The sequence below is a fragment of the Diplotaxodon limnothrissa genome, linkage group LG14 (assembly GCF_057381915.1).
Source record: "Diplotaxodon limnothrissa isolate DT_005_m linkage group LG14, D_limnothrissa_male_GT1.1, whole genome shotgun sequence".
In the NCBI taxonomy this organism is placed as follows: Eukaryota; Metazoa; Chordata; class Actinopteri; order Cichliformes; family Cichlidae; genus Diplotaxodon; species Diplotaxodon limnothrissa.
The window spans coordinates 34,821,722-34,965,900 of record NC_140609.1 but is presented as its reverse complement, the minus strand read 5'-3'; the positions used below and the strand labels follow the sequence as shown (position 1 = coordinate 34,965,900).

The window sequence follows — 144,179 nt, the reverse complement described above, 5'->3', positions numbered from 1 at the left end:
GCCACTAGATTATCTGAGGACCTGAGTCAAGTCAACTATCTGAGTTATGGACTGTCAAACAGTGAGAAACATTGAAATTACCCCAAGTATAGTGCCTTCACTTTACTGCAAGCTTCTTTGATCTCCATAAAGAGGATTAAAAAAATTTTTTAGATATGCCTCACATTTCATTTTTGTTTACAAGCGCAATTGTAAACAAAAATCAAATAATAATAATAGCAATGTGTTGATGTGACAGTACAGTTTTTGTGTTTCATTGTTACTGCTGTTTAGTGCTTATCGTTTTCTGATTGTTGTGACTTGACATAAGATTCTTTTGTATCTCTCTCCAAATTAGAAAATTTCTCATTTCTATTCAGAATATGAGTTCTTACTTGTGACGATGAAAGGCCTTAAGCTGTGCCAGATGTCTGCGACGCAACTCACTGACTTTTTTTTTTTATTATTATGTTGGGCATGTACAACAGAAATATTGCTAACAGCTACTTAGCTTTAGTGGCTGTGCTTCACAAAAATTGATTTGAGGCTTTTATAAACACATAAAGACAGAGACACAGAAAATTGTTTTCATTTATCAATACAGTGACGTTTTGATGTTGATGCGGCTTAAAGCTCAGCAGCTGGGGGTCTCCTCTCATTTCTCTGCAGAGGCCTGAAAGTCACCCTGGCTGTCCACTGGGCTGCAGAGCTGCTCCTCAGACAAGTACAGTAATTAGAGAGTGTGTGTAGTAATATGGAAGCTTCCATAATGATTGATGCTTTCCTGATCAGCGGAGAAAGCCTTGCAATGCTAACAGGCTGAGGGGCTTCAGAAGAGGGGCTTCTATAAGAATACCAACTTCACTGATTTCTAAGAGCACTAACTTAGAGGATTAATCTTATCTTTTTTTTCCTATTTAGCTCCTATGCTACCAGGATGCAATATGACAGAGTTTTTCTTTAACTGTAGCTTCTGTTAGCTTTTATTGTTAGTGTAAGTCAATTTAAGCTTTTATAGTCAGTGTAAGTCAATTTCGATGGTATCTATTTTTTCATACTGTCATACCCTCATGAAATTGATCCAATACTGTTTTTAAAACTGCCTTACTTTTAACAGATGCCCAGCTGATATCAGTCTGTTTACAGCCTCTCTTTCTTTACTGTATGTACAGAAGGTTAATCACTACTTGTAGCATTCCAGCCGGACTTTATTCAGACGATGCACTCAATGATCATTACGGATGGACCATGGTGGGGTATTCCAACCCATTTATTCACAAATTGCCATAGACACATCGTAAGAGCTGTAATCATAACATAAAACAAATAAACATTCACTTGATATAACCACGTTTCTGTTATGCTAATCAATTCACAGAAAAGGCACAGGAGGTGCTAGCATCAGCCTGCTAGATCGCTCATAAACTTATTAACAATCAAGTAATACATTTACAAATTGTCCGAAATGTAAACAACAAATACAACACACAAACATACCTGTTTGCCTTCCAGCTAGATGCTAATTTTAAGATGGATGGAAAACGATAACCTTCTCATTAATCCTTTCTGTGGCAAGCAGTTGCGGTACGATCTTCCTTCCCGGAAGTTGCCCGTTCCGAATTTCAAAATAAGAGTTTAATCTATATTATAAGGTATAATTCGTTCAGGGATTTAACTATTTGAAAAATATCAAATAAACAAATAATCTGGGTCATTTACACTCCCACCAAATCATTAGTGTTCAAAAACATAACTCCATAAACATAGGAAGAAAGAACACAATGATTTCATAATACAAATAATGACCAAACAACAGAAGCATAGTATGCAAGGAATGGACTAGTCACCTTCCAACAATAAGACTAGTTTTTGAACTGGCCGTTCGAGCACTGACCGCTTAGTAAGACGTTCACCATTTTTGCCAAGTTTCCTGTCACCTAGACAGAGCTTCACTCTCCTAACCAGTCCATCTCTGTCCATTGTAGTCTCTACGACTCTTCCCAACCTCCATTCATTTCTGGGCAAGTCTTCATCCTTCATTATGACTATATCCCCGATCTGCAGGTTTCTCTTTGGGGTGTGCCAGCGTTGTCTAAAGGCAATGTTGGCTAAGTACTCTTTCTGCCAACGGCTCCAGAACTGCTCGGCCAAATATTGTACGTGGCGCCATCTCTTTCTCGCATACATATCTTCCCTTATGAACTTGCCGGGGGGAGGAAGGGCCATGGTAGACTTCAGGGTAAGTAAGTGGTTTGGTGTCAGTGGCTCAAGACTGTTGGGATCATGTAGGTTTTCAATAGTGAGAGGACGACTATTAACTATCGTCATTGCTTCATAGAAGAATGCTCGGAGGGAAGCATCAGGTAGGTTTCCAGGTGAGAGTCCAAGGGTCGCGTTGAGAACACTCCTGACTGTTCTAATTTGACGCTCCCACACTCCACCAACATGACTTGATCCAGGAGCATTTAGGATGAAGTCACACTGCTTCTTAGAAAGGAAGTTCGTCAGTTTATCACCATCTAATTCCGTGAGGGCTTCCTGCAGTTCATTCTTGGCTCCTAGGAAGTTACTGCCTTGGTCAGATTTGATCTGGCGCACGGCTCCACGCATAGCAATGAAGCAGCGCAGTCCAATTATGAATGAGTCTGTAGATAGATCCTCCAGCATTTCAATATGGATGGCTCTGGAGGAGAAGCAGGTGAAAAGGAGACCATATCGTTTTCGCACACTACGTCCTTGCTTGCTATAGAAGGGTCCAAAGCAATCCATTCCACAGTAGGTAAAGGGTGGAGATGGATTTACTCGCTCTGGAGGGAGATCGGCCATTTTCTGTTCTTCTGTCCGTCTCCGAAGCTTCCGACAAACTACACATCGGCGAAGATAGGATGCAACCGTCCTGCCAATTCCTGGTATCCAGTAACCTCTTGTCCTAATTGCACTGAGAATCATCCCCTTGCCTTGATGTTTGACTTCTTCATGACAGTATGCTATGATCATTCTTGTAACATGATGTTCCTTTGGAATGATGGTAGGGTGTTTAACTGAGAGAGGAAGGTTTGAATCACGGAGTCGACCTCCCACCTTAATCACACCATTGTTGTCCAAGAAGGGGTTGAGGTGATGTAGCTTGTTATGAGGTGGCAGCTGACAACCTTTCTTCAGTAGCCGCACTTCCTCCGAATATGTTTGTCTCTGCAGATCTTTGATGATGAGGCGCTCGGCTTCTTCTCTTTCCTGCACTGTAGAGAGGCCGATTGACTTATCCTTGTTGATCCTTCGAAGAATGCGAGCCACTGCACAGATGGCGCGAGTCCAGGATGAGAACTTTGCCAGCCGATAAGTAAGAGAATCTTGTTCTACAGTTTCCGTGTTTAGAGTCCGTGTTTCCTTAACTTCTGGATCTCCGACTGACAGTTCCGGAGCCACCTCTTCTGAGAGGTCAACTCCCTTTTCCCATAGAAATGCAGGGCCGGTAAACCAGTCCGATGATATTAGCTCATGGACAAAACAACCTCTAGAAGCACGATCCGCAGGATTCTGGTCAGTAGGGACGTATCTCCATTGCCTTTGATTCGTGTAGAGATGTATCTTCTGGATACGGTTGGCTACGAATGTATGAAAACGTCGAGCCTCATTATTGATGTACCCTAGTACAACCTTGGAATCGGTCCAAAAATGCTCTTCAATGTCCGCATATCCAAGTTCTTCCTTCAAAACATTGCTGGTTTTCACAGAGATGACTGCAGCCGTCAACTCTAACCTTGGGATCGTGGTGACCTTTGTTGGGGCGACGCGAGATTTGGCCATGACTAAAGCACAGTGGATGTCTCCTTCTTCATTGCTAAGCCTCAGATATGAACACTGTCCATAGCCAGTAGTGCTTGCGTCGGAGAAGTGATGTAACTCACGTTTAATAACCCTTCCGAAATCTGCCGGGGCATAACTTCGGGGTATATTTATCCTCTCCAAGTTGTTGAGGTCGTTTTTCCATTTCTCCCACCGTGGACGAAGTTCGTTGGTTAGAGGGTCGTCCCAACCTGTTCCATGGCAGCACATCTGCTGCAGCACTTCCTTTCCAATGAGCAAAAAGGGGGCCAAGGGATCGTACAGGGATGCAACAATGGACAATATGCCTCGACGTGTTGCAGGCTGTTCCTTAAGGTTGGTGATGATCTTCAGGCAGTCTGATTCGACGTGCCATTGGATACCCAACGCTCTCTCTGAAGGTAAGTTATCAAAGGCAAGGTTGAGGTCTTTAATGTCTGATGCACGTTCAGTTGCTGGTATGCTTACCAGGACAGCTTTGTCATTGGACACAAACTTGTGGAGCCTAAGACCACCCAGGGCACAAAGTTTTCTGGCTTCTTCTGCTAACTTGATAGCCTTCTCTGAGCTGTCTGTACTTGTGACTCCATCGTCGACATAGAAATTTCTCAGAATGAACTGAGAGCCTAATGGGTACCGGTCTTTATTTTCTGTAGCCAAATGCTTCAATCCGTAGTTTGCACAGCCAGGCGATGAGGCTGCGCCAAAGATATGCACCCTCATACGGTATTCTTGGGGCTGTGCACCGAGATCTCCTTTCTTCCACCAAAGGAAGCGCAGGTAATCCTGGTCTGACTTCTTCACATGAAATTGGTGAAACATTTTCTCTATGTCACACATCAATGCAGTGGAGTGCAACCGGAAGCGAAGAAGTACACCGTTGAGATTGTTCATCAGGTCAGGACCAGTGAGCAGATGATCATTCAAACTGGTTCCCTGGTACTTGGCAGAGCAGTCGAACACCACGCGCAGTTTGCCTGGCTTCTTGTCGTGGAATACACCGTGATGAGGTATGTACCATTTTTCGCCCTCTTTCCCATCATCGTGGACTTCCTCTGCATCACCCCTTTCTATGACCTCCTCCATGAACTTGATATACTGTTCTTTGTACCCTTCATCCTTTAACAGCTTCCTCTTTAGATGGCTCAGACGTATGACTGCAAGCTGTTTGTTGTCAGGTAAGGTAGGTCTCTCCTTAAAGGGCAACGGCATCTCGTAGTGACCTAGACTGTTCTTTTCGATGTGGTTCTTGAGTTTGTCCAGGAACAGGATGTCCTCCTGAGACACTGGTTTGCCGTCTTCCTTAGCATCCTTAAAGTCAGACTCTAGAATGCGAATGGCATCTGCCGGAGTGACTGGTGGGAGCTCCCTGACTGCAACTCGGAAGCACTGTCCCGCCGTACTTGAGGTGTCGGGGCATGTCGACGTACCACCAACTATGCTCCATCCTAAGTCGGTACGAATTGCATAAGGCTCATCGTCTCCTCCCTTATGACGTCTCTTGGTGCCATTGCTCGTGCGCAGTTATAGCCTATCAATAAACCAACCTCACAGTCCTGTAGAGGTGGAATCTCTTCTGTGACCTTGGAGAGATGATTCCACCTTTTAGCTGTCTCGCATGTTGGGATATGGGCTCTGTTTACTGGTATGCAATCCTTGGTATAAGCAGGAGGAAGGTCGATGAGGAGGGAAGAGCGATAACCCCGAACACAAAGCCCTGAGACTCTTTGGCTCTTTACGATCACGTCGCGTCCAATCATCGTAGTTAACTTCAGCTTAACTGGACAGGAATCTGCCTTTAATACATCACTCAGTTCCTGGTCAACAAACGTCGTGTCGCTTTGCGTGTCCAGCAAGGCGTAAACCAGTTTCTCAGTTCCTGTATCCTTTTTTGACACCCACACAGGCACAATCATTGATGTGTTAGTTGGCTGTCCAGTAATCACTGACATTGAAGTTGCAGCAGCCTCCGTTTGGCCGGCATTGCTCAGGATAGTGGTTTCCTGTGGCAGAACTCTTTCCTTCTTTAAATAGTTGTCATCGTGTAAACAAGTGGGATGTTTACCCTTGCACGTGTTGCATGAGTGTCGATGTCGACAGTCTTTTGCACTATGTCCAGGTTTGGTGCAGCCATAGCAGAGCTTATGTTCTCTGACAAAATCTCGACGCTCCTCCAGAGTTTTAGCAATAAACTTGGGACATCCATGTAGTCTGTGTTGATTATTTTGACAGAAGGCACAAGGAGACCTTTCCTTTCCTTTAACTGGCTTGAGCCTCTCGGTGTCAGCCTCAGTCTGTGTGTTTAGAACGCTTGCCTTGTTCCTCTTAGGGTCTCTGCTGCCTTGTTTTGCAGTGCTCGACTCAGAGCTGCGGAGGGCATAAGCTGAGGTGATTGGATTGCAAGCAATCTCTGCCTCTGTCGCCATAAATGTGGCGAAGTCCTTAAAACTGGGGAATTCCTTATTGCCCTTTAAGGCTTCAGTAACCTTCCTGTTCCAGTGAGATGCTATCCACTCTGGTAGTTTAAGGATTAGCTTCTTATTCTCTTCACAGTCGTTCAGTATTTCGAGGCTCTTCACATGTGTCATTGCATCTTGGCAAGCGTTTAAGAAATCTGAGAAGTCTCTTAATCCTTCTGCATCTCTTGGTTGGATCTTTGGCCAATCTGTGAGCTTATCTCTGAAGGCTTTCTGTATAATAAAGGTTTGGCCATATCTGTTATCCAGTTTGTTCCACGCATCCTTATAAGCGTCGCTGTCATTCCTATAGAAAGTTCCTTCTAATGTTTTACGAGCTGGGCCGCCTACATACTTCCTCAAGTAATAAAGTTTGTCTGCTGGGGAGATGGCCTTTTTGTCAATAAGTGACATGAATGAAGTTTTCCACTCAATGAACTGAATGGGGTCCCCACTAAATACAGACGGCTCTGGAACTGGAAGTCTATTTAGAGCCATACTGTCTTGTAGGGCTTGGGCAAGGGATGACACGTTTAGGTCGGGTGGCGATGCTGTGACGGTGGGAGTTGGAGGGTTGATAGCAGGGGGAACATGATGATTTCCCACTGAACTATTAGAGGAATGGAGACTGCCTTCCTGCGAGGCTACCTGGCTGTAGACTTGCAGTTTGGCCCGAGCAGCCCTCAAATTCTTTTCTGCTTGAAGGCGTTCAAGTCTGCGCTTTTCTACTTCCATTTTTCTGTGCTGTTCCTCTATCTTCTCCATTTGTCTCTCTTCTTCCAGCAACCCTTCAAATTCGACTTCCTTAGCAGCTAGCTCTGCTGCTGCATCCGCCTGTTTGAGTGTTAGAGTAGTGCTTTTGTGACTACGGATTGACTTTGTCACTCTAGATGCAGTGGATCCATAGATGGAGCGTGCGTAGCTGTTCTTAAGCAGCTCCCTGAGACGGCAATGTACTTGTTCTGCATCATAATCACCATCGAGATCTGACATTCTCTCGTAGGTAACTTTCATAATTTCGGCTGTAACTGCCTCACAACTGTCAACGTGACGTCTTAATTCTGGAGAAGGTGTAATGTGACTTCGTATTTCAAGGTAAGTGTTTAACACAGTTTCTTTCTCTTTCTCCAAAGAATCCATCAAAGATGCCAGCTCGCCTTTACTAATGTCTGACTTGAGCTGCTCTCTTGACTCTCGGGCTCGAATCTTCCATCTTTCGTACGTTGAGATGAACTTTCTTTCCCTTTTTCTTGCTTCCTCCTGCTGCATTTCGAGCGCCTTTGGAGTTGGGATTTTTGTTCGAGTGGAACGTCGGAGGCCTTCCTTAAGCTCACCTTGTAAGTTGTTCAACGTTTCTTCTCTGCGTTGAATTTCCTTCTCCAAAAGTTCTATTTCCGTAGTTTCTGATGTGTCTTCAAGAGACGCCTTAAGCCCTTTGATTTTATTCTGCAGGTCGACTATCTGATGCTCTAGTTCTGTTTGTGAGGAGGGAGTCTCCATTTCCTTCATGTTTATGTTATTTACTTATCTAATTTGCAGGCTTTAGTTAATGAGCTGCTTGTGGTTACTATAACTTAAAGGCTGCATTAACAGATGGGAGGAGAATCTCTGCACTTTAAACCAAGTTGAAATAGAAGCGGATAACCAACACAACATTGAGAAGAAATGTATAAAATAATAAATGCAACCTGCTAGCTGTTGCAAACTGATGTGGTAACCCAGATAGCAAGGAAACATTGAAACAATGTTGAGTCAATATCAGGCTGTGTCATTGAACCAACGTTGAAGTGTGACGTTGACCTAACGTCACTCTTGCACCCTTTTTTAATGTTGAAACAACGTCAGGTTTTGATGTTGAATCAATGTTGAAACCTGACGTTGATTCAACGTTATATTTTCTAATACTGCTGACATTGAAACAATGTCAGATTCTGATATTGAAACACTGTTGAGCTATGGTGTTGATTTTCCGCCTCTTTCGCACAGTTGCTTTTTATTAAAACAGTTAAATCATGACTGGAAATCTACCTTTCTTTATAGGTATTTTAACCAATACTAAACTACTGCATGTTTCCATCAATACTTCAACCACCTAAACACATTGTACTTATTCCTTAAATTGGACACCCTTTATAAAAAAAACCCCAAATGTCTCACAATGTATCATGTCAATATTAATATCCTAAAATAAGAAAGCATTGCATGTGATGTAACAGAGAAAAAACATAAACAAAAAAAGGTCAATAGGCATGTTTCGTTTGCTAAATACTTTATTAAAAGACAGTTTCCGATTTACGTTTATATGATTCACAGAAGTTTGTAATTTTTTGCATGATGTGCGTCCTGCACCACCCAAACGATCTGGGGCGTATCGGAGCCATTTCTGCACTGCTTGTGCAAAGACAAACTCGGACATAGAGTTTGCCCCTAACTGCTGCGTCAGGCTCCAATCAAGGCAAAGCGTCTCACCTATAGACACATTTTAAGAGATGGAATTAGCGTGTCTCATGTCTTAAATGTGTATGCAAGTGCTTGTGTGTTTAATCAACAGGCCGTTGTTATGTATTTAAATCACATCTGACAGCTATTACACTTTATAGTTACAAAGTGTACATAACCTTTATATACTTACCATTGCCTTATTTGCCTCTTGTGATTGAAGAGCTGGCTCTGCATTGTTTAGCTCCTCAATGTTGTGCAAGGGCAAATCCAGAGGCAGTACCCCAGCATCTACCGATTCATTGCAGCCGGTATTGCGGATGGCTCTGACCTCCTCACGGAGTTCGTTAACAGCTCTCGTCAGGTCTGACAGAAAAAGATGATTTTTTTTTAAGTATTTAAGAATACAGACAACTTGTCAAACGTTTCCTTGTGTCACACACAGACATGTACAAAGACACTAGACAGTATTTTATTACCTGGTATTTTCACTCGAGGGGCCTGGGGAAACCATTTTTTTGTGGGCTGCTCATCCTCTGAGTCACTATATGTGTACAGGGGATTTGGTCTAAAGAAAAAAAGTTGAAAACGGTCATAAGTAATTACAAATGTGCTTTTGGAATATTTTTTCCTAAAGTTACAGTTTGATTTATAACAACACACACAGGAAACGGAGATGTGCAAGAAGGTACAGTATACAAGGAATTTTTGAAGTGCACACGGCTTTGCATTTATAAAAAGTTTACAAGCTTCCACTTTTTGGACTATATTATGTGGTGATATTGCAGTATGCAAGCACCACAGATATGTATAAAAGACAAGATCATAAATTCTTAGCAATCAAAGATATGTTTGTGAAATAAAAAAAGTTTTACTTGTGCTTTCTTTTATGACTGGTCTGAGTTTCAGCTTCGGACTGAAGGTCAGACGTATCACAGTGTTCACTTAGATATTTCTGAAGACTGCGTTCTGCTTCGTGAAATGTGTCTGGAAGTACAAACACAATGTATGGCCAGACATAAATTAGGACACGAAAAACTTGTTATTGTTACATTTATACAACACCAATCCAGATGATACCCACCATGGCTTATTAGAAGTCGGACTGGTGCATAGGTGAGCCATGTTGCACCAGGATGAACTCTCCTCTTTACTGCGTCGTGGATCCTGAATGTGTCTCACGGAGGATATGGAGGCCATGACAATTTCTCCCCATTTATCCATGATCTAGGGACTATTTCTGTACCACCAGTGCTAAACTGCACAATGCACCAGTCTTTCATTTTTATCTTTTTTTTAATTTGGAGTCCTTTTTTGCCCTGTCTAGGATAAACAGGAAACAGATAATTACAATATATTTCATAGTCACTACAAAACTTGATCTATTGATTGAACTAAATAATAAATAATAGCTTAAAATGTATATAGGCAACAATTACAAGCAAACCCGTATATGTAAGCATTTAAACACTGAAGATAATAAAATTAACAGTATTTTGTCTAAGTCTGCCATTGTAGGAATTCATGGCACCGAGACAAAAACTTGGCGCACAGTGTGGCGTCAAAATAGGCGCACACCTTTGACGCTGCGTTTTCTCCGTCTTCCTCGTCCACACGTAAATGCTAAACGCAGTTTACGTGTGGACAAAAGGTGCAAACGCAAGTTAGGTGAGCGTGCAACGTAAAGTTTGAATTGAGTGCGAATCGAAGCGGGTGCTCACCAATCATTAAAAGTAACAAAGTCATTGAACACATTTATACAGTTACCTTTACGTTTATCAATCATATATCACAGATTTACAATTTTTTGTAGTACTATGCTAAAAAGCAACTACAGAGCGAAAGTCTGGGTCAAGCGCCGAGGTGACGGCAAGAACAAAGGAACCCTCGAAGCGTTAAAGCTAGCTTTGTAAGGGAATATAACGGAAAAGTATGAAACGAAAATGTTTTCTTTGTTGATAGACTTTGTTTGCAGTGCAATTTATTTGTTGCCGGATTGTAAGATGAAAGTAGACACAATTTCGGGCTCCCACATTTTATCCGAAACTTTACATTAACAAGTTTGTTTGTTTTTTTTACTGTTATTCAAATGCGACCGTGGAAATAACGAATAGAACAAAAGTCATTCATTCTTACCTTATACTAATCGTGGTGCAGGCCAGTGCAGTGCATGAACTGATGCCTTCTCCGGTCAATTCCGCTGAGAGTAAATCTAATGTCCCGCTCTACTGTACAAGACAATGGTTACCTGGAGGGATGTACCACTGAGAGGGGTGCTGCGGAATAGTCCAAGTGGTAGCAGCTTTAATTTCCCGCTCAACCATAAATCGATGGTTTTTCAACGTGATTGTTGTCACCTTGTCAACTATAAATAGATCAACAATCAACGATGACAGAACAACAGTGAATCAATGTTATTTCAATGTCAGTGTAAGGTTTCATCAGTATTTCAATGTTGTTTCAACATTGGTTTTGTGTTGACATTTCAATCCTGACGATTCTGATGGTTCAGATGGAAAATCAACATCTGTTCAATGTCTCCTTGCTATCTGGGAAAGTAAACCTCTTATGCTAAACACAGATCAATACACCATTACTATTGTACAGTTACAAATTGAACTAAATGCCCCTCTTTCACCCCCTTTTTGGTCAGTAGAAAGAATGATAAATATACAGTAGTGGTGGTAAATACCAATAAACAAAATTACTTCACTTGTTATTACTTCATGTCCGTTGTGTCTTAATGCAGCAGATGTCCACAGTAGTTGATGACCTTCTCTCTCCCTTTAACCACCACTGATGAGAATGAATGTCCTTTCCTTGTCGATTAGAATGAAATGTTCCATACCTTTTCTGACCGTCACATCAAACCATTAAGCCAGCTGCATGATGATTATAAAGTCTCTGTCTAGAAGACCCATAGAATGGCACTGAGTTGCTCCGTGAAATGTCTTGTCAATCCCAGACGAATAGCAACACAGCTCCGTGACTCGTCCTCGTGGTTCTGTGGTGCAGGATGGCAGCAGGATGATGCGGGGGATCAGCTCTTACTGTAGCATTCCAGCCGGACTTTATTCAGACGATGCACTCAATGATCATTACGGATGGACCATGGTGGGGTATTCCAACCCATTTATTCACAAATTGCCATAGACACATCGTAAGAGCTGTAATCATAACATAAAACAAATAAACATTCACTTGATATAACCACGTTTCTGTTATGCTAATCAATTCACAGAAAAGGCACAGGAGGTGCTAGCATCAGCCTGCTAGATCGCTCATAAACTTATTAACAATCAAGTAATACATTTACAAATTGTCCGAAATGTAAACAACAAATACAACACACAAACATACCTGTTTGCCTTCCAGCTAGATGCTAATTTTAAGATGGATGGAAAACGATAACCTTCTCATTAATCCTTTCTGTGGCAAGCAGTTGCGGTACGATCTTCCTTCCCGGAAGTTGCCCGTTCCGAATTTCAAAATAAGAGTTTAATCTATATTATAAGGTATAATTCGTTCAGGGATTTAACTATTTGAAAAATATCAAATAAACAAATAATCTGGGTCATTTACACTACTACATGCCCTCCCACTGGTACAGCCTACAATATGATAGTTTGTCTTCACACTGCAAGTGGGAAATAAATCTCTGTGTGTGTATATCTCGTGTTTCATTAGCAAAACACAGAAAAAGTTTAGCTAAAAGTGTAGTGGTTTATTGTGCTTTTCTTTCTATGCCACACAAGCTGCATTACAACATGTGGATAGTGCTACATTAACCAATGGATCTGATCTATACGATCATTGAGTATGTATGTAAATATTTTATTGTATATACACTGACTGGGCACATTATCAGGTACACCGTGCTCATACTGGATCCCCTTTTGCCTTCGGAACTTTTTTATTTCTTTTTCCATTAATTCAGCAAGGTGTTGAAAACATTCCTCAGAGATTTAGGCCCATATTGATATGATGCCATCATGCAGTTGCTGCAGATTTGTCAGCTGCACATCCAGACATTTCCTCTTCATCTCTGTAAACCCGAAAGATGGTTGTGCAGGAAAATCGCAGTGTATAATTCTATAAAGCATCTTGTGTGGCAATGTTCAAAGTTCTTCCCAATCAACCAATCATCTTAACCATGTCTAGCATGCGAAAATACATTACTGTCATATTATTATTAACATATTATATATGTGTTAACAATCCATTGGACAGGTGTAAAACAAAGTGACTTGTGACTGTTGCTCGACAGTCAGATGACACTTGTAACTGCAGCAAGCACATCAGTGGGCTGAATGGAGATGATGTGATGGCATAGCTAAAAGAAGTTATGTCAAGAAAAAGTAATTGGCAGTTTTTTGTCTCACCTTTTGTCCTTTATAACTTAACGTTCTCCCAAACAGGCACTGAAGCATTTTTCTTTTCCAGCACTCCTGGTACCCATCTTTCTGTCTCAGCACCTGTTCCACCCATAGAGACTGCTGCCTGCTTGCCAATATTGTGTAGTTCACTGCAGTACATTGTCAGAAAATCCCATCTCTGTATCAGTTTAAGAAATAGGGGTGTATGCATGTTTTTTGACAACACTGGAACTACCACAGCATCAGAATTTTTATAATAATTTATAACTTTTGGATGTTTGGATAATAAATGTCAGAGAAAGCACAGGTATCATTTTAAATCAGCAATGAAATCAGAAACGCATTTTATTGTTCATGTTCATGGTAGAGCATGTAGCATGTGGTAGACTAGCCTTGATAAAATGGCTTAATTGGGCCCGGCTGAGGCCAATTAGAAAGTGCTGCATGTGCCAGCCTAGGGCCACTAGGATGTTGACAAATCTGGCCACTGGGACATTTATTACTATTCGTATTTGTCTAAAAGCCAGCTGGAAATCTTATTCATTCATTTTTCTGCACAAACTGTGGGTAATACCAAATTGTTTCAAACAGGGGTGCAGTTGTTGTAACAGGAACTGCTTTACAGCAAAATTTTCAAGACAAAATTCAACTGAATTATAATATCCATGGTTCTGGTTCTTTAGCTGTCAAAACTTCAGTGTCATAGAGTAATAATATATGACACGTACATGTGAACAGCGAAAATCAGGCAATCATAAATGTTATTTTTATTTTGTTAAAAAAAAGATTTATTCATTCAGAACATGCAAGCACATTTCCTGCAATTCTTATTTCACACTCGGCCAGTTTCACGCACAGTTACATCTGGAAGCTGCCCAGTGCAGCCACAGTCTGTGCTGAGATTAGTATTCAGGCCTCAAGAGAGTCATTGTAAAGGACACAGTAGTGGTTTGTGTTGCACAAATTTGTTTGGGTATTTCAACTTGCAACTTTTAATATCATTAGGCTTCGCCTACATCACCCGGGTTAAACATAATCATCTGTAATGGCTGCAGTGCACTCTACAAGATTTCTGCATTCTATTTCTATGGCACTTTAAAAAGGCTGGGCCAAATTATATGAGGTTATGTTTTACACAGCAGTTATTCATTTGAAATTGTTTTGCTGAAGGGTCGGGTGGTAATGCAACTTAGAGCCATTTCAACAGCTTGTCTCTGCATGAATTCTTGTCTTTAGAGCAGCTTATTACCTTTTCGCTGCTGTATTATAGCCTGGGGAGGGCAAAATGTTGAGTTGGCGTTACTATAAGACATGGTTCTAGAAGGTTTTTACATCCCCTACAGTCTAGTGGGTATTTCAAATCACCAAAGTGTCTTTTGAATAGACAAATGCAATAGCAAATCATGCAGAGTGATGCCGAATATAAAATTTGTTTTCATACGTGCACAAATATGCTGTCAAAAGATTTGTGTCCTCCCACTGTTCAGCTTTCCTCTTCTGCATTTTTGCTTTGTTTGATAGTATAACGTTCAGGAGCTACAGGCAAAACCTGATCCGAACCTAGATCTTAAACTGAGGCTGAGACGATAAAGTATGCATGTTCCCCTTACCAGCCTGACCCGAAGAGCTGCAAACTACTGAAAGAATTTCATTAGTAAATGTTTCAGCTGATGATTTAAGCCTCCCATTACATGAATTTCATAGGCTGTCAAAACACAGCAGAAGCTCAAACTGGTAACTGAGAAAAAGTATCAGAGTAAAACTCTGATGGAGACATCTCATTAATGTTTCACCTTATTACAGTTCATGCTTCTGTTGTCTCGACTGTTGAGACATCAGTTTGAGCTTCTGTTGGCTGATCAGTGGAGATTCCTACACAATTACTCCACAGAGGGGAACCCTGCTGTATGCTCTGTAGCCAGCTGAGTGAGCAGGACAACCTGCTGCCTTTCATATTAATTGTTGATAGCAGTTATGCCTGACCAGTGAAAGTACTGAAATACTTGGAGGTACTTCTGTGAAAGTCGGCTGTTAGAGCTCTAAAACTAATGCTCCACTGAACATCACAGGGGGTCCTTCTTCCTGTGGCTAACCAGTTATACAATTCTTCCTCTTTCTGCTGAATTAGTATATTTTATAAAGCATTTTTGTTACAGAGATTGATGTTTAATTTTGGGTTTTTTTTTATTCTAATTAGCTTCTGCCAAGTCTAAGTATTAGAAACTGATTTTTTTAAAAATCACAGATAAAGATTAACGTTCTGTGAAGGGAGAATTTACTGAACTGCCACATCCAATGCATAATCCCAAAGTTGCACGAAAGACAACCATGTTTAAATAACAAACCGCATATGAACACTTTGTCATCAGGAAGTCAGTGAACATATGGTGAAATGGATGCGCCCTCCGCAGTTGGTTTACCTGCAATTTGCAGTCGAGCCTCCACACTGATTCCTGCAGCAGCCGATGGTAGCTTGTTTGTTTCTAAAACATCAATCATAGTCACCTCCTAATGACTTATTCATTAAGTTCTCCAAAACACACATCTAGATGATGAGACTGGAAGGAGCATGTTTCAAGACACACAGTTGCAGAGTCTGCAGTCAGCATTCTGTGGAATTAAAGCCACTATTAATCAATTTTAGCCGAGCTGGAACAGATCCCAGACACATGATCCTAAGAGCAAAAGACTGAGAAATGTGCTCTGTGAGTTTCTGTGTGTGTGTGTTGTTGGTGTGTGAAAGAGACAGGGTGGAGGGAGTGCAAATTCAAATACTAATGATGACTTGTAAACCACAGATAAACCGTGATGTCAGCACAAAGAGCTTTATAAACTGGAGAACAATTAACTCCAAAAATGTATCTCATTTTCTGGTTGAGTGACTTTCTGATGGTTGCGCACCTTCATATTGCAAGATAATTATTTTTATAATGGTGATTAGGAGCTTATTCCACTGTTGAGTCCACTGCAAATCACTTGAGATGAAAGAGCCAGTTACACGCCCAAAATATTGTGTGATTGGCACCATAGGAAGCGTCATGCCTTACACTTTATGTTTTCCGGTCGGGTAAGGGAATATTACTGTGATCAAGGGTGAATTCAAAGTGTAGCTCTAGGGTACAGAAAGCCTTTCCTGAGCTTCCTGCAGGGAAAGGACGACAACGTGTGTCCAGCTGTCAGGCACAGCTGCTGGCCTCTGAAGTGATACCCTGGGAGGGTGCAGTCTGCAGTGGGTGGTTGCAACACAGCTCCTGAGGTGGCCCCGTCAATTGGGTTATGACAGTGCTCTACCCCTATTCAATATCACTGTGTCCTTGGATCGTGCTGCTGTGCTACTATTATTGCTCTTACATAATAGAAACATTATGACTTCGATATTTTCTTCTTTTGAAGTAATCCATGCAATTTGGTGTAGAAATCACATGCGGCTCCAGCAGAATTGAACTGACCACGTTTGGAGGAGGGAAAACAGTTTTTTATGTTGAGGGAAGCAGATTCAAAGCAGCAATTTTTTGTGCGTTGTATGTTTGTGGATTGTTGGTCTTTTTTTTAACCCCCTTGAAAACACTGACCAGTTTTCTCATTGGCAGTGAAATTTATTTTATTTTTTTTCATCGACAGAAACACATTTTTCATAGTCCAGAATTTTGCCACAGAATCAATTCTGCATTGCGTTCAAGACTCCAAAACACAGCTGGGACATCTTGACTGACATATGATACTTTGCTTTGTGAAAAACTCACACTGGCTGCCACATATTCCTTTGCGTATGCTTGGTTTATCATCTGTGATTTGGAATGAAGACAGGTGGAGTGAGTAGTGATTCTCTCATTTGATGGGCTCTTGGCTGTGCTATGACACATGGATAATCCAACAAGGAATCAATCATTACATAGTTATTGAGGTAATAGGTGAGCAAATATGTTTCCTGGTGGCTGTCCTTATTATTCTGGGGCTAGTGGGGCCCCAGGAGACTGTAGAGCCAGATGGAATTGAAGTGTTGTCACTACTGACTGAACAGGTAATGAATTACTCCAGGACAAATGGGCCGCCACAAGGGAGATGAAGAATCCTACCACAAAGGGAGAGAGAGTGAGTGGCAGCATCCACCAACACACTTTTCCCCAATTTTATCCCTGTAAATTTTTTTCAGTCTAACAAAGAAGTAGTGAATGGTTTGTGGGTAAAAGAGTGAATGGATGATTCAATTATGGGGAACCCTTAGAGACAAAAACCAAAGGATCAAACTAAATATATTCAGATCCAAGCAAAGAAATTGTGACACAGCATTTTTTTTTCCAGAATAAAATTACATGATACACGATAGTCAACCTTTCCAATTATAGAGTCCAACCCTTCCCACCCTCTTCTTTTTCTGGCTCCTGTTCTTGAAACCAGCTGATTTGTTATGACATTAGAGTAATGGTATTTCTCTGGTGACAGTCATTGCTAAGGGATATGATTACGCTGTGGTAATTATGATTGTTATTTCCAATCACAGCTGAATGGAGTCGGAGTGTGTTATTTCAGCAGCGCAGAAAGCACCAGAGTGACTATCTGCACTAGATGATTCTGATGGGGGCGATTCGAGATACAAGCGTTCTGCTGGCACAAGCACTGACAAATGCATTCTGTATTTCTGCAGGGAGACAGCAGACAATCTCACATTCTCTGCAGGTGGATCTACTGGTCGCTGAGACAGCTATATGACTTTGACAACACTTCAGTGGCTAGAGCACAGAGTAGTATGAAAATAAACAGCAAACTCGGAGTGTGATTTCTTTTTTTTTCCGCCTCTCTCTGTTAAACTAAAAAAAGCACACTGTGAATAATCTAAGAAAATGTTGCAAATTAGTTTTTACTCAAATCATTTGGAAACAATTTTACACCTGAAGAAACATTTATTATGTTGAAGCAGCACTGGCACTCATTTGAATTGTTATGTCTGCCTGATTAATGCAAAACTATCACTGATTCCATTTACTCTTTTGGGAGGGGAGTTTCTAAAATTTTGGTGTTTAGCTGTTAAATGTTCAGAGTCGCAAATCACATTCCTGATGGTTCTGTTCAAACTTTGCTCCAGCGGCCACTTATTATGTACTGTAGTTTGTTTACTTTCAATAAGCTACAGTCATGGAAAAAAGAAAGTACACCCTCTTTAAGTTTTAAAGTTTTTTGCATAACGACATACAAATTAATCAGATGCTTAAGAAGTCTTTCACTTAGGTTGACAACAACGACCAGAGATAAAACATAACACTTGACATGTTACACTGTTTCATAAACATTGCCAAAAAACAGGGTGTATGTAGATTTTCACACATTGCTTCTCACTGTTTTCATAGGGATAAAAAGGGAAAGTAACAGCCAGGTGCTCCTAATAAAATCAACTTGATTAATCAGCAAGTAAAAACGTTTTGGCAGTTTGCTGGTCTTTCTAATTCAGGTGTGTGAGAACACGATGACAAGACAGAAAGACACTGGCAACCTTAAAGAAGCATTTGCTGCTGCTTATCTGTCTTGGAGGGGCTATGAGGCCATTTTCAAACAATTTAAAGTCCATCATTCCAGAGCAGGAAAGATTAGTCACAAGTGCACAGCAAATTCAAAAGTGTTAAATTTTTTGGTGTTAATAGTCTCCTTGCAAAAGTAGAGTTAATTTTACTCTAAGTAGAGTCACATTCTTTTAATGTAACTCTGAGGTGTAAAATGATAGTAGTTAAAATCGAGTGTTAAAAATGAGTGTTTCTCTGTCAAATCTGGAGGTGTTACAATGGAAACATTAACTCTTGACCTCTTAACTCTGAACTCCTAGAGGGGCTATGACACCAACAGAGTAAATTCACAGACTCCGCCCCCAGCACCATAGGCTCCAATCGAAGCTGAAGTGAAGCCGTTTCAGAACATTTTGCTCTACATATTTGAGTTGTTTGCCATGCTTGGTAAGTCATTTTTTCAAAGATTGTTTCAATTGTTATTAGCTTTTACTTCTGTGGCTCTTTGGAGTTGAGACAAAGCTGTGTGAAAGGCATTAGCCATGTTGCTCGCTGATAGCATAATATTCTGTTTTAGCTAGCTGAAAGGTATTGTTTGCAGGCAAATACCACAGCCTTGAAAAAAAGCTTGCATGTGAATTTTCAGTCAAATCTTTGGTCAAATACACCTAAAACAATGTCTAGAATGTGAAATGTTGGTATAATGGTGCTGCTTGAAGCCTGAAAACGATCGCCCATAAAAAACAAACAAACGAGCAAACAGCAGTAGCAGGCGTCCTGACTGGATTCTACGTTAGCATTTAGATCCCTCCAGAGTTTTGTGCACACGGTTTAGGTAAAAATGAAAAAGGTTGAGGTTTTACATTTAGTTCAGTATTACCTGTTGCCTGTGTCTTTGTCTTTTGGGAAAATACTTTACACAAGTAATGGCTCAAAGAGGATTCCTTTTTTTTTTTTTACTGTGCTGCAATTGTTTACTGGATTATTTGTGCCATTAATTAATGTCAACTAATTTTTATTCGATCTCCGCACAGGATATGCTTGTGAAGATGGAATATGGGGGAGAGCAGAAGTGCGTTGAAGTTCCACAAAGTGATGAATGAAGGACATGCATATTGTATTGAAGAAATAAGTGATGAGATGCTGTTATTTACATTTACCAGCTCAGACCTTTTGATAAACAAAATTCTAATGAAAGTGAGAACATGTATACTGTTACATCTTTCAGAAAATGTTTTGAAATTGTGGTGCACAGTTCAGAATAAATGTTTTTCAACAACCATTGCATCTTTTTAGTAAATGTTTATTTCCAAAAGAAATTTCTAGAAGTTCAGAACAGTAAAATTCCCACTTTTTAGAATGAATTAGAAGATAACTCTTACGTAGTTAAACTAAAATACTCTTTGAGAGTTAATATATAAACTCTTAACACCAAGTGTTAAATGATCAACTCCAGACAGATTTGGTGTTTAACACTAAATCAGAGTTAACCTTCCAACTCTCCAAAAAGAGTTAAATTAACACTCTCTGGTGTGGACCCATATAGACACTTTAATAGTGTTGAAATCAAATCCGACAGTGTTAATTTGGACATGCTGGATTTGCTGTGTGGAAAACATTCAAAAGGTTGCCAATCTTTCCAGGAGTGGACATCCCAGAAAACTGATCCCAAGGTTAAACTGTACAATGCTCAGAGAAACTGCAAAAATCCAAGGAGCTGCATATCAGACTCTGAAAGGCTCAGTTAGAATGTAAAATGTTAAAGTTCATGACAGTACAAATAGAAGAAACTGAACAAGTCTGGCTTGCTTGGAAGAATGGCCGTGACAAAGCCTCTTCTCTGCCTGTGCTAAGATGCTCCAAAATGCTGGCAAATCTCGATCAGCTAAAAAAGCAATTTTAAAGAAAAGCCAAAATTCGTCCACAGCAATAGGAGAGACTGATACAGGAAAGCATTACTTCACTGACTTGAGACCATTACTTCAATGTACTTGAAGTAAGGGCTACCTTGTGTATAATGACACTATGTAATATGCCATGTGTTGTTGTTCACCCTAGGTTCTCTTTACCTCATTTAAGACCTGCTAAGAACCAGATTATTTTCATTACCTAAAACATAAAACGATAGAACTGAAGAAAGGTGAACCTTCTTTTTACCAAAACTTTAAGTGCTTATTGCTGATGAAACACACCACATTTCTACGGTAGGTGACCATGTCACTGTTCCTACGCAGCTCTATAAGTTCTTACCAGTGTTGATTAAGTACCATTAGTTTAGTTTTATGTTCAGTGTGTTTCTAGCTCAAGCTGGAAAAAAACAGCTCATATCAGCATTACACTAATTGCAAATTAGGCTTTTAATGTTGTGCTATGTGAAACATAGTTGTTCCCATTAAACAAAAAAATAAATGGTTATCTGAGGTTAATAGCCCAGCAGCCTTTTTGAAATAGAGCGAACACATTAAGACTGAATCACAGCTGATGTGACAGCTCTGTTGTCCCCACCTCACGAGCAAGTGGAACTGCTAACTAGTGCTTAACAAGTGCTAAATGCCAAACTAGTGATCCGTTCAGTGACAATGGTGATTCAGTCAATAATGAAACTTCACTGCTAAAGATTTTTCCTGCTGGACACGTTTAATGATCACCAGCTAACTTTGCTTATCTGCCATGTAGTCCTTAGCACTGCTGGCAGAAGCACCAGAAAAATAAAATAAGGGCTGCAAAAGTTAACCAACACAAAGATGTTGAAGTTGATAACTAAACATAGAAGAACCACAACTACAACCAAAAGAGTTTTGTAGCTCTTTGGGAAACTTTTGGGTAATAACTGTCGCATAATCACAATGAGCAAGTGTTTTCATGTTAAACAAAGTGACACACAACATTGATTCATTTTATAAAGAAACTGATTGAAAATATATTAAAGGATGTTTTTTCTGAAAACACATTCTTAAAACATGAATTTATGCATAATACTGTGCAAAGGTTTTGAGCCACTCATCATTTCTTTACATTTTGCTTCCATGGGGCCAGACTTAGTTGTCAATGTTCTCCGGACTAGCAGTTGTCTGGAAATTTTTCTGTGAACATTGGTTACTTTTTCACTCATTTTCAGCCTGGTCCTTGTACAGTAGCAGGAGCAGAATGATGTTGTTGTTGACAGGTGACCTGTTGAGGGTGTCCCCTGCCTGTCGCCCTATGGTAGCTGAGGTAAGCTCCAGCCCTCATCCCGCCAACCTGACAAGGAATTGAGCCATTTGCCAAACATGTTGCATATCTCTGCATGGTGTGCAGTGTGTCCTTAAATTTGAGGAAACTTGTCAAGTGGAGGACAAAAGAAGAAGAATCAGACCAAAAAATGATGAACAGTATCTGAATTTTAAGTCCTTAAAAAGCAGAGAAAACCTGAGCGATGCCTCTGGCCCTGACTCATCTACTGTTCACCAAAACTTCAAAAATGGTTTCAATGGAAGTCATCAGTGTCAGGTAGCCATTCATTACGAAGGGTATGACAGATTACATAAGAACCTAACTAGCATATATCCAAAAATTTTGTTAGTGCGAGGTGTGAAAGATAAATTATAACAGGTGATTTCATACAACAAAAATCATTTATAATTTATTCATTTTTATTTTACTTTACTGTTTTACAAAAACAAAATACTTGAAGACCTGTTTCCCTTTACAGGAGCTGGAGTGGGCAGTTGGCTGCATGTAAAAGGTCGGAATGGCCAAACCTATGAAATGCCTGATGTCCCAGGTCACTCTTTCTTTCCTTATGCTTAGTTTTTGGACATACTTCCAGTTTGACAGAACTGACCACTAGCCAGATCTCCACACCTAATCTCATGTTTATTTGTTTAAATAAACAAATTAGCTTTTAAGTGAATGTGTGTGCGTGGACTGCTTCTCTTGTTACAAGCTTAACCATGTTTGTAACACTACCAGGATACACACTCTGAAACATCCTATGCATTCTGTCATCCGTCTGATCAGTGGACCTGACTATGCCTGCATTCTTGCTTGTATAGTTTATGACAAGTCAGTCCAGTCGCATGTGAAATAGGAATGAGAAAGTGTTGTTTTGAAGCAAACGAAGTGTGGCAAAAAGTGAAAGCTGTTTTAATCAGTTTCCATCCTGCTTTTTCTTGCACGATTGAACAAAGTATGCCAATGAGCACTGCGCTTAATATCACTAGCATACATATAGTAATCATAATATAAGAGAAATACAATTCAGTTCATGTAACCCTTTCATGAAACAGTACTCTGTTTATTACAGTACTCTGTTTATAGTAACCATCGTCCTTAATGTAAATATGTAAGAAAAATTGTGTATGTTTCTGTTCTGTTTCCTGTGTACTGTTTGTTTGTATATGTGTCTTTCTGGCTGCTGTTACAACCAAATTTCCCCTTGTGGGACAATTAAAGGATTATTCTATTCTATTCTAAATACTGTGTTACATGAAAAAAGAAAAGTAATCATAAGCCAAGGTGAGCTTGCAGGTTTTTTCAGGCTTACAGCTTCCATGAACAGCTGGCATCAGACATGTGAACTGCCTCCTTGACCTTCTTTCAGGGATCTTCTGGTCTCTGGTCGATGAACTTCAACCCTTCCCACTTTTGGTGATGTGCGCAGATTTGCTCTGGCGCTGTCCGTTTTTACTGTTCATGCTATTTCTATTCGTTACTCTTATAAGCAGGGAAGCATTCTGAAAACTCAACCAGACCTTGAGTTGAGATTATTGTGAAGCTAAGAATGCACTATTTGTCCCTTAAGTTGTAAAATCACAGGTACATAATTTGTCATTATGTGCCAGGGTAAAATGGGTAGCATTTTAAAATACGGATGAAAAAAATATTCTTGTTTTTTCAAACTCTTTGGTCTGTTCTCAACCATAAGGTGCTATTGGTTTTCTTTTGAATACGTAGTGTCTTTTCGTTGTATCTTAAATCATGCTGTGCTTATATTTGTAGTTTCATTTCATCTCGTTTACATTAAACAGACTTTAAATCTTCAGCCTCTCGCTGTGACTTTTTCCAGCCACTTGCATGCATAAAGACTCTACTCAGCAGATGTTGGTGCTACCAGTAATGAAAAGAATCAGTCTACCAACCAAATAATAATTTACCACCTCTATCCAGTCAGCATCTGCTGAGCAATAAATATAAATTGCTTAAATTTGCTAGGCATGTTAATGTAACTCACCATCTGTACTAGTATACCTTTAGTTTTTTTCTGCAGTTTCTATGGCTGGCACGTGTGAACAGACAGATGCACGACTTACACTTAGCAAATAAAACACAGACAGAGAGATGAACATACGTACACAAATACAGTATAAACTATTTAAAAGAAATGCTCACTCCAGCATTTTTGCTAAATTGAAAGTACTGTCAAATATTGACCCAACAGAAATATCATGTCAGACATTTCCTCTTTTCTGCACCAAAAATATGTGCTCTCTTCTATATTAAAAGCAAAAGTTCCTGCTGCAGACTAAAGCAACGGTGAAGCAGAGAGCAGTGTAGCACAACACAGCTCTCAGAGTGTGTAATGAAGATAAATTAAGACGTTTTGTTCGTGGATACTGCTGTGCTAGTCCAAATGCTGAGGATAGCCATCTCCTTAGCCTTTTCTTGGGAAATTGGGATTCAGTCGGCTGCAACAGAACATACCACGATACAAACTACAGATGTCACATTCTGACAATGTTAGAAGTGCGAAAGTGTTCACTCCAGCACTGACAGAAAGAGACAGACTTGAAGGAAGGAAGATTATGTAAAGAACAGGTCCTGCCAAGTAAAATGACTGATCAGAGACGTGTTCCAGCCATGCTGTTGATTTTACAGCTATAGTACTCCGGCATGTGTCTTAATCATAAATGAGAGTGAGTGAAACCCCTCAGGAATCTGCCCAAAACAATTTAAATCCATCATTCACAGCTTAACATGCTTCCAGCAAGTCCACATCAAAGTTAATTATTGTATTTGGAAGAAGAAGGCAATGTGGCGCTATACTCACAGATTTAACCCACCAGTATTAGTTTGGCTTAACAGTTAAGAAAGTTTTCGAACCTGCCATGCAAATCATGGGACATGTGTGTCAGGTTCTAATTTTTAATCCTTTTCTTGCTGCAAAACACCACCTCTCTAATTACATGGCATGGCTGTCTTCTTAGTGCCAACAGCATGTTGTCATGTTGTCCCCCAAAGCTGTAATTACAGTTCATATGAAAATTAGTTGGTTACCACCTAAATGTCTACTCAAGAAAAGAACAGCTCTATTAGACTGGTGCTAATGGGGACCAAACACAGATTATCAGTACTCTTGAGGTTTGTAAAGACTGGCTGAATGTCTCCTTCCTCCTATATAATCAAACATTCTAATGTTGCGTGTTTGTTCCATAGCTGTAAAGATGCAACATATGCCTCTTTACTGACAAACAAGGCATAAATTTAACTTGTGGTGGTAGAAAGCAGGGTAATAGGGTAATAGGTTACACTACAACAAAATAGTGTAACCGGTAAGATTCAAAAGTGAGGCATTGCTCTTTAAAAAGTTAATTCCATTTGTGTTACTATCAAACTTTGGATCAAAGCGCCTCCTCTACAACCATAATAGCATATTGTTCATACAACACTGAAAAATACTAACTGATTGATATTTCATATCCTCTCATCGAAAATAATCCGCTGACCGGAGGTAACGCTCTAAAATGATGATGTGTAAGGTAGTACACACAAAATATAATGGGCTTATCTTCTGACAATTCATAATGTACACTATCAGGAAAGCTCTCTAAACGATGTAAGTGCCAACAAGTAAAGCTGTAAAAAGGACCCTTAAACTACTTCTTCTCAAAAGATGTGATCTAAAAGCTGATAAGAGCTACAAGCAGCAGAATGGATCAATTGTGCAATAGGAAGAGCATTCACTCATGGGTACTGTTTAATTAATGATGGGGGATAGAGATAGGCTGTTAGCTCCATATTGTCAGTCAAACACGCACAGCAGAGGGTGGCAATATGAGCTAAGTAACTGATATGTGAAACAGAAGGCACTAATCTATACTCTCTAGTCTAGAACCATTAATGTTCTGTTGAGAGGATGGGGATGCTGCCACATGACACACAATTTTTTTTTGTTTTAAATGCAGAAAAACAAACATTATAATAAATAATAAATATATAGAAATAACATTCATTTATTAACGATATAATAAAGTCTTCAAAAAGTATAATTTTAGGTTGTGAAAAGAGCATAAAAGAAGCAGTTGCACAGAAATGAACTGAGGACCCATGTTTAATTTTAAATAGAAGACACGTCCCACCAGACATAACTCAAACAAACGCTCTTTTCCACCAAAGGATTCGCCTGATCTTACTTTGAAGTTCAGTGAGGTAGTAAAGCCTATTGATCCGGGAAGTCTGCATGGATCTGAAGTCAATCATGATCGTCAATAAACACTTGTCCTGTCAAACAGTCCCTTGACAAGGAGTCAAACATCACCTTCAGCTCTTTTCTTGGTTTGTTAAATAATTGGTTTTTCATTTTTGTTTTCAGATTCAGTATTAGTTTTACTATTGATATGGTTTTAAAATCTGGCATCAAAGGGTGTGGATCTGAGGGAAAAACCAGGCAACACTACATATCCTTGAACCTGCTTTATTGTCAGTTTGGTCTCTAAATATGACCTGAATTCACAAATGTAAATCCTGGAGTATAAAATAAGACTTTAAAAAATGTGACTGACTTCATAAACTTATCATGAATTTACTAACCTCACAGATCAAGAGAGCATTTTCTATCGACATCTACTAAGACTTCTTTATAGAAGAATCTCCACCTACTGGTCATTACAAAAAAATGCAGCTTTAAGAGGCTCTACATTAGTTTTACTTTTCAGACCCTAAAGTTAACAGGTAACAAATTTTCCTGTTTAAATGAACACAGCGGAACACCAGGTGTTTGATGAAGAAGGAAAAAATAAGCTTCAAGTTAATTTTGTATTTAAAACTTTAATCTGCGAAATTGGTGCTATGCTATGCCATGCTAAGCCAAAGTTAGCCATTTGCTACATACAGTAGCTGTTTATTGCTTAATACCTTAACAAGGTGAATGTTAAAAATAACGATGAAAAAAAACATTTTTGTCATATTTCACAATAGGCTAAAAATGGGGAGAAAATTCAGCAGCAAGACTCGACTGGAAATGTATATAAAAATTAGTTTTAATAAATTATCAGTGCCTTACACATGTGTTAATGGGGCTGTAGACGTGTACGTATTACGGTAATGAACAAAAAGGGGAGAAACCCAAGTCAGCATTATATGCGCACTCTTGAAAAGAGGGGGTATATTCAGCCATTTACAAAGCAGGTTTTTTCCACCCCCACTTAATCAACTTCAGCATCAAAGGGACCAGCAGATAGAAAAGCATATTCCGACCAAGATCTTTGTACAGTGGCAGAAACCGATGCACTGATGCAATGCCACTCCTTATAACTATCTAAGGGCCACCTTTTTTTCCTCAGCACCAGGGAGATGGGATGCTGCGCTGCAGACAGAGCCTCAGCCGGCTGCAGCGGTGGAGGCTGACAGAGAAGAGACTAAACCAAAGCTACGTCCAGCACGACGCACGGCACATCCAGTAAGCTCCCCGAAGTCGAGGACGAGCTTTCACGCTTCTAGGGGGTAAAGAGCTCGAGACCGAAAGAAGTGTACCTGTTTCCTGCTGTTTGTGCTTAAGGATGTGCTGTTTGCGCTGACTAACCACATAGAGCGGCAGAGAGGAGGACCCGGACTTCACTGGATATAACCGCTGCCATTCCGTCGTTTGGGTCAGCTACCACAGCAGCTATCACCCGGAGACCGAGGACGACTTTTTTGTATTTCCGTGAGTATTTTAAAGTATTTCACTTTACTCGCATTTCTTTTATTTTTCCCATCGATTGTAGAGCTGGATCTGTAAGAGCGAACGCGGGTTGTCTAAAGAGAGACAAGTTCCGGAGATTACAACCTGGAGATATCCATGAAAAACATAAAAATAAATAAATAAATAAATGAAAACCTGTAAGGAGCTGAATAGTTTTGGGGGGTGCATTTTAGATTTCAGACTGTCCGCTTTGCTTACTTCCAACCACGCTGCTTCAATAACTTCTACCTTTTCCAAAAGAGTGACAGAGTCAAAATTAAGCATGTGGGCGATGGAGCTGTTTCAAGATGCACAAAACACACAACAAAGTGTCAAATTGAACCATTTCAGCTGCTCATCGCGCCTGGGGAAATAATGACTTCAGTTTTGAAGTCAAATTAGCGGTGTCCTACAGTAAAGCTTCAGCAGTCTTAAAAAGAAAAAACAATGTGTAGATTTTAGCTCTAGCATCTCAAATGGGTCCATTAAATGTTCTTTGTAAGAAAAAGAGCTACACTGTGAGGGCAGGAGAAGATCTGTATTTTTGGAGGGAGGATTGCATTTTTAGGTTAGAATAGAACAGGAGGCTTCTAACACACCACTTACCACACAAGTAGACCCATAGGAATTATCCAATCAGAGATATGCAGATTTGCCAAACTCTAATTTTGCAGCTTGGCTGTGTTGAATGCAAAGTGTAATAGTATGGTCTAAGTGCACTGGTGACAGTTGGTTGTCCACTGTGGCTTTTAGGCTCACAGACTTGTGTTTGGTCTTATTGATGTGTTTGGATGGTGCACAGAAATGAAATGGCTATTATTAAGCAATTACTCAATTAGGATATGTTTTCTTTTCTTTTTTTTCCCCCTTAGAAGTTTGCGTGACTTTCTTCTCAATGACAGTAATTAGCCAAGCGGTGGCAGAAGGAATTAAGTCTGTCAAAGAAAAATGCACCCTTTCAAGGTCTTTCTGCTGTCAGTAACTCCCCTGCTGCTTGGGGTTTTCTTCATTTTTGCCACTCCGAGGCACTAAGAAACAGCATTGTAATAATTTAAGGTCACTAAGTATGTCAATACAATATTTAAGAGTCATAAAGTTTTAAATGATGAGCCTCTGGAATATTTTTTTTTCTAAAAATATAGAAACTAGTTTTGTCTGCATCCTTCAGTGGTTCCCAGAAGCTGACATGTAGTAGCAGATGTTCAGATCTGCTTTGAAGGTGGTAGATGTTCATATGCAGCATGTATCTGTGAAGCTCAAGAAAAAGACAGACATTTTCCAACAGTAAAAAAACAAAAACAATAGTTCTTACTCCATAAATTGTAAAATTGTGAAATATATGGCATTCGCTTTATTGACACCCAGCGTGTTACATACGCAATGGTGTAAGTATAGTTTGTGTATGTGAGAGTGGGATATGCTGAAAGAAAAGTAGCCTTCTCTCTCTGATTTGCCTCATGAATTATTCTAAACTCTGTGGCCTACGTCACATACAATACACCGTGGCAGAGCTACACTGCTTGCAACATGGATGCAGTCAATATGGAGTTTTACTACAATGTCAAAAAATTCAGGCAAATTCAGCAAAACCATTTGTATCTTTGTTTTCTTACAACAGTGGCTTTCTGTTTTATTTTCCCCTGATTCCAACTGGTATATTTCACTCTCAGCACGAGGACAAGGCTCCACTTTAACAAACATGGAGCATTTATGACTCAAGGAAGCTTTCCATATTTCACCATGAAAAAAAAGGGTAAAAAACAGAAACCTCACCTAAATATAGGTCAAATTTAACACCAATAGCTAAATAGCTTTGAATTATATCTCTAAAACTGTATAGCAGTGTTACAATCATATAACCCACATCACAGTGTGGCTCTATGGTTTTCTGTTAGTGTAATAGAGCATCCATTAAGACTTAATGATGGAAGTATAACTTGGAGGCATGCTTGGGATTTCAAATGTCCTATAATTTGCCTTAATATTATTATAGATGTATATCTATATTTCATAAGCCCTATGTGCTTAAATGATTGCCATATCAGTTCATTGTACAGCTGGGTTTAATTTCCTAAGATTATCTGAAAATGGCTCATCTCACCAAGAGATGTATAGTTCAAGTCACCAGATGCAGTAATCAAAAGGAGATTCACCTGCATATCAGAGGGAAAGGTGGAGGGAACGCACAGCTGTGCTTGTTTCACTTGGCATGAATTAGAGGTTACCCCTATCTTTATCATATGTAAATCAGTTATTTGCTTGCAGCGCATGCTTTAAAATGTTTGTAAATCCACATGGGGGCAGGTGTGAGATGAAATGCAAATTAGTAAATCGGCTAACCTTGATTGAAATGAAAGATGTCTTGATGTTACAGCTGCCCCATCCTCCTAAATTAAATGACTATTGACATGGGCCAACAGACACGCATTTAGGGTATGGCTAATTAAAAACGACAACTCTGGTGAAGGCCTTTGAGACACTTGGGGGAAAAAAAAATGCATATCAGCAGTGACAAGAGAGAGGCTAGGGATAGAAACTGTCTCACCACCCAAGGGAATCATATTTTCACTGACAAATCTGCAACTAATAAAGTGAAAACGGACAAAAATGTTGTGCGGAGCACAAGTGGCGCTCAACATGTCCCTGTAGAGTGTTGTGAGCAAAGCTATTCAAAGGATATCGCACTATATCCTGCTTTATTGTATAGAGCACTCTGAAGCTACTTCTATGGTGACAAAAGCGCAGTGAGGCAGTGATAGGAAATTGCTGAGCATCCTCAAATATATAAACAACATGTTTTTCACTGTCCAGAGGATGCAAGGGCTTAATTTTGTGCTCAAAACATAATCGTGACTAACAATGTAGGCCCTGGGAATATTCCATGCAGTGATTTGAGATGACATGCATTTGTTGGATTAAAGAAATTCCTTTTAAGAAGTGTTGGTAATCTTGACAGTGGCAAACTCCTCTTTGGCTGTCTTCCTATCTAGCACTTTGTTTGTAAGGCAGGCTGGTCTAGCACAGCCTGGAAGACAAACATCCCTCATGACCCATCTGACAACTTAATTTATATAATTGCTTAGAAGCATCTGTGTAAGAAAGACTGACTTTCAGCACCCTCATCCACTTGTCACGGTTATGAATGACTTGGATTTGATGTCCAATGAGTCAAACAGACAATCTTAAGTCGCACTGACATTGCAATGCTAAAGCGTGTGTGTGAACAAAATAAGTACTGTTAATTTGAGCGCAGTTTTGCATCCTTCAGCCTCGTATCTTCATCTCGTATGTACGTCGCTGCTTTGATCTGACTCGTGCGCTGCAGCCAGGAGGTTGTACAAAAACACCACGCACCATAACAATTGTGTGAGTTAGCAGTGTGTAATTAAAACAAGTGACGTGACTGCATCAACCTGGGGCTTTCCTTTCTTGATTTCTACTGCTTTCAGAATGGCTAAAATAACTTATTTTGGTTTGCTAATATGTCCCACAGCCTCAGGTTGGTTAATTATGCTGCCCTGGTATCATTTGTCTTTGGGCTGTCCTCAGTGTGTTTAATTTGAGCAAGTGATCTGAAGATACCTGCAGGCTTCCTCTGCGCCACAGCTTAAATATGTGCTTTTAAAGTGTTAAAGGTTATTAACTGAAACAAAGCAATGCATTTATGAAGTAGTAGTTGAAATGAAAACAGGAACACACTTGTAATCAAAATATGGGTCTCTCATTAGTTGAAATGGTAAATCTAGTTGATTATCGGGGCAACAAGGCAAACCTTTTGACTTCATTGATGAAATCTGCGCAGTAGCACCCTGTACTCAACATGTTACTTGCGTGCTGAAATAGGTGTAAGGAAGGACTTTGTCAGTGAAGCGAACACCAAGTATTTGCAGAGATGGTATGGAGAGAGTAGTGATGATGGTGGGGAATAGCCCGAGGATGGAGTGTTTTTCCAGTAGGCAGCTCCTGATTTTATGTGACAGTAAAGGGCCTTATCTACCAGGGCCATGATGAAGCACAACACTCTTTGATTTTTTATCTTCCAAACGTCTAACAATCTCATGCTCTAGACAGATTAGTGAGATGAAGGTGTAAAAACTGGCTATGCAGTTTCATGGGAGTCAAATACAGGGTCTAAGGCTATATCTGCATCATGCTGATAGTACAAAATGAAAGATTAGCTGAATTTAGTGACACTTTTGACTTTCATATGAAAGAAAGTAAAATTTGATTATATAAATAAATAAAACATTTAAAAAAATATATGTAACTGGTAAACGAGTTTGTGTTTGTCAGATTGGGAATGCATTCAAAAGTGTTATAACGACAGACAAAAAGGGGTTGCTTGCAAGCTATGTGTATAATCTTCAATAGAATTTGAGGCATAATAAGTCATTGTTACCTAAGATTCATAATTTTATTTGCATTCTTTTTTATACTGTTATATATTTAATTTTTGTTTCTCATTACCTCAAGCAGGGCATTGATACGCCAAATGATTCCTAGGAGGCAATTTTTTTATGCCTCACTTAAAATTCATTGGAGCTCACACCAGACTTTACAGCTCCATATCTACTCCTGTGGTATCTTAATAAGTCTTACCTCCAAAGACACGGAGAGCATGAGCAGTGTTTATAGAAATCAAAGGAACACTGAGAAACCAGTGATTTTAATGTAACATTTCACAAGTCCTGAGGCCGCGCCCATAAAAGTAATCCAGCGCCACCCCCATCAAAGTAGTTCCCTTCTACACCACTTGCACCTATTAAATGTGCGTGATGCTCTCAGTTATTGGAAAACTGCAACAGTCTCGGAACTTTTTAATCATGTCTTGAACATAATTAGGTCGAATTACCTTTCACATTTTAATCTTTAACCCTAGTGAAAATGTCTTTAGGCCCTGTTGCTTAACGGCTGTTTTCTAGCTCGTTATTGCATTAACGATTTTTATGTGCTGTGTTTTCTCTTGTAAAAGTTTGATTGGAAATGAGGAATCATCTTGAGAACAGTTTTGTTTGACTTGTGCTGTATTTTTATATGCATGTTTACACCATTGATTCTAATTGCAGGTTACTGTCAGCTCTTTCAGAGTGCAGACATATTCTTTCCAGAACAGTAACCTCAGTAGTTCTTGGACACATTTCAAGTCAAGTCCTTCGTAGCGTCTGCTCCTTCATGATGAACCTAATAGTAGGGATTTTTCCAAGGGAATGCTGTCCATTAAAAGAAGAGAGTGTTTTAGGGTCACCTTTCTTGCATGTTGAGTTGTTATATTCCACTCTCATGCCTCTTTCTCCCAAGAGATGAAATGTGTATGGAGGAATCTGTTGGAAAACAACTGAGAAGGCTGTTGTGCTTAGCTGTCTTGTGCAGTACCTCACCATTCGGTCTCCTGTGACAGCAACAGTGAATTTATTCTATTCTTATGAATGCATAAATTCTGAAGTATTGTTTTGTTAGGCTATGATATAATGGTACTCATATGAATGGGCAAGACCTGATCTTGGGTGATTTTCATTTTCTGTACCTAACTTTGAACTTATATAAACACGTTAGTTAAAGTCAATGATCTTGGGATTGTGTGATAAAGGAATTCAATTTAACACACTTCAGTATATAGTATCCATGGTGTTAAAAAAAGGCTTTTTTGTCAGACTTAATAAGAGTAAAATGTCTTCCAGATATTAGGATGATGTGAGGATTCATTAGGTGTTGGGATAAGACAGACCCACTGATGCATTTTACAGGAAATAAAAGAAAGGATGCTGTTCTGTGAAGCATCTATACAAAGCTGCTATTGTGTTGTGAATGCTGATGTTTGGGTTTACACCATTTCTTGATATCAGCTGTCAGCTTGCTGTGAGAAGCATTGCAATGATACTGAAAAAAATACAAGCGAGATTAAATATTTTATTTTTTTCCTTTTTTGCATTTGGTTTCATTTTCATTTCTTTCCCGCATTTCACAGTAGCTATACCATTACTTCAATATGTGTTTCATTTTCCAGCAGTTTGTTGGACGGGGCTGTGGCCCCCCCACACTCCCTAGCAGATCATTACATGGAGAAACCTTTGGAATGCAAGCATGCTGATCCACACAGGTATGCACACATGGGTATTCACAGACGCGGACTAAAGCTTTCTTGGCTGCTACCTCAAAGCACACTGTGCGCTGTCTATCTTGCGTGCTGCACAATATCGTTTATTATTTAGTAAATATTGATATCTATGACTAGCTAGTTTATTGTGATGGTGCTTTGTTTTCTCTATTATTATGTTGCTCTTTGTTGTTTGCTGTCTCCTCTGTTTGTTTTTTTTGTTTGTTTGTTTTTTTTTCTCCATACGGGTGACCCAGGAGTTCTTTTTTTTTTCTCTCTCTTCCCCCCCCTTCTCACCGTCTCGTCTCCCCTTTGGTTTTCTTTCTTTCTCTCCCCCTCTTTCTCTCATTCATTCCCCCTGTCCTATTTATTAAAAAATAAAAAAATAAAAATAAAAAAAAATGACAAAGGATGAACTGAAGCTCTGCCATCACGTAATGTCGCATACTGCTGTTTCTGATGTCATTTAAAAAAAAATAAAAAAATAAAAAATAATAATAATAATAAAACAATAAGATAGGCAACCTCTGAGCACTGGGTGAGAGGCTGCTGGATTGTTTCATTTTCCAGCAGTTTGTTGGAACAATGAATGCTGCAGTTAACATAATGGGAGATTGATGAGAGATGTGACAGAAAGGGGGGGGCTACACAAAAATGAAAATGCCAAAAGTGCAGCCTGTGAAAATAAAACTGGCCAAACCTTTTTTGAAAAAGTTCCGAACATTCACTAAGCTGTACAACTCTACAATTATTGACTGTAATTCTCATTCTAGCACATCATAAGCAACTCCGATTGTTCGGCAACTGAAGGCTTGTAATTAATCAGCTACAGTACGTAGAACATCTGCTGTGCAGGAGAGAATCTCTGGTCTGAAACGCACACACTTAGATCTACAGTTTCTAGGTAATTGAATTAGTTTAGCTTCAAAGGGAAAACATTTATGGGATGGTTTCAAATGGTTTAAAGGGCCATTCTCTTTTTTTCCAAGTCTTATTCTACTTACCACAAACTGTTCTGTGGTAAACAGATTAATTTGTAATCAAGCCTCAGAGTGTCTAATCTAATTTTCTGCGTTACCTAAGCATATTTAAAAACATGCAGAGAGCCATTATAGTGAAGGAATTTTCAGCCTGTTTCTTTATCTCAAAGACAAGCCCGAGAAAGAGTCATTGCTTACTGTCGTTTGTTGGAAATCTTTTATTGCTCTTACAATTAGAGAGCACACAGTTTTCAATTCGAGCAACATTAAGTTCTAGTAGTATCTCCTTTGTTATTTTCTCACTCTGTGAGGGTGAGGAAAGGATGAACTTTCAACATGGAGTGGAGCACACACTGAAAACAGCTGGAGTGGTGAAATCAGAGCAGAGGAGAGAAAAGCAACTAAAATCACTGATTTTTTTTTTTTTTTTGCATTGTGCTAAAAAAAAAAAAGAAGTGCATATAAAATTGTTATTTTTTTCTTTTTCCTCATTTAATTTCTTTTTTGTATGTATGTGAATCTACTGTCTGTCTGAGTGATCAGAAAATGTTGTAGTAATAAAATCTGGATTTAGCACTTCAAAACAGCAGCTTGAATTTGATTTGGATGTGTCTGCTGGTTATTACTATTGTCTCAGTGGATCATGTTTCTTGTACTATTTCATTTTTTTTCTATTATCTGATAAAAGGAAACATAAATATATGTTAACAATGACCATTTAAAGGGAATATGTACTATATTAAAATATAGTATATGTGAGCAGAGTAATGCAGCAGTCAGATTATTCACCATTCATGTATATTTTAAGACCACTAGCCTTAGCCTTAAAACATTGTGAGCCCAAGATACCTTTGTCAGCAGACAGGTGTTCTCTGTGTTTGACAAAAGTTAAAAACAGACTGCAAAAAGTAAAAGTAAGTGCATTAGGGCGACAGGCACCGTGCACCCTGGACAGGTCTGCAAAAGTCCATACATGGAAAATTTGTGCAAGTTACCTTCTGCAGACTCTCTTGGTTGTGAATGAGCTGACTAAAGTTTTTCTTTCTATTGCAAGTGCAACAGAACAGTTTTTTAACTACACTTGGAGCTGGATATATTTCTCAGGGATTGCGAGACTTACGTTTGTTTCACTTTTCCACTTGGTAAGTAACCAAGAAGACTTAAAGCAACTTAAATGTTACACAATGATAGCTCTGAAATAAGATCCTGTAAATGAGAAGTAAAATGTATATTTAAACCAAGTTCTGCAATAGCTAAAAGGTATAGTGAACTTTTAATTGTAAAAGTTGTAATGTAATGCAATGAATGTAAAGTGCCCAGGAGGTTACATCTAAATGAACAGGTTTTCTTTATATATATACTGGCTCAATCAATCACATAGTAGATAAACCATACTAAGCTGAATTCTCCTATACAATAGTTCACGACTGGTTTACAGTCAGGTAAAGCCCTTTACACAACAGACGTGTAAAATCAGTGGAAATCAGACTCACCTATGCCTAATGCAGCTGTTCATAGCGGCGGCATAATTTGGCTGGACAAATATGAAGCATTTGTTTTTTCAAACCATATTCAATTTTTCAGATCCGAATAAAGAGATCTGACAACTGCATTTGGCAATCATCTTTCTGCTGTTTTACCTCAGAAACACAGCTGGATGCAGCTCTGTGTCAATCGACTCTCTAAAATTATTTCTCTGCAAATCACATGTGGTCCCAGCTGTGCCAAGAAGAGCTCAAACTTCACCACTGACATTCTGAAAAATGTATGAAAGCGTCCACGATACAGCTTCAACTACATGATCAAACCATACAATTCTGCCTGTTGCTGCCTTCCCCTGAGAACTGAATCTTGTTGACTTGATTTTTTTCCACTGTGCATTTTTTAATATGAATTTTCTGCAAACATGCAATCATTTGATGTTTTATATGCGTTACACGATGAGTTTAGATTCAAAAATTTGGGAAATTTGTGCAGTTTTTTTCATAATGAACTTGGTTTGTAATGGTATTCAAATACAAAATAGGACGGAATAATTAGGACTGAAAAATGAAGCCCACCAAAATACCAGTTTATTAAAAGCATTGCCTCATTTTGAATTTAACATGTCTTTAATAAGTTGGGACCAGGACAGCAGAAGGCTGGAGAAGTAAATGGTTAATATAAGAAGCTTTTACTGCATTTTTGCTATTTACTAAGTTAATTGACAACCGGTGAGTAACACGACTGGACATAAAAAGAGAATCTTAAAGCTGTCTTCCCAAGGTCAAAGCTCATTAACTGGATTGAGACAAAGTGAAAAACTGTTTTTTGGACAGACAAATTGAATTTTTGGTTTGGAAAACATTAACACTACATTCTCTGGACTAAGGAGGAGAGGAACCATCCCACTAACCATCAGCATGGTTTTGTAAAAACTGCATCTCTGATGATATGGGGGTGCATCAGTGCCTATGGAATTAGCAGCTTGCACAGTGGTGAAAGATATATATGTGATTTAGAGCAACATATACTCCCATCTTGATCTGTTTCAGGGAAACCCTGCACAGCAAAATCTCCAGTGTTAATTTAACACTGGAGATTTTGCTGTGTGGCATATTCCAATAAGACATTGCTTTTTAAACAGCATGGCTTTGTAATAGAAAAGTCTGGGTGCTGAACTGGCCTGTCTGTAGTCCAGATCTTTCATCAACTGAACACATTTAATTCAGGACTGTTGATCAGCTAGAATCGATCCTATATCAGACAAAAATGAGATAACATTTCTCTTCCGGTAGTCCAACAGCCGGTTTCCTCAGTTCTCAGATGTTTACCAACCGTTGGTAAAAGAAGAGGTAATGCTATGGTAAATGTGGCCTTGTCCCAACTAAAAACATATTGAATGTTTAAACTCAGACATTGTACTATTTCACAAAAAATATGAGCTCATATTGAATTGAATTGAATTCAATAACATGTCTCAGAAAAGTTAGCGGCGGTGACAGAGGTATGCTATGAAGATATGAAGCTCCCAGTGCATTATTTCTGCTGGTGTTAATGCCAGAGGAGGCAGTTATTGAGTCAGCAGAGTGCTGATGACTTTTGTACAGTAGGAACCTCGGTAAGCTCTTTAGAATAACTCAGACTTTCACAAGTCTTTGGAAAACGAGACTGTGTGGTTAGATGCTTGATTTTATACATCTTTAGCAATGTGTTTGAAAAAAACAAGAATTCTGATGTTAAGACGTGTGGTCCGATACTGTTGTCCATATAGAGAATAAAAGAAAAAAAATTCCAAGTGGTTAAATTCATTGTTTATATATGAACACATAACTCCAATTTTAGCCAAATTACATTGGCTCCCTGTTAAATATCGCATAGATTTGAAAATTCTTTTGTTCACTTTTAAAATTCTGAATAATTTAGCACCCAGCTATCTTTCTGAACTACTCCACTTATACAATCCCAACAGAGCACTAGGGATGGGGATCGTTTAGGTTTTATCCGATACCAGTACCAAACCGGTACTTTTGAAACTGTGTCGGTGCTTAAATGGTGCTCGAACTGGTGCTTAAAGAATGGAGAACAAAAACTTTGTCATGTTTAGCTGTTTTTTTGTAAAAAGATAACAATGTTAGCCTTTTCTGCAACTATAGGGGATTTATGGCATCACTCTTGGCTGGAAGCAGTGCTTAAACAATGGGGGGGAAAAAAACACCAACTTTGTCCAAAAACCTCTCATGTTTAGCCGTTTTCCACTTTTTCTTTGGTCATTTTAGCCTTTTTGGCCAGGGTGAAGGGAGTATCTGCCATCAAACATGAAGACGGCCGCATGTAACTATGACGGTGTTTGGTAGTTCACCTTACATGCATTAATTTAATAACGTGGTTAGCCTACTCAACGTAAATTACACACGAACAACATTAAGCTACTCACGCAGAGAAGAACGGCTGCTGCTGCATCATCATCCGTCATCATTTCTGCTACACTGGCAGTGCTAGGGGCCAGGACTCTCCTCTTCGGGTTTTTGGGGGATGTTGCTAACTCCGGGTCCGATAACAGGCAACCCACCCGCAGTAGATCAAATACGGCACATTTCTCGGCTTTTAACAAAATGCTATACGTCGCCAGGTGTTTCATCAGATTCGAGGTGTTACCTCCTTTGACAGTATCACAGTATCACCTTAAAGCACTTGTTGCAGGCTGCTGAGTTTGCATCTTTTGCTGTGAAGTACAGCCAGACTTTTGACCGCTTCACCCTGGGCATTTTTAATCTGTAGCTCTGCTCTAAAAGAACGTACGTACCTGGTCCCGCCTACTACGCTCGCAAAGGTAAAATGATTGGCTGGAATCCAAAGTGTATGGCATCTCAGGGAAAAAAAGAGCACCGAAATAAAGCACCGAAATGTGCGCTGCTTTTTGGTCTGGTTACTATCGTTTATGTCAGAACCGGTGCCATAATGGCACTGGATACTGGTACCCATCCCTACAGAACTCTTAAATCGTCCAATCACATGCTCCTAGCACAACCTAGGTCTCGATTGAAGTCGAGAGGTGACCGGGCCTTTGCAACCGTGGCACCTAGGCTCTGGAATAAACTCCCTGTTCATATTCGTACTGCCGAGTCTATCCAGTCTTTTAAATTACGTCTTAAAACGTATCTTTGTACTTTGGCTTTTGATTCTAACTAGTTGGCTGTTCTAGCTTGTTGTGTTGTTACCTATTGTTTGTTGTCCTGTTTTATTGTTTGTTTTAATGGTCTCGTGCTTTTACTGACTGTGAAGCACTATGGTTAACATTGTTGTTTTAATATGTGCTATATAAATAAATAAATTTTGATTTGATAATTTATTATCTGGAAGTAGGGTGTGTGTGCGCGCGTGTGTGGCCATTTCTTATTTAGATTTACTGACTGTTCCATATACTTGTGAAAAGCCTTGTGTTTTCAAAGTAGCCAAGACAAAGGCTGAAATGCTTTAATCATGTTGATTATTGTTCATGGTCATCTTACAACATCAGCCTCGGGTTTTCCTACAATACAAATCTATTTTTGAACCACAGTTTCACTGGTGCAACATAATCAAATTTGCATGAACTATTATCTGTAATTTGTTCATTGCGATTAGTGATCCCGCTTTAAAAAAATTAGAAATAGAAATTTAGTTGCTTATATGAACTAGTATATAGCATCACTGTGTTCTCCATAGTAAAAATGAAAGCACTTTATCACTTTAGGATCTGGACTGTTGAGATCAGATTCAAATAAATTGAGGCTTAATTAGGTGTATATATCATTGCCATAAATATTACCATGGGACTGCACTGAGAACTGCACTGGGAATGAATGATGAAGAAATACGTGGCTATGTTTCAGTAGCTGTTGTTTTTAATTTTTAAGTCACGAATCTTCGAAATTGACCACACATTAAAAAATAGTTATTCCTAATCAGACTGTTAATGCAGATTTCTTTTAAAAGCATCTTTACTACCAGCTTCCATTCTGTGGACCACACTATAGTTACCATAGCAACTTGTGCCCCTTGATTTGAGCGAGGAAAATCAGGTCACATTATTGCTATGTTGGAAGCTACCTTTACTTCACATTACAGATCTAATATTTGGATTCCTCTTTCCTGCCCACCATTCACTTTGCATCTCTGCTTAATTGTCTGCATTCAGTCAGAAATCAACATAATCCCAAACATGAATTTTAATCTTGATTAAATGCATTTTGGCTAAATTGCAGAGATTGTACCATCAAAGCAAGATTTTTTTAAAATAAAAGCTCATCTTAGCATCTCCTTTATTTTTCTTTTTGTCTTTTAGCAGATAAATCCATTTACACCACTTCTGTTTCAGAGCACCTCATTTAATCATCTGTGTACCAACAAAGAATTTACAACAAAATGCCTTTGCTTTGTATATTTCTTCTCATACATCTATTAAGAGCTACTAATTTATAGAATAAAACATCATTAACACATTAGTTTAGTTGGTTTTATTCAAATGTACCCTGTTACTTTGTTCTTAGCAATACAAGTGGATGCGTTAATTGTGCAGACCTGAGCTCTAGAGATCCAACAATTAGTTTTGAGACAGTCTCCTTCTGTGCCAGATCACATACTCATTAACTCTCAATTTTCAGTAGAGCTCATTTAAAGCATAATTGTGTGACACATGGAAACTGTGGTTCTGCCAGGGAAAATTTAAAGTACAAAGTTTCAGGTCCTCAAAACTGGTGTGTATGTGTGCATTTGTTTGTGTATTTGTGTGTTTATGAAGCAGTCTTGCCCAACTGTATGATACTGCAAAACCGTGTGCAGAGGGTAAACAAATGTAAATGTGGTAATGTTTCCCTCACTATTTACACACACATATATATCCACACACAACCTATTTTTAACAAAGCTGTTAAAACAAGTTGTTTCTGTCCAAAAAGCAGAACAAAAGAGGGATATTCGAGAGGAATATTTCTGGGTGCTGGATTGTTTAGTGCCAGCCAGCCAGTGCATGCAAAGCTGTATTTTTATCGGTGTTTTAAGGTTAGAAGAACGGATTAATTTACATATATTTTCTGATGAAAAAGTAAATATAACCAGATGCTTTAAGAGATTATGCCCTTTGGTATACGTTGGTATTGCGCTAGAAATGTGTTTAATTTATGGTGAGAGAAAGTATTTTAATTAGAGCAGTTAAACAACTGTAAAATGTAATTTATACCAAGCAGTGTATAATCTGCAGATCTGCAGTGCTTAGCATTTTATTGAGCATGGAATGATATGCCCCACAACCCATTTCACATCCAGGAGAGGTGTGACCTCTATGCTCCCCCCCAAATCTGCTGGTGGACACTTGTAATGAAACAGAACCAGTGAGCTTTTTCTTTACTACTTTCCACACTTTGATCAAATATTTCTAGTTATTCATTTGATACAAATACACATGAACTTGAAAATTAATTGGACATATTTTTTGTTCAAGACGTTTTAAAAGTTTTTAGAGTTCAGCTGTCTCCTTGATTGTCTCGAATCAGCAACTCTAAACAAATGAAAGCAGTAATTATAGTTTGGGGTGAGTGACATAACCTCAAAATGATATCATGCTATTTCAAGGAAATTTGCCAACATGTTATCAGTAATTGCAGCTTCCAGGCAGCAGCATTTATTAGTGCAAATAAAATGAAGGACAATATTCTTGCATTTTTTTTAGTAATGTGCTTTGCAGGAGGTTGTTGAAGTAGCTCCATTTTTACTAAATCATAATGAGAGGCTACCATGTGGCTCTCACTGTCAGATGTGCCTAGACCTGACTGATTATCATGTGTGCTAGGGAACATAAACACATGGTAGCACTATATTATTGATATTGTAATATTACACTTAAATTTAAAGAACTATACCAGTAGGATTGCAGATGATATGATATGGCACAGCGCTAATTAAAATATTCAGGGCTAAAATGAGTCCTTGACACTATTTCAATATGACCTTTGTTATACTGTCATCTAGATGGATGGTAGAGCTGGAATACATAGATAAGACACTAGATTTCCAACATTCATTAGAGTTGGTGCATTTTACATTAAAATAGTAACTTTTTCAACTAATATATAGTTGACCACTCATTTTACATTCATCAGGAAATTTTGTGAAGATCCGTTAATGGGTGTCTATGCTGTTTATTCTAAAATGTGTTGACTTTGCAGTTTGATTTGGATTTAAAACTCCTTTTGGGAATGCTTTTTAAAAAAACTGGAGATCAAAATGCTGTTAGAGCCATTTACTCATGAAATACATCCTTTACAAGGTTAGACACTATTGATTTTTTTTTTTTAAATATAATCATTCACACTAACCTCAGCCAAAAAAAAAATCTTTACATTTATTTTTCAATTGCTTTACTTTCTTAATAGAAGGCCTGAGAAGGCACCACACTGACTGAATTCACAAAGAAAACTTGAATGTTTTTGTATTTTGTTGTTCACCTCGCTGCTAAAAACACAGTGTGAACTAAAGCAAGACTTTTATCAGTATAAGTTACTAGCATGAAAGCAAAAAGATAAACAGGAAAACAGGCTCTCTTTATCTTACTGAACCTTATAAATATGACATGTTCAAAGATCCCTTGAGAAATGTGCACCACTCAGAGAAGTGGGAGACAGGGGAATACATTTCAAATGGCCTAGTATGCGCAGAGAGTATATCTTTTTGGAAAATTGAGTTGAAAATCATTAACATGACAAATTTGTCAAGTCTTACAGTTTAACGATGAAGGGTTTACCCTGCCACTATAACAGTTCTTTCTGAAGCAACAGTCTTATTTGAAGGAAATTAACATATTTATGACTCAGCTTTCATTTTGATGGGGGGAATAAAGGTTTTCACCAGGATGAAGATGACCTTTTTTATATAGCAAGGAATAATCTAGCCTACATTAGTTGGTGGACATAACTTAATATGTTTTAGTTGTTGCTACATAAGTAAAAACATATCTTGAAGACAGCTCTTTGTTTACTTTGTCTTTTACTTTGTATTTTTTTTTTCTCAATTTGTTTATTTATGAGTCAAAATGGCTAACAGGACCAGAAGGCTAATATGGTACATTAGCAACTTTAATGGTCAGGTTTTGCCTAAAACCCTGGCGCTTTGATTGAGGGATGTTCACTTAAGACCAGGGGCGGAGCGTGGGGGTGGCTTACTGGGCTTAAGCCCGGGTTGTTTTGTCAGAAGCCCGGGGTCTTTTGGAGTGTAATTTTTTCATAGTTAGATGCCTGGCTGACAACTGTATAAAACAAAAAGTACACACAATATTCGAAGCACATAGTGCACACTGTGGGAATTTACGACTGTGCGTGAATCCCCCCTGATATTGGTATGATCCGAGCTCAGGCACTAAGCGACTGAGCGAGGGGGCGGGGCAGCTGCTACCTGTTAGTGCGCTGTTGGAGAAACAGAGCCAGCCATACTAAGGAGAGCTTAAGTTTGACCAGGTACCAAAGCAAATCATTCGTACCGTATAAATAATGTAAATATGACGGTGAATCACGAAAGATTGATATGAAACTGATCACTTGACCAATATTACGTTACTTGCTCTTCAAGTGAATCAACAAATGGCGAAATGAAAAGCCGAACAAATGCTATTTTTTAGAGTCTTAGCTTACGTGTGTTTATTTCATATTTTCAGTTCTTACCCTCCCCGACTAAATCGGTTTCAGTTATGTACTGAAATATAAGAATGGACATTAGAGGCTTCTTTCAAAGAAAAAACTCAGGTAAATGTTATTTTATATATTATGCTTTGTATGTTGTTCAGTATATTTCTATGCAAAACAAGAGGGATTTCAGTACACAGCAGGATATTTACATTTGTAACCAGATATTTACATACACTTTATGGAGAAAACATAAAACATTTTTACTGTACAACATCAATTTAGAGTAAACTTTTGTTTTAGATAAATATTGAAATATCTTTTGAATTAGTTAAATGTCAGAATAAAGAGAGAGAGATCTGTCTATTTTTATCACTTTCATTAAATTTAGGAGTACATATACACTAAGTTTGTTAATTAATAAGAAAACTCCAGACGATTCCATTCTGAGCTGAAGAAGCTTCTGATAGGTTAGTAGAGTCCATGTGAGTAAACTGGTGGCACAGCTGTGGATGCATATAAGGCAAAACACAGAGCCTTCTTCTTTGAAATGGGAAAATCAAGAGATGTCAACCAAAACACCAGGAAAAGAACTGTGGAGCTCCATAAGTGTGGCTCAGTTTGAATACAATTTGGTGCCATTTGCAATTAAGAAATACAGATAGTTTCTCTCTTTACTCTTAAAGTTAACAAATATGTTTTTATATTTATCAATCTAAAAAAATAAACATTTAGTCTGATTTGATGTTACAATTAAAAAAGTGTTTGTTTTGATCTGAAGAGTTTGTAAATATCTGGTTTCAACTGTATATTTGATGATTGTCAGCACAAAGAGAGAGAGAGAGGAACAGAGAGAGAGAGCAGAATGAGGACAGAACAGATGAACAAGAGCAGGTGAGACACACATGTTAGTCAAATGGTCGTTTGCCAAAAGTATCACCGTATCATAGGTACTCATGTATCTCGTACCTAGTGTTTCTTTTTAGGTTTGCTATTTTTCAAATTCTATATTTATTAAGTTATGCAGGCTTGTTTGCACAACAAGGCCAAAATAATTATATAAACTTTTCTCAATCTAAATATTGTACTTTGGTAGATTTAAAAAAATAAGTGTAGTGCAGGTCTATGATGATTTTTAGTGCTACTATCATCTAGTTCTGATTCTGTCTTGGTTAAGTTCTAAGTAGTCCTGATTTTGAACTGTTGTAGTCCTGTTTTAATTCTGGATCAGTTCTGTGTCTGGTTGAATTGGGGTTTAGTCCCTGTGTCTTGATACAGCCCCGACTTCGTTCTGTCTTGCTGCTTAATTAAAAAACTAGTTTAAGGTGTCCTGCATGTGTGATATATATATTTCCCTATATGAAGTCATTCTTTTTTGAACAAAACTCAAAACAGAGCCTATTAATCTTTCAGTCATTTCTAACCCCACCCCCCCAAAAAAAAAAAAAATCCCACATGCATACTACCCTTTAGGGCTAAGCCCCGGGTGTTTCAAATGTCTGGCTCCGCCTCTGCTTAAGACTGGTCTCCCACTGGGCTTGTAATACACTGGCAGAAAACCCACATAACTATTCTTTGTAATGAACTAAATGAGGTAGTTCAGGCCTATGCAGAACAGCAAAAAGAAATCACCAGGTGCTATTTTGATCCAGTCAGCCAGATTAGAGTTTGCTTGATTAGACTCAGGTGTTGGCATTCAGGCTATTGCTGGAGGTTAACACATCATTCACAACATTAAAGGTATTCTGGTGTCCTTACCATTATCACTCTACTCTTGTTTTGCAGTATTACAGATGGAAAATTCATAAAAAAAGTCTGCCAAGCACAAAATGATAAAAACTTTCCACTTTTAGCTGTTGAATTGGAAACAATCTGCTTGTTTTAAAGTCTGAACACAAATGTATTTAGAAATGGTGCCTGCTTTAAAGAGGAGATGTCATGAATATGACAATATTTAAATGGTTGTTAACATGCATGTGTCCTTATATATGTTCATGAAGTAAAACTCAGAGTTTCTGTGTGAACCTTGTACAGAATTTTAATGTTTACATGTATTGTTCTTGCCTCTGGATCTCTCGGGGTCTTTTATCCAGACTGCTTTACGTGGAGCGCAACAGCTGGCCTTTTGCTTTGACTCAGTGATGTTCAGCCTGTAGCTGCCATGTTGATCTACCTGGGTCTACTGTCACCTGAGTCTCTCTTTGGCCCCATCTGTACTTGCAGATTTGAAGTTAAGGCAGTTCAACAGGGACTGATGGCGGGCCTTGCAGGACAAGCTTTACAGTAAAAAAAAAAACCCAAAACAAAACGCATAGATAGTGTCTAACTATCACTATTTTCCCCCACTACCTTCCATTATTTCTTTTGTTTTCCATGTATTGTTTTTTCATTTGAATTATATTTAAAGTTTGATATCATTCATCCATCTATCCATAATGGGGAGGCAGGTGAGTGGGATAAGTCATAGGGTGAGGTGCAAGGTACATCCTGGCCATGTTGCAAGTCCATCACAGAACCCAGACAGACAACCAGTCATGCTCAGATTCACAGCTGTGGCCAATTTAAAATCACCAGGGATCTTAACAAGCATGTCTTTGCACTGTGGGAGAGAGCAAGACTACCCGGGAAAATCCCACAGTCACAGGAAGAACATGCAAACGCAACACAGAAAGGCCCCAGCCAGCAGGTTGCTTTGAAGCATAACCTTGTTGCTGTGGGGTGACAGTACTTACCACTACACTACTTTGCTTATTATGAATACCCATGTTAAATAATCCAGATCAGAAATCCTGATTAGTATTTTTGCCTTACTTGGCAGGCTTCTTGATGCTATGTGCTTCCTTGCAAATATCTGCTTAAGGTCAGTTTAATCTCTAGATGGGCTCTGTAGTAACTCCAACATTAAAATAACATTGAAAACAATGATTATCTGCCACAATACAATATAGGAATAATATGTGATTGTACTGGTTGTATTGCATTAAGTTTATACTTTATACTTTGTCAAATATATTTTCCTTAAACTTAAACTTTTTTTTAAAAAAAATATGTAGAATACATTGTCAGTCTTTTCCTAAAAAAAACCAAAATGGTATTCTTTGCTTTCTGTGTATCCCAGCAGCTGCAGAGACGATAACCACTTGCAGCTTACTCAGTCCAAAAACAGACATTTGAACAGCCTCAGTATGCATCTTTGCTCTGATTTTAAAACAATGGTGGATTTTAACATTCAGTGCATTCATTTCATGATGATGTAAGTTTGTGGAATGTATCACATTTTTACTGTAAGGATTATTTGCATAGTTATCACCAGACTGCCAAATTCTTAAAAAAAAAAAAAAAAAAAAAAAGCTACTTACTTAATAGGAAGGCAATGTCACAATGAAAAATGTCTGTATGGTTGATGCCTCTCTTATCCCATGTTCCAACTCATCTTAGCTTGGCCTGAATTCTTTTACATATCTTCATATATGTGTGCCACGTTGCTCATTTGGCTTAAAAGTGTCAGTATGTTCTCAGATTCAGTCTTCTCTAAGGACATATAAGTATTTCAGGCACACACTTAATTCTCCCTTTTTCATCACAACAGCCAGGCAGCACATGTAATTTTAACACTGTGAAAGGAGGTAGCTCCATTCAGGTGTGCACTATCTCATGGTGGAGACAATAATTGCCTGTGCTCCTCTTCCCTTTGGTAATTGTCTTTTGATTGAGGTCATCGGGACAATTAAAACCATTGAGGGGTGAATAGTGGCAGCCAGAGACTTTAGAAAGCAATGCTAGGTGGTAGAAAGGATGAACAAAATGTACAGAAGAGATAATTGTGTGTGTGGGAAGACCTAGTGAAGTCAGGATGAAACAGAATGACTTGGCGTGCTTTATCACAATCTATTAATTCTATGCCTTTTTCAAAAATCTGTTAGGGTAATAGGAGAGTGTTCATAGGAGTGCAGTTTTCCATTTTTAAGAAGTTATACGTCTGTTATGTAAAGTAGTCACTCAGATTTCAGATCAAGTGACAGAAAGCTGTTGCTTTTTTTTATTAACAACAGACACTTCAGTGCCAAAGGCCAAGATAAAACGAACTCGAATCTGTTGAAGTCAATTTAACGTGAAGTACCTCTTACCTTGATGTCACTCGGCAGTAATGGAAACATCTACTTTGTTTTTACAGTAGGATTTTAAAACGTCAGTTGAGTATATTAGAACATAAAACTTTACAAATTAGCAAAGCTTGAAGATTTACCTATAGTTGAATACTTCCATTTCACTATGCATAATAATGCATTATGCACATGTGTTTTTTTAGAAGCAAAATATAAAGAAATAACAGTGAAGAGTTTTATATGTAATGTGTGTGTGTGTGTGTGTGTGTGTGTGTGTGTGTGTGTGTGTGTGTGTGTGTGTACACACACATGCATATGTGTAAGTGTAGGTCTGAAAAATTAAATTTGTTTTAAGAACAAATTAAGATATTTTTCTTTAATTATACAAAATTATAAAAACTGTTTTGATTAAAATTTTATTTTTTCCCCTCTTTGCTCATTTAAAATAAAACATTTTAAGTAGTGAGCCTTCAAGCATACTTTGCATTTTTATGTTGAATTAGGCTGGATGATAATTATTATTAGTTGTTGTTATTGTTATTATCATTATTGGTGGCTTTGAAAGCTGACATTTAAATAAAATAAAGTAAGTGCTTTGAGGCGTGATGAGGCGTTGTGATTTGGTGCTATATAAATAAAATTGAATTGATTAAAAAATGTGTACAGAACAAATCAAATCAAATCACTTTTTATTGTCACATCACATGTGCAGGCACACTGGCACAGCACATGCGAGTGAAATTCTTGTGTGCGAGCCCCACAAGCAACAGAGATGTGCAAACACAACAACACAAACGAGCAAAATACAAGAATGGCCAACCTGAAACTAATAAATATATGTACAATATATAATAGTGTATGCATTTCTGGATGTGTATACTAAATATTTTCCTACGTGTGTGTGTGTGTGTGTGTGTGTGTGTGTGTGTGTGTGTGTGTGTGTGTGTGTGTACACATTTTTACAAATTAAATAGTAAAAAAAATAAAATAATAATAATAATAATAATAATAATAATAAAATATATAAAATATACAGAACAAATGCAGAGTGACATTTAAATGCTTCAATTTTACTTTTAGAAATGTGTTTTTTGTTTTAAAATAACATTTACATGTAACCTAAAAGGTAGACCTAGAGCTGGAGAGGTGGCTCAACTGCCATGATTCTTAGACATAAATTCATTTTAGTTAAATCTAGCTATTCTTTGTAATTGTGCATGAGAAGAAAGTGGGTAGAAATAATATTTTCGTATTTTGGTAGTCATGATTTCAAGACTACCAAAATAACTTTAGCTGCATTAATCATGATTTCACATAAACCCGTGGTACCAGAAGAGGTAGCAGCTTATTGCGACTTTAGGGCATACCATAAATATAAAACGGATTAGCAAAAATATTCGTAAATACCAACTTTTGATTTATGTAATTGTGCCAGTATGTTAACAGGGCAAATTACCACATCTTAACTGCAGTTACATTATGATGTTGGGAAAAAAAAAAAAAAAAGGGGGGGGGGGGACACCTGGTCATACTTCTGAATTAAGTGAAATAACAAGTGCTTTTGCAAGAAGATTGTGAACTATCATTGAAATCATTTCATTTGCATAGATTTCTGCTTGATTTCCTGAAGACCACGAAATGAAAATAGAATTTTTAAAAAAAGTAAATTATGGCTAGAAATATACATTATTACTCAGTGGAGAAAGCTTGGTAATGCGAGGATGTCATCTCTGATCTTTGGGAATGTTCATGAGCACTATTGTTCCATACACATCGTCTGTAGTTCTAATCAAAAACAACAGCACACTGATTAGGAACATTCATGTTGTTTTTGTTAAATTTACACCTTTCTCCATCAACGTGAGATTGAGTTGAAGCTGAGACTGATTAGAGTGGAAAAAATATGCCTTTCTTTAAAACAAAAAAAGCAAAAAAAACCTACTTCCATTAATTCAATTTCAATTCAGTTTTATTTATACAGTGCCAGATCACAACAACAGTTGCCTCAAGGCGCTTTATATTGTAAGATAAACCCTACAATGTGTCACTCGATTAGAATTTGTAGTGACAGATTTTTTTTCCTTCTAATTTTGCCCTGTATATAGTGGAATCTACAGCAAACAGTAGTGATTTTTTTAAAGTTGAAGATTTAAGATTAATAAACAAGGTTTACTGTCCAGAAATTACAGCTGTTTTTCTAGTCCCCCATTGGCAGAGGCTCAAACGTAAATGGACAGTTGTTTGAATTCAATGAAGAAGGTAAACTAATGAAACCTCTGGATGTTAGTGCCACATTTATACTTATTGGTAGCTGCTCCCTGGAACTCGCAGTATAACGTACATAGAAATGTTGATGCAGTGATGGAGGCAAAGCAGGTCATCTCTTAATTGGAAGGTTGTTGGTTCGATCCCTGGCTGTTCCAGTCTGCATCCCATGTTTATACAAGATACTAACCCAAAGTTAGGTAACTCCTACAAAGCATAGAATAAAAAGTGTTTATATAACTGGGTGAATGAGGCACGTTGTATAAGCATTGTGTGTACTCAGGTAGAGCTGAAAAGCGCTATATTAGAACCCGATTTACCATTGTAACGTTGGACCCAAGAAACATACGCTGGAGCGAATATGATGACAGCAGAACTTTTATTTAATACTGTGGTTTTTACTGGGACACAGACACTCCCGCTCTCTCTCTCTGCTGTCACGTCCGCTTCCCCCCTCCAGCTGTCACTGCCAACATATAAAGAGACACAATCACTGTCAGATCCCAGGACACCTGTTCACCCCAGGAGCTCACTGCGTCACCCCTCCTCTGCAGCTGGCCAGAGACCACACCCACGCCACAACCATATACTGGAGAATTCAGGAATATCAAAAAGACTGAAAGACCACAAAAGACAACTAAAGTTAGTTAAGAAAAACCCCTGCACGACAATTTCACAAGTCAAGAACACTCACTGACAAGTTCTACAGAGTCCTTTTTATAGCAAGGTGAAAACTGTCAAAAAAACATTTAAAAGTACTGCAATCCTGCAAATCTGATCAGGTTACCATAAATAAATAAACTTACTGCAAAAGCAGCCCAAGGGTTTTGCAAAGAGTAATTATAATTTCAGTTACTGAAGACAAAACTGAAGGCAGAAAGACCCACAAACAAGCTGCAACTGCTGCTGGCTGCAGTGACGTGGCCTAGCAGAGCGTCTTTGGGGAAAAAGCAGCATTTGGTGATCTCCATGGGATCTAAACTTCAAGCAGTCATTGACTGCAAGGATTAAAATGCTTTTTTTAATATAATGATATTTATTTAATATTATATAAAATAAAATATGGAATTATTTTATGCGTTTAGTGTGTTATATTTCAAACTATCTTTGTCTAATCACTTTTAAACCTCTAAAAATGTCGGTCAGTGGAAAATAAATAGGTGTAACTCATAAACAGATAATGCAACCCTTTGGTTAAAAGCCACATATTCTACCACTTTAAAACATATTCATGTTAGTCTCGTCCGTCCCCAGAATGCACAATTGAAGTTTCACATATATTTTTAATATTGCAACAAATAATGATAATGTTAATTTTTCTGAAACATGACTGGTTTGCATTTCTAACAGTTCATTTAAGGAAGAACAGCAAGGACCAGCCAAAAGGAACAGTGCAGCGCACGAGTAGATTACACAGGCCTGAATAAAAAAAATAAGTGTTTATTCTAAATGTGACTGATTGTTTTGCTTTTAAATGTAGCAAATTTCTCAACACGGTCGTTGTTTTAAACATGTGGATAAAGATTTTGTCAGTGTGTCAAAATCCAGATTTCAGCTGTACAGAGTAGCAGCTTGGCAAGTGGCTTGTGTGTTAGCAGTGTTTCCTATGGTTAATGGACTGTGGTAAAGTCCATATTTCATTGTGTTCACAGGATCAGAAAAGGAATATTTATATGATAACAGGTTTATTGTGAATTCGGCTGTATTAAAGAGAGAAGGAAAGAGCGGAGGAGAGACACAAACAGATGCAAATGAATGAAACAGAAACCCAGCTGAGTTTAGCAGCACTCAAGCACTTAGAATGACATGAAATGAGAGAAACACATACCCCATACTACTATTGGTTATAAACTGGACATTAACATTTTCAAAATTCATTGTTCTCCCTCAGCATTTGATTTCCATCAGACCTAAGAACACTGACGCTATCAGCAATGATTGGTAGCTAATTCCTATTCCTGTGTGGACATGGTTGTTTGAAGTATTCACTACACTTTCAGTTCTTAGACTGATGGAAAAACATGAAAGTGTTAATTTAAATTGAATTCTAATTTGAAGTCTAAATTTTGAGTATTTTCAGTATAGCTAAAAACTCATCTTTTTAAACTTGCTTTTGGTTGATTTATTTTTATGTTTTAGCTTCTGTGAAGCACTTTGTGATTTTTATCTTGAAAGGTGATATATAAATAAAATTTTACTTATTTATTTGCTGTCACTTAACCCTTCTTTGATACACTGATTTTTTTTAAAAATTAAAGGATTTGAGCAATTGGCTCGGGTCAGCGTCACTACCAGTGGTATGATGTGATACAGCACCTGGACCCTACAGAGGTTGCACAGGTTTCCTTTTTCATCCAGGTTTCCTTTTGTTTGTTTATTTATTTGGGGCAGGGCCTTCAGTTACTTCAATTACAGCCTCAATTTAAAAATCATAGTGCTTTTTGCTACTATCAGCATCACATCTAACATGTGTTTTTACCACACGCTATTATACTCTGCTTAGCACTAATATAGGAAGACCTAAGCAATGAGGAGACTGAACACCTTTTAATGTCAGCTAACATTAGTTACCTACTTTAGTTTAAGGCTTGAATGTCATAAAAACCTCACAATGCAATGGAATTTTATTCCATTGGAACCTTTAAAGCTGAAAATCTAAAATGTAGTTATATCTGGATTGTTTGATTTAAAATCTACTGTAGTGGTGTACAGAGGCAAAAGTAGAAAGTAGTCTTATTCTTCAAATACTTACACACCTAACTGTATATTAACAAATTCAGTGTCTAATTCAGTTTGTTTTTTCTGATGCTGTCATGGTGCACATCAAGACTTGAAACCTGATGTCATGAAGTGACCTTTCTGGATTCATTATCATTCATTCATTCATTATTTCAGCCTTTCTGGAGCCAAACCAGTGAGAATGAAATAATGAATGACAATGACAATGGGGGCTCGGATGATGGTATTTTTGCATAGTGTATCAAAATGAGTCTTATTTTAATGTAGTTCTATGATTCAGGGATTGTCCCCATGTCCCAGTGAAGGCATTGTGGATGCTGTTCATGTGTCAGGAGTAATGTTATGACTATAGCAGCTCCAGGATTTGTCTGTAGATGTCTAACTGTCTGTTCATTTGTGAACAAGACGGTGATCAGATTTACTTGTTGATGATATTGGTCAGGATTGGCTGATAATAGATGTTATGGTATCAGCATTATAATTTGTATTTGTATCATAATGCAGGAAAAGAATGATAGTGGAGTGTCTATCATGTGACTGTGGTCTTGATAGTCTTCATCTTAAGTTGCTTACTATTGTAGTTCGTGCAGATACATTTTTAGCAATGTATTCCACAGTCACTCACAACATTAAAATCACAGACTGGTGAAGTGTACTATTCTTTTGACAAACCATAGATCTTCTTCTTAATACAATTTGTTGGGCTTCAGAGCTTTAATAGTGAAAACAGGAGATAAATCAAAACTTTACACGGGTGACTGTGACTCTTGTACAACAAAATCACCAAAAATATGAGTTAAAAATGTCTTTGCTGTGTTTGGCTCTATTTACTTTCAAAATTATCACTATCTGAGGCTTCACTGCTCACTTACCCAAGGCGTGGGGATTGCATGTTTGTTGGCGCGGAGGGGGCATGGTTCCTGTACCATCAGTGGAATGTCATTGGCTGATATCTTTGCTAAGCAGTAGGATACTGTAAAATTAAAAAATAAAATCTGCTAAAGTTAGCAACAGTGAGATGAGCTCAAGCATGACAGTCTCTGCTGTAAAAGAGAAGGATGTCAAGTGGACAAGGTGACCTAGTATCCATTTCAAAAATGCAGGAAAAAAAATCTGATTCCCAGAATTGAAAACAAAATACTTACCCAGTAAAAAAAGAACTAAAACCAAAACCACAAAAAAACTTAACATGAGCACTTAAGCAGCATCAAAAAGAACCCAATCCTTCTAACTGAGTCTCCATCAAGCAACCCACAAGCACCCAAAGTTAAGCAGCATGCCCTCTGAAGACACCACAGGATGTCTGCTTGGGTCCTGTGTCCATGCTCTGAGTGATCAGAGATAATTTATGGGACAGGGGTGGGATTAAATAAGTGTATACTTCTTCCCACTCCCTTTCAACATGTAAATTAATCAGAATGTTTTTTTGTATGTAATTTGTATAGTATATTTTTTTTCTCTCATTTCTTTTCTAAATGTACTTGTATATTGTTCACATGTTGAAATAAATTACCAATCAATCAATCAGATGGGTTATTGCAGGATATGAGGCACTTGCAAAATATTAGGCACCTGCCTAGTATTTTGTATGCCATAAATACTGTTAATGATCAATAGATTTTGTACCCTAACTGGTTCATACTGACACATTTAGGATTCACTGGTAAACATTCACATACTGTCAACAATATGGGATCAAACATAGAAAGCCTTAAGCTTACTTTATCTAGCAAACACTAGATCCCCATTGTAAATTTGCACAATTCTTTAACTTAATAGTTTTTGCTTTAATTTGCTGTATATAATTATCAAGTTTAATGAGTTTTACATGTTTTTTTCTCTCTTCATTAGTAGAACAGGTTTTGTTTTGTTTCACCAAGCTATTCTTTTTTTTTTTTTTATTCACACTCACAAAAAGGTTAGAATTGGCACATGTAGATGCACTGTTAAATGTTAAATGAGTCACTTATTACACTGCTTCGTGTACTACGTGAGGCAGCTGAAAAAAAAAAAATCTTGAAAAATGTTGCTGTTATAATTTGGTGCATGTTCTATAGTAGTGTTTTGCATTAGATTAAGACTTCTGTATGAGTTTATGGTCCCGGTGGAGTTGTGAGTAATATATGCTTTAATAGCTGTCGATGTCGGGGTGCTCCGGTTATAATGAAATAATAATGAATGTAGTTGACATGGAGACTGTGAGATGTTTAATTGATACATTGGTTCACAAGTAGAACGGGATGGCTTTATTTCTATTGTGGGTGCAGTCAAGGAGTCTGCTTGCCCCTGTTAGAGCAACAGCCTCAGGAAAGGAGAAACTCAGCAAGACTCTGTGACTGCAGTATACTGATAGAATACAGAAAAAATACAGAGCCAAGATTAAATTTATCAGGAAAAGACGTTTAAATGTAGACCATAACAAAGATCAACCACACCAAGAGAGAAAGCTGGTCAAAAGTAACAAAAACAGGGAGGGAGTGCTACCAGCTTTGTCTCAATATGCACTGAAATATAGAGTCTGCCTACTTGCACCTAAGAACAAGAGGGAAGAGATGAGAAGCAAGTGGGGTGGGCGAAGAGAAGAGGTACAAAAGGGCATGTAATAGCCACAATGTAGACAACAGTGGTAAAACACTAGCAGAATATGTAAACGCGCAGTTGGCAGGAGGTGTTCTAAAACAACCTGAACACTGACATGGCTCGCAGATTGATTCCTTTTGTTGCATTTGCCACCTGCTTCACCCTTAATAGTGTTATGCATACTGCTTACCTCACCCTGAGGTTCCATGTTATTTCTAAGCACACATCTCATTGAAACGAGTGGCAGGACCAGGAACTTACCAACTAAGGGGCTCGACAACAGGACAAATAAAACACTGTCTGCCTCAAAGCAAAAAAGAACCATTTGTTTGTTTTTTAATGGGGGTTTTTTTACACTTCAATCTAGTAGAGGGGTTTGTTTTCAGGACACATTTTCTTAATGCTGCTTACTTTCTAATGTAATGCAGTTTTGTTCGACTGCACATTATGTGTAGGTCCATAGACACAAATGCAGGCAAAGTGGGTTGCTCAAGGGCACATTCAGTGATATTAGTTGAGGGGATTCATCTGAAATGTATTTATTATATATTCCAATTCAGGGACCAAAAATTTAAGTCTAATCAAAAGTTTGCTTCTCTAACATTCATCATTATCCTCTCTTGTAAATGGTCCAGCTTATTAGTTGTTTTTAAGAGTTTGCCTCGGCTTTAACGTTTACAAATGGCTTGTCTTGGTCAAAGGAGTGAAACGGTGGCAAGATTAATCCCAGTATTATTATCATCATGTTTTAACCTCACCCTCTGCTTTCGGATTAAAACCTCTAGAGTGTGTAACGAGACATTTTAAAGAGCTTAGTAGTTTGTCTTGGCGGAAATACAAATATATCACTAAGCTGTGTTTTCTGTTATACTTATCTAGATTTATTTTACCACAGCAAATGCATGAATATGAACATGTAAAAGAGATGATTTAGCTGCAGCATATCTAACTCCAAAATTTTCTGTACATATTATATACTTTAAGTCCTGTAGTGTAGTATCAGAAGAGGAACCAGGATGCATATGGACAACAGATTAATAAATGGGTGAATAAAATACAACTGAGTCATTCAGCTGTATATAATTAAGTTTGTTTTAGTCTGTTTTCGGAGTTGCTTCCAGACCTCTTATAGGAAGAAGCTTGTCACTATCTGCTGTGTGGCAGGCAGGAGGAGGACCCAAAAGCAGGGCTCGGAACACAGAAGGGTAAACTAAAGATGGCAGCTTTATTGCTGGAGAACCCCAGTACTTGTACAGAAAACTAGATACATTAAACTCAAACCACAGAATTAGTGAACCCAGAACTAGGAAATACTGGGGTTAGGCAGGACACACAGACAGCACATGGGAGTGGTACGACATGACAACAGATAGAGGAAAACACAGGGCTTAATACACCAGGGAGTAACGAGGGGATGGGAAACAGGAGGGAAGCACAGCTGGGGCTAATCTGACATAATGAGATAAGGAAACAAAGCAGAATACGCTGACATAGGACACAGACTGTCAAAATAAAACAGGAAGCATGAGGCATTCACAAGGACGTGGACTTGACACTGAGACAGACTGGAGAGACAGAGGGAACGTGGAGACAAGAGTGACTAGATGTGGAGCGTGGGACACGGGAAAGTACAGCGTAGACATGGGAACCGAGAATAAACACAGGCTAAGATAAATACTAAGGGAGGAAGAACTACAATCACTAAGAACTAAAGAAAACCAAAACTGAACAACAATAAATCAAAGAATCAAATAATATAATTACAAAGTTTGAAACAGAACTACTCAGTCGCAAACCCAGAACTCTGACAAAGCTGATCCAGAGGGTTTAATCTCTATGAATCTGCTGGTAGAACCTGTGGAGGGAGCCCGTTTTTGGATGCTGACAGACATGTGATCTTGGTCGTGTTTTAAGGATTTTTAAAACTAAAACCAGAAATGTTCAGCTGGAGCCTCCATTGGCCCCCTAGCTGCTCCGAGCATCCCACAGTGTCATTGCTGCAATCCCAGTCTACATCCCACAGATATAAAAAGGTGATGGGGTCGGTCAAAAAAGGAAGCATGAAAAAGATGATGATGTAAGGTTGGGATTTGGAGTAGCTTTGGAAATTCACTTAGTCCAGTATGATAATAATATTTAATCACAACAACAACAACAACAATAATAATAATAATAATAATAATAATAATAATAATTTGACAATAATAACAATAAAAATAATACAAATATGGAGAATAGAGTAAAGGAATAACAAAAAAGCATCAAAAACTCAATTTTAGCAATAAAAATAGTAATCGTAAACAGAAGAGGAAGGTTTTTATGCTGGAAAAAATTATCAATCGTGGTTAATAAACTATATCAGAACCATGGTTATGGTAAATTAAATAAATAATGACCTAATCTTACCTTTCATACATTTCCCACTCCTCATTCCCACATTCATTTCAGTCTAATCCAATTAGTAAAAAAAAGAAAATAGTTTAGCATATATATATATATATATATATATATATATATATATATATATATATATATATATATATATATATATATATATTGTTGTATAAAAACATTTGTGGTTCTGGTACAATGTGTACATGTAATGTTGCAATAAGGTTCAGCATTATCATTCTTTGATAATTACAGGAGCAAATGAATATGAGTATGATCAGTTCAGTCCACTAAATATGAGCAAAAGTCTTGCTCATATTTATAAAGTTGTAAAAACTTTATAAAGTGGTCTAAATTTTTAAAAAATAGTTCTACAGGCTTTCTGAAGGTCTTTCAAAGTCTTTCTTTGGACACTGACTACTTTTTGATCACTTGCAGTCCAGTCCTTACACTTGACTACATTCAAAATAATGTTAAGCTACTTAGCACTGACCTATGAATCATTCAAGAATTACAGTGAAAGGCACCTAACTCAAGGCATGAACCACTGTTGTCTCTACACAAAACAGCCAATATTGCAAGCAACCAATTGTAAATCATATAGTTTACTTTTACCTTGCTACTAGCAACATTATTCAAAAACACATTATTGGTTCCCATTTCTTTAGTTGAATCTAAGAAAAAATGGGATGGGTGTAAAATAGTATTTTTGCTACAGATTACAGAAAACATACACAAGTATTTTTGTACCTAGCAGCTCTTTGATTCCCAATTAGCTATTAGCTGAAAACTTGGCGCATCTTGGCATGTTGTGCAGTATGTCCTTAAAAAGTCTGAGGAAACTGGACAAGTAAAGGACAACAGAAAAAGTGTCTTTAAAGAAAGATCAATAGCAGATGAATAGGATCTGGAGGTCTTGTCCTTTAAACTGAGGAAAATAGCTTAACTGAGACCTGACAAAGGACCTGCCTGAGAGATACATGTGACCCTAAAGTTGATCTTCCTTCCGTTCACTGAAGCCTCATCAGACATGGTCTCACTGGAAGGGTTCCCTGTCTTATGAAAAACTGAATTATGAACTAAATTTGAATCAAAAATTTAATTAATAATATCTTCAACATATAGAAATGAGGTCAGAAAAGCAGTTGAGTGAAGAAGAAAAGGAGTAAAAGGTAAAAGAGTGGAGGTTCTGTCATGTCACACACACACACACACACACACACACACACACACACACACACACACACACACACAATGAACACTCTCAGTCATGGATTGGCCTCCCCAGAGCCCAGACCTCAACATTATTGAAACATTGCGGGATCATCTTGATAAAGAGCTGAACAAAAGGCAAAAGGAGCTTTGGGATATCTTTTAAGAAAGCAAGAACGATTGTGTTCTTGTTCTTGAGTTTTATTGAAGAATAAAGGGGGTCATGCCAAATACTGACTTTGAAGCCTGTTAGAATTGTGCAAAAAAGCCTTTATATACATTTCCATTTATGATTTTATTCATTAAATCTTTGCACTTATTTCCCATTTTCCTTGAAAACTATAAAATAATAAAGGGTGGCTCAAGACTTTTGCATAGTGCTGTATATAATATATAGACACCAAGTGTTTATATGACAGTATCCACAAATGAGTGAGCAAGTGCAGCAGAGATGAGCATCATAGACTTGTGAAGTGGCTTCACTCATCACCTCTTAAACATATTTTTAGCATGATTATAGTCAGATGTTTGCAGAGGAGCAGGCAGATGTTTGTGGCTGCCAGTGTCCTGAGTATTTGTGCTTCTGCTGTTGGTATATTCTACTGATGCAGATGCTACTGGAACTACTTTGTGTATACTACAGCTACAATTAGTTTTGTACATGTACAAAAGATCCAACACCATGTTGCCCAGTTGTTTTATTACTTTATTTACTCAGCGTGTTGACAGACTCTGAGAGTAAGATGACAAGTTACACACTGCTTTTTGCAGGGCTGGAGAATGTATCTGATTGCATACATCTGTTAAATTTCAGCAAATAAACATTTTGTGTGTGCGTGTGCGTGCGTGCGTGCGTGTGTGTGTGTGTGTGTGTGTGTGTGTGTGTGTGTGTGTGTGTGTGTGTGTGTGTGTGTGTGTGTGTGTGTATTTGAATGTGTTCCTATCAGTGACAAATGCTGTAATATACTATTGTGGCACTGATTACATTTCTGGTCTCAGCATTTGGTAGACTTACCTTTCCTGATCCACAAAATGTATGCTAATTGAAACAGGTGACAAGGTGAGGCAAGGGAGCGTGAAAATGATCATTACAACCACAATCTGGATATCTGTGGTAGCACATTTGCCATCATGGCTTTCATTTTCCTGAATGACTCAATATTTGTTGATACCTTTGTTAAAAAATACAAAGGTTACATCCAAGACATCATTGTTTTCAAGCAAAAATATAAACATGTCCAAGTTGTTGAATAATCCATAACAAATTGATGAATTTCAGGGGGGGCTTAATATTTCTGGTGACAAAAAAACTACAAGCATACAACAACAACAGGTCCCGTCAAAATACATAAGTGTCACGCTACATTGTAATTGAATCATCATAATTCATTCCATTTTTAGAAGGCTGTCGGAAGCATCTAAATTATGTGCTTGTCCTTCATTGTGTAAAATTCCACAATATCCTGCAATAAGCAGTTAATGAGAATATAGCTACCTGGGGAATGTTTTCAGGCAATGTTTGCGACTGGTGTTGTTCTGCGCATATTTAATGGAATTCGTCTTGTGAAAACACAAAGTAGAAGCATCACAATGAGGACTGTCAGTGGACATTGTTGTAACCTCTGCACCACCTCATTAATGCTCCTCTAGCTAAGCTGTGATCGGCTGGACAGAAGTGTTGCAGGATTCAGCTCCACAGCCCCCTAATGTATATAAATGAAAAGTTGCAGGCTACTGTGGAGTACTGAATATTCACTCTTTTTGTAGATCACTTTGTTATGTAGAAAACAAAATATTTGTCTTTTAGTAAAATACAAACTCTTAGAATTCTTCAGCATATGATAAGAGTGGCTAAATAAAATCTTTGAGTAAAATGTCAAATTAAGCGTACATTAATTTTATGCTTGTGAATTATTTACTTTTTTTGGGCCCAGTTTCTGTTTGTACAATATCCATTGTATTGGCTTGTGAATCAAAGGCTATCTAAAATTGTTTTTCTCCCATGTGAAATTTACGGTTGACTGGAAAATGAAAGCTGATTCAACAAATGGCATGTCTGGCAGAATTCCGTGAAACACAGAGCAGTTGAGTTGGTTAAACCTTAGGTTGTCTAATTACCAACACACTTTACTTGATACATACAAAAAGGACCCGTGATCTCTTAAAATGACAAATACCTGACAAAAAAAAAAAAATATATGTATTGACATTCCACTTCCTGTTAATCACAGGTCACAGGTGATGCTAAATACTTTAGATTTCAAAGTGATGATCTTTATTTCGTCCTGCAAATATGAATAAGCCATTTATATCTGACTTACAGCAGAACCAAGAAACATTTTAGCTTATATTCCACTTATTGAAGGATTACACTTCAAACTCATTGTGCTATCAGACAGCTGCCTAATCAGAGTCTAAGCCTAGATAAATGCGCTCTGCTGGAATTTAAAACTGTGACATTTATAAAAATGTCCTTCTCATATACTCATACGCTTTAGTTTCTCTGGTACAACATACCAAATACCCCGCTACAGCAATATTATGTTTGCATCATAAGACATCAGCGCTTTAAGAAATCTTTTAAAATAGGCCATGATGACGTGCTAGCTCTTCTCTACTAAATTCTATTAAGGACAAATGAACAACAACTCACACAAGCAATTAAAAAAAAATGTAAACAGTTTTCTACTGCAACTGAAAACATAAGAGAAAATGACCAGAGACACGTCCCAGCCATTCCCAGACAGCAGAAGCTGTCCTATTGAAAGTACACAGGTTTGAGGAAAAGCAACCCAGTGTCTCTCATCAGCTTAAGTGTGCAGTGGACTGATGTGAATTTTACTCCTCAGTGACTCTCACTACAACTGAAGCAGTTTCTGGGCTCACATACCAGACAAGCTATAGCATGAATAGTATTCAAAGGCACTGCACCTTTTTCTAGTAGAATTACTGCGCTATATTTTAAATAGTCTTATTACACTACCTGCAAATGTAAGTGTAAACAGTATGAAATGGTGTGGGATATGAAGTTTACTTAAGACTGCTACTAAGGCAACCTGATACAGAGTATCATCTTTTTTTCCTCTAATATCCACAAAAAAGAAAGACACTTCTGGTTTCACTTATCACCTGGGGAGTAATGTGGGAGTAGTTCAGTCCAACGCGTGTCCAGGAGTTTGTGTGTCAATGAGCTGACCCATGTGTTCAAGAAAGAAGAGAAACTGCTTGGCTGTCTTAGGTGATTTTCTGTGTTTTAATGTATGCAGAATCCTTCTGCTCATGTTCTCTTACGCTGCTTTTGTATGATCTATTTTTACTCCCTTGTATTCATGTGAGACGCACAAAAGGTCAGAGAGAGGTGAAGGAGGGTGAACACTTTTTTTCCAAAAAGAAGAGAAATTTTCAACAGCCTGTGCAGACAACTGTCTAGACAGCATACAATCAGTTTTTTAATTTATTATTTTTTTTATATTACCAAGCATGGAAAGGAATAAGAAATGGCTAAGAAATAGGAACATAAAAACATATTCCTCATTTTGAGTCTGAGTTTGACATTGTTTTTCACCTGTAAAGAAAAAAACTTTACAGGTGCCTTATTTATAGGGAAAATAGCTGATTGCTTGCAGTGAACAAGCTGAGGACAAAAAAAAACTGCATATATTACAAGTAAGAATAATCTGTTTACCTTGCTTTCTTCTTTCTCTTTCATTTCCTTATGTTTTTCTCTCTTTCTCTCTCTAAATAACAGCCTAATTTCTGTGTTACTAATTATTTAACCCAGCAGTACTGCTGCTGCATTGTGCATTGCAGGGGAGTGAATGAGGTGAAGCAAAGACAAGGACGGATAAATAATGAATGTGACATAACTCCTACTGGATCTGGACATGCTTCCCTCAACCCTCAGAGCTGTCTGTGCAGCTGTGTTAATGATCTAAATGACACAGACTTAAATAAAGATAAGAGACACTGTCACTGAGATAAAAGTGGAAGAGAGCAAAATAAAAAAAAGAGATTTTAAATGAATGCACTCCTGTCAGATAACTGGAGAAATACCACTTTTTAATATAGAGATTATTGACAATGAGCATGAATAACAAGGTCAGCAAACCTTATTCTTTTCAAAGCACAGGCCCACAAAAACTGTATATTATGCAATATATATCCTGTTAGCACTGTAGACTCATCCGTAAGTTGAGGTGCAGTGGATATTTTATTAGTGTTTGCTATTGTGATCATGTTTTATGCTTAACTTATAACTGATGGTACTGAATGGAAAAAAGGACATTTGTGCAGGAATGAAACATACTCCAGTATTTTTATTTTTATTTTATTTTTTTATTTTTATTTTTTATGTTTATATTTGTTAAAAAATGCACTGGGAATGATCTTTTAATAGATCAAGCAAAGCAATCATTAAGTTTGAACAAGTCTACATTACCACTTTGGCTTCCAACAATTATAAAAACAAGATAACTGAGATTAAACGATTATTGTGTCACATCAGATAATGCAGTAAAGCCCCAGTTTGCTCTGCATTATCAATCCATTTTTTGAATATTCACCCACTGAAAAGAGAAAGGTGAGCTTGGGCTTTTACCGTCTTAAGGTAGGTCAGATTTACTCTACTGATGATGTGTTTTGGAGTAGTAAAACGCTCAGTACGAGAGGAACCGCTGGTTCAGACGTTAAGTGGATGTGCTTGGATGAGAAGCCAATGGTGCGAAGCTATCATCTGTGGAATTATGACTCAATGCCTGTAAGTCATAATCCTGGCTAGATGTGATGATATCATAGTGCCATGAAAAGTTGGTGCAGGGAGCTGTTCACAACGCAGCTGGGGCAAAGCGCTGGATGATGGTCAGCTCTCTGCTGTGTTGCGTCACCTGTTTGTGGAGAATCTAGTGTTAAATCACCTGCAGATGACACAGTTATTACTATTCACATATTATTGTGTATTTTAGTTTGAAGCTTAAAATAGGTTTAGCTGGTCGTTGAATTTTGTGTATAAGAATTGGTTTATAAGGTTTGTTTAGTTAACAAAAAAGCCTCTTTTCTCTAAATACAGCTGAAAATAATTACAGACTTATAAAACACGCTCCTTTTAAGCTTTAAGCAAAAAAGTTAAGCAAAAGGCGAACGTAGTGCTTTCAAAGAGTCCTTTATATATTGTAGCTGCAAAACATTCTTTATCGTGAAATTTCAAGGATTTTGTTGCTATTCACAAACTATTCACACTGTGTAACTGCAGCATGCATTTGTCACTTCAGTAGCCAAGTTGGTGTCAGTCACTATCTGATTACATGATGCATGTTGGATTTTTCTCAGTACAAGATGTACAGCAGTTCTGTGGTATAATGGGAATTTAATAGCCGTGATAGACTGCATGCAATTAGAGAGGGTGTGAAGAGCCCAGGATGGGATAGTAGTCTTGTCCACTGTATAAATTTTGCATGAAATTATGGAGTGGGAGCAATCTTGTCATGTGTAACCCCCCTGAAGTCCAGATTGTGTGGTGTGAAACATCCCTGTGATCATGTGATAAGAAAATAAATGCACGCTCTATTCAGTGAGATTTTCACAGGGATTTTTGATTGACAGCTGTTGTGTTCTACAGGGTTCTTCTGGTTGTATGTGATAAACAGAGGTACATCCTCCCACCAACTGATTTGTTTCCTAATGTTTGTAGGCGCAGCTTTAATGAAGAAGCAGACCTGCTAACATTCTTGCAGAAGGGACCTCTTCAACAAGTATGGGGTCACCATGGAAACCATTCCTCCTCCTGTCTGTCATCAGTGGCCTTTCAGGTAAGAAATTCAAGAGCTAGTGTTCAGAGACTATTTAGAAAATATGTACAGAATAATTTAAAGTATTAATATTACAAAAAGAAAATGATACAGTAATATCTAAAATGATAACTTGCCGGGGATAAATGTGCCACATGTAGGAGAATTTATTTATTCATTCATTTATCGGTGTCAAATATCGGGGATATTTTTTTCACTTTCACATCTTTAAAAAGACACGTTTTGTATTTAAATCCAAGAATTTATGTGCCAGGTTCTTCTTGGTTTCTAAAGGAGATAAAATTGGGAACACCTTTGCACACCTTCTGTGGCTGCTGTACAAAGTAATTACTCATTACCAAGTTTTATTTTATACATACCTTTCTACCTAATTAATAAAGAAAGAATAAAAGTAAATTTACGTAACATGAATGTATATCCAATTACCTTTAAAGTATCAGGCAGGCTTAACTGGCTTAGTAGTAATTAGTTTCAACATACCAGTGCTCCGCTTTGTCTGTCTGGTATCCATTATCTTCCCATGCTACATCTTCACTAGTGTGCTTAGCAGTGAGCGCAAAATTTCAAGTTACGGATCAAGCGACTCCCTCAGTCAGTCTAGAACATGGATTTGCCGGTCTAATGGATTCTGCCCTTTTAACAGTTCTTTCAACCCACCAGAGAAGGGTTTGTGCACTCTGGGCCTTTCTCTGAGCTTCATTTATGGAAGTCAGAGAAGCTGCACTGACCTCACTGGTCTGCCTGTTAAACCATAATAATAAATGGAAAAAACTGTTTCTTGAGTTTTAAACATTGTCTCTTGAGGCTGTTTGCTTCTGAATAAATTGTGGGCATATTTTTTAAAGTTAGGTATACTGCTGTAGAGCAGTATTGTACATTACAACCTTACAAAGGAACAAAGTGAGATATAATTTATTTTTAGCTGCTAAAAAATTATTTAACTTGTATAGAAGTGACATGAAGCAACAAAGAAAAAAACCCACAAATCTTTCTTTTCACTTTTCTCATTTTATGGTTCGAATGAAAATAGCTCATCCTGTATAAAACAACCATTGTTGTTCAGGCAACTATTCCTGATTCAGTATTGTGTGTTGTTAGCCCACATTTGCCACAGACAGAATTTAGGGTGGGCCACTCAGACATATTAATGGTCAATTTGGTGACAAATTCAAAAATGTCTAGCTCCAACCCACTTCCTCTCATTTTCCCACCAACGGGCTGGCTGGACAAGTTGCCTCTGTGATGGTCCTTGATATCACTCAGCTCCCTCTCCAGAGAGCCTTTAATCTTGTGGTCAGACAGACTCCCACTCCACTGTCTTGGACTGATTATATTTCTTAGTTAATGATTTTTCACAGGGTACTTGGCAATTTAAGTATTTGCACAGGAGCACTAAACATAATTCTGTGGGGGGAAAAAACGCTTGAATTATTATTCAATAAAAAAATTTAACATTAAAATTCGTTTCTTGGGACTGTCACATAGGAAATTTCTTTTATACCTTTGATTGTGACCCACTGTTTTGCATTCATTAGATTGTGAATATATTTTATTTTATATATTGACATAAATCTATTACACATGGTTTTTTGTAGACAGTACAGTTTGTACCACAGAATGCCAATTATTCACAGTGCTGCATAAACATTACAGCAAACCAGACATTTACCACAATTTAAAAATGTTAACATCCCAGCAACTACTGTATACTGTTCAAGAAAGCCAAAGTGTGGGCTCCCAAACCTCTGCTACTGGTATTAGCAGGGAAGCTGCCTAACAAGCCTCCAGTGGTAATTTGAGCTTGAACTCCATCAGCTGACAGGCCTGAGCTTGTATTTCAAAAGCACCATAAGGTTTGATGTAGTCTAATCATAAGCATTTTGAACTGCTGTCTGTAAACTGTAATCATTGCTTCCCCAGGGATTTTGTAAAAGCAATGCATGGAGCGCGTGGGAATGTGTGAAGGAGATGGTAAAGCTGATGACTGACAATTTTGAGTTAGTTTTTAATCAAGCTGTTTTTCGTCACAAAGTGTCCAATTTTCAACTTTTAAATGCAATGCTTTTACAATACTTTTGAGTCCCATTTAAAACCTTTGAAAGCAATGGTCTCAGTAGAGCTTTATGATACACAAATAGAAGCATAAATATAAAAGGAGTTGTTTAACAAACTGTGGAACACTCATGTTTGGTAGCATTTGACAGCTGACCATCACTGACAGTGCTGACCACTGTCCATCACAAAGTGTGAAGGAGGATAATTATAGTGAGTTCCTGTTTTCTAATTTCTGTATAGCTTTTTAATGTGCCCTAAAGGCATGAAGAAATGTAAGAGTTTATTCTCCCTTTAAAAAAAAAAAAAAAAAGTAGAAGAATCACTGCAAAGTGCAGTGACTATTGAAAGCTTTTCAGCCCAACATGAGCACTTAAGAAATTTCTCATAAATGGCTTGTGTGTCTCTATGTGGGTGTCTCTTTGCTTTATGTGCGATAACAGAACAGGCCACGGTTGCTATAGAAGATTCTGATTTTTCAAACATGAATAGAGAAATAGGAAAACTGGTTGGAGAGTCAACAGACTCTGGTTTACTAAGGTCTACTATGGGACCAATTCCCAATGAAAGCAATACTACAAGGTATTGGTGTATGTATGAAGGTGGTAAGAAGATATCAATACTAACAGAAATTCCACTATTAAGTAACTGTGACTTGGACTTTTTAAAATTAGCTGACAGGAAGTTACTGTGGAAAAGAGAAGAGTTTTCAGTAATTCTTTTTCTGTTTGTCAAGACTTCAACAGTTTATCAAGTTTATGGACAGGGACTTAGCGGCTTGTGTAGTTAATTTGGTTCAGTTGAGCCAATTCTGTCCATTGATTTTTGATCTCAGGATTTGGTTTCCTGGTTCCTTAGATGTGTACAGTTGACAGAATTTGCTCTGCTTGCTCATTATGGGTGTCTCATCTCAGTACTACTACAATGACTTCTGTTGTCTTCCTGCTTTGTAAACTAGCTTCCTTTCAGAAAAAAAAGAATGCAAGGTTGTTTCTCCTTCTGGAATATAGGTGAACATATGTTCACATATACTGTTATGTACAACAAACTCAAGTATTTAAATGCTGTATATTTTTGCTATATTATTTTTAACTTGGTATTTTTTGCACTACACATATAGTGACATAGAAAGAAGGAAATACAAAGAATGTCATCAATTCCCCTACACTGATGGCTGCAGTATTCACTGAACATATCTATGCAATTCAGCTGAAAATTGGATACAGGAAATGCAGTCTTTGTTTCATTCTTGTGTGATTTAGTTGAATGACAATGCCAGGAGATTTATCACAGTGTAAACAAAAGTATTTCATGATTGCATAAAAATCTAAAAATAAGACACCTACTGTTATGCATGTGCATATTTTTCATTTTCTTTAACCTTTATTTAACAGCATGATATGACTTTAGATTAAATTGTCTTTTGCATGTGTGTACAGGCTACAATAGACAGCAATACCATCAACAGAGTAGTAGTGCACGCACGCACACACACACAACAAAACATCTAAATTACACAAAACACATATGCCAATAGAGAAAAATACAAAAACAGCCAAAATGTATGAATTATAGCATCTGTAAAGCATAAACCAGTAAACACATTGTCTTGAGCCAAAATATGGGGGTAGTAATATTGAGTCAAGACATTGTTTTGCAACCTGAATAACATCCTAAAAATCACAAATTCAGTTTGTGAGACCAGCTCCATTTAGTTGAGGACTCCAGGAGGACAGAGCTTTAACTCAGAATACCCTTTTCCAAATATTTGGGGCAGATATTGTTGCTTGACAATGACAAGTTTTTAAATTTGTTTGCCTTCATTCTTCTTCAGCCAAACTTTTCAAGGGACTTGAATGCATCATTCATCCATACATTAACACTAATTTTTGTCTTGAAGGTAACTGAAATGAATAGAGTCCAATTGTTGCAAATTTGTTGCAAATTGTTGTTGCCTGAAAACTGTGATACCACAAATAGTTTGGGTCATAATGACGTTGAAGTTGAATCTTCCATATGTGGACTCTGAGGAAGAGCTGTTCAATTTATACAACACGTATTTGACTAATGTTGTAATAATTTATATATATATATATATATATATATATATATATATATATATATATATATATATATATATATATATATATATATATATATATATATATGAGAGAGAGAGAGAGAGAGAGAGTTGTAGTTCTCCATTTTAGTCAGAACAGCACTGTGAACTAAGTGTGCTTTTAGTACTCACAACTATCAGAGACGTGTCACATTTTAGTAAGAGTGCCACACTTCAAACTGGTTTTCAATATTATCAGCAGTAGGAGCCGTGAGCAGCTGTTCCCACGGGTGTGATGCTGTCTTTGTCTAGTATAATACTTTTGACACAATGGTTTGTATAATGGATTTTTGACCCACTGTTCTCCATGAGAACAGAAAATACTCAGTTTGAAGACAGTAGTTGCTCCATTCTATTTTACTTTCCCCTGTGCCTCTCTTCTATGTCATAGAAGGGTGTGGACCCTTCTATGACATAGAAGGGAGAGGGCACTAACAAAGTGGGTTGGGCAGGCATAATGTCTGGGGCCATTTTTTTTTCTTTTTTTTCCCACCTCAGTCCACCAGTGATTGAAATATAATATTTCTTGGAGTGTTAAGTGTGGAATGGTAATTCAGCTTTTCCTTGGTTAACTCAGAGGTATCTCAATATTAAAAGTGGGTTGCAGGGAATATAGATGTGTAGTGCCGTATAAGTGATGCATGAAGTAATTTTCACCAAGGGCAAAAGAGTCAAATGACAGAAATATGGCTGTGTGTGGGGAAACGAATGAGTATTTGCATGCAGTACACAGAGCCGGACCATGCAATGAATATATATTGCTGTAATTGTATACCTTGAAAAATAAACTTTAAAATATGGAGTTGTTATAAAAAGTGACACCCCCATTCCATAACTGCATCTCCCACTAGCCTAGCATTCCAATAATCCAAAAGTCATGGTCTGTTAGTCAGTGTACAGGAAAAGCAGTCATCAGTAATCACAAACCTGTGCTAACCTGGTACATTTAAACCGTGTTGAATACAAGGAATGTGGATGTCATGGTCCTGTGTTTCCTGTACATTATTTGATCAGTTTAAAATGTTTCAAGATTAATTAATTTCAACATGTTGGACTTCACCATCACACCTTGAACAAGTTGTTTTTAACTTACTTGTGTTTCCTATTTGTTAATTCCTCTTCTATTTTCACTGTCTCTTGTGCTTTGTATTTCATTTCATTTCCACCTCTGTCTCATTACACCAGCTGTGTTCACTTCCCCTAATTGCCCTCTTGTATGTGTGTGTGTGTATATATATATATATATATATATATATATTTAAATAATGGTGTCTTTCCCTTTCACAGTGTCTGTTTTTGCTCCTTGTGTCATCCCTGCCCAAATTGTCGAGTCCTATATGAACCTTGCTATTTGGATTTTGGGATTTTCCATCAGTTTGAATAAAAGTGTTTCCAGTTTGTTCGATTGTCTACAGAGTCTGCATTTTAAGTTCTGCAAATGCATGACAGTGGAGTCTATTTTTGGTCCAACCATCAGGATAAAGAAAACGTATAACCTCTGACTTTTTTTTTTTTGTCCGATTATTATGCATCTTCAATATGAATTTTATGTTAAGAAAAAAAAGGAACAAGTACAAGCAGCATACTGAATTTACTCCCACACTTGCCATCAGGAGGTATGACACATTAATACCATAAATCATACAGTACCATTGCGGTTTCATTGTTACTGTGGCAAGGTTGAAGCAACTCATACAATCCCCACCGTACGCCAAGGATCATGAAAAAAGACTGGGTTTTAGTAAGTAGTCCACTGTGATATGAGGTGAAGTGAGGTTGCATATGATGTATGGATTGTTCTATCTGTAATGATATTCCACTGAATAAATGGTCTCAAGCATAATCAGCTTCAGTCAATATAATCTTCCTGTGAAGGTCTTCATTAATCTTACAGGCTATGCCTAATCATGTCCATCTACTTGAGCACCCACGAATGTCTCACCTACTTACTGTATGTTATTCTAATTAATTTTTCACACCATTGTCCAGAGGCTGCCGACAAAGCCCCACAAGACTCGCATATTGTGCCCTGCACAGTGTCAGCCCAACGGCCTAATACAAGTGGATAGGTTTTCAGTGTTTCCCCAGTGTTTGTTTCTCCAGATCTCACCTCTGTTAACTCGAAACGTGTCATCCTCCTTTAGCCTCACCTTCACCTCTGTTGTTGTTTTGTTTGCATGTTAAGTCCCTTGTCTCAAATCCATGTACGTGTCCTTTGTAGGCACACTGCATAATAATTTAGAGTAGCTTATTACAGAAAGGTGATCTCCATTAAAGTAAACGTACAGTCTAGTAGTTTAAAACACACGTCATAATAAAGACAAGGTAACAGGAATGTTTGACTTTTTGTTCTTTGTTCAAGTATAGAATGGCTGTTGCCTCCTTTGTTGATGTTATCATGAAGGTGGTGTTAAGACCTGAAACGATCACCGATGGCATTGCTCTGGAGCTCCCTGAAATACAGCAAGTGCAGGCCTTTCAGCAACAATGAGTGTGACTGATTTTGCACCCACTGAAAGATAGGGATCAGCAGGATCTGCAAGGGTCATTGCTTTTATCAGATGAAGGTGACAGCTGACAAGTGCAAGTGCCCGTTGGCTTCAGCAGTCAAACAAATAAAAAAAGTTATTTGTCTGACTGCTGTGTTTGTCAGGATTTAGGAATGCTATTTTTCCTGAGAAAAGACAGTGATACGTTTTATAACCTCCACCACATATTATGTCAATTAAAGCATACATGCAGTTTGTACAACATCCCTTTAACGTTATGTTATGTTTCTTATAATAGTAACTTTTTGTTTGTCTGCTTGTCTGGTACCTAGGATGCCAGTGTATAATTTTGCATAGTTTTTCCAAACAAGCCAGGGAGCATGCATGTCTCTGTTAAAATCAAATATGTATAGTTTTATTTTAGTAGCAGCATCAAGATATCTGTTTATAGGCTCTGCTTTTTTCTTGTTAAAATTTCCTTGGTGGTGCCAGAGGTCAGACAAAAAGGGCTACACTGCTTCAAGCTGACAGGAGGCAACAGTAACTCAAATAACAACTTGTTGTCCAAGATATGCAGAAGATCATTTTTGAATGCACAACACATCCTACCTTGAAGCAATGACTGTAGAGCAGATCAGCTATAGGAGGAGAAGACTGCACTGGGTGCCACTCAGCCAAGAACAGAAAACTGAGGCCACAGTTCATAAGGAACCACCAAAATGTGACAATTCAAGATTGATAAAATGTTTCCCGGTCTGATGAGTCTCAATTTCTGCTGCGGTATTTGGATGGTAGGGTCACAATGTGGCATAAAAAACATAAAAACACAGATCCATTCCGCCGTGTGTCAACACTTCAGGCTGGTGATGGTGCTGTAGTGAGTATATTTTTTTGGTATACTTTAGGCCCCTTTGTACAAACTGAGCATCATTTATATCCCACAGCCTACCTGAGTGTTGTTGCTGACCATGTGCATCCCTTTATAACTACAATGTACTCATGCTCTGATGGCTGTTTCCTGAAGGATAAAGCAGCATGCCCCAAAGCTCAAGTAATCTGAGAATGACAATATATGTAATAGCACCTTGTTAGATGTGGTTGAATAGGAGTTTCACACCATAGGAGTACAGCAAACAAATCTGCATTAACTGCATTATGCTATCATGTTGATATGGACTAAAATCTCATAGGAATGTTTCAGCACCTTTTATATATAATATAATACCTAAAGAGTGGCTTGTGAGTGTATATCTTTTTTATGAAGTCAGTGGAAACAATAAATAATATTTGGATGGCTGTTACAATATAAATTCATTGAAATGACAGTAGCTTAATCACCACTGTTGTTATGTACTTTACAGGCACTGCACTTTTACTATTGCATTAAGTGGTAAAGCTGTGTTAGTAATTCACAGTATTTTATTGTACCATCTTGAACCCCTGGCATAATGAGCAACGACTATGTACTAAACTCAGGTGTGTCTGCATTACTCATCCATAATGGGTGAAACTAAGCTGTTCATGTGTGACTTAGAACTAGTTTACTGATATGAAGGAGAAAAAGGCTTCATCGCTGCTTCTTCTCTAAACACCAGATGCATAAAATCCATGCCAATATTTCATGAGTTGAAAATATTTTTCTTACTCATCTACTCTTAATGCAACCATTCACGCCAACCATGTAATTTAACTGGACAAATTTGCAACATTTTTTTTTTAAATCAAGCTCAATTTTTCTGATTTTTTTTAGATTTTTGGGGGGATCTGACTAAACAGATCGGACAAATCAGATCACTGAATTTCTGTAGATGTGCAGTGAACACACAATGAGGTGGAAATAGTAAAATATTAGTCTTTCACGTCAGACACAGCGAGATGCTGATCCGGGTCAATCGGCTCTCTGAAATGATTTCTCTGCCTTTTCAGATGTGATCTCAGCCCTGCCAACAAGACCTCAAACTGCCCTACTTACATCCTGCAGTATGTACAAAAGCATGATACAGTTTCAACTCCTGGATCAAACTACGAAATTCTCCCTACTGCTGCCTTCTCGTGAGAATTGGATGAACCAGAATCTCAGTTTCTTAGTTTTATTGTTAAGAGAAATCAGAACCAGCTCATCATGCCTCTATGTTGACGTAATTTTTTTCATAATGCATTTTTTTGATGACTAATTCATCACAAAAATGCAACACGTTCAGTGTCTACATACGTTACACGGCAACTTTCGATTTGGAAATTCGTTTGGTTTTTTTTTCACAGTGCATCCAGTGTGTAACAGTCTAATGCTTGATTTAGTCTTCTGCAGGAAATATGTACATCCCAACTCAGGTTACCTAAATCATGTAACCAGAAACTCCTTTTATCCCTACACTGCAACCTTCCATGACATTCAAAGTCATTGTGGTATGCCTCAGCCAAACTAGTAGTACATACAGACATTTCTCGGGAGATGCACTCCAAGTTACACAGAAGGTTGTGGCATTGGGTTAAAATGGGGTTCCCGTTATGGCGAAAGTTACGATGTAGATCTGACGCAGAAGTATAATTCACGTGCTAAGTCTATATATGTATTGTAAAAGCTATTAAAACAATTAATAATACAATTAGACCTATAAAAGCAATGACAAGTATTATATTGTTTCACAAAGGGCAAGACAAGATAGGATATAAAAAATGCTTTATTTATTCCAACGGTTAGGAAATTACTGTGTTACAGTTATTTAGCTACACAGTAGCTTATGCCGTTGATTTAACAAAAGTCGCACACGGGATAGCACAAATTCACAAAGCCACCAATCCAAAAGTTTTTCAGAAAATCCTTCAAAAAATACCTAGTAACCAGTTTCTTTAGCTTGTATCAACCTGACTGTCAGGAGTTATGACTGTCTTACTGGTTTATTACTTTAGGGACACTTAGGTACATCAAGTATAATACAATGTCAAAAAAATGAAAGCTACTTAGACCTTAATATTTAAAAAACACTAGATTATCATATCTGAGTGTGTCAGAATTGTGATAGTCCTACAATAGCTACAGTATGTTATATATTAAATGAAACCATAATGTTGCTCAAGCTCATGAGTATTTTAAAATCCCATGCTCCCAATAAGTATGACTCATTTTGTACTGTGAAAAACACTTCTGGGCTATTTTTTATGGTTCCGGCCCAGTCTGAATTTGCATCAAAGGCTTGTGTTAATACTCTTGGGGTAAGCTTTTATTTGATTCACTAGTCCTTTGGTAAAAATTACCCCTCATAGTTTTGTACTCTCTCAGGTATCCTAATGATTTGATTCTGATTTTAGGTGCTGTGGTTTGGTTACAAAATGATACATCCGTTTCTATATATGCACATTCATAGTGTTGTAGTCATTATTATTTATCACCGTTAAAGTCTGATGAATCTAGTAACATTATTATTTATTTCCACTGCAGGAAGTATGCCAAATGGCATTGATGAGATACGGCATGTTTACGTGGAGATGTCCTGTTTAGCGAGAGAAATTAGCTGTATGTCCTGACAGTATTTTAAATCTTGACTAAATGAAGTCATTGCAGCTGTCATCTTTTAACAGATCAACCTGTTTTATTACAAGCTGTTTCCTTGTAATCATTCAGCTTCTTTCAACCATTACATCTTAGCTGTCAGTCAAAGATACTAAGTTGCTTTATACATTTTTGCATCAAATATGCTTAACACCAGTCTGCTTCTGATAGCTTGGCCTCAGCTCAGTTATAAAAAATTCAGTTATATATTATGTTCTGAGCTCTGCTTGAATTGCAAAAAAAAAATCAGTGTGACAAACACAATCATAAGCAGAACTTTGTGTGACTCACTCTGTATTCCTGTGTGACTCTAAATGTTCATTGCAGGGCATGACAGATCTTTCTAGTTTTTCTCCAGGGTTTCTTTACCCTACACCAGGCCTACAGGGTCATGTTGCCAGGCTGCATACCCATCATCTCATACATAAGTAACTACAATACTGTGCAAAAGTACACCTCATGTCTATATATTTTGTCTACTAAAGAGTCAAACTTCTTTGCTATATTTTTAAAGTGGTCTCGAGCAATTGTCTTCAAGCGCTTTCAAAGTTTTTCACCCGTTTCCAATGATTGGATTTAAAATACACTGACCTGACCATTTTCATAGATTTATTGGCACTGACCTGTGAATCCTTGAAGGCCCCTAACTCTAAGGATGAGACACTTTTGTGTCTACACATTATAGATAACTTAGCAAAAAATGAAATTTAAATCATATCTTTAGGCACTTTGTTACTAGTAGCCTGTCACAAAGAGAGCATCTCTCGTGACTGAGGGCCCTCGTCTGTGTGGTAACAACTGGGTTTTCAAAGCTCATTTTTCTGAGGGTGAATGTGTCACTGCTGGAAACTACACCTAATACCATGGGTCAGTTTCTCAAGCAGCCTTGACACATGAGACCCACATTCCATCTCTACAATTCCTTCCCTCCGTAACTGTGAAAGCATGCTGACCAGTAATCGTACCTTTAGACCAAATATCCTGAAGGTCTTGGTATCTCCTGATATGAGAAGTTGCCTGTCCATTAACTCTGCAATACGCTGACGGGTCAGCTATCCATACTGCTGGTTGAGGGCATCCATTGTGTTGGTATAAGGGAACCTAAAGTTGCTACAGGAGTCGGCAATAAGCAGCTTAAGGTGATCCAATAATATCTGGAAACTGAAGCGTTTTGTTGCATCTGCTGGGAGAATATTTTCCTGGGCCATCCTCAACCATGCAAATTCCACTGGATTTGGGTATACAAAATCTAGGATGGTAGGTATGGGACCCTGTAGTAGCGCTCCTGACCCCCACTGGACTCTGATGGGGGACCATGCTCCTCCCATGCAGGTAATGCATGGGATGACAGGATATGGCATTATTTTTGTGCCTCTATTCTGGGCGCACATTTAAAAAAAATTGCAAGTGCAAATGTTGCATTTTGAGGAGAAAATTATTTTGAGCAAAGAAAAGCTTAATTTGAGCAAACAAAATTCATTGCTGCGTGCAAGAAATGTATTTCAGTGTTTGCTATTATCCATATACACACACAATAACAGCCCCTCTCGCTCAGTTGTTGCATTTGCTCTTGCTCAGATTTCTGCTCTGTGTGCTGACAGATATCTGCGGACCTGCTCTCAGTGTGTTGCTCAACATCTCTGCACCCTACACGCTCAACTCTTTCTGTACACATTATAAATGTTCCACAAAACCAACCATTCACAGACTTGGATGCGAAGATTGTGATTAGCTGTTTTGTTCTCCAATCAGCTCACTAGCTACTCTATTCCGGAAGCACTGTCCAAAATGTAGCCAAATCCAGTGGAGTGGTTTGCTTTAAGCTAGATTAAAACCAACAATGGGCTTAAAAATTATAAATTTTTAAAACAAATAACATACTAACCAAAAATAGGTTTAGCTACACTAATACATTTCTTGTACGCAGCAGAATTTTGTTCGCTCAAATTAAACTTTTCTTCGCTCAAAATAATTTTCTCCTCAAAATGCAACACTTGCATTTGCAAAGTCTTTTTATGTGCACTCAGAATAGCAGCACAAAAAAAACGTCATAACAGGAGCGCTTTTTAACAAATACTGCATTTAAAATATTTATGTTGAACATTACAAACAGTGCTAATATAAATGCATTGCATTATTACAATGCCATTAAGCCGTATTACTGAGGCTCTAAAAAGTAGCTAAAATTTTATTTTGGAATTCTCTCTCAAGTTAATACGATTTGTACCTTTCCAGGTGTTAAAGGCACATTTAATGAAGTACTGAAAGGTACTGTTGCAGGCATCAGCAGTGAGAATATGATTTATACCACAAACTAAGCTGATTTTTGGCAGGATAAATGGTTTAACTGACTACCAACCATCTACTAATTGCTTTGCTTTTCAATGTTCAAACTCACAGTATCTTTAATTTCAAATGGAGTTCCATATCCTGTTTCTCAGCAGAATATGTAATACTGTAATTGCCTGCTCTCCATTTGTAGATTGCTTTTTTTTTCTTTCTTTTTTTTGCAGCTGACAAGTCCCCAAGGACACATAATTATTTCTCAGTTTTGTTCAGTTCTTTCACAGCACTTTATCATGTAGGGTAAGAAACTCCCACCCTTCTTTGCAGATATCTGATTAAGTTCTTCTTGAGCTTTAAGATTATAGTCTTATGCATTTTAGTTTGAGCCATATATTTGCACAGGATTGGTTCCATAGTACCAGTAATTTTAGCTATTCCTTAGCTGTATCGTGCAGTTGCTTTGAAACGTGTGAAACGAGGATTAAATTTCAAGCAGAAAAATACACTAATTGTTTATGTTTTCTTGAGTTATATTAATAGTATCACAAAAGTAAAACGAATTGGAACAATACCATTAAAAAAGTGGACTGAATTCTTCAGAAATATGCTGCAGACATTTATGGTGACAGCGATGACTAGTGACAGCCTCGACATCTTTTTTCAGAGAGGATATTATTCTGAACCTCCACGGTCTCTTTGACTTTAAAGGAATCTGTTTCTCTCCTGTTCTGTTACACTTACCATTTTATTCAATTTGAGACTTTGATGACCGTAATCTCCAGAATATGCAGTGTGTCTGTGGTTCCTTTTAAGAACTGCATGTTTTCACCTAAGGCATCATAAGTGCCTTTTTAGTCAGTACATCAAATGGTGCTACGCAGCAGATGCTCCAAAAAAAAACAAAAAACAGATTGTATGAGAGGCAAATGGGAAAACAGACTCCTAGATTAAAATTGTAGAATAAAAAAAATGTTTAAAAAAGAAATTAGAATCTTTATGGGTAATTTCACACCTTTTTAACAGGTACTGTGGTAGTGATTTTGAAAATGACTTTTATATTAGGTGGATATTGGGACTTTAACAGACAGATATTTAATCTTACACAAATCTCTTAGACCTTGTGGTTACAATTTTACTCAGAAATTAGATCAACTATATCATTTCTATGCATTTTTTAGACATTGTAAGGTGTTTTTTTCTGTTTATTTCACTCTCTGAGTTTTACGACACACCTGCTTTCTCCTTTATTTTTGCTTGTGTGCTATGCCTCGTTTGTAAGCACTAGTTTGCTCCAAATTATTCTATTCCTTGCAGAATGAAAACTGACTAGAGTTGTTTTGCTGCTGAGTTTTATACTATACACTACACTGGAGTACTTTTCTCTTTGTTATTTATTAAAAAGGTTAGTGCTTTCATAATTTGTTCTTTCAATTTGGACATCGACTTGCTGCAACAAATATCCACTAAAACTGAATTTGTTGTTATTGTTGACAAATTTAACTTCAGTTTCAGTTAACATCCTGAACATAAATGATTTATCCTTAAACTGTGTTCCACATTTTTTCCCCCCCAGATTTTGCAAGAGCTGTTGCAGCACGGCCTATATCATATGCAGCAGTATTACGAATGAAGCCAGACAGCTCTTCTTCAGTGGTCAACTCACGCGGCAGACCTCAACACTACAGCAGTGGGCTGGTGACTCCTGACTGGCCTGCTTTCTCCAGTCACCCCCTGTCAGCCCTGAGTCTGCATAGCTCTCAGGAGGACTATAGAAGCGAAGGTAAAACTAATGGAGCAGTCAAAATCTCAGTTTGTTTTCTCTCAAAAGTTTTTGATTTGTTAGAGTTTGCGTTCATACTTGCATATATACAAGCAAATGTTTCAACAGGGATACATATATATAAACACAAAAGCTTATTAATGGGAGAATTTGGACAATTGTTTTGCTGCATAGAAGTCATCTCCCATTTTATCCATGGATACTTAATATTTGGATCCCTTTTGACTTAATTTACACTTTATAGTATACATTGTTTAGCAAAGTAGGAAGAGAAAGCTGAGTATGTTTTTTCTTTTATGGCATAGTATGTCTTACTAGCTATCAATGTCAGCTTCTAACTCCTTATAAGTAGAGAGCACCACTTTTTCACGCTATTTTCTGTTGTTAGTTCTGGATTACATTCTCAGTCGGGGTCAACTACTTTCAAGTCACCCTATACAGGAGTGAGACCTGAATTGTGAAGTTCAGATGACAGTGTTCTCACCCGCCAAAATGAGCCTAACCAAAAGGGAAGGCACTCCAGAGTTTGACTGAGCTCCTCCAAAAGTAATTGGTGTGAATGCACTCTGCTATGTCTGCACTCTGGCAAGAGTTTGCCATATTAGGTTAGACTTTATATGTTTCTCTCTGTTTAGGTTTGGTCTGGAAATGAATTGTACCTATCCGTTATCACCGCATTCTCCGGGGAGACCAGGGTCATGCCCTTTGTAAAATTGAAGTGGGATCATTGCAATATTGTGCTCACTGTGCTTCTGCCAGCATAGAAAGAAATAATGGATAGCTATGTCAAAGACAAGATGTAATACCCAAAATGCACAATGGAAACACAACATCATAAATTTACATGGGTCACTTAGTGTCCTGATTTCAAGAATTAATAAGTCTTGAGGATCTAATGACACATTGATGCTTTGATGTGATTAATTACATCATGCTTATTGCATCTGGAAGGCTCATTAATGGAAATCTGAAGCAGTTTCTCTATTGTCAAACCAGATCAGTAGTTCCTAATAAAGTGAGTCATATTAGAAGCAGGCATAAAATTATAATATCTATCCTTTTTTTTTCATTTTTTGTTTCCTTTGTTACCTTCTTTTCTGTTCCAGGCGCTTGTCTATTCCTTTCTGCCTATCTTTCTGCCTTTTTTACTTTCTGACAGCATTATCACTAGGTAGCCATAAAATGACTTACATCTATATAACCAAGGTGAAGGTAATGCCTCTCCACTGTCAGTGTTGACAGGACCATTATACCATTGCACCGGATTGATGTTCAGTGGATGAAATGGATGCCAACAAGTAATGTACCGTTGGTGGATTGAAGGGGGTATTGCGTTTTTTGACTCTATGACTGACAGATGGCCATGACACTCGAAGTTGAATGACACATATGCTTGTGTATGTGTTTGTATTTTCTACAGACAAACACATAAACAAATACAAATGCACTTAAAGAATGATATGGGGTTTTTTTTTTTTATCCAACTCTCAAGTGTTTTCAAATTATCACAAACATGTTGGTTGAACAGCTCTTCAGTATTGCTGTGAAGAAGTAATTGTCCCATTCCTGATTAGTAATTTGTTTGCATATTTGTCATACTTAAATGTTTTAGACACATCAAACAGATTCTCCTATTAGACTAAGATACCGAGTGTAAAAAAAAATATATCGATTTTAATTGAAAATAGAAAAAAGCTATCCAAATCTACCTGGCAAAAGTCATTGCCCCCTAAACCTAATAACTGGTTGTGCCACCATTGGCAGCAAACCTGCAATCAAGCATTTGGCTGTTAAGTTAATTGGGATTCCTAGATTGGCTGTAGGTGTAAATATGAGCACGAGTAGCCATCTGTCTCATGTCTGTTTCTTTGTTAAACCTGTGATGCACTAGCAACCTATCCAGGAGGCTGTCTTTGGAGTGTGACTAGAAGCCTCAGAGGGAACCCACACAGACACAGGGAGAACATACAAACACACTGAAAGGCTCCAGCCAGATGGTGGATTCGAACACAGGACATTCTTCCTGTGAGACAACAGTGTTAGCTACAGCATCACCATGCTGCCCCTAAATAAAAATAAATGCATTTAAAAAGTGTTTAATCACAGTTAATTAATTATTTAACAAGCAGGGTAGTTACTTTTTCCCTTAGTAAGTTAAATCAGCAATTAAAAGATAAGATAACTTTTATTAGTCCCACATGTGGAAAATTTGTTATCTTACAGCAGAAAGTGGAGAGTACAAAGTTACAGTAGCAAAAACGTTTGAATAAGATAAGAGAATAAGAATAAGATACTGTACACAATAGAATAAGATACTATATACAATAGAATAAAATACAATGTTGTCAGAACAGAATTTTGTATTTACTCAGGTTGTCAGGTTTCTTTTCATATAAATGTCATTAAATTGTGTCAAATAATTGAGGAAAAAATTGTCCTTGAAGCGCAGATTCTTTCCCAGAAGCCTTGAAAATTGAGGGAAGTCTGGAGCCTGTTTATTTCTCCTTAATTGAGTATGTGGGTTGCACCCATGAAAAACTTTAGACAAATTGACATTCAACAAATGTATTAATTTAACAAGCAGGTACCTTGGTAGCATCTGGAACAACCATGCACAGCTGCAAAAGCCTGGCCTTTCATCCTCATGCTAGTGACCAGCATAGTACCACACTGCCGTGGGATGGCATCTCATTCTTCATCCAGCATTTGCAGCAAGTCAGCCAGTGTGATTGTGTGTTTCTGACATAAACAGCATGCGAAAGCTGATCCCACAAGTGTTCAGTAGGGTTAAGATCAGCACTGTAGGCAGGCCATTCCAACCTCTACACTCACAAGGGAGTCTGGAGGGAGTCCCTGATAAACCCTGCTCTGTGAGGACGAGTGTTGTCATGTTGGAGGATAGAGTTCAGTCTCAGACTGTGGAGATATGGGATTGCCACTTGTTGCAGATTCTCAAGTTGATCTCTCAGTGTCGGGATTGGCTCCAGTGATGACAAACGTTGCCAGTGAGGGATATGCTGCCCAACACCATCACACTGCATCCACCAAAATCCACCAGCTGCCAGTGTACCCTGTCTTTGACATCCCATATTATATGGAACTTGGCCTTCAAATTGGAGAGAGTACTAGGACACACTAAAATAATGCTGCAACCTGGGTTTTGCAGAACATTAGCTTGAAGTTGCCCTGTCCAGATCTTTGGAGCAGACACCAACTGACCACTCTAGCTCTTTCTATCAGTCTATCAATCAATAATTCAATCATTCTTTTTGCAATGTGTCCTGGTGGATTTCTGTGTGGATGTTCTCCATGTGCGTGTGTACTCCATCAGAGTACTCTGGCTTCTTGTCACACTCCAAAGACAAACTCTTGAGATAAGTTGCTAGTGCATCACAGGGTTAACAAAGAGATAGCCAAGAGACAGACAGCCACTGACGCTCACATGTAGACCTAAAACCAATTTAGAATGCTGTAGGAGGATAGAGTTCAGTCTCAGACTGTTAACAGTCATGCCTTAGACTGTGGGAGGAAACTGGAACGCTTGGAAAAAACCCAAACAATCACCAAAAGAACATTCAAACACCATATAGAAAAGTGCCAGTCATTCAGTGGTTCAAACCCTGAGGCGACTGTATATAGCACTGCCCCACCGTACCCATAGTAAAGTCAGTTAAATCCATATTATGTTTGCCTTTGAGCGCTAACAGAATGCATATGAATTTTTCCTGTGGCTGTCTGCACAATAATGCATTGTAAATAATATACTGTGTACCAGAATTACAGTGTTGCCAAGAAAGACAGTGATAGTCATTTATTGTTTAGGCTCCAGCATACTGGATTTAAAATTAAACACTAAGTGTGAAGCTTAAGTGTTAATTTTCTGCTTTAATCTGAAGGTGTTTACATCCTCACTGATTGAACACTGTAGGAATTCTCTTCCTTGTTAAACATATTTCCCTCACTTAAGGGGATGAAACTTAATTTAAATATTCAATACTGCTGGATGTTATTATATATTATATATTATTATCAGATGTAATAATATATCATTCTTATAATAATATGATTTAGACTGATGAATTAGGTCCACATATTTGTATGCTGATTGACATCACAATAAAAATGGGTGCTGCTCAGCTCGATATTATCTAATATCACTTCCTGAGTTTAATTACGTTTTTTAGGTTGTCTGTCCCTATGTTTTTCTGTTCCTGCAATATATAAATATAAATATAAATATAAATATAAATATCATATAAATTCCATGTGAATGTATATTATGATAAGTAAATTCTGGCATTTCCTGCACCTTTTAGCAAGATATATTATATGTTATGACATGGACTCACCTGAAACTTGATTGTGTTTGAAATACAAATATTTTAATAATTTTCAGTGGCCCATTCGCTAAACTAAGCAGGACAGGTGCAGCACACTGATATTGCTGAGTTTATGTCTGAATGTGCAGACAGAGAGCCGTGTAAATAAGATGCAGAAAATGTAAAGACCTGATGGGCTTCTTTTATTTTTAGAACTAGTAACACTGCAAGGACTGACATCAGTTGCTTTATATGCACTGTAAGGTTTGCAACTTAATATTGATTCATTTTCCTCCAGTGATGAGGATATTACTTCAAAAGCTATTTATTTCCCTGTAGAACAATGAATTGCTGACAGTATGAAAGAGATTATATACAGCACGGGAAGAAAAAACAACATGATTCCCATTTTGTCATTGGATTATTTCTAAATAGCGGCAAATACTCAAGGTTGAGTCACTCGTATTGTTGCATTGCTGACATTATGTACCAGATCAAATGCAGTGTCAGCTAGTGATGAATGCCCTAAGTGTATTAAAATGGGTTTTGGGGATAATTCTCTGATTGTTATTGCCATGTTTATCTTCCAAATGTTATCTCTCCAACTCTCACACACGATGATGCTCTGCTCTTAATGACAACAGTTAACTGAACTAAATCTATGGTTACAGTTGTGGCCACAAATGTGACAAATATTTTGGATGTCAGAGCCAAAACATGGAGACTGTAAAAAACAATCTTGAGAAAGTGGCTCACATCCAAACTGGGTGCTGCAAGAATTTCAGTTCAGTAGTAGAGAATTCAATTGAGGATTGTTATGTAAGTTAACTAAATTATAAAAATTACATTTTACACTAGCAAAGTTGCCATTAACTGAATGTACTGATAGATTCTGAAACTGTTAGTGTTATCAGGGGGAAAAAAATCATTTTTTGTGACAAAATAAAGCAGAGTTACTTCTGTTATTTGTTTCTCTTTTCTCTCCTAAACCAATTCAAAAGTATCACATAAATAAACAGTATTGCAAAATATAGGATAAAAACCTTCCCTAAGGCCAACTAAAGCAAAATGCTCAGTGTAATTATGTCTGTTAACCAGTTGGTTGTTAAGCTGGCTGTCCCATTGGCATTGCATGGAGCCACTGCAGGTTGGAAGTTCAATGATTATGAAGTTAACAAAAATAGCTGATATTATCATGCTTAGCTTTGAGTTTTTTAATGTCAATGAAAGGTAGGGAAGGTACGTGTTAGTCTCTGACGAGGGCATGCTGCTGCTTAAACTACTGATTTAAACAGCAGCATGCATGACTTGCATATATATATATATATATATATATATATATATATATATATATATATATATATATATTCAGCTACTATATTCTCCTGTGTCACATGCAAACTTCAAAGAAGCTCTGTTTACAGAGCTTAGAATATCCCTAAATGTGCAATTCTTTTGAAGAACACAAGATTCAGCTGTCTTTTGCAATGTCTGTAAATCTGATGTGTAATGCAACTAGGAAGCCTGCCGTACAAGGTGCATCACTTTTCTGTTACCAGCCGAATGAAACAAAGAGCACTCGGAAGAAACAACACAACTGCAACAGGGACTGTCAAGCAGAAAACTCCAGGGCTGAATGATACTGAAATAAATAAAAAAATTACTGACATTTCGCTTCTGTCTATTATATATTTCTTTTTTTTTAAAAGGCAGGCTTTTTCCCCGGCTGACTTGAGAAGCTCTGTTTGATAATAATTAATTATTCTACAATCTTTGGGATGATTTTTTTTAGGAATGTGCACCAGTATAGAAAAACTGAAAAATATTTTTTGGGCGTAAAAACGATCAATTCGTATACTTACTTACTTACTTACCGCTACAATACACCGAACACTAGAGGAGACGCCCCTCTGAAGGCCCATCATTATTGCTCCCTTCCTCAGGAGTGAGACTATTTTCTCCAGCACCATGCTTGTCGCCGAAAGGTGGATGCTCATGGCAGAATGTGTAACCCCTCCTTAACAGGTCCCATTTTGTGGGAGGGAGGAGTTGCAATCTGTTCAGAGAAAAGCAGAAGACTGGCACATTGAGAGAGGATGTACCCATGTGCCCTGTCCTGCTTGCTGGCAAGAAGGCTGCAAGGACGCCTGCACAGTTTTGTTTGGCCTGCACCCCAAACTCAAATGTTGCCTTTTTGTTAGATGCTCATTTTGCAGTCTGCCGCTCAATAGGTAACAAACTGGGTGTTTTGTAAATGGATTTTAAAATCTATGCACCAAAGAACCCTTCAGTTGAAGTAAATCAACTTATATGTGTCATAACAATTTAGTTTTCCTTGTCTGACACATATCCTCTGATGTGATTATTGACACATTACTGTGTCAGAGCTAGAAGGACATTGAAAACATTATACCTCCAAAAAACATTGATGTCTGGGTAAGTTTTTTGTAACCTGTAGTTCAGTGGCGTTTACAACTAAAGTTTTCTCTGTACTGTTGTAAAACAATCGTGTCTTGTATATATTGGTATAGCAAATTGGTTGACAGTTTCATCTTAGCTCTTTCATTAAAATCTATTTAATGAGGTCACACTGTAGGTACCTCTGGACTCCTAACAACCCATGTGTCCCCCATGTATGCTGCACGCTTTCAACTAAAAGAACAAAAGTATGACAGTTTTCCCTTTGAACCGCGCACATGCATTTGATGACAGTTGTGCTCTGTGCCTTAAAATGAAAGATCAAAAGTGTTCAAAATGTCATATTTCTTTGCTTTTGGGATATCCTATGAGTTAGGAAGTCAGTGATGTGGTAACGCATGGCTGGTAATTTTCTAGTGCGCATTATGCATTTATAAGTTTAATAGTTCATTTACCTACTGCTTACTAATAACAGAGGCTAAAATAATGATCTAAGATAGATTTTTAACTTGAGGTCACAAAAGTAACAGAGTAGTAAATGCCTCTAAACAATGTGCAGTTATTAATTTGGTGTAAGAAATAAAGATACAAGATAACTGATGTCAATAAAAAATAAACAGAATATAAAATGAACTGTGGAACAATGGTCAGAATTCCCATTGTTCCAGCTTCAAGTCTTCTTCCTGGAAGACTTGAAGCTTGTATAGCTGCAAAGGGCGGGCTGATATTAAACCCTATGGATTAATAACGGGATGTCACTCAAGTTCATATGCATATTAAGGCAGACAAGCAAATACTATTTTCAATACAGCGTATTTGAAATGAGCTTGTGTTCCCATTTAAACGCAATGGTCTGTCTTATTACATTTGTTTGTATATAGCAATTGATTAATACCATATTAAAGCACTTATATTAGAGTTACATACAGTAAATAATTTTGCTGAATATCAGATAAGGTCCTTTTAGTGTGTGTGTGTGTGTGTGTTGTTGTTGTTGTTGTTGTTGTTTTATTTTTTTTTAATGTATTCTTCTGCTTGCCAAGAGTGTTATTTTAAAAAAGAAAGAAAGAAATAGAGGCCTGGTATCCACCATAGCAAAGAAGGTGAACACTGCAGAAAGATTGACAGAAAAAATAATGCTTGTGTTATAATATTCCCTCCAACAAATAAAAAAAATGCCTGTTTTCTGCTCAGTGGCAGCATCTTTAAATTATTCTGTAAAAGGACAGAAACAAATCTGTAAGAAGAGAAGATGGATAACAATATCGTACTAATGTTATCAGTCCCCTAACATGGTTGTTTACCATTTGATACCTTTGTTTAGCAAACTGTATGTGCTTGGATATCAAGTGCAAAGCCCAAAGAGATAGAAGATGTACACTCCCTGCTTTGCACTCCCAAGCCAGGGCAACAAAAATACTTTAGTAAATAGCAAAGTCAGGACCATCACTTGTCTTTCGTTAATCACTCGCCCATTTAGTCAAACAGCAGTGTGTCCAAAAACGTCTAAAAGAAATGGGATAAAAGCTTAATGGATAATCTTAAAGGTTTAACTTATATCATCATTCATTTTTAACATAAGAAACCTAAAAGATTACCCTGAGGAAAGGATCACTTCTAACTTCAAAAGCTGTTATAGCTCTTGGAAGGACAATGCTTTTCAGGTGTTCTTGCTCAAAATTCAGTTTAGAGTGCCATTTTGAGGATTACTCAGTTCTTTGTAATGTTAGAACTAACAGATTAGTTATAAAATATATCGCTCAATCTGGAATGCACTAATTAGCCACAATATTAAAAAACAGACAGGTGAAGGGAATATTTTGTCCATAGTGCAGTGATCTTCCCTCAGGTCCTCACATATATCTAACTGTTACTTTGACATGGACTAACCACTGGCAGCAACCTCCCTCAGCAGGAAAATGTAACCTGATGGCTTAAGAATCACAACAAGGAGTCCATCAACCTAGCCTCCAAGCTCTCTAGATCCCAATCTTGGTGACCATCAAAAATGCACCAAAGCAAGTCCAGTCCACAGCGCCCCATCTTGTAACCTAAAGTCCCCAAATCCCACAGTGCACCCCAGACTTGTCATGTCCTTGCCCTGACTACAGAATAAAAGTGATACACACAATATTAAGCAGGTGGTTTTAATGTTGTGAAAAATTGCAAATTTCCTACTGTTTCATGCACAAATCAAATTCCAGAGTTCATAGAAAGCCCCCTGGCACTCTGTTATGATAATTATAATCATCTTCTCTCCATCTCTTCTTTTGTTGTAGAAAGTGAAGAGTTTGGGCCTGTTTTTATCCAGGAGCCAGATGATGTTATTTTTCCTTTGGATTCTGATGAAAAGAAAGTGGTGATGCACTGTGAGGCACGGGGGAATCCACCACCCACATACAGGTGTGGCATTCGTTTGTCTGTGTGCTAATTGAAATTTCAGCTTTAACTCGAAAATAAGTTGGTCATTCATCACAAATATAACAAAAACCTTATTCCTCTTATGTTTTTCAGTTGGTACATCAATGGGACGCAGGTAGATTCAGAGGCAGATTACCGCTACACATTCATCGACGGAAACTTAATTATTTCCAATGCAAGTGAGATCACTGACTATGGAAAGTACCAGTGCAAAGCAGAGAACAGCATTGGGATTGTCCTCAGTCGAGATGCTTTATTACAGTTTGCATGTGAGTATGATTTCTCTGCTTTATTACACCAACTTTCTACCTAGTAAAGTTCAGATAACCGCACTGTAAGTCAGTATTTATTAAAACAAATGGAAAGTGCATTTCATTTTTGTCAGACTAAGAACTTCTATGAAGCAAATACTTAGCTTTAAGCCCTTTTGTCTCTCTGAGTCAAAATAGCCCTGTTTGGTTCTAGGGATAAATAAACACTATGCTTTGTTTTGTTTTGTTGCTGAATATAGTTCCCACAAGCTCCATCTGATACTGCTAAAGGGGTATATGCACTCGAGTGCAAGTGTTAAATGAGACCAAACTGCACGTTTCTTCCCACAGTATAATAAATATCAGAGGGCACACATGGAATCACCAGGGACACTATCCTTTAGTCAAAATGCATTGTTGGGGTGCTCTTCAGTTTCCTCAGGGGGCAATGACCATACTACTCTTACCAGTAGTTTACCCTTCCCAGTCACTGAGTTGTTGCTAGAAAGAAAGGTACACAGTCTCATCCAGTGTTATGGAGCTTTAGAGTTCCTACAGAATTACTTAAGAGGCATCACTAGATTGGCCTGCAGCTGTGTAGCAGGCAAAATGGATGAACTTCTCTATAAAAACACAGCATTTCTTGACGCCCAGAGAACCAAGTGCTTTCTTTACTTTTGGTTGCATTCATTCACAAAGTTTCATATATATCAATATGATCCAAGTGAATAAAAATCAAAAGAGGACCAGTCCTAATTTAAGTGTAAGGCAGATTGCTTGGCAGGCTGGAATGCCCAGATGGTAAAGCACAGGCTTCAAAAAAGTTGTGCCTGTTTGTGTGGAACGCAAGATGTACTTCAACATGTACCCTCATCTGTGTTCTCAAACATATCCAGATCTTTTTCTCCTCCTTTTTAAACTTAAGGGTCATGTACAAATTTATGCTTGAGTTTTTTACTTCTAAAAAAAACAAACTAATCTACAACCAATTTATCAGGTTGCATTATCTATACCTAATATTAGCATTATTTTACTGCTATGCTCTTATTATCCCATTTAAGCACCTAGTGTATTTATAAGTCTAAGCCCAAAGCATAAAGATGTTGAACATGGCAAACATGGGAAAGTATAGAAGGTGTTTCCTTAGGTTTCACAGTGGAGGACCCTGACAGCTAATGCTGTTGACTATCTCAAAGTAGTTCTCATATCCGAGGCAATGGGTATAAGAATAGATACGTGTGAGTGAAAATTTAAAAGGTAAACATGAACCTTCATCCTCTATATTCAGGGAATCAAGTGGCTATGTTATACTACTGTGGGTATTTTGCTGGCGTTCTCATGATCCACTCGGTTCCTCTTGGAGGAACTGATGATTTTAAATTAATACAAAGTTGAACAAAGTTTCAGTTGGAACTGAAACTTTGTTCAACTATTTACCATACTTCCCATACTAACACACTCTGTTAATTCATTTAGGTTTTTTTCCCCCTTTTAGGGTATTTGTTTTTTCTTAGAAGATGGTTAGTAGTGTGCTTCTGAAGTTTTAGGCCTTACACAACAACTTCAGACAGCACTGAATGACAGCAAATGTCTGTAATCCCCAGTAAAATTAAGTAGAGTACCAAATAAAACTGTAGAGTCCACCATTGTTTCGATAAATTTAAACTGTCTTGGCCTGACTCTGTATCAACCATCATATTTAAAGAGGCACATTTGTTGTTTTTCAGCATTGTGTTTTAAAGAATCAGTTTTCTGTTTTGCAATGGACTCTTTATGTATAGCTTTTTTAGTTTTGTGTAAATACTTTTTAAGTTTCATTTCTATTGATCTAAAATCAGTAAAGATGCATTTTTTGGGCAACCTCCAGAGCATATGATTTGATTTGAAGCAAATAAGGGTTTGTGAGATTTGCAAATCATTCAATTTTTATTCACACAGCATTCCAACTTTTTTTGGAACTGGGGTTGTGGATCATATTTTGGTCACTCTTTGTTTACTGTTGCAGTTCTTCAAGTGTGTGCATTTTGCTTTGGTAATCATATTGAAAAAAATGTGGTTTGAGCAGATAGTGAGGTTAGGGATATGTTGTGTTGATTGGCAGGTGTGTCAGGTGAGATGATGGCCAACTGTCACACATCAACTTCATCCAAACAACCTTTCCACAAAATTGGATTTTCTAGTTTCAATAACAGGCAGGTCATCATGTTGTTACTATAGATATATATATAGATATATAGATATATCTATATAGATATATATAGATATAAAATTCAATGAGTATCAAACACTGCAAGTACTGCTGTTTGATACAATCCTTACACATAGTTCATTATGCTAAACTGTTATACCTGAGAGCAATAAAAAATATGTATGCACAGAAAACAAAATTCATATGTTTTGTTATGATGTAATTAAAAACCCTGGAGGACGGGGCTGTGGCCCCCCCACACTCCCTAGCAGATCATTACATGGAGAAACCTTTGGAATGCAAGCATGCTGATCCACACAGGTATGCACACATGGGTATTCACAGACGCGGACTAAAGCTTTCTTGGCTGCTACCTCAAAGCACACTGTGCGCTGTCTATCTTGCGTGCTGCACAATATCGTTTATTATTTAGTAAATATTGATATCTATGACTAGCTAGTTTATTGTGATGGTGCTTTGTTTTCTCTATTATTATGTTGCTCTTTGTTGTTTGCTGTCTCCTCTGTTTGTTTTTTTTGTTTGTTTTTTTTTTTTTTTTTTCTCCATACAGGTGACCCAGGAGTTCTTTTTTTTTTTTCTCTCTCTTCCCCCCCCTTCTCACCGTCTCTTCTCCCCTTTGGTTTTCTTTCTTTCTCTCCCCCTCTTTCTCTCATTCATTCCCCCTGTCCTATTTATTAAAAAAAAAAAAAAAAAAAAAAATGACAAAGGATGAACTGAAGCTCTGCCATCACGTAATGTCGCATACTGCTGTTTCTGATGTCATTTAGAAAAAAAAAAAAAAAAAAATGATGTAATTAAAAAAATAAGCTCTAATAAGAGAAACTTTCTAAAAAATTTCAAAGATTGTGTACTATGTTTAACAGCTGCTTTGCTGTTTATTTAATAATGATATTTAACATGGGATTTGTGTGACTGAAGCTGCCTTTGCTAAACCATGAGCAGAAATAGTAGTCCAATCATTTCTTCTCTTCACTAGATTCATTCCAGGGTTTTTTCTACCATGTAAAATAACACATCTGTGTGACTGTTTCTTTTGCTTCGTGCACTACAAATATTCAGCAGCGTGAATGTGCAGTAGGCTACATTTCTTTAAAGTGCAGCCCTTCAAAAGGCTAGCCACAGAAACAAAGAAAGGTGCCCTGCAGCACACATTTAAATGCAGAACCTTCCTTCGCTCTTTCAGCATATCAAATGGTGGGTATTTATCACTCAGCATGAAGCTCAACTTTTCCTTCCCTTTTCATGTTAGCACTGCACATTTTTATGCAGTAGCACAGTGGTTGATTGCTTTACCTGGTTCAGATTCATATGGGTACTTCTTTTCCATGTAAACTGAACGTTTTAATGGAGTAATTGATGCTTTATTGAACTAGAAATCAGTGTTCAAGCTATGTGACTTGTGGAATGCATTACACGCATATTAAACAGCATATAGAAACCTGGCTTCTTGTAACTTTGACTTTAGATTGGAACATGATTACCCCAGTTAGATTGTAGAATTTAAAGCACAGCGCTGTAAATACTAAAGTCCTTTACCTGGTCTGAAAGAAGCCTCCAACTTCTATATAGTACCTGCAGCAGGTTGAGTTTGATTCACGCCTACTTAAAATACTAAAGGTTAATGGGCTTGATATTGTTTTGCACAAAAACTTAATAAGTACTATCAGAGAACATCTTGAAAGCCTCATCATAATATCATCATAATAAACATTCACAGCCCTTGTGTGTGTGTCAGTTCACCTAAATGTTTTTGCTACTTTATATGACTCAGGAAACTTTTGTTCTCTATTTCACACATTACAGTAATGTGTGAATTGTAATGGATAGTGAGTCAGATGAGCTATTGCATCTCTGGTTATGTTATATAATAGTAATAATAATAATAATAATAATAATAGTAATAATAATTAATCTTATTATTCGTTTAAATTTATTTTAAATAAATACATTTTTTTAACTTATTGGACTGAATCAATTTGAGTAGGCTGTCAGTGTCCCTCATTTATGGTGGTGGCTCTATGTTAATGCACTGTATTCATTTATCTCGCTATAGATAGCGGCCATACTGATCACAGCCCTGCTTCACTGAGTCATGAGAGAGTAAAGAGTGGACAAGGCAGAGTGCATGGGGAAAGGTTGAGTCAAGGCTCTATATATTCTATCCACTGGTCGTGTACTCTGTTCGAAAGATGTTTCAGTAGGATGCTTTTTTTCTCTTTGTTTTGAAATTCTGAGCTACTGAACTCACACTTGGGCTGCTTTTCAGCCGTGACTTTGAAGGCAGCAGGCAGAAAGGAGGCGTCTGATCTTTCTCTCCGAAGAGTCCTTCTCCCCCTCTCTCTTTTTGCGGACGTGAGGCTGGCCAAGGCTCAAGTCACTCCAAGCTGTACAGTAGTAATGAAATTATCAGGATGCTTTAAATCAAGCACTGGAAGAGCCACACACACCACTCTGATATGTTCTACATTATCAGATGTAAAGCTCATTGATTGAATTGATTCATACTGACCTTGAAATATCGGATTTATATTAAGCACCTGTTCCTTTGCTTGCTGCAGATTTCATCACTGACTTGGATTTTAAACATTTATATGGACATATGTTGACTTGTAATTTTTCTGGAAGCTTTAATGGCCATGTTTTTTGTTTTTGTTTTTACATTATTGAAAAAGTCAATAATATTAACTCGGGTACATAGCTTTAGCTTGTAAAAGGACGTTATATTTTCTTCTGGTTTCATACCATATTTAATGACTGAAGCACCCACTTGGTCTTAATTTGTCCTGTATGTTAAGTGATCATTCTGTCTATATAGCTTTTTGCACTTGTTAATCAAATAGTACTTCAGATTTCTTAGTGCTTACCTGATATCCCCCTTGTGTTGCTTCTTCCTGTAAAATGTTGAATTTCCTGTGTGCCTGGAGTTGTTTCCCAGGAATTGTCTACCTTTACCGTGTGTTTCAGACACACATCATAGCAAGTGTAGGCCCTTAAAGTAAATATACTAAGGTCTGGAATATCATTCATTATTGACAAATTTAGGCAAGCTGCCCAAGAAGACCCTTCTCTCCACAACATGTAGCCTGGCAGAATTTATTAAAGGGAGAGAATATACTGAAACGCTCATATCCACATCTGGTTGCTGCCAACTCCCGCAGCCACGTTGTAGGTCTGTAATTACTGTGGCTGTACTCATGTCTGTGTTATTTACTCACCAATTACTCACTCAGTCATTTCATATTTTATCCTATTTTATCATTAGATAAAAAATCAATGTAGCTTCCTCATTGACTGCTTACTAATTAAAGACATTGATCAAAGATAATGCATGAGTTATGTTGGAATAAAAAAGGGAAAAGATGTAGAGCAAAGCTACACTGACAATAGAAGACAGGGTGGTGACAGCTGCGGGTGAATCAATAGGGAGCGCAGAGACAATCATTTCCATCCGTGCTCTGGTGGCATGCTGTTTCCAAATGGGCCAAGGTGTTATGACAGAGTATCTCTAGGATAGCTGTCCAAGACAATTAAAACAGGAAAAAATGGCAAGACAGCTACGGATGGGAATCAGAAATTGGTTCCGGTTCAAGACCTGTTCCAATCTATCGGAACTGTATTACTCCTGCTTTTTTCTTTTATCAGTGCTGGCATGTTTTCTGACATGAGCACATTGCACAACAGTGACATCAAAGTCATAACTGTGAAGCATGTGCAAATGTGCAAACTTTTTTCTTTTTCTTCTTTTATTGTTTTTATTATTATCTCTTTTATTGGGACAGCTGTTGAACATAACAGTAGTTTGCCTTTTTACATTTTCTTTGCTGTCACATTTTAACTTATAATTGAAAAATAAAGAAGACGGAAAAAGAAGAGAAAAGAAAAGAAGAAAAAAACAAAAACAAACAAAAACACCCCCCCCCCCCCAAAAAAAACAACAACAACAACAAACAAACAAACAAACAAACAAACAAACAAAAAACTAGGGTTAGGAGGCAGCAGGGCAGGTAGGTTTACGTAGAACTCAGGGTTGTAACATCATACACAAAATCACACCTCATATGCTTAACATAGTCTGTCCATTTAGACCATATTCCGTAGAAGGTAACCCTCTGAAGTTTAAGAGAAAATGACACTTTTTCCATCGTATAGATCTCTTGTACAGAATGTATCCAGTCTTCTATCGTTGGTGGTTCAGGCTTAAGCCATCTTCTCGTAAGAGGCTTTTTACTTGCGGCCAGAAGGATATACAGGAGTCTTCTGTCGTTGGAATTCAGTTTATCCACTGGTGCATTGCACAAAAACATGGTCTCAAAAGTTGAAGGAAAAAGAAATGAAAAAACATTTTGTAAATGATCATGGATTAGAGACCAATACTGGCGAATATCTTTACAGTCCCAAAAGATGTGGAAATGGTTAGCTCCATCTCCCCCACATCTCCAACATTTATCACCAATTCCTCAATATCTTTGTTGAGCAGGGGTAATGAAAAATCTCATAATGCTTTTCCAGCAAAATTCACGCCAAACATTAGACCCAGTGGTAGCCCACTGTATCTTGCATGCGTGAGCCCAACACTTCTCTGTAATTGTCAAATTACCCTCCTTTTCCCACTTCGCTTTAATATGTCATTTTTACACCGCCGGATGCTGTTATATAATTTAGAAATAATTTTACTTTGCACTTCAGATTTGGTTAGTAATAAGAATGTTTCTACAAATTGTAATTCGTTTAGGTTCACTTTTAAGTTTTGATTAAAATAATTTCTGATCTGTAGATATCTAAAAAAAATCATCAGATCCCAAGTCATGTTTACTCCTTAAAGATTCAAAGCTTTGAAATGCACCCTTATGGACAAATGAATAATAATTGGTTATACCTTTTGAAATCCAGCTTTTGAATCTATTATCATATTGATTTGGAGTAAAATCCGAATCATATGCACACCATCTTAAAACCTTAGAGGCATTTTCCAAACCACCAATTTTTATTACTTCTTTCCAAGCTGATATCATTATTTGCAGTATAGGTTTATCTGCCATATGTATTTTATTCTGTAATTTTATGTCTGATATTAAAGCTGAAACTGGTATTTCTTTTACTATTGTTCCTTCAACATCTTTCCATCCGGCGGTGTAGTTTGGACAACAGAGACAAATCAGCGGTCTTAACTGAGCTGCACAATAATATTCTCGTAGACAGGGAAGCCCACGACCTCCCTTTTCTTTCTTTAATTGAAGCGTTTTATATTTAACTCTAGCTTTTTTCCCATTCCAGATATATTTTGACAATGTTCTATCCCATACCGCAAACTGTTTTTGTGGTATGGTAATCGGTAGAGACTGAAACAAATACAGCAGTCGGGGAAGAATATTTAATCTGATTGATTCAATCCTGGAGTGTAGGTCCAGAAATGGAATAGTGTTCCATCTTTGTATATCTGATTTTATGGATTCATTTAGAGGGGCATAGTTGGCATTGAACATTTTGGTGAAGTCACGATGTATTACCACCCCTAAATACCTAATGCTATCTGCATCCCATTTCCATTTATAACGATTCTTGATTTCAACTGGTGGTTCGTAATTTAAAGTTAATACCTGCGTTTTATTTATATTGACCTTATATCCCGATAAAGAACCATACTGTGATAGTGCTTCCATGAGATGGGGGAGTGCCTGTGAGGGACAAGTTAATGTTAAAAGTAAGTCGTCAGCAAATAATGCTAATTTCTGTTCCCCTCCTGGCGTTCGTACTCATGTTATATGCTGACTCTGCCTAATCCACTGACTTAATGGTTCTATAAACAAAGCAAAAAGCAGCGGTGAAATGCAGCAACCCTGTCGTGTCCCTCGTTCCAGTATAAATGATTCGGTGAGGTCCCCATTGATTTGGATTTTAGCTGTTGGTTTGTTGTATAACTCTGAGATAATATCAATTATAGATTTATCAAAATTAAACTTCTCAAGCACTTTGTATAAAAAGGACCATCTCACTGAGTCAAACGCCTTCTCAGCATCTAAGCTTAACACTAAGGTCTCTAATTTTTGTTTGTCAACTTGCCGCAATATATGCAAAACCTTTCTGATGTTGTCCTGGGCCTGCCTATGTTTAATAAAACCCGTTTGGTCATTATGTATTAACCTAGGTAATATCATTTCTAATCTCTTAGAGATAATAGATGTGAACAACTTGTAGTCAATATTCAACACACTGATTGGGCGATAGTTGCTACATTCTAATTGATCTTTTCCTTCTTTTGGTATAATGGAAATTATTGCTTCCCTCCATGAAGGAGGGATAATTTTCTTTTCCATTACCCAATTAAATGTCTTTATCGTGGTGGGGATCAAATGATCCTGCATTATTTTATACCATTCAGGGCCGAACCCATCTGGCCCCGCCATTTTCCCTCCCTTTAATCTTTTAATTGCCAAGTAAATTTCTTCTTTAGTTATTGTGGACAACAGCATTTTATTTTGTTCCTCTGTCACACCTTGCAACTTTAGACCTGAAAAGAAAGTATTGACAATAGAGTTGTTATCTACAGGAGATTGGGAGTAAAGTTTTCTGTAGTAATTCTGGAAGCATAGTTTAATTTTCCCCAGTTCAGTTTCTATTTGTCCATTAAAAGGATTCTTTATTCTATGTATAGTCCTCTCTGCTTGTTGCTTCCTAAGTTTAAGAGACAGAAGTCTTAGTGATTTCCTCCCTACCTCGCATTGCTGTTGTTTAATAAAAACGATTTTCTTTTGTATATCTATCATATTTAAATCATCTATTTTTTTCTTAAGTTTTATTATGTCAGATTTGATATCATCATCCAGCGTCACAGAATGTAGATGTTGTAGCTCTAACAATTTGTCTTCTAATTGACAACGGTTTTCCCACCTAGATTTTTTCAGGTAAGAGGATATACTAATTATTTTTCCTCTAATTACTGCCTTCAATGCATCCCATAATATTCCTGGAGATACCTCCTCATTTTCATTATACTCTAAATAAGTTTCTATTTCCTCTTTCAAACTCTCTTTAATATTTGGATAATTTAAAATGTTTGTATTCAGCCTCCATAAGGTTGATCTATTTTTGCTATTCAGGCAGATCTCAAGATTAACCGGGTTATGATCTGAGATGGTACAATTGCTTATTTCACAGCTTTTAATTCTAAATAGGTCATTCTTAAACATGAGAATATAATCTAGCCTAGAATATACATTGTGTGGAATTGAGAAGTGGGTATACTTTCTGTCATTTGGGTGTAGATCTCTCCACACATCTAGTAGTCCAAAATCGTCCATAAAATGCACCATTCTTCTTCCAATACTCCTCTGATCGCCTTTTCCATTTGAAGAGTCTAACTTGGCATTTAATGTGACGTTAAAGTCACCACCGCAAATGAAAATTCCCTGACTCCTTGTTGTTGCCAAATTCAAAATCTGCTCATATAAGGACCAGTCACTGCCTGGGGGAATATACACATTTAAGAGAGTAGTCATTATACCCTGAATTTTACCCATTATCAATATATATCTGCCTTCTTTATCTTTAAATTCCGAAATATGTTCATAGTTCAAAGTTGAGGATATCAAAACTGCCACCCCCCTTCGCCTCCCAGAACTATGGGAGGAATAGAAGACATGTTTGAAACCTAATTTGTTAAGTTTTGCATGATCTTTGTCAGCTAGATGTGTTTCCTGCATCAGAACAATTTCTTTTTCTTCTTTTAGCAAATTTTATTTAGGCGCAGAGAAAATAAAACAGTTGCATAAATTCTAAAACCCCAAGAAAAAAAAAATACAGGAATCAATAAGCAGTTGGTAAATCATCCAAATTGTAAGTAGGTACTAGCAGTATTCCATCCATTTGCTTCCGCTTATCCTTTTCAGGGTTGTGGGGGGCACTGGAGCCTATCCCAGCTGTCATAGGGTGTGAGGCAGGGTACACCCTGGACAGGTCGCCAGTCTGTCGCAGGGCTAACACACAGAGACAGACAACCATTCGCACTCACATTCACACCTATGGGCAATTTAGATTGTTCAATTAACCTATCCCCACAAAGTGCATGTCTTTGGACGGTGGGAGGAAGCCGGAGTACCTGGGGCGAACCCACGCAAACACGGGGAGAACATGCAAACTCCACACAGAAAGACCCCGGCCAGATGGTAGAATTGAACTCAGGACCTTCTTGCTGTGAGGCAACAGTGCTAACCACCGTGCCACCATGCTGCCCCACTGGCAGTATTAGCTGTAAAACTCATAGAAATACCTATCTCTAAAGTCAACAACAGTGAAAAACATTGAAATGTGGACAAGCCAATTGTCCCCATCTAACACTGAATTGAATGTAAAATGTGACTGGAATCAATTTTAGATAAAAGATCAATCACAGTTGTTTGTAAAAGACATTAGACATTAAAAGAAGCTATCTTCAGTCATTGGGATTCCAGGATTTTTAATTTTGTGTGTTGTTGTTCCAAGATTGCTCACTGTCAGGAGCTGATAAACTGTCCATTTAGTGCTGGATCTGTCTCTTTCTAGGCACAGGAAATGGTGGACATAGCAAATTGATTGGTGGTGTGGACTGAGTGCTTGCAAATCCGAGTTGTGTGGCAGGTCATTCTATTGGGTGTTTAAATGAAAAAGTGCCGTATACCCAATGTTTTTTCTTTTGTTTTGTTTTTTTTTCTTAATCTTTCAGTGTGGTCACTACCTGAACTATCCTTTAGTTATTTCACCAAAACAAAGTTCAGTAATCCAGTGAGGGGTTTTTTATTTCAGTTTTTAAAGACACTGACTATGCTGTGTATATATAAACATGATATTTAAAGGGCATGTACCACAATTTTCATTAAATGTGCCACAAAGTCGGTTTCACAAGTCACTCTGAGGCATAATTGTAAAGACTATGGAATGAAGGCCATGAAGACCTAATCACCTGCCCCAGGTTAGAGGTCTGTCACTTGATCTCCACACTTTGCCATTGCTTCAGCTAAATGTTAGCAGCCATCATTATGCTCCAAAAAGCTACAATTCTGGAATGAAACATCCATTGTTCTAGTCATGAACAGTAACAACAGGGTCAAAAAAACATACTTGGACACATAACTCTATAATTGTAAAGTTCCATGTGATTTAAATTAGAACTTATTAAAAAAGTAAAATAGAAAAGAAAATGCAACTTTCTGGTTTTTACTGGCTTTTAACATTTTCCTGTTGTTGTTTTTTACCACTGTAGTGGTTCAAAGTACGTAGTTTCAAAAGAAATACATAAGCTGTCTGTTCTTTGTCTCTCGCTGAGTACAGCATGTTTTTGTGGAGGTACTATCACTCGGGGAGAACAAAAGCTTTATTGTTACCTCACCAAATCAAAATTACTTCCCTCATCAAATGATGAAGTCAAAGGCTATCAGCAGAAATAATGATGGTTCTGTATAAATTCATTATATCTTACTGTATTTGTTTTTATTTGCACTGAAAGCTTTCGTTTCCATGCTGTTCTAGATCTTGGTGCTTTCAGTACAAAGGCCCGGGGTGGGGTTTCTGTGCGTGAAGGCCAAGGTGTGGTACTCATGTGTACCCCTCCTCCCCATTCACCAGGTAAGAGTTTAGTTTTTCAATCACAGGCAGAAGAAGAAATTCATTTTTTGCTTTTATTACCACTCCAGTGTGAGTTATTGCTCCCACTGTTTATTTTTATGTTATGCATTGTATTTTGATTATTTATATTTCATAGCTGTTCACTGTCCTGTCTATCCATCTATCCATGCTGTTCATATTAGTGTGCCAAGTTACAGTGACCAAAGAGCCAGAACTCCACTTATGAAAGATTAAATTTACTGGATCATTACAACTAGAAAGAAATGTTACACGGCCAATTATTTCACACAGCCACCATCTTTAATGCCATATATTTAATATCCCTCTCTATAGTCGTCCTTAAATATAAGCTCTTATGGGGTTTTCTGTTTGCATCAGCTCTGTCATTCTCCTGCACTGCACCCATGGGAACGTTTGCCAAGTGCTCTTCAGCACCCATACACATTTCTAGATGCCATTTTGCATCTCATGGTAGCAACCAGAGAGTCGGTGACAAAATAGCTTGTTTAAAAGAGACGCAGTCAATAATTAATGTTGCGTAATGACTGACAGATGTAAGTGTAGTACAGAGTTTTCTCAACCTTAAAGTTTTTCATCAGTCATAGTGCAGATGTTGCCCTTGCTCAAGGAGTATGTGTGAATATGAATTTTTCACAGGGAGTTTGAAAATCAACCCCTCATACATACATGCATTTAATTTTTTGACCAAGGTCTCTTCTTGAATGCTTGGAACTCTGATTGGCATGTGATTGAAATCAAACACTGGCGATGATGTTAGCATGATGACAGCATAATGGAAATAGTGATTTTCTGTCTTTTGAAATTTGTTGCAGTCTTACTACTATAAACTGTAAAATTGACCCAGGTTTCATAATGACATACTTTAAGTCCCCCGTGTTGAATTGCTTGCATTATATTCATTATGCGGGCCAAGTGGATCAATACAGAATATATTATACAATCACTCAGCCGTTAAATGCGTAATTCAGGGCAACTGCATTAGATTTACAATTTATTAGTCTAACAGAAAATCAGCATTTAAAGAGTAAATAAGAAAATCCATTGAAAATTTAATCTACAAAATACATTTGTGCTACACAGAATAATTGAAGGACCTTAGCTTGTTGATTAAGAAATTTCTGGTTTCCTGTACCTGTTCCTTGTATATATGTGGTTAAATGATACAGTAAGATACAAACTGCTTGTCAGGGAACAAGCTTGGATATTGTTGTCTTGATTTCTATTTTATAAGCTTACCTTCCCTCAACTATAAACCTAAGCTTCTAAGCTTTTACAGCATTGCATTTATCCACAAAAAGCGTTGCTACACTAATCATACTTTAGGCCAAAAATGAATAGTACTTGATCTCCCCTTTTTATGTTGTGATATTAACTTTTAGGTTTAAAAGGGATATGAGAGGCCAGTCTCAACATGTTGTTGAGCCTTTATTTTGATGCTTATTTTTTCATATTTACAGATTATACTCAAAAACACAATACAGGTAAGATTATGATTTATTTCTTCGGCATTGCTTACACGAAATGAAAAATGATCTCAAAAAACTTTGATTAGATGCCTCATCCATAGAATATCCTACTGTGATGAATGCTTTGGTGTGTCACAGTTCAAATTCATATTGAAGAGGGAGTGTTAAAAAATGTTTGGGCTAAAATGGCTGTGGGAGGATTCAAAGACATTAAAATGCCACTTATTTTGCAAAGGCCTTGTGAGTAAAAATAGCTGTGAGTCACTGAGATATGAAAAGTTGATCATCTTCCGTTTGATGGTTTTGAGAAGTTTCTGTGTGTTTTGGGTAAATGCTGCGTATAAAGAATAGAAAGAGTGTAATGAAACTCTGGCGTCTTTGACAATGCTTATTGTCTAGAACAAGGTCTGTTATCTTTTATATCAGCAATGATATTCTGTGTTAAGTTATTCTTTTTAGTTTTACAGGGTCCTGTTTGACTTGTGGACCAGAATCTGGAATATCACTATTTTACCTGTTCTTCCCTCTTCTGGGAAGAATAGCAACATATGATGCTAACTTTGGACAGTAATCTGTTAAAATACAGTATTTAGGAGTCCACTAACACTGAGCTTAAATTGAGTGTTGAATTTAGTCATAAGATCTGTGCACTAATAATGTTGCATCTTTAAAACATCAGTTATTCATTATTTACCAAGAAGACAAGAAGCTTATCCTTTCTTTGTCTGTTTCTTTCATGGATTATGGATCCAGATCGAAGAGTTGTAGCACAAAAGTTCAATGTTCAATGGGATGCAGCGTTCCACAGATTGAATTTAATTGTGTTTCACACTTTAATATTGATCTTGGCTATGTATAAATGTGTAACACATGGAAATATGTCACAGTTTAGCTCTGTATTTACCATATTCATCTATCCATTTATCCATACATTAAACTGTCACTTCTGCCACATTCATAAGGTACAAATGGCTAAAATACAATACATCTTACCAAGTACTTTATTACAGGTATCAGGTATTTATATCTTCTACTCTTACTGCATTTTGTTTGAAATCTAAAAAAGATTGTGATCCATCTACATCGATAATCATTCAGAATTATTTGCTATAAAAGCCAGCTAAATCTGTTTTTAATGACTCTGAATACATTCATAAGCACGTTCATACACATGACCAAGCTTATTGGAATCACTCTGTCCTGGAATGATACCCTATCATATGCTAGTTTTACCTTTCTGATAATCACCGGTTAATTAGATTAACCTCCCTGCAAATAACAGGGTCTTTAAAGTCTTCTTCTCTGAACTTTAAGCACCTTAATATTATTTTTTAGATTAATTTAGTCTGTGATGATCAATTGGCTTTGTTGCTACATAAAATCCATACTCATGACTCCTTTAAATCATCACTGTTTCAGTATTATATTGAGCATTAAGCAGTGTTAGGCAATAAGCAGTAATGCAAAATGCGTCTATACAGTACTTTAGACCATTTCATAACCAGTGTATTTTTAGTATATAAATGTTATATTTCAGTACATTGCAATAATTTATTTGTTAAAGAGGTTAAGAAGACCTTTTTGGGTACTCTTACACAGATAAAGAGCTGATCAAAATTCATACATGTAAAAGTTTTTTTCCTAATGTGTACAGTATCTGTCTTAACTTGCTTTTCAGAGATTATCTACAGCTGGGTGTTTAATGAATTCCCCTCGTTTGTCGCCGAGGACAGTCGACGCTTCATTTCCCAGGACACGGGAAACCTCTATATTTCGAAGGTGCAGCCCTCTGATGTAGGAAGTTACATCTGTCTGGTGAAAAACACAGTGACAAATGCAAGAGTTCTTAGTCCCCCAACACCTCTGACACTGAAAACCGACGGTGAGTGTTTTTTTGGGTACATAACACAGAAAATTTTAAAGTTCAATGTTTGTTTGACAGTAACAGAAAGCTAAAACTACATTTTATATTCTGTGTGTGTACAATATTGTGTAGAAATGCATTTGGAGGAAAATTTCAGATCAGATAGGTTAATAAAGTCGGGTGTTCTTCTGCTTTCCACTGAGCCTCATGTTTGTAGAGGGCGTTTTGAATTCCATACACACCATAAATAGATAGTGAGCAATGCTTTAACATTAGTGCGGGGAGCCTTCTTAGCTCACAATGTGCTTTGGTGAAACTGGCCATCGGGGAAATCATTTTCCTGCATAAAATTAACTGAATCAATGGCCCTTGCTGTGGATGGGAATTTGCTCTTTTATACTAGCCTCTCAGGAGCCATGGTGTGAAGCTGTTTGTTGGATTTCACCTACAGGCTTTTTTACATCCGACTACACAGAGAAACGTCCATCACTTCACGCAGGTGCCTGTCTTTGTCAAGGTTTCAAAGAGCCACTGAGATTACATCCCCAGTGAATCTGTGAAATGGCCTCTGTGCCTCAGAAACACGTTTGTTCCAAATGTTACAACGCAAATTTACCTCTTTACAATTACATGCCTTCCGGCAAGATTCTTGCTCTGTATTTGCATAACCTTGTGTGAAGTGGCCCCCTGAGACATACAAAACACTTTGCACATAACAGTGCTAAATTGGTTTGTGTCTCTGTAACTGAGCTGCAAAATGTAGTCATAAGGGCATATGGTCAGTCGGCTATTAGCATTTTAATATTTTTCATGGTTGGATAAAGAAACAGAAGATTAGTTGTTGCTGTGTTTTTTTTTTCAAATAGTGAATGAACGAAGGAAAATGAGTTCTGCACCAACCGTGTCCTATTTGGTAATGACACATGGGTTGAAGAACAGCACCCTCACCTGCAACACAACACGGCCAAATCTAATCACTACACCTGTAGGTCCATTACGCCAAAGAACGTCTTGGCATCTCTTGCTCAAATCTCATGATGCTTAGCAGCCTCTTATGTTGTGAATTTGGGTGTAAAATTCTGAAAATTACATTGGCGCACCTCACAGCAGTCGCCCAAATGTTGCCGTGCTGTTCCCACCCTTCAGTCATTGGAGTCTGACCAATTAGACAATGCAATCTGTGCCTCAGTAAAAATGAGTGATTATTACACAGCAGACAGTTCAAGCTGGATCTGTGCGTGGCTCACCACTGTCAGCTCCAGCCCTCACTCTCTTAATCAAAACAAGCATCTGGGTTCCATTATACCCAGCTGGAGGCCATTGATCGTCAGATCACAATCCACCTTCAGCAGAACGGGGCTAAACGCTAAACTCCAGACTAATACACCTTTTAAAAACAGTTCATCTCAGAAACACCTCTTTGATTTTCTGCTTTAGTGAATTTCGAAGGAATTGCACAGTGTTGCCCTACATAGCATTATTTTGCTGTGGTTCTGGATGTGAACCAGTGTAAAGCACGTACAGCATATACGTACGTAGCTGTTTTGTTGCTTTTGCTTTCCCTCTAACATCCTTCTTTTGTTTAACATATAGATATATTATTTCCATTAAATACAACACAAACCTCAAAGCAGTTTTACATTAATCAGCTTTGCGTTAGCGGCCTATCGTGTTTACTTTAGGTGTGCATGCTTTAAGCTGTCACATAATTGCCTTTGTTGATACTTGTTATGCATAAAAACATTACAAAGTAAATTGTCACTGATAGTAAACTGATTACAGCTTCAGAAGTTATGGATGCATGCTTTTATATTAACTCCGTAAGACCCAACCCATCAAAAAATAGCCAGAAAATTCCGATTTTTTTGGAACTGAGATATTTATTAACCCTTATTACAAAATCCACAAAAGTTTTGGGGTTTTTTTGCTATATCATGGTGTTTATGATATCGCATTTGATACATTGGTTGTTTTTGGCAACTTTTTGTTAACAACAATTTTAGACAAAAAAAAAAGAGTTTAGTATTGATCATGTTGATGAGATAGAGGTCTCAGAAACTCATGTATTAAATATGATACAAATGGCATTATAGGGATAAACAGTAGCTAAATCTGAGGTAATAAAACAAAATTCAAGAAACTGGACTAAAAATTGCAGATATATTCATGTCTTATGGTTAGTGAAAAATAAGGAATTTATCCATCAATAAATCTCATGTAGCTGGGAGAGTACCTTATAAATACAGAAATGCAACCAAAATCTATGGTGTATTTTTATCGTTTATACAGATAAGTGCTGCAATTTTTATTTGGGCTTCGGCAGCACAGCTGTCATTAATGTCATAACATATTTTCTGTCTCACTACTGTGTCAATAATATCAGTGAAAGACAATGTTTGCAGGCACATCTACGCATGGGCATGTTTTTCTCTGCTTCACTTTACTAAATTATTATTGAAGACCTCTGGTTCATAGATATATCGGATGTCAGAATGATTTTTTTGGCCAACATACTGTAGAGGCATAGTCAAAACAACTCCCTGTCCTTGAATGAATACACATTTGAAAAGGAAAGAAAATAATTGTCATTGTTCTTAATAGCACATTGTATACGTCTATGTTCTTTTTGAAGTTTAAAAACATTTAATTTAAAGAGCGTTAAATGTGCTATTTTTAATGAAAACAAATATATAATGTGCATATAATGCATATAATCTGTACATGCACAGATTAATTAATCAAGTGCATATATGACCCGGAGTTGTCAATTTATTATTTCCTTTTATTTTATTTTCAATTAAAGTTTCAGAAGTTTTGATTTTGATCGGCATCATAAAACCTATCTGTTGCTGGGTCAGAGGCCTAATAATACATTCTTTTAAATTTGTATTAACTTGGATTTTCGGTAAAAGTTAACAGGCATTATAGTTTGAAATTGGTTGGCAGAAGAATGAAATACAACGAGAAAATAATCAAATTTTCATGTGATTAATAAATGAAATTGGAACATAAAATATAATGCTACGCTGTAGGGTTGGTAATGTTTTAGCACACCGAGTCTACACATTAGTTCTTCCAATTCTATCAAGTCCAGCCACTGAGACTGAATATGATATTGAATATACTATGGCAAGAGCCAGTGAAATATTGCAAATTCATTATATGTGAAGGGCTGCTTTGGAGCCATAAATGTTGAGAATGAGATTGAAATTGAAAAGTTCTTTGGAACAAATATCATAAAACTCCTTTTCCATGCATAGTGGGCCACAATTCAATAACCCCACTCCCTTTCTTCATTCATTTTATCACCTAAAAAGTGTCAGGTGCATGTAGTAGAAGGTGTAATTATGGTTTCTCAAATGTCAAGCGGGTCATTTGTCCTGGTGCTCATGTACTTTATAATGCATGTGGAGTCGTGCTACACATGCTCTGATATGTTTTGATGTGTATTCAAGTTCAGCTGTGGATGTGTGATGTTCAAATGCAATGATTGTGTATTTAACATTACCGTATGTCACCGTTCTCTTCACGCTGCTGCTAAGCGGCTCTCTTTGTATGCCTGCAGACTTTCCTGTTGGTTGTTTATATATGTATACACTGTTAATCTCTGTGTAAAAAGTAGTCAGTATTGCCTTCACTGGCACAATATTTTGCAAATCGTTGCCAGAGTCAGAACACAGTTTGGAGAAAGAGCTTTAAAGTATGTCACCCCCCTTTTTTTCCTGGAATCATTTACAGAAGAACCTGAAATTGGCAGAATAGATTTTCTTTGAGGGGTTTTATATCATTTTTTAAGGATCAAAAAATGGTTCTCTTGGTCAGTGTGAATGCTCCTGAGGATGCGTTTGTTCTCATATTATTGCATGTGAACTGGATGCTGTATTTGCTTGCTCGTTGCTTGTTGTGTGTCAGTTATATTTGCTCATTTATATTTGTATTTGTTACAAATGCTGCTTCTATCCTGGCCTTGGCTCTTGAAAAAGAGATTTTAATCTCAGTGAGACTTTTACCTGGATAAATAAAGGATTTAAATATAACACATATTTTCCTTTGAGAAAAGTAAAACATTCAGATAATATTCGTATTGCAAACACCCATTTAATAAGACAGATAACAGTAAATCCCTTTAAATGATGATGTTTTTCTTTGTTACACTTTTTTTCTTTTTTGTTTATTACCATCTCTGACACATCATCCTAGTAAATGAAAATAAATAGCCGGCTTAACATACAGATGAATAAACAAAGGAAACGTCCTCTGGCGATGGCTTAGAACAGAGGTGTTAGTCATAGTGGCACTTAGCAAGACTGATAACATGTTATCACTTGTGTCCTTCACAATGTGTTTGTGAATTGTTGAGCGGATTACTAATTCTTGAGGACAATAGTAGGAGTCATTTTGTCTCTTCTGCTGGAGAATGTTTGTTTTTTGTTTGTACGTCATCTTAATGTGCTGTTTGTGTTTTCGTATAAAGCTAATATGTCACCTACAGACTTTTCCTTACATTCCCACATCTTCCAAGTATCTGCGACATATTAAGACAAATTAAATTGCAATCTACCAAAGTGCTAACCCTAGCTAATCTTGCTCATGCTTTAACCCACTGTTTTTGTAGGGATTCAAAATATAACTAGAAAAATTTGCATTTCCTGCGAAAATGCAGTGTGGATGCTTTAAAGCTGAAGCTGTATGCAAAAACTAGCTGAAAAGTTGCAGAAATTGTAAAAACTTTGCAGAAGCAAAGGAACTTTGCTAAAATGGAATAACTTAGCAGAACTGCAACATCTTAGAGGAAACATAATACTTGGCAGAAATACAATAGCATAGCAGAACTTAGCAGAAATATTGTAACTTACCAGAAACATGATAACTTCTCAAAAATACAAGAATTTAGGAAAAATAGTATAAGATAACAGAAAGAATATATTTAGCCAAAAATACTTAAACATTACGGAAACACTATGATTTAGAAAAATAGTACAACAGAGCAGAAATACTGTGATTTACCAGAGACACTGTGATGAACTATGAATATTGTCATTTTAAATTAATACTATGGTTTAGCACAAATACTATCATTTGACAGAAATACTATCATTTGGCAGAAATACTGTGTTTCAGCACAAATACTCTGGTTTAGCACAAAGGAGATTAAGGAGATATGACAATTCGAAAATGCCTCTCATTACAGAAATCAAGCGGTGATTTTGAACAAACTCTCCATTGACTTTCTATGGAGAGTTTTCCGACTTTCTGTTGGTCTGAGGAGATTTGCCAAAATTCTATAAATTCCACAACAATGATAGTGACATTTTCAGAAAGCCAGCAAAAATACCTACGTTTTGATGTATAATTTGTGGAAGTTGAGTGAAATTTGAGCAAGTAGCAAGAAGTTGTTCGGACATGAAGAGAAGACTGCGAAACCTTCAGTGGCAACAATAACAACGCATGTATTTTGTGAGAAATCACAATTTTGCAACTCAAAACTTTAAGAAGCATAAAAGTAAAACGGTAAAAGATTTGAAAAAGCTGATTTATACCTGAATAGCCCAATAATTTGAGAACATTTTAAAGTTTGAATGGTTGTTCTACGTGAAAATATGAGGAAGTAGTTAAGTTTCAAAAACAAGCTAATTTTAGCAGAATTGCAAAGTTTCCCATTCATTTCAAATTAAAGGAAAAAAGCTTAATATTTTAAAAAGTATAATAGTGAAAAATACCAAAAGACATAGCCGTTATTAGCAGAAATAGCAGAATAGTTTAAAATTTGAACGGTGAAAATCGGCTGAAAATTGTGGAAGTAGATCCACGGCGAAAAATGTACGGAAACACCAAGAAGGAACTTAAACTTAAAGCATCCACACAATTATTAAGTTGTGTGCTTTACAGCTCTGTCAATTAAATAGTCTTATTAAAATAACACTGTATAAACTTAAGGTTCATGGTTAAAATGATTTTCCAGATGGTGTGCACAATGTGCATTCCACACCTAAACACTGCTTTGATTTAACATACTGTTCATTTTAAGAGGTTTAACCAACACAAATCTCTAGGAAGAATACATTTATAGCATATAATTTTATCCTTCAGTTGTTACTCTTATTTTGAAAAAATTGCAGGTGAAAGAGGAAATGGGTGCCTAAATTATTTTTATTTCTTTGTTTGTCTGTATATGGGCAACAAAGTTGAACAAATCGCCATAACATCAAATTGTTAAATCACTGCAGTCTGTTTTTGTGTCCACACTGCAAGACGCAAAGGAATAATAGCAAACTGGAGACCAACCAGCTATTGCAATACCTGCTTCTAATGAGTACAATTTCTCTTTCTTAACCCTTTTCAGGTGTCATGGGTGAATATGAGCCCAAAATTGAAGTGCATTTCCCTACATCTGTTCTGGTTGCCAAAGGAGTCACTGTCAGACTGGAGTGCTTCGCTCTAGGAAAGTAAGTAAACAAGGACATATTGCGCAAATATTGGTAGTTGTTTATTACAGCACTATCATATTAATCACCAGGAACAGTAAAGTACAGCCTATCGCTGCTCTGTTGCTGAGAGATCCTTTAGATAATCCTGCCTGTGTTTTTTTTTTTCTTTCTTCCTTAAATTACATTATTCCATTACCTGAATGGGAAGCAGGCATATCTTGTCTTCAGGCAGTATGTTAAGTGAGTGTAGAGAAGTGCTGCATCGTAGCTTGGCTGTTAGATGGCATGTTAGTGCATGGTGGGGGGGGGACTGAATGGGGAATTCAGCCCTAGGGACCCATGTGTTCTTATAATTGAGAGCCCTAATGTAGCTGTGTTTCCTGGGTGCTTTCAGGGTCCGTTATGAATGTAGAAAGCCAAGGTTATGTGTTTGGAAGGAAAAAAAAGGGAAATTGGTAATAGTTGTCTGCCAGGAGGGAACACTCTTTATTCCACAGAGACTAAATCCAAACCACTCTCCACAGTTACTAAAGTTAGTGCTACTGGCTTCAATATTGCCTTTTGGAATATTTATTTTCTTTGTCAAAGTTCTGAAATTGGGAAAGACTTTATCTCTAAACACAGGTAGGCTAGATGACGAAAAGCGGAACTTTATTGGTAAAATCAGTCTAATCAGCAAGATTGCAAAACCATTGCAGTGGTGTTTTTTTTTATGACACAAAATAATTCTGGTAATAATTTATCATCTTTGCTCTATTTTATTTAGTATTTATGCAGTATAAATTATTCATTCCTATCTTAAGTGCAAACAGTCTCTAATCTGCGGATGACTAAGGGCCTCATAATTGTTTACTTTGATTTAATTTAATTATCCACATTATGGTGGTCATTCCCTAAATATATAGACACTGTATTATAATCTCACTCCCCTTGGCTTTTTCTATCAAGCAAAGCAGGAGTTTCTGAACAGTCTGCTTGATGGGAAACCCACTGAACAGCCAAACAGCTTGAATTCTTGCCCTGTGCCTCCCTCAATGAAGTAATTTGTGCATGATAGCTTTCAGTCAGACAGTGATCCCAGTGACTTACCCTTTTACGCAGAGATGAATGATTTATCAATGCACCCCATTAAGAAATGCCAGTCTTTATATAGCACTGAAAATGAAGTTAAAATGGGTTTTGTACTCCTGTTGATCAATATGTATGATGGCACTGCTATCTAGTACAGGGCAGAAAAGCTCTTTGTGTGAATGCCAAAGCTCCTTGATGTGATTGTCTGAAGGGCGAAGAGAACAATGAGACAATGAAAACAAAAACAATATGAATACTGCTCTTAACTTGAAGGAATTTTGAACTATGTTCACATCATGAGCTATTTTAGTGATGTCTGTAGGAATTAATCAAGATTTTTGTTTAACTGCACCATGTAGAATTAGTAATCACTGTGGTTCCTGAGTTCCTTCATCCATAAAAAAGGTAAATTACAGCTTTGACTAGAAATAATAAGCAAAATACATATTACAGTTATACAGTAATTCCAGAGTCCAGTGACTTTGAAAGAACCTTTGAAAAATAATTTCAAAGGTATTTTTAAAAGCAGAAATTTAGATAAAGTAAAAATCTAACTAATTAAAAAGACATTTTTGGTTTCAAGCTCCACTCATAAATATTTGGCCTTTTGGAAGTTTTTATCAATGATGTGCTGATTTTAATGTTGCCTCCCTGAAAAGTCTGAGGCCTTTTTGAGGTTCTCTTAGAGAACGCTGTGGACTGAGGGAGGCCTTTGGATCATAGTCATGAGTGATGGGAAGGTGGGCTGGCAGATTAGTGCAGCAATAGCAATAGGACTGTTGTGCTGAGGAGAGAGTTGAGACGAAAGGCAAGGCTTTCAGTTTACCAGTCCATCTTTGTTTCAACCCTTACCTTTGATCACAAAATCTGTGTAATGGCCGTAAAAATAAGTTCAGAAAAACAAACAGCCAGATAAGATTCCTCCGTAGGATGGCTGTGCTGAACTTTAGAGATATGGTGAAAAGCTCAGACATCCAGAAGGAGCTTGGATTAAAGCCTCCGTGTCAAAAGGAGAGTTAGGTAGTTCAGTAGGTTAGGTAGTTAGGTTGCCTCCTGGGTGCTTTCCTCTGGAGGTGTTCCAGGCACACCCAGCTGGGAAGAAATCCCAGGATAAACCCAGAACCCACTGACAGATTATACATCTCATCTAGCTCTAGAACACCCAAGGATCCCCCGGGAGGTACTAGAAAATGTTGCTAGAGAGAAGAACATGTAAAAACAATGCTCAGCCTGTTATTACTGTGACCTAACTTTGGATAATTGTACATTAGATGGATTGATAATTATAAATGCCAGAACCACGCACCCTCAAGTTGAAATCCTGCCTTCACAGGATCATCTATAAGTAACTCTGGAAAGTGCAATTCTGTTAGCTGCTTTTATTTCAAGGGTTACTAGACTATGAAGTTCATTGTAGTTCAAAAAGCCTTGTACATTCGATGGGTTACACATTCAACCCACTCATTTCCACTTAAAATATAATATGTAGCATGTGTTAGAAGGTTTCATCCAAATTGCTTTAGAGTAGTAGATATACTTTTTAGTTTCAGTGATCCCAGAGGGAATCAAGCTCTTGAAGCCCTGCAGTTAAAGCTGACCACTTAGTCAGCATGAAACTGTACCTCTTAACACAGCACATTTTATACTCTCTGTGCTGTTGTTAATGTTTGTGCTCTGATACAAACGTTAATAAAAACACCTTTGTCTTTCGTTTGGATACTTCTTTTAAAATGGTTTGGAAATTTTTTTTTTTTAAAGAAGAAATTGAGAGTTAGCAAATTAGCTAAATAGTGAGGCATTATCTAGGAATCAAGTTCTTTATTATATTTTGGTATTAGATTTAATTTTGCACCTTTATTATGGAACAAGTCCAGATGAGGGCGCATCAATTGTGTGGATTGCTAATTAATATGTAATCTGCAGAGCTTGCCTTTAGGTACATTTTTCAATTGAAAACCATAACACCTCACATAAACTCCAGTGTGTGACTCATTCAAAATGTTAGGGTATGAAATGCTTACTTTTAGAGTTTGATGAAACAGACCACAATCACCAGGGTTTCAGAGTCTACTGTCTACCTGTCTGCAGCTTCAGGAAGATGCTGACAGGAAGACTTCATACAATGAATGAACCTGTTCCCTTCCAGTCCAGCAAACATGTGCAGGCCCAGTGCTTATTATTCAGTCTCCAAAGCAAAATCCTTCCATGGACTCAGGAAGTTTTACCCCCATCGTCCAACCTCTCATAGTCCCTACAGATTTCCTTTGTTATCTGACTTGTCAACAGTTTAGTTGGAGCAAAGGTCTCCAGAAAATTGTCCATCAATAACATACAATGAAGTGCATCACAGCAACTCAATGGCATATTCATGAATACTGATTAAGTCTTTGTGACTCTTTCTAGTAAAGATAAGAGTATACTCATGTTCAGAAATCTGGGGTTTTGGTAATTCTAACATGTTCTTTCTGGAAACTATAAACTATTCCTATTCACAAGTCACGAACATCACACGGAGGTTCTGTCCAAAATGAAAAAGAAACATTTGTTTAATAAAACGTGATATGAATCCTAATTTGAGTCCATTGCAGCTCAAGGGAGTAACATTTCTGTCTTGACTAAATGATTGATGGGTTCAGTGGAGCTTTGTATGGTGTCACTTTTCTATCTTTCACAAAACTGTCAAATCTAGTCATATAGTCACTACTGATACTGTGCTTATACATAGGATGACATTCACTCTCTGCATGTGCAAGTAATCTATCAAAGGGATCTTTAGGGGAATACATGAATAAACAGGCGTTGATAATGGTTGCTGGAATATCAATTATTTAAAAAGAAAAAACCCTGATCTTGTAATAACCTCATTTGAATAATGTCCCTTTTCCTCGAATGTCTGGTATCTGTTATATCTATTATATATATAATTACTGTAACAAGTGAGACACATCTATCGTGGGTGGTCAAAGGGTCATTGTTTGATATGCAGAGCAGAACATTAAATTACATCATGGGTTTTCATGACTTATGTGCAAATGAAAGATGACAGCCAAAGTTGTCTTTTACCTCAAGATCTTGATAGAAATTATACAGCATAGTGATGGAACTAATTATTCAATCCCCTGCTGTATTTAGAAACACGCTCAATTAAATGAGTGAGTTTGTTCATCAATAAAATAAATAAAATGAGCAGTCTCTAATTTTTATGGTAGTTACAGAGAGACATGATATGAACCAAAAATACAGGAAAAAACATGTAACATGAAAAAGTATTTGATCTGCCACAAACCAGCCAGAATTCTGGCTTCCACAGATTGGAATCATTCAGTCAATTATAAATACTCCTAATCTCAGTGTGTATGAAGCACATCTGTCCACAGAATCAATTTTTGCCTTTCCAACCTCTCAACCTCACCTCACCAACCTCTTCACCGCCAAAGGAGCTGTCAAAGGACAGAAACTGTAGACCTGCAGAAGGCTGGAATTAGGGCTGTTCGATATAACGATATATATCGGATGACGATATAAAAACATCTATCGTTTCGTGGTGTCGCAAAATAAACTGTTTACGGCAATATTTTTTCATCGTTTTGATGGTCACTGTAGTGGCTATATTAATTTCTTAAAGTTCTCTCTTTCTCTTATATTTAATATAACCACACTACAGACGGACAAGCGCCTGTTTTTATGCGTTGTGGTTAGCAACAACAACGGTAACAGCATTACTATGGCGTTATTTTTATGCCACTATTCTGAGCACACGCAAAAGAAATTTGCAGGTGCAAGTGTTGCATTTTGAGGAGAAATTTATTTTGAGTGAAGAAAAGCTATTTCAAACACTGAAATACATTTTTTGCACGCAGCAATGAAGTTTGTTCACTCAAATTTAGCTTTTCTTTGCTCAAAATAAATTTCTCCTCAAAATGCAACACTTGCACCTGCAATTTTTTTTTACGTGTGCTCAGAATAGTGGCACCAAAATAACGCCATACATCGCGTGTCCGCTTGTTTATGTTCCACATAAACCTTTCGCAATAAAGCTCAAGATCCTGTTGAGACTTTTCAAAATAAACGGAATCACGTGAAAGAGCAGATTATTTACGGATGAGAATTAAAAAAGAGCCGCCAGGTGCTAAAAAATAAACCTTACACGCAGACGTTAGGACAGGCTTTTCCCCGCAGCACGCCGTGTAATAAATACTCACAAAGGAAACGGCGGCCTTTACAACTTATGTCTAAAAATGTATCGTTTCATGCATCGGTTAAAACACTCGACTCCAGGTACATGACGCGCAGCTGAAAACACTTCCCGCAAGACGAGCTGCCCGAGATTCACAGAATTTACAGAAAATTTTACATTTTTGTGATTTATATCGTTATCGGGACGATAGAATTCTTATATCGGGATATGAGATTTTGGTCATATCGCACAGCCCTAGCTGGAATGGCCTGCAAGAAGGTGATTAATGTTGCTGCAATTATTTAGAAGTGGAAGAAATATAACATGGTCATAAATCACCCTTGATCCAGAGCTTCATACAAAATCTTGCCTCATGGAGTGTTGATGATCACGTGGTGAATCAGCCCAAAAAATATGGCAGGAGTTTCAGAAGACAGTTGGGACGATACCCACCAAGAACAGCAGAGGTAACACAAACTGCGTTGTGATGGATTTTAGTCTTGCAGTGTCTGCAAGGTCCCCCTGCTAAAGCTCTTTACATAAAGTTTGTATTTGTATACATTTTTATGAGTCAAAAAAAGTTCAATGCAAAAGCACCATAAAGATTCTTACTTCAAACTTTTAAACCACTTGTTTTCATCATTCAAAAGTCAATGATCATTAAAGAGGGATATCAGTGATGGAGAGTTGAAGATGCAAAAGGTTTAAATATCTTTTAAAGCTTTCACAGGCTGCATATATTTAAAATTTATTAAAGACAAGTCCTAAATTTCTTGGAGCATTTGAAAGTGTCATTACAAGATCATTTATCTGTGAGTATATGGTACATGTTATTCTAGTCCCTTTTCTTAAGGAAGCCCTGAGTTTGAATTTCTTTAAATGATTATTTCTGAATTGAATCATGATCGTACTGTATGTAATTCTGCTTGTACACTTTATACTGTAGTTCAGTATTATTTATGCTACTGTATTACATGCTGTGGTGTGCCATGCTACTTTCTTCTTCTCGCAGCCCAGTGCCAACCATCACGTGGAGGAAGATAAATGGCAACATCCCCACAAAAGCAAGACTCCGTAAATCTCAGGCTGTGCTAGAGATTCCCAATATTCAACTAGAGGACTCGGGAACTTATGAATGCAAAGCTGAGAATCCAAGAGGAAGCACTGCTTTCAAGGGACATCTGCAGGTCTACAGTGAGTCTAAGTATTTTTACATGTTTTTGTCTTCACTGGTTTAGGGAAAAAAATGGCACATTTTGATTATGTGGTGTTGGCAAACACCCCACCACTACCACACACACACACACACACACTCCATTATTATGCATTATCTAAGAATGTGCTTGTATTAGAACAAGTGTTCATTCATTCCAGGAATGACAGTCTAACCAGCAGCTCTGCTATTTTGGTCCTTCTGAATTTCTTACTCATTTTTCATAAAGTAATCTTTGCCACTTAGTGTTTTCAAATTGAAGACTGTTCCTTAGGAATTTGCTGAACAGCCCGTGCTATAATTATGTATTGATCTACCCAAGATAATCCAAGAGCAAGGATTCATCACAGCAAGGAATGTGTTGTTTTGTTTGAGCTGAGAGAGAACTTAATAAGTGTGTCTTCTTCTAAACTACATCCCTGTTCATTTGATGCTTAATAGACTTCTGTGTTTGCTCCCAGGTGCATAATTTGATTTTTTTTCTGTATTGTTTATATTATTAACAATTATTATTTATTTATTGATGATACATCTCATCTAAAAAATACTGAAGAACTGCAAAATTTAATCAAGAATTTTCATTATCTGTTTTGTATTTGTGTATGATTATTCATTTTGGGGTGAATTTCACCTAAGAACAGTTTTTAGTTTTCTAATAATGAATTTCTGCCTGGTTTGTCGCCTTCTGTGATCATAAACTTATCTTTGAGGCTGCATGACTCCCAGTTCCTCAGTATTTGTGCCATGTGCTAGGCCCAAGATAATGGACTGCTTCAACCTTGGTAGGACACGTTTTCAAGGCCCTGTTCTTCTTGGCAACCTCCATTCTCTTGACATCACAAGGAGAATAGTGAGCCTAATTTGTAGCAGCCTCACACTAAATGTAATTTACACAGGTTAGCTGGTAGTTTGCACTTTTATTGTGAGGGAGACCTTTCTGACCATAATCATTCAATCAAACCACACAAAAAAAGTATTCTACTGAAGGTGCCATATGGAAAGAATAGAACGTGCTTGGCATGTTATTGTGAGAGAAACAGCTCAATAATGCGGGTGTCACACTGTCTGCACACTGCACAAGAAATAAACCACAGTGAAATGTGCACCATTTAAGTTGGGAAGGTGTGTCATAGTATACGCTAATATGGACATTATTTGGAGGATTTAATTTCTTAAACAAAAACATGCCAGAAATATATGTATAAGCTTTGGCTAAGCTAAGTAAAATATATTTAAAGTGAGTTCTAAAGCCAAAAACATCATCAAAAAGTTGTCACAAGAAGCATTACAACTTTTTGGTTAGACTTACACACACACACACACACACACACACACACACACACACACACACACACACACACACACACACACACACATATATATATATATATATATATATATATATATATATATATATAAAAACACCCAGCACGCCCCTGCGGGCGGTTTATCCTTCAAGCTCGGGTCCTCTACCAGAGGCCTGGGAGCTTGAGGGTCCTGCGCAGTATCTTAGCTGTTCCCCGGACTGCGCTCTTCTGGACAGAGATCTCCGATGTTATTCCCGGGATCTGCTGGAGCCACTCGCCTAGCTTGGGAGTCACCGCACCTAGTGCTCCGATTACCACGGGGACCACCGTTACCTTCACCCTCCACATCCTCTCGAGCTCTTCTCTGAGCCCTTGGTATTTCTCCAGCTTCTCGTGTTCCTTCTTCCTGATATTGCTGTCATTCGGAACCGCTACATCGATCACTACGGCCGTCTTCTTCTGTTTGTCTACCACCACTATGTCCGGTTGGTTAGCCACCACCATTTTGTCCGTCTGTATCTGGAAGTCCCACAGAATCTTAGCTCGGTCATTCTCCACCACCCTTGGGGGCATCTCCCATTTTGACCTCGGGACTTAAATGACAAATTAAAAAAGCATGAACATTTTTTTTGTATCGAAAAAATATCGAACTGTGACACCGAAGTATCGAACCGAACCGTGAATTTTGTGTATCGTTGCACCCCTAATATATATATATATTGATGTTTGCCTATAAGGTCTTGTTTGAGAGTGAAAGACATTCAAGCTAAAAGGGATTAAAATAAACTAGAAATACTCTGGATTTGTGACTCGCTGATTAGCATTTTCTTTCCCGCACAAGACTGACAGAATGTTCCTGCCCCAGTAAAAGGTTCTTGTATATTTTATAATCTTGTAAATGTACAAGAATTTAAAAAAGTCACAACCACAGATCAGAGGTGCAAGATGGAAAGAGACTAGAAGATAAAAAGAAAAACCTACAGCCTATACAGTGTTAAGATCTTGAGTTGTGAGAGAGATTTTCTGCAGTATGTGGAGTTGAACAGGAAATGTGGATGGAGTCTTGGGAACACAAGAAAGTAGGCTGTGGAGAAAAAGAGAAAAGTCTGATGGTGAGTCCCCAGGAAGGGCAGTTGCTTATTGCATAGTTTGCCTTGGCCTTGGACCAGCAGTGAAGTGGAAGGAAAGATAGAAGATTTTGACATACATGATACAAATAAGTGTAGCGAACAAACAAGCAAAATTGCTTCAGTGCTTACTCACTTGGGATTTGATTTGATTCAGTGCAAAAGTGCTCCTGCCTCTTGACATAAGTTTTAGTTCTTGATTTCCTTCAGTTACTATCACCTCCCTATAGTTTTGAGCATGTTAGCTTGACAATAACACAAAAACATGAAAGTGATCCCTACGAGAGTGGCTTTCTACACATCGGAGCCCCAATAAAAAGCTGGGCTTGAAATTTTTTTTCTTGCAAAATACATGCAAAAACAATTTGCATGGTCTGTAGTACTAATTAATATAAAGGTTTAATACACTTACTTCTTGTCCCCAAAATAAGCTATAGATCTGTTGTGCAGTACATGAATCAAAACTTCTCTTTTGCTTTTTCATGCTATTCTGTTTCATGTTACCAAAAAACATTAAGGAGTGCCCAGATTTGAGGACTTTTGTGTTAAGTGATAAACAACAAATAAAAAACATTAGTGTACATGAAAGAGAATGCAAAAACAAAAGACTTGATGGTTTTAAAGATTAAAATGCTCAAATTAACTAATTAAAACATAAAATATTACTGAGATTAATAAAAGCAACATGTACACAAACATCAAATACATGGCACATCTGATTTGAAACTTAATTTATAAATTAGTAATCGTAATAGTTTATTTTTAATCAGTGACTGATTTTATTCAACTCTAATACAAAATTCAGCCTTTTACGTTGTACGTTGACGATGTATTCATGCATGCACGTTCTTGTACCTGGTGTGCACTTCAAGGATACATTACTTATTCGTAATCTTTTTTTCTATCTTCAAGCCCTCCCGCAGTGGGTCAGAATGATTAATGATACTCAGATGGATAGTGGAGAGAAGCTCCAATGGGAGTGCAAGGCCATTGGGAGGCCCCGGCCCACCTATCGCTGGCTTCGTAATGGTTTGCCCTTGACATCGCAGGTACCCATTTTACTTCACAGTACCCTTTCTTTTGCTCTATGGAACATCTGAATCATCCTTGTGAATCTTCACATCGACTATATGCAGTACAATCCTGCAAATTATCTCCGCATCCAGGAGGGATATTCCTTTATTCTTTTTCTTTTTTCTTTTTTTTGTTCCAGGGTCGACTTGAAATAGTGAATGGGGAACTGACCATTCACAAAGTGCAGCAGGCGGACTCGGGAATGTACCAGTGTGTTGCAGAAAACAAATATGCGGCCATCTACTCTAATGCTGAACTCCAGATTTTAGGTATCAGCTAAATGGATTTAAGTTGAGCAAAAGAATGTATCAAAAACAGAAAGGGTTGGTGTGAATTACTTTAATTATGTTACTTTCCCTTTCTGCATATTGTTTTATTGAATGTCTGCAAAGAATAAATTGCAGACATTCAGTATTGACAGTTGAATAAGGTACTACATGATAGGTAAGGGCGGGTTGCTGAAATGCAAGCGGAGAACACTGAACTGTGAGATGTGCTGATTGCCAATCAATGGTCCCTGATTTAACCCAGGTGGTGGGCGGCATGAATAAAAGAACGCCTCTTATAGTTATATTCAGTGAGGTGTCTGCAAGCATTAAGCTTAGGAGAGTCCTGAATAATTCTACCTACAAAAACCAATGACTTGTAGGTATAGATTTATACTAATGGGAGCAAACACTAAGAGGAAGACATCAATGGTTTCTTTGATGGAGTTTAATGACTCCATTAGAATCTTATCTTCGCTCTATCGTTTGTCATCAAAGCCCAGACTACATTACTTCTCCCATTACTTAGGAAAACAAATCTTCGATCCGGACATGACTTTCATCGGCCATTTATTAGTCAGTCATTACTATTATCACTTAATAATCACTTATAACCATTAATATATCGGCCTACATGGTCTATATATTGATGGTGAAGTTTTCTCATCATTTCTAACAGAGTATCAGAGTATATGTATCTTTTTCTTGTTGCTGGTTTGGTTTTTTGTACATAACAAAACCTCCATCAGAAGCACTTTAATGATATTAAAGGCCAAAGAAGCTGTGTTCTTTCTTGAGGCTCCTGGGTAAAAAACATAACAGTCATACTGAATAGCTGTCCACTGTTCTGTCTTGATGCAGTATTTTCTCCCTGTCATTTTCTATACTGGGACACATCTGTGACACCCATTCCCCTTTCATGTTTCCCTGAGGGACAGTTTGATTTACTGTCTGTATGGCTTGCCCTTTTTTGAAGGCAAGTCTGTGGCCTTTTGAAAATCTTACTGCAAGTGGATATGTTTTTGTTTTTTTTTTGCCCAATATTTAAAAGATTAGTATAAAACCAGTGTAAAACAATCACTGCTCAGTTGATTTAAATTCAAAGGCTTGCCTGCAAGAACCAAAAGTGCTGTTTTTCTAAAAAGTTTTATCTGTGCTGACGAGGAGGTGCTTTTTGCCCTCCTTGGAGACAGAGTCACACTTGTGATATTTAGAGACTGTTGACGAATGTTTTCATAAGTATAACCCCCAGGCACATCTTCCTGGTGACCTGTGCTCTGTGGAGATGTCCACAAGCAAACACTATCAGGACAGATTACATGACTAATAACAGCCTGCAGATGAGCGATCACTAGAGGCTATGTGGGGGCAGCGGCTGCCCTCACGTCTGTGATCTTGTCCTCGATCCAGCTCTTATGGGAGCGTGGCGGGTGAAGTAATACGGGTACTGCCACCAGCAGCTGTAGGCCTGCTCTTATTTTGATTAAAACAAATACGCACAGCAACTGCTCTGTTTTCTGCTACTTTCGTGTCTAGAGGGACCTCTGCCACTCAGACAGCTACTGAGGCTCAAAGACACAAGTGTCACAAGGAGAGAGGGGGTCAGCCTGTAGCTACAGATGGGATTGAATTGTCATTGTGTATAATGTCACCTATGAAGCATCATTCAGAATTTGAATAATCACAGTTGACTAAGCCCTGTAGCCTGTAGATGGCCTTGATTTGTAACTAAGCTATATGCTAGCGCCACAACGTTAATGCCTGAAGCCTTTTTCTTACAAAATTATTGCTTCATTTGTTTTTGCAAGGCACTTATATTAATTGAAATTTCATATATATATATGTATGTGTGTGTGATTATAATACATAGCCAAAGTGGCTCATTTCACAGTAAATAAAAGAATACATGTATGCATAAAAGCTCTCCTTGTAATACTTGTTATGAAAATTGTAGTTATTTGCAGTAAATTTCGATTAACACAGTGTTCTGAGTCATGATGTGCCAGCCTGAACCCTCTAGCATTTTTAAAATAATTACTTTGAAATACCACAGCTGAAAAGTCAGAACTGCATTATGCTTTTAACTTTTTTAAGTTTCAGCAATCGCACAGTAATTAAAACAGCAATAAGCATCAGGTATATGGGTTTTTTTTGTTTTGTTTTGTTTATTTAGTTTTATTTCTTAAGTAAGCAGGTGAATTTGAAAACAGTTTCAGATGAAATAAAATAAAACAAGAATCCAAATTTCCACTGAACAGATTATTCAGCTAGCTTGTGGAATTTTGCTGTAAGTGGGGGCTTACATTCTGGTAGAAGATGGTAATACTGCATTTTGTTAGAAGTCATTTGATTCATAGATTGTTTTAAAGCTACATCCACGATCAAATGTCCCTTAAAATAAGCACTTAAAGTAGTGAATCTTTATTAAAGAAATATTTGTCGTTTGTCTTACACAGCATCAGCACCCGTTTTTCTCCCCAATCCCATACGGGTCATAGCCACACTTGGAAAAGATGTGTCATTAGATTGCAAACCAAAGGCATCACCCAAACCACGGATAACATGGAAGAGAGGAGACTGGAGGATAATACCAAATAAAAGGTACAAACATGACCACTCTCAAATGAAAGTAACTTTTAACATACTGGATATCTTATTTTGATCTTGTTTATTAGAATGCATGGAGTTTTTAAATTGTTTTTGTGCATTTGTCCCTTTACATGCAACTTGCAAGAACCTCAGAGCTAATAGCTCTGCTTAGGATATTTGAGTGTGTAATGTGTGTGTCATCATGTTAAACTTAGAAATGTGACATATGTTCAACACGGTGTATGGTGTGATATGGTTGTTTTCAAAAACCACTGTAGATACATGTCGTGTGCACTGTGTACAGGGGCTCAATGTTACAGGCGTGTCTATTAGTAGGGTAGATTTCTACTCTTAATTATGATTTTTGCTTTTAAACAGTATATCACCACAAGCCTAAGATTATGTACAAGTATTTGTGTAAAAACTAAGATAAACATGTAAAACACATAATCTATCTTAAGTAGAGCATCCTGTATAATAATATGTTGTTAGAATTGTTTCAGTGTTTGGAAAGAAATCTTTTAGACTTGACAAAGGATTCATTTCCACTTTTATCACTGGGAGAGGCAGCATACATTTTCTTTGAATAGTCGTAGATTTACAGTGCCGCAGCTCTTTTTTGTAATAGAATCTGATTTTTAGTTCATCTGTACAGTTTAGAGAATAAAATATTATGAGAGAAAGTTAATTGCTCTGTAAAATATGTATGAAGTCATGAAAAGTTTGTCTCCCTCGATATCTTTATATTGTTATTCATCCTAGTTTTATGGCATAAATTCCACTGTTATCATTGGAGCTCAGGCCCTTGAGGAATTGTCTACATGTCTTGTTGTAACACATCACAGTTTCATTACTGTAACTGAAATAAAGTGTCACTGTTAAAATAAAACACCTTAGGTACTGGCAAAGCTCTGGAGACTCATACTCAACCCCACCTCCTTCTCAAGGATGCTGACAATTTAGACCACACAATTGCATTTGGAATTCACATGCAGTTTGATGCATCATCTTTTATGAGAAACATCTCTCCATTGCACCTAGAGGGGGCTGAGCAAGGCGCGGGTCTATCAATCAAACTGAGCGATGCCGCTGAAATTATCAGTTATGGCTGAGCATCTCAAGTTTTGAGTGAGAGAATGGAACCTTTGTTTATCGGCCAAGATTCAGCAGTCTGTTGAACAGCCTCACAGCAAGGACAGCCAGTTGATAATCAGATCCTCAGTATGTGGCTCCTTCAAACAGGCAGGGACAAATCTTCCTTTCTCTAACAGGTGGAAGAATATTCAGGGATTAGTTTATCAGGACCGTTTCAGAGGTTAGTGGAAGTTTGTGCTATTTATTTCATTTTCGATTAAATTTAAAATAGTCTTCATAGGGTTCTTTTTGACATTTTTCTTGCAACTGATGGATGGGTCGTGATTAATGGCGCTAAGGTTTTTGTCAAACCTTTGCAGATGTTTTTCATATCACAACACAACCTTAATCTTGTTTAATATCTAACTTCAAATAAACTGTCTGAAATTGCTAATCTCTCCCCTCCTAGTAATATATAATTCACTATAAAGTGCGATCTTTAGATTTGTGAGGTGTTGTTTTTTTTCTTTATAAGCTCTACAATCAGTGTTTCACATTTACGTATAGATTTTCTCTTAACATATTCAGCGTTTTGATAATCGCAGACTCAGATCTAATTACAATTTGACATCTTATGCATTGCAACTTAAGGTCGCTATAGTAGGTTAAGCAGGTAATTGTGTGTTTGTGGGAGGTGCTGTTCAAATGGAGATCAATCTTGTGAGAGGACGATTTCTATCTGAAAAATCCAAAATAGAGACGAGGAGATATGCGTTGGCAGGTCTTGGTCAGAGTGACTCCTGTAAGGATTTTCTGCCATTTCCAATAGTAAAGAGTTTATGGGTGTAGAGACGTCCTATTCATGAAAGACCGGGAGGAATCGAGCGTCACGTTTATCTGGCATTGACAGCTGTGCTGACTTAATGAAGGTTTGTAATTAACATGGATTTCCACTAATGTTCAGGGCTTTTGTCTCTTAAATAGAAAGTATTAATCCTATTAGTTTGAAAGCACATGGCAGACTCATTTGAAATCTACAAACACTTTGTTTGAGAGCCAATCAGGAAGAGCATAATTTCACCATTTTTTTATTATTGCAAAATGTTTTCCACAAATAATTTAAATAGGTTACTAATTTCATATGTGAATTAGTATATTGTTGCAATCTGTTTTATTTCACTTCAGAGATCTTTCTTTAGATGAAGTTTTCAAATCCTATAGTTTAGCTGTGATCTTCTTATGTTTACATCACATATTCTGTTTACCCAGCGTTCCCTATCTTGTCCTTTCTGCCTCAGTGTCCTTGTCAGATGTAAATTTTTTTACGCTAATTTGAAAAATGTCTCCTGGCTGCAGATTGCCACAGAATTGTGTATGTGTGGCAAGATTTTTTAGTCACGCCCTCGTGAAGATCCCCTTGCCAATTTTAATCACCTTGCCCATGATGAAAGTGCTCAGTGTTGTAAATGTGAATGCCAAATAATGTGAATTAAATTACGGCAAAAGACCGGAAAACCTCACACCCCCTTGTTATTTTTGACGAGTGAAATTAATTTTCTAATTAAAAAGAAAAAGTACGTGGATGCACCTCAGTTGCCAATTGGTGCGAGTTCATACACTTTTATATATCTTGCCTCAAAGGCAAGAATTTGAAAAAACAAAACTAACAATAATTTCAAAGTATTAACCACCTCCCCGTTTAAAATTAGACATAACATAAACATCACAAAGGAATCGGTTTGCCCTAGAGAGCAGCGTGACATGATCACAACATGGTCACAATGCCATACTTTAACATGAATCCTGCTCTATAGCCATCTGCTCACACACCTGCTCTCAGGCTTTTTGTATATAGTTACAGCCACAGCTATCTTATGTCAACCAATGCATTTTCCAGCTGTTATTTACAACTCAGAGAGAAATGTTAAAACCTAATTACTATTGTCTTTCAACTGGAGACGGGAAAGCTGTGGGATTGTGGCTGTTTCTTTTTGTGTCTCCGGTGTGTATTTAAGGAGGGCAGCTTGGTGACATGTACATCTGCATTTGACAGTTTTTGCTTTAGATACATTAAATGAACATTTAAGGTTTCTCTGGCGCTACCATGAGCAGTCTGTAAGATGAATGCACTATTTATGTATACCTAACAAAGAATCTTGTCATCTATTCTTATTATTTTACTTTGTGTAGTGTTCTCTGCAGATTTTGTACTGAAATGTTTCATCAGTGACTTTTAAATTATTCTGCAATTAGAATAAATTGCAGCTGATTGTGTTCTTTTAAAGATTAAATATAGCAAAGCATTGTAGTGGAATTGAAAGTCAGAGAAATAACTTTCTCTGTTCTTGACATCAAAACCTTGTCCTCATTATCTTTAAAAGCATTTCCCTTTAATCCTGTGCATGGTGGAGCTATTTAGTGGTATCAAAAAATCAAATTCATTTTCACATTTTTACTATGATTAATCTTTATTTCATGTGTTTATTTTCATAGTTTGTTGAAATTGAGTTATATAAACAACTTTAAGATGTAGATCTAGTTGTTAGTATTTCAAGCATATCTCATGAGATTGCATATGCTCTTACCGATAGTGAATGTTACTATTCTTGTAACCCGAACAACCCCAAAACATATAACCTCATGCTTGAACTTGTTATTTGAATTGTTTCTCATACCAGTATTGATTTTTGTGTCCTTTCTTATAGGATTATGCTGTTACGGAACAACACTCTGAAAATTGTTAACTCCAGCCGAGCGGATGAGGGGAACTATGTGTGCCGGGCAGAGAATCAGTTGGGCTCGGCAGAGATGACTGCCATACTGTGGGTAAAAGGTAAGTGATGCCCTGAAGGCCTTTATTTTCTGCCAAATTAGCACAAGTCGGCCACCAGTAAACAGTCCCCAATGTCATTTTTTCCTCCCCACCTTTGCTCGGGTGCCAGGGAATTTATTGTGCTTGCTCAGCCGTGAAGAAGGCCTCTCACATTCAAGAATCATATTACAAGGACACACTCTAGCAGTGTAATAGTATGTCTCATAGCTGCACTGCGCACAGTTTAGAACAGAGCTAACCAGGATATTTATCTGACAAAGGTGAGTGTTTTTGCCCAGGTTAGGCTTGGGTTCCCGTGATTGCTCTGCCTCTGATGTCACAGCTAAATGCACTGCCTTCCGTTAGCCTGAGGTGACAGTGCAGCAGCTTTGTGCTTTCAGAGGCCATGCGTGTGGTGCTTAGCCCGAGCAGAGTGGAGGTGACTGTCGGGGAGAGTGTGGTGCTGAGCTGCAAGGCGACACATGACACGTCACTGGATGTGGCTTTCCAGTGGTTCTTCAACCAGAAACCAATCAACTTTCAGTATGACGGTGGCCACTTTGAATACATCCAAACAGTAAGAGCCCGAGTAAGAGCAATAGTACTATTAACAGCAATTTTAACACATTTGCTTTTGTTCCTATCTAACTATTTATCTCTGTCTATCTAATTATCTGCATAAATATCCATATGTTCTGTGTAAACAGAAGGCTTTTTTCCCTTTTGTTTAATTTTAATCTTTCCACATTCATTGAGCCTGTCAACCAACCTATTTAAGTTAATTTTCCTACTAGTATTCTTATTGAACCGAACACTTGTTACACCTGAAAAAGAATCAGGTCCGCCAAAGGTCAGACACCCTTGTGGTATCATCAAAGCGAGTCAATAAATAACCCATTTATGCATATCAAAGACAGTCCTTTTGTTTTGAATTTCACCTGTGAACTGTGAAAATGAGACACTGACTCATACTGGCTCAGCTTTGAAGGTTTATCAGGGTCACCAGTGATTTAGTATGAGAGGTAAGGCTATTGTCAGCTTTTCTTCAAAGCTGACAAGCTTGGCTTGGTTATGGCAAAGTCTAAGATTCTGCTCACAACAAGTACACGGTAGTTATTCCCATCTAGAGTTAATATAGCACAGTATCTCCTCTTTGACTTTTATCCTCTAGAATTGACCAGGGTATACAGGATCAATGATCCTTTATATGCGATGTACCAGCAAAAGCAGAATATACACAGAAAGAAATGTAACCTTTGGCTTCCCTCAGCTACAGGACTGTTTCACTAACCTTGTCTTTTCACCTTCTTCATATTTATCTTTGTTATTTTTGCTGGACCGCTTCTGACCTCTATGTTTCACTTGTTTGTTTAGGACCAGCAGATCAATTGATGATCAATAGATCAATATATAATTTTCTGCCTCAAGGTGCAACATTTTTATACAAGTTAATTTAGTTTTGTGTTTTTTCAGAGGTGCTATTTTCCCTCTCTGCAAAAAAATAATTGGTCACCATAATTGTGACCAACCATAAAATGTTAAAGTTGAAAACAAATCAGCAAGCTATTAGCAGGGAGTCCTGTTTATGTCACTATTCCTTTATCAACAGAGGATGTTAAAATCACATCTGCCCTGATATGTCCTCTGCTACAACCTGTCCTCTAGGGAGGAAGTATTTGCAGTGACAATTCTTTACAGGCACAACAGAAGCCTGGCTGATGCATGGTTTGTAATTTTAATCAGGTTTCCTGCTAAACAGCTGCCTGTAGACTTTGAATTATTCCCAGTCTTGCCTTAGGCATTTCTCATTTCAGCAGAGAGAAAATACGGGTAGCTGAAGAATGTAGCACCAAGCAAGCACCTGAATTAAACAGGAATTTTTCAAGCCACATGAGCCTCTACAAGATGTAAAGGAATCACACTTTTTGTGTCGAGCACATTTAGGCTTGCCTAATACCTAACTTTTTAATGCTTTCCTTTCCCAATTGCAGCAGTCTTCAACAGTGGATCTGATGATTAGGAACATTTTGTTGAAGCATGCTGGGAAATACGGGTGCAGAGCCCAGACCAGCGCTGACACTGTATTTGCAGAGGCAGAACTTCTTGTGCGAGGTAAGCTTGTTATCTGGCAGTACACTGTGACGTCTTGCGCGCTCTTTATTGCTGGCGACTTACTGCTTCTCTTGAACTAATCCACAACTGCAGTACAGAATTACCGTATTGCACACTCTTGGAGAATTTAGTCCAAGTCACTGTGCCACTTGGCTAGCTTTTAGGTGAACAGGAACATTGACATAATGAAAAACTATCTCGGTGAACATATGGGCATTGGGCACATGTGGGCCCAAGACAGACTTTCAAATTTAGTGAGCCAGTGCTTTAAAGCTATTAGTAATTCTCTGAAATAATGTTAACAATTTCTTGGAATCTATTAAATTAGCCCAATTTGTTACAAGTGCAGCTCATCTGGGAAGTTGGTTAATTACAGTGATCATTAGAGATTTGCTCCTGCTGGGGACAATTGCGCCAAGACTACTTCCACATTATTGCCCCTTTTTGATCATTTCTACTAATTTTACATTATCATGGTGAATGTCCTCAGCAGATGTTGCATCTGCATGAACAGGTTTGCTATGTGCTGTTAAATAGATTGACTGAAATGTCTAGTGATCAAATGCGTTGGTTATTTTTTGATTGTTGCTGAAAATTGCCCATGCAAGTTCTGGGCTTTTTGTTTTTTTTGACTGTTGTAATGACACATTAACGCATTGTCAGGCTAATCATCATTTTATGAGTGACACTATTTAAGCCTCATTGCCTGGGGAGTTTTCATGGGAGATGGCAGGAATATTTATAATGAAAGCAAATCTATGTCAAGTTAAGCTTTGCCTGTTGATTGTCTGTGTTATAATCGGGCAATACTTTAATATCAGTGGTTGGTGAGTGACACTGGAATACTGTTGTGCAGGTAGACTCAAACTGTTAGTGTTGGGGTTTAAAGTAAACCTCGAATGTGTTTCATTTTCTCTCATATATAACAATTATAATTTCATAATTTCAAGTAATGAAGTCATCTTTTTAACCTTCAGCTAAAAAAATTATTACTACGCTTATATGTAAAGATGTCACTGAGTAGGGATGCTGTGGCATTAATATGGTCATCTCAGGCTTATAGCAGTAACCCATACCAGTTGTGTGACATTTTTGACAGCCAGCCAATCAGAGGGGAGATAGGTTGAAAGAAAGTTACTCTTTAAGGGAGAGGAACTATGAACAGAAACTCCACTAAAACCCAGTACAACAAAAATAGTTTTGTTTGTCGTTATTTTACTTCTTTTTAATTTCATTTGACATTGTGGATTTTTCACTTTTATTAGAAAACCTATGGTGAGCAATCAGACAGGTAACTTGGGATGAAAAACGGTGGGGGGATTTGCAACACAGCTCCCTAGAAATGAATTATTATCTGTGCTATTATTAGCAGAGTATGTAAAGTATGCAATTTAATATGCACCTCTAGTTATGAGCCACAGTTTAATATGTTTTCATTACAGCTGACAAAACAAAACAAATGCATTAGTTAATAACAAAAAATATAAAACATGGTAGAGAAGCACGAATGCATCCATCCATCATTATAGGTGGATATTTGTCATGTCAACTGCACATCTGCAGAAAGGATGGTATTTATTACTGGCAATGGCTAGCATGTATCGTTCACATTAATTTTGAGTTGATGCAGTTATTTGCATGCAGACTTCAGTTTTTTTTATATATAATGAAAATATCTTTGTTTCCAAGATACAAAACATCTACAATTCAAATTGTTATTTTAAGCATCTGCATCATCTGCAGATACAACATTTAAATACCATATACTATTAATAAGAAAGGACATAAAATAAACAGTAAGTTGTCTCCTACCTGTCAAAGCTTAAGCTGCTAACTAGCTGTAGCTAATAGAAATCAACTCATTCACTGCCCAAACACTGGCAAAACATTCCATATAGACGCCTATGACAGTAATTATTTGGATCCCACAGTGCAAAGAAATGGCCCTTGCAGTGTAGCTTTCTCATGGGCACTTTGGGGGGGACACAGTAGATTGATTTTCACTGAGCGCGCCACCTGTCTGCTTTTTCATTTACAGCTGTTCCCTCTAGAGTCCTTAGATGTTTGCTTTAGCTGCAGTATACGTTTACCTCTGAAGACTTAGGTAAACATATGTTCAGCTGTATTAAAACAGAGGAAGGCCTGCCGTCCAGTCACGCTGAGCAGAACTGGCAATTCCCTCCAAAAATCCAAAAAGGAAGCGTCGCTATCCCTTAATCATCGTCAAATCCTTGGCAATGAATCTGTGTCAACCTGCATCCTGCTTCACTTTAGTCAGTTTAGTATGTTGTGTTCTTGTCTGGTGTCTGTTTGTGTAAAGATTACAACAGGGAGCTGCATTTGTCACCATACACGCACAGCTGCATTTCCCTCCTAATGCTTCCGCAGTTGCATCCATTAGTGTATCTAATTGTAACAGCCCATAATGAAAACATCACAATGGGCCAGCTTAAAAATTGATTCAAACAGCAGCAAAGATTGATGATTGTTTGGTTTTTTCCTTTTTTGCGTGGCCATTTCAGAAGCGTTTTTTTCTTTTAAACTTTCAAACATGTTTTATCTGTGTCTCCTTTTTCTTCCACCAGGCCCCCCCGGACCACCTGGAGTGGTGATAGTGGAGGAGATCACAGACACCACAGCCACTCTGTCGTGGACACGTGGCGTCGACAACCACAGCCCTATCAGCACTTATAATATACAGGCCCGAAGCCCATTTTCATTAGGTTGGCAAACTGTCAAAACAGGTAATCAATAAGGAGCAAATTGCAGCCTGTAGATCTGGGAGGTTAATGTGAGGATATATACAAAGGTCGTAATCCTGCCCAAAGTTCTATACCAAGATAGAGAATCAATCCAACCTGATCAAGGTTACTGTTTTCAAGAGAAACAAATACAATTTTCTTTGGCAATCTTCTCTTACTTATATTAAAAGTTTGAATTCCTCGTTTTAAACAGTTGCTATAGAAAAAACTATGAAAACAGTGCTCTCTGATGCCCATGTAAACATTGCCTTCTACGTGTGAGATTTTTAACAGTAGGAATAGGATACGATAGGATAAATAAGAAGCAAATTGATCGTATTCACTGTTTCATTCATTCAAGTGTTTGAATGAAGGCTATGCCTAACAGAGTATGAAGTCACTCCAGTGCAGTCTGAGTTTATTTTAGTTCTAGTTTATCTGCTTGTCCATGTGAGTCATGAATATGCAGCTGAACTTACCTCTACGTCTCCTTGCACCTTGGAAGTTGGTGAATTTGTTTCTAGATAACCTGGTTAGCAAGTGCATTTTTAACTAACTGTAATATTAAATATTAAATTTTTTAATTTTAGAAGGCTTTAAAAATGCTCTTGTCGTGTATAGTAGTACAATTAAACAAATCACAAGAAGATATGTTAAAAGTCGATATCTATGAAGTTGTCTTAGGCTAAAATTAACTATGGGGATCATTTATGTCAAGTTTTAAACATGCTTATTTTTTCCAGTAAAGTTAAAATGAGACTCTGTTGGAATTGACTATTTTTTGAAACTGCAGTTTCCAACAAAATAGCACTGTCATATCCCGACAATGCTTATGGCTTTAAAAAAATACTGTTTTACCAAGTAGTAGTACAGTAGTACAAGTTTAAATAAGAACACTTATTAACTAATACAACATATTACCCTTCCCTCTTGCACTCATACCACTGTTCTCAAAAGGGTAATTTCATTTTGCTCCTTGCCTTGTGCGTGTTGAGCAAGAGTCACTTCATCTTCCTGCAGACACTAAGCGAAGGAGGAGATGTGGCTGATGCGCCCGTTTGTTTCAGTCTTTGAGGCTGGTGCTGTAGTGCGACAGCTAGTCGGTCTTAATAAAGAACATGAAACACAGTTTTCTGTCATTTTCTAGTTGAATTCGGCTATTGTTCAGAGGTGCTCAGCAGAAAGTAATTTGAGCACATATCAAATGTCACTGGTGTGAATTTTAGTCAGTGTCATGTCAGCAGTAAGTAGGAAATTAACCTTTTGGGCTTGAATTATAAAACCGATCTATGTTCATTTAGTAAAAAACGCACTTTCAGTGCTTAGAAAGAAATCCTTTTCTTCTGTAACTACATGGAATAGCCATCAATTACTATCACTTAGCATTAAAGAATGAAGGCTTGCTAAGCGTCGTGTGTAATCCATCTTAATATGGCGTGTGATAATTATAGCAGAGTTTAAGGTGTGATAATGATTCATCCCCACAGATATATAAATCATACTTTGTATACCCTCCTCTCACATCATGTCTGTTCAACTACATTTAATTTGATAAAGCACAATTAGGTCTCTCTGATATATTGTCAGTGTTGAACTTGTTAAGATTAGCGTGAAGGGGATTGGGTTTTTAGCTCCTGCTCCTTACAAACAGAGTTATCAGCTCATGTTTGGAGAGCAGCCTGCTTGACAGAGTGATCTCATTGTGAGCCGCTGTGAATGATAAGAGTATAAGCTCCACTGCTTTAGAGACCTCTGGTTCATTTGTGACATGGATATGCTTTCAGTCAATGTTTGTTTGTTATTGCAGGATCAATATTAACAACGCTTGATTATGGCAGTGCTGAAGCAACTAGATTAGTTGCATTATCTCCTTGTAATTCTATTCTAAATACATTCATAAAATCAGATTTTTTTTCCTTTAGTCTGAGGCTGTAATTTAATTGCATTGGTTTGTTCTGCTGAAACTGCAAAAAATGGTTGAAATCACCTTCCCTCTGTAACGTTTTAAGCTGTTGTTCATGCGTCAAAATGCCATATATCACCTTTAAAGCAAATTGTGTAACATCACCACCTGCTGTGAAAATATAACAAGTCACAGTGAATCTGTGAGGATGATAAAGAAGTTGTACAGTCCATAAGAACAAAGGAATCTTTTGTTGGCTCAGTTCACACTAGTTTTTAACTGAAAGGCAGGTTAAAATCTCCCAACACTGACATTTTGCATACAAGCATAAATTGTGACCCTTTTTTATGTCATTCTACAGTTTGACAGGATTAGATTTAAGAAATGTTATGCACAGTATGTTTTCATATGTAGACTATGTCAACAGACTTTGTAAAAAAAAAAATTTTGTAGGCCACAATCCAGGCTGTGTTGCTCTTCCAGATCTGTTCCACTTCTTGCCTGTTTCAGTGGCTTTTCACAGTGAAACACTTACTTAGTTGCATGATTGAAGTCAAAACCTTTGATTGTTTGGCCATAAAAAAAACCTCTGGCCTCTCCTGGTTGCATTTTATTTCTGTTTATTGCATGCTATACTATTCTTTGGAGAGGATTTTAGAAAAGGCATATGATACCTTACTGATTTATTCAATGTGCTTTCCGCAAACACCTTTAAAGCGCTAAGCTGGCACTTAGGGTACTTACCTATTATATACTGTACATAAGGAAAACTGAAGTGCTATAACTGCAACGTTGTTCTAAATAAATAAACGCACAGGAAATACTCTTGTGTGCAGACCCAGAGCCAGTGACAGGAGACATGGAGTCAGCCATGGCTGTGGAGCTCAACCCCTGGGTGGAATATGAATTTAGAGTGGTGGCCACCAATGCAATTGGGACCGGAGATCCTAGTGCACCTTCGAGAGGAGTTAGAACTAAAGAAGCAGGTAATACAGATTTTGACAGACATCAGCTGTAAGAGCACAATTATATTTATTATAGTCAATTCAAAATCCAGTTGATAACTTATTGCTGTTAGAGAGCTTAGCTGTTGCCCCCATATGCCACTTCAGAACCATGTTGTATTCCCACTGTTTATGTACTCTATTTTAATTGGGGAGGACGTTGAAAGTAAGCTGCTTATGAATGTGAATTTCAACAAGTCTAGTGTTTCTGTAAAAGCAGCCAGGCTTTTAAAGCCCCAAGGCAACAACACAGCAAAATATAGCATTTACGGTGAGCAAAAATTCACTGTGCTGCTTCACTAACTGCTCATTTTCCGTCTACAAAATGCAATAATTATAAAGGTCAGTGGTCATTTCAAAGTGGCTTATTTAATCTGTCCCATCTCTTCAGCGTAATTAACAGACTAATAGCTGTATCTACGCACAGTTGTGGTAATCCATCCCAAAGTTACAATACGTGATCTAAATGTCAACAAATAGGTTCCAGTTCAAAACACAGCACTGGAAACCTACAATAGCTCTCACTTTGATTGACAGATGTTTCAGTGAAGGCACAGCCACCAAATAAGGTAGTTTTTTTTTTTTTAGCTGTTTTCTGATGCTTTGACTATAGTTTTAAAAAAGGAGATTTTGTAGTCAGTGTTAACCTCTCTGTTTTCCACAGTCCCATCAGTGGCACCATCAAACGTTAGTGGAGGAAATGGGCGCAGACATGAACTGGTCATCTCGTGGGAGGTAGGTTTTCTGTCCAATTTCATTCAAGTTTGACAATGTGCAAAAAAAAAACCCCGTTGAATTAAATGTGTTAAAGGCAAATCCCTTAATTTAAAAATAATACTTCTCACGAGCACAAGATCCAAACATTGGAATTCCTCTGAGACCGTATAATCATAAGCAGAAATAGCACATAAATAACATATAGAAGGGTTTTTCTTTGAAATTCAAGATGCTAAATATATAAACATACTCCTGTTTTTACAGAATCTTATAAAAAGCTTGTCAATGTCTTGAGGCCAGATTGAAGATAGAAGAACAAGGAATAATGACTGCAATAATCAGTGCAAGTCAAAGTTACCCTGATAATAAATGTTACCCCAAAAGGATTTAGAAATACTAATACCATTTTTATTATCTTATCTCCGATTACTTTTATTCTCTGGATTCATAAAATAGTGCCTCTCGTTTTCTCTTGTGACCCTGTAGAACAAAGCACTTACATGTGGGTTTCCACTACCAGAGGCACGGTAGTGGAAACCCACATGCATAAAGGCACATCATGATGATTATTTTTAGGATCATTTACATGAGTAAACATAAGAATACATCTATAGCCTGTAAATATTCATCATTTAACTTGAGGAAGTATTACTCACTAGGATTAAAAATGTGATAATGGGACTCTGTGTAAGGAAATTTATCATCGCCTAGACGCGTCTGAAACAGCATGATGAGAATCAGTAATGTAATCCGAGAGTAAAAACGAGCCCACTGCAAGAAGGTTTATTGTAAACATCACTAAGTACATTTCTGACTTTATTCACTGTTTAACAGTGACTACTAAAAAGAAAAAAAATGCATATCATCTAATAATCATGTAGATGTTGCCATCACATGAGCTGCATGTGCTGCTCATCCTAAAAAACTTCACTTCCTGGGAATACTTGTCAGACATTATTAAGGAGGATAAAGCATGGTTGATGGATGACGGTAGTCCTTGTGGTTCTAAGCTTGAAGGAAATGGTCTGATGGTTTCACGATACACAGATGATTGCATTCGTTTCCAGTCAGTTGCATTCACTTGAGGTGAGATGCGATGACTAGCTGCAGTAACGCTCGCTGTGTTTTTAGGGACTTGCATTTGATTGTCATGCTATTCCCAGAACCATCAGCGGGAGATCTAATTAACACATAGACAAAAGTTTCAGCAGCTCGAAAAAATAAAACGAGATCTTAGAGAAGTTGTGACTCTTGTATAGAACAAATTAATAGTACCTGTGATTACACTATCCTGCTAATACAAGGTTTTACATTTCCTTTTGTAAGAACCAAGTTTGGGATACAGCACTGTGCAAAAGTGGAGAGTCAACTCTCATTTCTTTATATTTTCCTTGTGACCAACCAAAATACACAAGAGAACATCAGGAGAGACAGGAGGCAAAGGAATACACAAGCTAAGAAATATAGAACAGAAACCAAAACACCAGTAGTCATAAGCCAAGAACCAAAAGGAAAACAGCCCAATAAACAATAATATAGAATCAAAACACTGGGCCACAGGCCCAGGACCGTGACAGAATGGTGTCAAACATGAGTGTGTTTTACCCACAATCAAGGCTTACCTGCTGAGAGCGCAAGTGTCGAGTTCACATAAGTTTTTATCGTTTCCTTTTGTGAAATACAAAGCTCTTGAAACCTGAATTATTTATTCATTGTTCATCTGTCCACTTTCAGCACATCACAAAAATAACACATACAGTTTCTTATCATGGCATTGTTGCTTTTATTGGCCCACTACACCTTCTGTGTGTACACGTTATAAAGTTTCTAACAAGCAGTGTTTCCCAGTGTCAAGCCACAAATACAGGCATTCACTCCAAAAGTTATTAATCAAACACCTGACTGTTGCAAAATACCCAAACCTGTTTTTTTATGTTCACCAACCTTTTCATTTTGATTAATTATTCTACGGCCGTGTTCTTGACAGATTGTTACGGTTCGCACATTGAAATCTGTTGAAAAACATGTAGATCCGTTTCTCCACTGATAATTTCCTCAAAACAAACCATTCATGTCAGTTTCCCCCTTGTGTCTCCATTCACAACACCGGGCAACCAGGGAAAACAGCTGCACACTCCATCTTCTTCTGAACATGTCTGGCCACAGTAACACCTGGAGGTGTGCAGTTCTAATTACAGTCCAGGTGTGCATAGTCTGTATGCTTGATTGCAGCGATGTTTTGGAAAAAATGTAAATAATGTTCCTAAAAACTAGAAAATGAATTTTGATAACCCTAAGTTATATATTTTTTATATAAGAATACACTTTTATTTCTACTTCCATTCTACATGTGGCACGACAGTGGGACTGATTTGCAAACCAAATACAATTGTGCACTGTTGCATAGAGAAGACATAACTGTAAGATTATCTATTTTTTTATTGAACACCAGAAACAAAGAGGTAAACCACATTTAACTATACTACCGTGACATAAGCTGTAGCACTACAGAATTCTTTCTCATCAGCTGTGTCAGGTGTAGGTGGTCAAAAGCAGACCAAAGTGCGCTTTTACACCCTAAACTCAAAAGTTCTTGAAGCTTGGGCCCTCGGTGTGTTGCTGATTGAAAAGAATTTCTCTACTTCTTTGTTGCTGTAACTTACTGCAGCTGTCATTTCCAACAAACACGACAGTTTGCACTACATACTGGAAAGTTCCTCAGCTGTAGAAACAAAGATAAAATAACCCAGGTGGTGATGCACTGAACTCCAAGGCAGCATTGACCCTTTTATTAGGAAAGGCAAGGGAGATGCACATTATCTCCCTTGCCTTTCCTAGAGGGGTATATCACATAGGATGCCATGTGAGCTGTGAGGGGCTCAGGTGAACATTCATCATTAGGGCAAAGTGACCTTTTTCCATTTAGACACAGAGACGTGGGAGACCCATCTGCTGTGATATACTGGATGATTTTCTCTGACTTTCATTGAATTTATACTCAGATATGGAAAGTCATTGGCCCACTGGGACAGAACAGTTTTCCTCAGGACCAACCGTTGAACTGGCTGTTGTACAAAGGCAGAACATACACGAGATAACAGACTAAACATCTGTCTACAGTCATTTCCAGCACATGTGCAGATTGTGGTTATAAATGGCTCTGCATTTCAACATGTATAGATGATGTGTTGGGAGCTGTGGCAATATTACCATGTTTATTACAAGCTTATTATTAACAGTGGCCAAGGAGTGGCTCAAGATCATAGCTCATTGCATTTTAAACAGGGTTCTAATTTAGCCTTGAGAAATTTGCTTAAACATCACGGATCTTAAAGTTAGAGGGCGCAACTTGGTAATAATTGCAAAAATTGCTGACACGGTTCAAAGACGGCCAGCTGGGCCATTTACTACACAGAGCTACATCAGTCTGGCAAGTGATTAAGATGTACTGAATTTAAAATTTGGTCCCACCAGAGAGGCGCAGTAAAGATTAACCTTGACTCTTAGCGTCATTCTCTCTAAATCCAGAGGTGTTTATGAAAATCTGTTTGTAATCTCAAGCTACAATAGTTGTAGAAAATATAATAAGTTTCACAACAAGTAAGCGGGATATTAGTATGAACCATTTCCAAGTGGACAGCCTGGCTCTCAGCCAGATTCAGGCCAATGTAGCTACTGAATTGCTATGAGCAGAGCTGAGAATTTGCAATTGAGATCAGCTGAAGGATACATTAACAGGGGACCAGTGAACAGATGTAGAGGCAACTGACAGTTATTCTTGTAGTTATTAAGTATGGGAGCCCAACTGCCACTGGGAAGATAACCTTCACATCAGGAGATGTGCACCTCCATGGCACATTATGGGGGATAATGTCCATTCCAGATGGGATGCTGTTTGGTGGTAGACCATTTCCTATTTATAACTCAAGAGTGTCATTAGCTTGGCTAGTATAGCACAATGACATCCATCTGCCAGAGATCAGTAATATCTTCCCCACTCGCTGTCTGAGGAGGGTGCACAGTATCCTGCGGGACCAACATCACCCTGCGCGCCACCTTTTCCATCTGCTGCCCTCAGGGAGAAGGTACAGGTCTATACAGGCCAGAACATCCAGACTGGCCAACAGCCTGTATCCACAGGCTGTGAGGCTCCTGAACTCTCTGCCCCCCTCTCACGGACAATAACCATATCCAACTTCTTAATAGCAATGAACTGGTCTGCATTGGTGCATCATATCTTTATTCTCTTCCCCCTCCTGCCCCCCCCCCCTCTTTCTTAAATAGATAACTATCATATCTGATATCATATCTCACAGTACAATAATATTGAATGGGTTGCATTGTTGTATTTTGTCATGTTTCTCAGGTCTTTGTCTGAATTTCTACAAACATTATTGCTAAGGATTGTCTTATTGCATTGGAGTCACACTGGGTTAAATATGTACACTTGGGTTTTAAGGGGTATTTATTATTTTCTTCTTTTTTTTGGGTTGTATGGAAGCCCCAAACGCAATTTCATTGTTCTTGACAATGACAATAAATAAATAAATAAATAAATATAAATACCATAGCGCCCCATGTTGAGGGACACATAAAGCTCATAAAATAACGATTGATGCTTGGTATGACACAAAAGCCTAATAAAGAGCCCTTATGAGTCATGCGTGAATTTAAATAATTACAAACAGCAATTTCTTGCTCACGATTCTCCTCATAAGGTTTATAGCTGTGACTTTCGTTCACGCACATCCATGATCTGAAGAATTAGGTTCTTCCACGAGTGGCTCAGCATAAAAGTGAGAGCGAACATTATTCAGTCTCCTCATTTGTTTTCATTCAGACATTTTCTCCAGTCAGATCAAGTCACTTGTGAAGTAGCGAGCCTACAACAGTGAAAAATTTAAGTGCTTCTTCAAGAATTATATTGTCTCTCTGCCAATTTTGAGGTACAAGAATTGGTCACCCATCAGGAAGTGTGTCAGTTTTCGAGAGAATCACAGCACAATGCTGAGACACTTCACTTTGATACAGTAGCCTCCTTCTGGTTCTTGGCATTTTAAGTAGTTTTAGCTCTACCCTATTTGTTCTTGCTTCTGCTAAATGCTTTTGGAAATAAATCAAGACTCTGTCAGTGATCAATGGATATGGATATTAGAGGAGACGGAGCAGGAATGTTAGCCCTTTTTGGCAGTCAGGGCATGTGAGCGCATGGCAGTTCCGCCTTTCCAATCATCTGTGGAAAGTTGTCAGAGCCTGGACAGCCATGGTGGGCAGGGTTATTAAGCAGGATGAATGACTAAACAGTCTCTGCAGCTTCATTCAGCCATCTCTTTAGAGGCGACTGCAAGAGACTGCTTTTACACTTGTAGCCAAAGGGAGGACCATTAGTGATGCCTCCATAGTCCCCATCACTGAGCCTTAAGACTTACCTCAGTTCAAACTGTGTCCACGCTTATCTGTGACTATCTCACATCCCAAAGTCTTTCTGAACTTAACTAGCTAATTTGTTCACGCTGTTTTGTAAAGACCTGTGTTCCTTGGCATCTCTTTCAAATCTCTGCCAGCTGTGAGAATAATTCTGATGGAAGCTAATTCATTTCCACTGATCATCCCTGTAATTAGGCAGTCACGGTGATTGGTCATTGTCGAATGAAATGTGAACTACATCTCTATTCCCACGCAATCCCCCTACAGACTAGATAGCTAATGCGGGTGATGCCTTCAGGGGACTGTATCACTCTGAAGCTTATGCAAATCAACACATTACAGCAAATGCAGCATACTTGCCAAAAACAGGTGTACAGGTGTTTGTCATTTATTAAATTTAGCCAAAGATTTAATCCCTGCTGCTCATATTTTAATTAGATTCTAGCTCACTTAATAAATTGGCACTTGATTTGATTAAGTACAGAGCAGCTGTGGAAGACACTTCCCAGTTTCACCACTATAGGAAAACCACAGATAATCACTGGAAACCCGTGTCCCCAAAATCCTCCTGTCAGACATGGAAAGATAAATAGCTACATAATGGGCACAACTGAGCCAGATATGATTTGTTTCCATTGCTCAAGACTGACTGCATCTTTATTAATACTGGCAGACAGTTGCAGTAAATGGGTAGGAAATTGAAAGCTGGTTAAACGGGATTACCGCAGAGGAGAAACTTCTTTTTTCATTCAATGAGATCCTTGCTTTCAATGATGAAGCTGTCCAGATTGGAAATTGTGAAAATGATGCACTTTCAGTCAAAGAGTTTAAGTGCTGCTGAGCTGCTTTTGTATTCTTATACCAGTGAAATACACTCCATGGTGATTGAGTCTCCTCTTTCTGTGTTTTCAGCCTGTATCTGAGGAGTTCCAAAATGGTGAGGGTTTTGGGTATATTGTTGCATTTCGTGCCAACGGGACACGAGGGTGGAAGGAGAAGATGGTGACTTCCGCAGACTCTACGATGTACAAATACAGGGACGAGACCTTCCCTCCTCTTACCCCCTTTGAAGTGAAGGTTGGTGTCTACAACAATAAGGGAGATGGGCCATTTAGCAAAGTTGTCATCATCCACTCTGCTGAGGGGGGTAAGTTAATATTCATGGTTGTATGAATTTTAAAGACAGAGGAGGAGTTGTTTTCTCCATTAGATCTTCACTGTTGTTTTACAGAGCCAAGGGAAGCGCCGTCTGATGTGAAAGCTTACGGCATTTCTTCCTCAGAAATTAGAGTGACTTGGAAATCGCCCACGCCTGGTCCTGGAAAACCAAGAGGATATGAGGTTTGTATAAATTATGTCTGTGATTGTTTCTTTGCACACTTTTGGTGTGTGACATTTTGTAAAACGTTCTCCTTCTTGCATTTTTCTGTCCTTAATTTCTATTAACAGGTCAGCTACTGGAAGGATATGGAGCTGGAGGAGTCAGGAAAAAAACAACAAACTGTAAAAAATGAGACATCGATGGTCTTGACAGGATTAGAGGGGAACAGTGTGTATGCCATTACAGTAAAAGGCTTCAACAGCATTGGCCAAGGTCCTGGCAGTACTGCTGTCACAGCCAAGACCAGGAAACCCCGTGAGTACAGCACTGACACTAATCTCATAATACTATATATGGAATACAGGCTACTTGTTAAGTTTGCTTGCCTGTAGTAATTGACCTAGTTGGCTGAAGCTCTCTTTTAAAGTCTTTTTAAATTTGGACTTTGGGTGTTGTGTTATATCCATAGCTCCTGCTCAGCCACCAGCCAACCTTCACTGGCTTCAGGAGGGCAACAACGTGTCCTTAAGCTGGGACCCCGTGAAGGCAAAAGACAATGAGTCTGATGTCATCGGGTACATGGTAATGATCCATCCTTATATTGTTCAGTTACATAAAATCTGGTAAATTGTTAATGCACGGAGGAAAAGTTCCCAAACAAAGTATCCTATCCTCGATTTTGCTAAAGATTGATCTCAAACTCTGCTCGTCTCCACATGAGTAGCCGTGTTTATAGTTTATACACTGTGGCAAATAATTATTTGATCCCCTGCTGAATGCGTATGTTTGCTAACTCGCAAAGAAATAAACAGTCTTTAATGTTTATGGTCGTTTCATTTTAATGGAGAGAGACGGGATATCAACGAAAACAAAAACACATTACATAAAAGTTGAATAATTATTAGGATCAAATAATTATTTCCCCGACTGTATCTTAGAGAAATGATACCTCTCGAAAAGATTGAAAAATGACCTATGATACACAACTATATAAATGCAATAGGTATTACCATTACCTTCAGCAGGGTTTACATTCAAACTACTACTTTCTCATAAAGATTGGCTTGCTGCATTTCTACTGACCTAGTTTTGTAACAAATAAGAATATATCTGCAAATACACTTAGCTTATTTGACCATTTTTTTCTTTCATAGGGGTCTGAATGCACTTTTAGTGTGATATACGGGGAAATAAAAAGTGAAGTAAACCTTCAATGTGCATATGTAATGCAGGTGTTACTGAAACAGGAGGGCAGAGGCCACAACCAGGTGACAAGAACCATTAACCCTTCAACCATGCTCTCACTGCCAGAGGGAGGCACTTATGTCATCGAGGTGCGGGCGCTCAGTGAAGGGGGAGAGGGAGCCTTCAGCTCCCAAGTTCGACTTGTCACTTCCTCTGGTAAGCTGGAAGCTGCTTAGTTGCCTCTCTTCTCACTCACATTACATGACCTCTGAAATCCAATTTCTATGCACAAGCTGTTTTCTCTTTGTAGCAATCTTATGTCCTGCCCTTAATTTAGTCACCACAGCTGTTCAGCGAGCCAAGTTTTCTTTGGCTAATACTGTTTTAATTACCTCGCCCACACAAACCTTCCTACTCCTGCACAGCCAATTAACTTCTAAGCAACAGAATGAACCGAAACTTTGCAGTGTTACGTGTGACCAGCCAGATTTTAAAGGCAGTTGCAGTTTTCCTCTTTGTCTCTATATTCCACCACTCATTTTCCACCCTTCAGGAAAAAGATTATTTCCATGCAGCTACACGCTCCCGATATATAGACCACTATATTGAATACATAATTTAGCATTAAAAAAAGAATTCATCTTTGTATTGACTCTCCTCTCATCCACTTGCTTTCCTTAGGTGTCCGAGCAAAAAGCAACCAGTGCTCAGTGCACTGCCTGCCACGGAGCCTAACATGGACTGCAATCCTCCTGGTTCTTCTGGTGCCTTCAGCTTCCTGGTGAGGCCACGGTGGTGTCCTCACTTTCATGAAGGGAGCCACCAGTCTTCTGCTCCCTTTTTCTCTCTGACTGCCTGCTTGCTTCGGCCTTACCCATCTCAAAGGGCCTGAGGTGTGCTGAAGGGGTTTGATTCTGCCAGTTCACATGCAGCTCTTCAGAGTCCCTCCTTTTCAATTCAGTTTTCTTTGAGGCCCCGGACATTTGAGTTGCGC

At 37.7% G+C, this 144,179-nt stretch overlaps 2 protein-coding genes across 2 annotated transcripts; one reads left to right on the top strand and one right to left on the bottom strand.

Annotated features, from left to right (window-relative positions):
* Positions 1–8,608: 8,608 nt before the first annotated feature.
* LOC146619268 (uncharacterized) lies at positions 8,609–53,723 on the bottom strand. The gene is made up of 7 exons (XM_085370214.1): positions 53,681–53,723; positions 50,511–50,658; positions 9,784–9,866; positions 9,575–9,686; positions 9,179–9,267; positions 8,893–9,065; positions 8,609–8,729 (listed from the first exon to the last, which is right to left on the bottom strand). Exons 1-7 carry the CDS (start codon positions 53,721–53,723, stop codon positions 8,700–8,702), a joined length of 678 nt encoding a protein of 225 aa, XP_085226340.1. The 3' UTR covers positions 8,609–8,699.
* Positions 53,724–75,868: 22,145 nt separating this feature from the next.
* cntn5 (contactin 5) lies at positions 75,869–143,970 on the top strand. Its single transcript, XM_085370213.1, has 26 exons — positions 75,869–75,872; positions 76,607–76,672; positions 77,241–77,294; positions 78,865–79,071; positions 88,088–88,211; positions 88,323–88,498; positions 100,191–100,286; positions 101,765–101,788; positions 103,452–103,655; positions 109,981–110,083; positions 116,326–116,507; positions 119,873–120,009; positions 120,174–120,303; positions 122,757–122,901; positions 126,669–126,796; positions 127,177–127,364; positions 128,767–128,887; positions 131,473–131,631; positions 134,368–134,517; positions 135,200–135,270; positions 141,592–141,826; positions 141,911–142,020; positions 142,129–142,315; positions 142,470–142,582; positions 143,233–143,401; positions 143,867–143,970. Exons 1-26 carry the CDS (start codon positions 75,869–75,871, stop codon positions 143,968–143,970), a joined length of 3,387 nt encoding a protein of 1,128 aa, XP_085226339.1.
* The last annotated feature ends 209 nt before the right edge of the window (positions 143,971–144,179 follow it).

Bases quoted from the DNA above. Each gene is read 5' to 3' on its own strand.
- LOC146619268 (XM_085370214.1), bottom strand. From the start codon at position 53,723: ATGCCCCCTCCGCGCCAACAAACATGCAATCCCCACGCCTTGG. The intron at 50,659-53,680 runs GTAAGTGAGCAG...TGAATTCTCCAG, and splicing joins ATGCAATCCCCACGCCTTGG to TATATGGTTGTGGCGTGGGT. The intron at 9,687-9,783 runs GTGGGTATCATC...TTGTACTTCCAG, and splicing joins CCGACTTCTAATAAGCCATG to ACACATTTCACGAAGCAGAA.
- cntn5 (XM_085370213.1), top strand. The intron at 128,888-131,472 runs GTAAGCTTGTTA...TTCTTCCACCAG, and splicing joins GGCAGAACTTCTTGTGCGAG to GCCCCCCCGGACCACCTGGA. The intron at 135,271-141,591 runs GTAGGTTTTCTG...CTGTGTTTTCAG, and splicing joins AACTGGTCATCTCGTGGGAG to CCTGTATCTGAGGAGTTCCA.